This window comes from Lontra canadensis, unplaced genomic scaffold, assembly GCF_010015895.1.
Source record: "Lontra canadensis isolate GAN:19392208 unplaced genomic scaffold, GSC_riverotter_1.0 scaffold54, whole genome shotgun sequence".
NCBI lineage: Eukaryota > Metazoa > Chordata > Mammalia > Carnivora > Mustelidae > Lontra > Lontra canadensis.
In genome coordinates this window covers 5,144,631-5,288,809 of record NW_022631048.1, presented here as the reverse complement: position 1 = coordinate 5,288,809, position 144,179 = coordinate 5,144,631, and the positions used below count along the sequence as shown (strand labels likewise).

The 144,179-nt window shown below is 44.6% G+C and overlaps 1 protein-coding gene and 1 pseudogene across 1 annotated transcript; one reads left to right on the top strand and one right to left on the bottom strand.

Annotated features, from left to right (window-relative positions):
* Positions 1-27,973: 27,973 nt before the first annotated feature.
* Positions 27,974-136,327, bottom strand: VOPP1 (VOPP1 WW domain binding protein). Its single transcript, XM_032874985.1, has 5 exons — positions 136,112-136,327; positions 84,548-84,606; positions 60,516-60,593; positions 54,370-54,506; positions 27,974-28,268 (listed from the first exon to the last, which is right to left on the bottom strand). Exons 1-5 carry the CDS (start codon positions 136,163-136,165, stop codon positions 28,078-28,080), a joined length of 519 nt encoding a protein of 172 aa, XP_032730876.1. The 5' UTR covers positions 136,166-136,327; the 3' UTR covers positions 27,974-28,077.
* A 1,012-nt stretch (positions 136,328-137,339) lies between these two features.
* On the top strand, positions 137,340-137,807 carry LOC116877866 (annotated as a pseudogene).
* The last annotated feature ends 6,372 nt before the right edge of the window (positions 137,808-144,179 follow it).

The following is a 144,179-nucleotide window of genomic DNA, read 5'->3' as shown; positions in this document are numbered from 1 at the left end:
TAAGAGTATTGGTCACCATTGTGAAGATTTCACTCTTCCAACTTGCACATGTGGCAATGGCCCACATCACGATTTACTGAATAATTCAGCTGAACAGTAACGGACGGTGTCTACACATGCGTTCTGTTTTTTATCCCAAGGCTCCATGAAAGCTGGACAGTGATGGTAAGAGCATCTCACTGCACTCACTGTCCTTAATGGTGACAACGCTGCTGGAGGCAGACACTGTTATGCCTGTTTTACAAGTGAGAAAGCGGACAGCCTTGCCCAGGATTAGCAGTAGAATGGAGGACAGGTAGGTTTCCAACAGACCCACACAATTTTGCACCCAATGGTCATACTCTGACTTGCACCCAATGCCCCTTCCCCTAGGTGCCCCCTACAGAAAGTACGAATTGAAACCTGGGGGAGTGTGGCTTTTCAAACCATTTCTTGAAGTTATCAAATGCTATATCACCTGTTGGGAATGAAAAGGGGGATAAAGAACAGGGCCTGCTTTTCTGCCTCAAGGAGCCCTGAGTCTCTCCAATAGTGGGAAGGAGGACCCCACTCCCTCTTGGCACCTGCACTAAATGTTCTGAGATCGTGCGTGCCCGAAAGATGCCTTGGTTCTGCTCTGGCACAGAAGTCACAGATGGTTTATAGAATTCTGGACTGGAAATCACTGGTGACATTTCAAGGCATTGCTGCACTGTATTCTAGCTTCCAATGCTGCCTCTGAGAAATTCATAGCCATTGTGATCCTTGTTTCTTTATGTGTGATTTTTGCATGTAATTATTTTGCAAGCTACAGATTTCTTCTCTGTATGACAATGAGCCAGTCCTGGACTCTTGCTAAGTCCTTCCAGCTTCACTGGAAACTTGTGTCTTTCAATTCCAGGACTTTTCTTAACTTCTTAATGTTTTTTCCCCTTTGATTTCCTTGTCTTTTTCTTGAACACGTGCTATTTGGGTGTTAAATCCCCATGATGGACCCTGTTTTTTCCCTTTTCGCATCCCCTTGTCTTTTTGCTTTACTTTCCAAGAGATTTCAACTCTATTTTCCAGTCCTTCTATTGAGTGTTTCCTTATGTCCAGGGGTTTGTCTTGTTCTTAGGGACCTTTTATGTATATTGTCTTCTCTTCTTGGCTGCAGTATCTTATCACTTGGAGGATGTTAAATACTCAACAAGTAGTCAATAAGGGCTCATTCAAGACCAGTCACACTATTCTAGGCTCCTGGAATCCATCGGCGAACAAAGCAAAGACGCTTACCTTGTAGAGTTTGCAGTATAGCAGGGAGAGAGAAACAGTGAACATAAATAAGCAAGTTGTCTCATGTTAAGGTAATAATATGGAGAAAAGATAAAGCAGAATAAAAGGGACTGATGGTGGTGGAGAGACGAGAGACTGTGATATCTGAGCCAAGACATGAAGAAAATGGAGAGATTGGCCAGATGAATGCGGAAGAGCACCCAGACAGAAGGCAGACCAGTGAAAAGGCCGTGGGGTGGGAGCACGCCACTTACATTCATGGAAAAGAAAGAAACCCTGGTTGGAACGGGGTGAATGAGGAGGAAAGTGATAGAGGACAGAGGAAGACTAGGCCTGGAAGGCCATTCTCAGGAACTTGTCTCTCACTCTCGGGGATGTAGAGAGCCACTGGAGAGTTTTGAGCAAAGGAAAGATATTATCTGTTCTGTGTTTTAAAGGGATCATGTGGGAGAATGCAGGGTAGCAGCAGGGAAATCAGAAGGCTAGTCCAAGAAAGAAATGGTGGTAGCTCACCCCGGTATAGTTGGAAGCAGCAGAGTTGGTGAGAAGTGGTCAGAATCTAGATGTATCTTGAAGCTAGAGTCAATAGAATTCCTTATAATCTGGTCCAGAGTAGAAAAGAGTAGACGAAGACCGCTCCAAAGTGTTTGTCCTGAGTAACCAGAGGCTGAGATATGAAGGAGGTCAGGCAGGAAGATGAGGACTCAGTTTTGAGCATATTGAGTTTGAGATGCCAAACATGAAAAGTCTGGAGTTTTAAGAGAGAAATCTGGGATGTACCTGTCACTTTGGAATCAATCAGTGTTCTTGAAAGCCATAGGCTTGGATGAGCTCACCCAGGAAGTGAGGATAAAGAGAACAGGGAAGAGAATAAGAGGTCAAAGAGACTTGGGCCACACCAGCATTAAGAAGTTAGGAGAAGAGGGGCGCCTGGGGGGGCTCAGTCGGTTAGGAGTCTGCCTTCGGCTCAGGTCATGATCCCAGAGCCCTGGGATCAATCGAGTCCTGCCTGCCTTGGGCTCCCTGTTCAGTGGGGAGTCTGCTACTCCCTTTCCATCTGCCCCTCCCCACTGCTTGTGCTTGCTCGCTCTCTCTCTCTCTCTCTCTCTCTCTCTCAAAGTTTAAATACATAAAGTTTTGTTGTAAAAGCAAAGAAATAGTACCATAGCTGGTCAAAAAAATAAGATCAAGAAAAGACTTTTTCAGTTCAGAAAAATAATAGCAGGCTTGAAAATTGATGGGTGTGAACCAATGGGCAGGTTAAAAAAAAAAAAAGTGACATTGAACAAGGGGCAGTGCTGGAGTAATGTCCTTCAGAAAGAGAGGAGGTAGAAGCCAGTGCCTGAGTGCAGGTAAGCTGTGGACAGGAGCGTGGCCACTGTGCTGTGGTCAGCAGATGGCACAGATGCTGGTGGGTGGGTGGGAGGTGGTGGGCGCTGTGGGAGTTCTCTTCTGATTTCTTCAGTCTTCTCAATTGAAGTAGGAAACTTCACTTCTGAGTGAAGATGGAGGAGACATCAGTGTTGGGATTTGAAGAGAGAAGAGCAAGTGAGTATTGCCTAGGCGAGTGGCAGAAGGAGTGGTTCCCAAATTTCGACACACTCAGAAAACACTTGAAGGACTGGTTAAAACACAGATCACTGGGCTAGTGTCTGATTCGCTAGGTCTGGCGTTGGGCCGGAGAATTTTTTTCTGACAAGTCCCAGGTTGACACCAATGCTGCTGATCTAGGGACCCCACCTTCCAAAAAACACACTGCTGCTCCTCCCCCTGGCTACCAGGGTCCAGATTCAGCGGACCTGCAAGTACGCCAGTCCCGGGCGGCCAGGGGCTCATGAGCACAGGTGAGCCCAGTCAGTGGGCTGGGAGTTTTTCTCCAGCCATGTTCAGCTTGCTTTTTCGTTTATCTGAGTTGCTTTTTTCCATTTGTTGGCTTCAGTTTTCACCTTTCATATTTAAAGTTTCACTGATTATATGCTGCGAAAAACTGCCCAGGGTTTTTTGTTGGGAGATTTTTGATTAATGATTCAATTTCTTTGTTGGTTATGTTTGTTAAAATTTTCTATTTCTTTCTGTTTCAGTTTTGGTGGTTTATATGTTCTAGGAATTTATCCATTTCTTCCAGATTGTCCAGTCGCTTGGCATGTAATTTTTCATAATATTCTCTTATAATTTTTGTATTTCTGTGGCGTTGGGTGTGATCTCCCCTCTTTCATTTCTGATTTTAAGTATTTAGGTCCTTTCTCTTTTCTTTTTGTTAAGTCTGGCTCAGGGTTTGTCAATTTTATTAATTCTTTCAAAGTACCAGCTCCCAGTTTCATTGATCTGTTCTGTTTTCTTTTTTATTTCTGCTCTAATCTTTATTATTTCCTTTCTTCTGCTGGCTTTAGGCTTCATCTGCTGTTCCTCTTCTAGATCCTTTAGGTGTAAGGTTAGACTGTGTATTTGAGACTTTTCTTGCTCCTTGAGGCAAGCCTGTACTGCAATATACTTCTCTCTTAGCTTTTGCTGCATCCCAAAGGTTTTGGACCTTTGTATTTACGTTTTCATTTGCATCCATGTATTTTTTTTTATTTCTTCTTTATTTCCTGGTTAACCCAGTCATTCTTTAGTAGCATGTTCTTTAACCCCCATGTATTTATGGTCTTTCCAATTTTTTTCTTTTCATTGACTGCGAGTTTCATAGCATTGTGGTTCAAAAATACACATGGTATGATCTCAGTCTTCTTGTACTTGTTGAGGGTTGACTTGTGACCCAATGTCTTTTCTAGATCTTTTCTAGAGACTGTCCCATGTGTGCTCAAAAAGAATGTATGTTCTGCCGCTTTAGGATGAAATGCTCTGAATATATCTGTTAAGTCCATCTGGGTCAGTGTGTCATTCAAAGCCCTTGTTTTCTTGTTGATTTTCTTTTCCTTTTCCCTTTTTCCTTTTTTTTTTTTTTGTTTTGTTTTTGTTTTTTGGCTGACAACTGACATTTTTTTAGTGAGGAGACTTGGTTTAGGGAAGGGAGGTGCTGGGATGGACAAGAAGCTGCCATCTCATTGGATTTTCTGGGAAATCAGGTGTTCCTCCATGCAGATTTCGGGGAAACACCCATCATGGATGAAATCCCTGGAGGGCAGTGCTATGACTGCCAAGCAGCAGGAATAGGGTTGCCTAGAACAGATGGGCCCCTGGGACAGCAGGGCTATGATATCGGGCTCAATATAGGTGGTTGGAAAGCAGCAGCTGTACCTGCTCACAGGCACCATCTGGGTCCACCAGGAACTTCTCAAAGTTCCAGGCATTGTTGCTGCAGCAGATAGAAGAGTCTTGTTTTTGTTGTTTTTTTTTTTTTTAAATCCATTCTGACACCCTATGTCTTTTGATTGGAGCACTTAGCCTGTTTACATTCAGAGTGATTATTGATAGATTTGAACTTAGTGCCATTGTATTACCTGTAAAGTCATTGTTTCTGTAGATTATCTCTTTCTTTCTAGTCTTTATCAGCACTTGTGTTTTATCTCAGGGACACAGGCTGTTTCTAAATTCCAGATTTTAGGGACCCAGGGTAGCACAGACCCATGCTGATCCTCTGGGGGAGGGTCTCACTGTGCTGGGGCTGGTGCCGGTTTGTCCCAGAAGGGGACACAGGAGGTTGGAGTTTAGAGTAAAGCACAGCAAAACACAGGCTTCCAGGTTAGCTGCCCTCAGCAGGGGTCTCTGCCCCTGTGCTAATGAATGCAATGGCGCCCACTGGCTCTGTTGTCCCTTGAGAAACAGTGCCACACCTCCCAAATGCACTCCAAGAAGGGGAACTATCTCTCCCAGTGTGACCTTGGGGATCCACAGACCATGCTGTCTGCTCCCAGGCCTCTGCCCTCCTCCACAGGAACACGGACGGCTGCACATGCCAGGCTCCACACTGGCCATGGCATGGACTTCTAAAACTTGTCTTTGAGCTCCGCTGGTTGTAAAACCTCATGATAATCAGCCCCTCTTGTTTTCCCAGTCGGTGGTTCTGGAGAAGTACTTTCCTTGTGCAATTCCCTGTGTGCTGTGTTCTCCCTCTCTCTCTCTTCTTTTTTTTTTCTCTCTCTCTTTTTTCTCTCCATGATCCAAGGCTCCCTTTCTGCTGCAGCACCCATGATCCTTTTCTTCCCCAAATCATAAGTCTCTGGATCTTCTCCTTCCACAATGTGGTCTCTTTTCTCCCTCTAGTTGTGCAGTTTGTTCTCTTGTCCTCAAATGGATTTCTTGGGTGCTCCTAATGATTTGATATTTATCTAGCTGTGTTTGAGGGGTGAGGCCAGCACAGGTTCCCCCTGCTACTGTGCCATCTTAACTCCCTCAACTCAAAAACTGCCAAGTTACGAAAAGAGATTGAAGCTGATGGAAAATCTGGTCCATGTGGTATGATCTCATCGCCCTCTCAGTTGGGAAACTGCTGGGGTCAGTCCCTACTAAGACGGCCCTAACCTCCTGCTCTCAGGTGGCCGGAGGAAGTACAGACAGTGAGCTGGGTGGCCACCTTCATCAGATGGCAGTCTGACCGTCAATTAGATCGAGTGTCCTCTGGGCCAAAGACGAGAACTCTTTCCAGAAAAGAAGTTTTCAAAATTGTTTCACTTTTGCTAGGGTTGGGAAAGGGGCTGTGATGCCATTGGGTAGGTGGAGGGAGCATCTGGAGAACTGACTGGGGGTTTAAACCAACTACACTCAATCTTCTCACTGCCACCCAGAGGCCCTGGAGCGGTCAGTCCCACAACCTTGTGCAGGGCCTGGGTAACTGGCCAGGTGGCTCTTGTTCTCCTTGCTGGGGGTTCCGGACTCACTTTGCTCCTCCTCCTTCCACAGCCTTTCTCTGCTCAGTTATTAATCACTCATCCATCCACTTTTTGGCTTCCCCAAAGGCATGGCTATTTCCTCCCTCTTGATCTCATACTCTTTGTCCAAAGACACTGGGGGCTGGGGGAGGGCACGCTGTACTCCGGCAGACCTTGGGAGGGAGCCCAAGGGTGTCCCTCAGCCATGCTACTTCACTCTCCTGAGGTTCCCTGGCTGGCCTGAAAGGCCAGGAGTGGCCCAATATTTTTGATCCCTCAAGAGTTTTAACCTCCATCATTTTCCTGGCACTCTTCCTAAGCTACACTAAGCATTGCCCAGCCACCATAATCATCACAGATTGAGCAGACTTGAAACACCCTTTTACTCAGTTGTCAGCATCACTATCGTGTGTTCAAACAGTGACTAGTGAAGGATGGGCATCGCCTTCCACACTGCACACCCCAGGCCACTCTGGTTTTCTTTATTTTTCTTACATTTAATTGTTTTTGCTAACATCTTAATTTTGTGATTTTTGTCCCCTGGGGAAAGCCTGTTATTTTTGTCAAATGGGAAAACTCATAAATGAATTTTGAAGAACTTCATAAATGAAGAAGTCAAGTGTTTGCAAAACACCATAGTTTCTCAATCATTTTACCATCACAAATAGCCATTTCTGAAAGACTAGACCTTGAAGGTCAATAAGGTGGCTAGGGTAGGTGGGAAGGGAAAGGATATGGGAGCTGCCATGGGCGTGCAGGACAGCTGAAATCACTCCCCATCTACCTCCCCTGCTTTGAAAAATATTCAGCCTTACAGACGAATGTTGACTTTCCTGTACTCCCCATCTGGAGAGAAGTCATAAAACTAAAGTGCCTTGGGGAGATGGAGGTACATTTTATTCAGTATCTCATCAAAATTTACAGATACTAAGATAAGATTGCTCTCTAACGTCAGACTCTCTGGGTTCCTCTCTGGGCTCTGCCACATTTAGTACTTTACACAGTTGTTTGGGGGATTGAAGAAAACAAGCAAAGTGGCTAACACAGTACAAATGCTCACAAAATCAATGTCACCTTTACAGTTAAATCAGGAATGATTCTCTAAGGGAAGAAGTTTTTAATAATGCAACTGAGATAGCACCGCCCCAGAAGCAAGCCAGGTGAGGCAGCTTTTACCATCCTTTTTCCATTCCAGCACCACTTCCCTGCTGCTTCTGGTGAGCACCAGACCTCTTCTCAGTGAGCTGCTTGCCTCTCCCACTGAGGTTCTGCAGCCTCAGCACACACACCCCCCACATGTGACGAGCTCTGCCAGAAAGATGTGGTATTTAATTTAAAACTAGCACATTCTGAGTCACTGGTAACGTTCCCAGTGGCCCACTCAAGGGATATAGCAATTGGGATTCTTCACATTCTTTCTTCTAGGCTCTCCTATCTCCTATCTTTTAATGGGTTTAATCACTTGAGTGCATTTCATTTCTAATGTATGGTAATAGTATTGATCACTTATTGAGCTGGGCACTGTGCGGAGCACTTGGCAAGCATCACTATGTGCAGTTATCCCATTCAGGCCTTCCAAAAAGTCTGTGCGGAGGCTTCCGAGCCCCATTCTACTAGCTGGGAGGCAACTCAGGATCAGGAGAGCTGCCCAGTGTCACGGAGTTGTAGAGCAGAGAGTCAACCAGACCCAAATTTATGGGAGTAGCATCAGATGTTTCAAGGTCAAGGATAAAAATGGAACTGATTTCCATTCTTGCTGAAGGGTGAAGGCAGTAAAGGAAGATAGGCCATTAGTATGAGCAATACCGTGACAGCACAGCATCTAAAGCTTAGTAAGCTCAGTGGACAGAGACAGCAAAGCAGCAGCTGAAAGATGTGCTCAAAATTAAAGCATTAAAATCAAGCACATGAGCTTCATATTCTTGTTTTTATATCCTACTCCAAGAAGCACGATTCTCACTGGTTCACCCTATTATACACTGGAGGGAACAACAGAATGTAAATGTTACTGCTTTGCCCTTAATGAGTCTAGGCAATGATCATCAGTGGCTATCTGGAGACAAGCAGCCTTCCATACCTTCTGAGAGAAATACACACCACCACCTCTCAAGCAGACCTTCACAACACAAAAAAGAATCGGAATCTTATCAATTTCTCCATTTACTAGTTTATAGGAAATACAAATATCATGGAGATTTGCTTTTAGCAAATTCCAGACTGTGGCTAGAGCTGCAGGATAAACAACTTGGTTTGTTTTACAAAAAGATAAAGAGATGGAAAAGAAAACTGTACATTCAAAGAGGTTTAGAAATCCATTTCATGGTATGACTTTATTTGGATCCTGATACAAATAAATTATTTGTAAGAAACTGCAACATAAGACTAGAGCTAAGGTATTTTATTATGGCAGTCCAAGCATGTGAAGACAACAATCTCAGGTATTTTATTTAAAACTACAGAGGGGGGGTGCCTGGGTGGCTCAGCGGGTTGAGCCTCTGCCTTCAGCTCAGGTCATGATCCCGGGGTCCTGGGATCGAGCCCCGCATCGGGCTCTCTGCTCAGCGGGGAGCCTGCTCCCCACCCCCGTCTGCCTCTCTGCCTACTTGTGATCTCTGTCAAATAAATAAATAAAATCTTAAAAAAAAAAAAACTACAGAGGTGATGATTAGAAATAAGTTAGATTGACAATAAAAATGGCTAAATAATAAGAGAAGTGAAAGTTGAAGAATTTTTTTAAAAATCCAAATATCTCATTACAGCCTATAAATGGATAATGTCTGTAGCTGGTAAATCAAAACAGCACTGTGACCATAATATTTGGATAGAGAATTAAGCATTGGAAGAATAAAAAATATAAATAATTGAAAATTATTGTCTCTGAAGACTACTCCGTGGAAAGAAGGGGCAGTCCCAAAGGTGGCTGCTTTCAGCTAAAGGTTTAAGAATAAAGACACTATGGGAAAACACGCTTCAGTAAATCTGAGGCGCACATGGAGCGTGAATGAGAAGGAAATACCTCGCTTCAAAGACGGATGGAAAATGTTGCAGCCCTGCACTCAGCTTAAACAGCCACCATTATGGGGGAAAAGCGAAAATAAATATCGGGACACAAGTAGCAAACTGTGCTACAGATGGGAAGAATACAATCCCCTTAAATAGGAAGAAGTGAGAAAGCAAATGCGTAACTCCAACGTGAGCACCTCTGGCAGTCGATGGAGAGAAGAAGGGACAGAATGACTAAACATGTGCTGCAAGTACAAGAAGGCAAAAGGGGATGAGGGAAAGGAAACCTGGAGGCTCTTCTCAAAAAGGAGCACAGTGGGAGAACACAATAGTTGGTAAGACCATCAGCTACAAATCAGAGGAGTGAATGAAAAAGAAATCCACATTTGGACTTTCTAAATATGATAAGTTCTGACCCACCAAAGGGTGCCTTCTCAATGCCAGAGACTGGTAAAACCTTGAAAGATTAGAGCCCAAGAGAATCCTCTGTATTTCCTTTTCCTTTGATGTTACAGGTTTTTTAAATACATTTTTATATAGAATAACTATAGGTACACAGCTTGGGATCGATCTTGAGGAAGTGCTGGGAGTCGATTTGTGATGTTTTTTCTTTGGTTAAAGTTCAGCAGCTTACCTCAACATTATATAGAAATACCATGTGATAGCAGCAGCTGGGTGGCCTAGTTAAGTGTCTGACTCTGGATTTTGACTCAGGTCATGACCTCGGGGTCATGAGATGGTGCCCCATGTTGGGCTTCATGCTCAGCAGGGAGTCTGCTTGAGATTCAGTCTCTCCCTCTCCCTCTTGCCTATCCCGTCTCGTGTGTGCATTCTCTCCCTCTCTCTCTCAAATCTTTAAAAAATATACGTCATGTGACAGAGAAAACAAAAGGCAATTCTACTAGGGGGTAGGTGTAGATGGGATTTTATCATTTACTTTTTGCTACATTCCTACATAAGGAAATAGACAATCCAAATAAACCTGTATCTTTTAAAGAAGTGGAATGAGTAATTAATCATCTTGCAAAAGAGAAAGCACCAGGCCCAGATGGGTTCACTAGTGAATTCTACCAAATATTTAAGGAAGAAAATAAACAACTTCTCTATAATCTCTTTCAGAAAATAGAAATAGGTAATACTCCCTAACTCTTTTCTTTAGGTCAGTATTGCCCTATTATCAAAACTGAACAAAGACATTTCAGGAAAACTACAAACTAGTATCTCTCATGGACATAGATAAAAAGTATTTAATAAAATATTAGCAAATCAAATCCAACAATGTATAAAAATAATAACTATACACTCAGACCAAGTGGGATTTATGATAAGTATAAAGCTCGGTTCAATATTACTAAGTCAATTAATGTAATTAATCACATCAACAGGCTAAAGAAGAAAAATCACATGATCATATCAATAGATGCAGAGAAGCATTTGACAACATCCAACATCCAATCATGGTAAAAACTCTCAGCCACTGGGGATAGGGGAGAATTCCCTCAAGTTGATTAAAAAAAAATGCACAATAAACCTATATCTTATATCATGTATAATGGTAATAAACTCAAAGCTTTCCTACTAATGTCATCACTGCCCTTCAACATTATATTGGAAACACCAACTAATGCAATAAAGAAAAGGAAAAAGGTGTACAAGTTAGGAAAGAAGAAATTAAACTTTGTTCACAGATGACACAATAATCAGTGTTGAAAATCTGAAAAAAATCAATAAAAATAAACCTCCTGGAATTATTATAAAGTTGTAGGATAAAAGGTTAATATAAAAATGTCATTAGCTTTTGTATATACCAGCAATGAACAAGTCAAATTTGAAATTAAAAACACAGTATCATTTAATTTAGCATCCCCCAAAATGAAAAGCTTATAGATCTAACAAAATATGAAATTTTTGAGAAAAATTATAAAAACCGATAAAAATTTAATTAAATGGATAGTTCATATTAATGGATAAGACTGAATATTGTCAAGATGTTAGTTCTTGCCAACTTGGTTGGTAAGAAATCCCAGCAAGTTATTTATAGATATCGACAAAATGATTGTGAAGTTTGTATGAAGAGTCAAAAGACCCAGAAGAGCCAACACAATATTGAAGGAGAAGAACAAGGTCAGAGGACCGATACTACCTGACTTACAATTTGCTATGAAGCTACAGTAATGAAGACAGTATACTGGTGAACGATTAGACAAAAGATCAATGAAATAAAATAGCCCAGAAGTAGACTACCACAAATAAATACATCAACGGATTTTTGACACAGAAGCAAAGGCAATACAATGGAGCAAAGACTGTGTTCTCAACAAATCATACTGGAACAACTCTATCTACACAAAAATAGTGAATCTAGAATCTAGCACTTACACCCTTCAAAAATAGTGAATCTAGAATCTAGCCCTTATAGCCTTCAAAAAGGTGAACTCAAAATATATCATAGACCTAAATGCACAATGCAAAAACCAGAAAAACTCCTATAAGAGTTTTAGACAACCTTGGGTTTTACAATGACTTTTTACATGCAACTCCAAAGGCACAATTCATGAAAGAAAGAATTGAACAGCTAGACTGCAATAAAATTAAAATAAAAAACTTCTGCTCCATGAAAGATGCTATCAGGAGAATGAAAAGACAGCACACGCTATGAGAAAATATTTATAAAAGACATGTGATAAAGGACTATAATCTAAAATATACAGAGAACTCCGAAAACCCAACAATAGGAAAACACAAAACCCAATTACAAAGTGGGCCAAAGACCCTAAAAGACCCTCACCAAACAAGATAAACAGTTGGAAAATAAGCATATGAAAAGTGATTCTACATCATATGTCATCAGGGAATTACAAATTAAAACAACAATGGGACACCACCACTGTGCACCTATCAGGATGGCCAAAATCCAGAACACTGGATGCTGATAATGGGAAAGTCTATGTGTATGTGGGGGTGGGAATATTGGGAAATATCTGTACCTTCCTCCTAATTTGGTTATGAACCTAAACTGTTTTTAAAAAGTATAATCTTGGTTTCACTTACTTGTGGAGCATAAGAAATAACATGGAGGACACTGGGAGATGGAGAGGAGAAGTGAGTTGGGGGAAATTAGAGGGGGAGACAAAGATGCAGAGCAAAAGGAAGTCTTAACAAGAATTATAAAATGACACAGCCACTTTCGAAGGCAGTATGGAGATTGCTTAAAAACTAAACCTACTTTTACCATATGATCCAGCAATTGTACTCCTTGGTATTTACCCAAAGGAAATGAAAACCTATGTCTATACAAAAGCCTGTATGTGAATATTTATGGAAGCTCTGGATATTTACAGAAGCTCTATTTGTAATTGCCAAAACTTGGAAATAACCAAGATGTCCGCCAGTAGATAAAATGATAAGTAAACGAGTATATTCAGACAAGGGAACATTATTTAGCACTAAGAAGACATGAGCTGTCAGGCCATGAAAAGATATGGAAGAAACTTAAATGCATATTACAAAGTAAAAGAAAGCAATATGTAAAAGCTTCATACTGTATGATTCCAACCGTATGACATTCTGGAAAAGGTAAAAATCTGGAGACAGTAAAATGGTAAGTGACTGCCCAGGGTAGGGACTTGAGGGATGAATGGACTATGGAGCGATTTGTTAGAACAGTGAACTGTTTGATGCTATAATGCCAGACACGTGTCAATATTAATTTGTCTGAACCCATAGAATATACAAAACCATGAATGAACCCTAATGTAAACTATGAACTTGAATGATAATGGTGTGTCAAAGTCAACGGTTATAAAAAATGGACCACTCTGATGGGGGATGCTGATAATGGGAAAGGCTACGTATATGTGGGGGTGGGAATATTTTAGGGAATATCTGTACATTCCTCCTAATTTGGTTATGAACCTAAACTGTTTTAAAAAGTATAATCTTGGTTTCACTTACTTGTGGAGCATAAGGAATAACACAGAGGACACTGGGAGATGGAGAGGAGAAGTGAATTGGGGGAAATCGGAGGGGGAGACAAACCATGAGAGACTGTGGACTCTGAGAAGCAAACTGAGGGTTTTGGAGGGGTGGGGGGTGGGGGGTTGGGTGAACCTGATAGTGGGTATTAAGGAGGGCACGTATTGCATGGAGCACTGGGTGTGGTGCATAAACAATGAATTCTGGAACACTGAAAAGAAAAAAAAAGAATAGGAAAAAAAAACACTTAAAAAGTATCTTTTTAAAAAGAAGTAGAGGAGATACAGACATATATGTAATTACTGAAAACTGAAAAGAAGAAAATTGGAATAAGACTATGAAACTACATGCAAAACTGAATGATGTACTATAGAGCAGTACAATTAGAACTCAGTTCTTTTTTTTCTCACACAGAAACCATTTGCATGATTGCAGAACAAAATTCACTTATGTGGCTCTCAGACAAAAATCCATTAGATTGTCACCTATTTTCAACAAGTTAACCTCTATCCTTATAGAGCTGTAAAATGTAGTAATCAATAATCAATAATAAATGAAAAAAAGAAACTGCAAGACAATCAGGAACAATGTAAATATTGATTGGATCTTTAAAGATATTAAGGAATGATTGCTGAGTTTAAGACGATAATGCTACATGCTTAAATAATTATAGACAAAATGTCTGATATTTGCTTCGAAATAATCTAGGGAAGGGCCACAAGTAATACAGATGGGTGACACAAGATTAGTCATGAATTTATAATTGTTGATGGTTTGTGATGTGTACCTAAGAGTTCATTATTCTAATCCTTGTTTTGATGTATTTTTAAAAATTTCCTCTAATTGGGATCTGAGATTGGGACCATGGAGATACAATGATTTGGAGAAGAATGGTGGGAAACCAAGTCTCTGACACAGAAGATTAATGGTTGGACAAGAAGGGATAAGATAAGGCAGAGAGGAAGAGACATGTCTCTTGGAAAGAACTTGAAGAAAAGCAGTGTTCAGAGGAAAGCTGAGCACAAAGTGCTCAGAATTCAGTGCCCTATGGAATGGAATTACAGTCTTTCAACCATGCTTAAGGCCATGCCATTTTTCCAAACTGCTGTTTCTGATAATCTTTAGTTTCAGTTGATTACTTAGAACAAGCATCCAACTATCATCAAAGCTCCAGACCAGAGTACCTAATTTATCAAATACATAAGTGAACTTGCTCACTTATTCATTCAATGGTATGGCCTTCCCCCAAGATCCTTACGGTATTACCAATCTACTGCTGTGTAACAAGTTACCCCAAAGTTTAGTGGGTTAAAATAACAATAAACATATTTGTGTCCATGGGACAGAAATTAAAAATCAACTTAGCTGTGCAATTCTGGCTCAGGGTTTCTCATGAAGTTGCAATTAGATGTCACCTGGAGCGGGAGGAACACTTCCAAGATGGCTCGCCCACTTGGCTGTCAGTTTGGTGCTGCTGCTGGCAGGAGGCCTCAGTTACTGTCTGTATTCATTTCCTGAAGCTGCTACAAGAAGTTCCACAATCTGGGTGACTTCAATATATTTGTCTTCTCACAGTTCCAGAGGCTAGAAATCGGAAGTCACGGTGTCTTCAGGATTGTGCCTCCTCTGAAAGATCTAGAGGATCTGGTCCATGCCTTTCTCCTGGCTTCTGATGTTGCCATTCATCCTTTGGCACTCTTGGCCTTAGAGACAGACACATCACTCCAATTTCTGCTTCTGTCTTCACATGTGTTCTTCCCTGTGTGTGGTTTCTGTGCCTTTTTTTTTTTTTAAACAGAGAGATAACGTGTATACATGTGAGTGGGAGGGAGGGGCAGAGGGAGAGGGAGGAAGAGAGAATCTTTTAAAAAATTTTTTAATGTCGGGGCGCCTGGGTGACTCAGTGGGTTAAGCCGCTGCTTTCAGTTCAGGTCATGATCTTGGAGTCCTGGGACTGAGCCCCACATCAGGCTCTCTGCTCAGTGGGGAGCCTGCTTCCCCCTCTCTCTCTGCCTGCCACTCTGCCTACTTGTGATCTCTCTCTCTCTCTGTCAAATAAATAAAATCTTTTTTAAAATTTTAATGTAAGTTCAGTTTAGCATATTCCATTTTATTAGTTTCAGAGTTAGAACTCAGTGATTCATCAATTGCATACAACATCTGGTGCTCATTACTTTAAGTGCCCTTCTTAATGCCCGTCACCCAATTACCCCATCATCCTACCCACACCCATCCAGCAACCCTTAGTGTGTTTCCTATAGTTAAGAGTCTCTTATGGTTTGCCTCCCTGTTTTCATCTTATTTTGAGAGAGAGAGAGAGAATCTTAAGCAGGTTCCACACCCAGCAGAGAGCCTGAGATGGGGCTTGATCTCATGACCCTGAGACCATGAACTGAGCCTAAATCAAGAATTGGATGCATAACTGACTGCGTCTCCTGGAGCCCCAGTCTGTTCTCCCTTTTTTTTTTTTTTTTTTTAACTCTTACGAGGATACTGGTCAAATTGGATCATGGGCCTACCCTGCTCCAGTAAGACATCATCTTAGTTAATTACATCTGCAATGACCCTATTTCCAAATAAGGTCATATCTGGGTCTAGAAAGAACATAAACTTGGGGGGAACACTATCCAAAATAATGTAGTCTCCATGGGGCCTCTTCATAGACCAAATGACATGGCAAATGGACCTCCCAGAGCAAGGATCTAAGAGAGCAAAGGCCATTCACTTATGGCCAGACATCAGATATCGCATACCATCACTTCCACTGTGTCATATTCAGTGTGGAGGGATTAGACCAGGGCACAAATATCTGGAGACCAGGATCACTGAGGGCCACCCTGGAGCTGGCTACATGATACACACTTCTTCACTTGAAAAATACACCCATCTCCTCCTCCGGCCTCCTAACTGCTCATCCCATTACAACATTAGCTTCTGTTAGGTTAAACACAATGATCTTCTTTTGTTTATCTAAACATCTGTCTGAGGTTTGACCCTAGAAGTTTCTTTTAACACAACTCTTAACAAAATGTTTTATAGCTACACTCTTGCCTTCCATCTTTATACCATAGTTTTCTGACAGTACCCTGAGTTTTATCTTTGATCGGAAGCTACTTCTTAATTTTAATAATATTTGCCATCTAGAGGTCTGAGAATTTCCAAAACCACCAAGTCCTGACCTCTTTATGTTTAATAGTCCTCTATTTGGTTTCTTTCTCAGCTCTTACAATTTGCAGGAGATATTGGAGATATTCCTAAAGCAGCAAAAAACACATTCTTATCGAGTGCACATGGAAAATTCTCCAGAATAGATCACATACTGGGTCACAAAGCAACCCTCAACAAGTACAAGAAAACCCGAGATCATATCATGCATATTTTCAGACCACAGTGTTATGAAACTGGAAGTCAGCCACAAGAAAAAGATTGAGAACACCTCAAATACATGGAGGTTAAAGAACATCCTATTCAGGAATGAATGCTGAACTAGAAAATTAAAGAAGAAATTTTGAAAAATACATGGAAGAAAGTGAAAATGAATAAATGACAGAAGCCTTTGGTATATAGTAAAGGCAGTTTTAAGAGGGAAGTATATAGCAATACAGGCCTACCTCAAGAAGCAAGAAAAGTCTCAAATATGCAAACTAACCTTACACCTAAAGGAACTAGAAAAGGAGCTGCAAATAAAGCCTAAAGCCAGCGGAAGAAGGTGATAATAAATATTGGTGCAGAAATATATGATATAAAAGCAAAAAGATATCAATAGAACAATTTAACAAAGCTAAGAGCCAGTTCTTCAAAAGAATTAATAAAATTGAAAAACTCCTAGCCAGACTTATCAGAAAGAAAAAAGACCCAAATACATAAAATCATGAATGAAAGAGAAATCATAACCAACAACACAGAAATACAAACAACTATAAGAGAATACTATGAAAAATTATATGCCAACAAACTGGGCAACCTGAAAGAAACAGACAAAGCCCTAAAAATCTACAAACTACCAAATCTGAAACAGGAAGAAATACAGAAAATTTTAACAAAGCAATAAGCGCAAGGAAATTGATTCAGTCATCAAAAATCTCCCCACACACACAAGTGTTTGGCCAGATGGATTCCCAGGGGAATTCTACCGGATATTTAAACAAGGGCTAATACCTACTTTTCTGAAATTGTTCCCAAAATAGAGATGAAAGGAAAAGTCCCAAATTCATTCTATGAAGCCAGCACTACCTTGATCCCAAAACCAGACAAAGACTCCACTGAAAATATTACAGACTTTATCTCTGATGAATATGGATGCAAAAATTCTCAATAAAATACTAGCAAATCAAATCCAACAGTATATTAAAAGGATTATTCACGACAATCAAGTGGGATTCATTCCTGGCTGCAGGGGTAGTTTGATATTCACAAATCAATGTGATATACAGCATTAATACAAGAAAGGATAAGAACCATATGATCCTCTCAGGAGATACAGAAAAAGCATTTGACAAAATACAGTAACTTTTCTTGATAAAAACCCTCAGCAATGTAGGGTAGATGGAACATACCTCAATATCATAAAACCCATATATGAAAGACCCACAGCTAATATCATCCTCAATGGGAAAAAACTAAGAGCCTTCCCTCTAAGGTCAGGAACAAGACAGGGATGTCCACTCTCACCATTAGTATTTAAGATACTACCAGTAGTCTTAGCCTTAGCAATCAGAAAACACAAAGAAATCAAAGGCATCCAGACTGGCAAGGAAGAAATCAAATTTTCACTATTTGTGGACAACATGATACTCTATGATGTGGAAAACCCAGAAGACTCCACCAAAAAATTGCTAGAATACATGAATTCATCAAAGTTGTTGGATATAAAATCAATGTGCAGGGGCGCCTGGGTGGCTCAGTGGGTTAAGCCGCTGCCTTCGGCTCAGGTCATGATCTCAGGGTCCTGGGCTCGAGTCCCGCGTCGGGCTCTCTGCTCAGCAGGGAGCCTGCTTCTCTCTCTCTCTCTCTGCCTGCCTCTCTGTCTACTTGTGATCTCTCTCTGTCAAATCAATAAAAATAAAATCTTTAAAAAAAAAAAAAATCAATGTGCAGAATCTGTTGCATTTCTATACACCAATAACAAAGCAACAGAAAAAGAAATCAAGGAATCAATCCTATGTGCAATTGCACCAAAAACAATAAGATACCTAGGAATAAGCCTAACTAAAGAGGTAAATGCTATGTACTCTGACAACTATAGATCACTTATGAAAGAAATGGAAAAGCATTCCATGTTCATGGATTGGAAGAATAAACATTGTAAATTGTTTGTGCTACCTAGAGCACTCAATACACTTAATGCATCCCTACTAAAATACCATAAGCATTCATCGCAGAGCTAGAAAACATAATCCTAAAATTTGTATGGAACCACAAAAGACCCCAAATAGGCAAAGCAATTCTGAAAAAGAAAAAACTGGAGGCATTTCGATTCCAGATCTCAGGCTATATTACAAAGCTATAGTCATCAAGACAGTAATGGTACTGGCACAGAAACAGACACACTGATCAATGGAACAGAACAGAAAACCTAGAAATGGACCCACAACTATATGGTCAACTAATCTTTGATAAAGCAGGAAAGAATATCCAATGGAAAAAAAGACCGTGTCTTCAGCAAATGGTGTTGGGAAAACTGGACAGCAATATGCAGAAGAATGAAATTGGATTACTCCCTTACACCATACACAAAAATAAACTCAAAATAGATGAAAGACCTAAATGTGAGACAGGAATCCAAAAAAATCCTAGAGAACACAGGCAGAAATCTCTTTGACCTTAGCCACAGCAACTTCTTATTACACGTGTCTCCTGAGGCAAGAGAAACAAAAGCAAAAATGAACTATTGGGACCTCATGAAGAAAAAACCTTCTGCACAGTGAAGGAAACAATGAACAAAACTAAAAGGTAGCCAACAGAATGGGAGAAGAAATTTCCAAATGACTTATCTGATAAAGGGTTAGTATTCAAAATATATAAAGAACTTATCAAACTCAACACCCCAAAACAAATAATCCAGTCAAAAATGGGCAAAAGAGGGGTGCCTGGATGACGCCATGGGTTAAGCCTCTGCCTTAGGCTCAGGTCATTATCTCAGGGTCCTGGGATTGAGGCCCGCATTGGGCTCTCTGCTCAGCAGGGAGCCTGCTTCCCCCACACACACACCCTGGCCTGCTTCTCTGCCTAGTTGTGATCTCTCTGTCAAATAAATAAATAAAATCTTAGAAAAAAAAAAAAAAAAAAAAAAGAACATGATGGTAGAAGAGATTTTTTTTTTTAAATGGGCAAAAGACATGAATAGGCACTCTTCCAAAGAAGACATCCAGATAGTTAACAGTCATATAAAAAGAAGCTCAACATCACTCATCATCAGTGAAATGCAAATCAAAACCATGATGAGATTATCACCTCACACCTGTCAGAATGGCTAAAATGAACAATACAAAAAATAACAGGTGTTGGCAAGCATGTGGAAAAACGGGGAACCCTCTAGCACTGTTGGTGGGAATGCAAACTGGTGCAGCCACTCTGGAGAACAGTTTGGAGGTTCCTCAAAAAGTTAAAAAAAAAAAAAAAAAAAAAAGAACTACCCTACAACCCAGCAATTGCACTACAAGGTATTTACCCAAAGAATACAAAAATATAGATTTGAAGGGGTATATGAGCCTTAATCTTTATAGCAGCTTTGTCAACAACAGCCAAACTATGGAGAGAGCCCAGATGTCTATCAGCTGATCAGTGGATAAAGATGTGGCATGCCTATACCTATAATGGAATATTACTCAGCCATCAAAAATGACATCTTGTCATTTGCAGCACTGTGGATAGAACTAGAGTGTATTATGTTAAGGGAAATAAGTCTAGTCAGAGAAAAACAAATACCATATGATTTCTCCCATATGTGGAATTTAAGAAACAAAATAGGTGAACATATGGGAAGGGGGAAAAGGAAAAAGAGAGCGAGGGAAACAAGCCATGAGAGACTCTTAATAATAGAGAACAAACTGAGGGCTGGTGGAGGGAGGTGGTTGGGGGATGGGCTAGATGGGTGGTGGGTATAAAAGGGGGCACATGTGATGAGCACTGGGTGTTGTAGCTAAGTGATGAATCACTGAATTCTACTTCAGATATCAATATCGCACTGTATGTTCACTAAAATTTAAGTTTAAAAAAAACAGAATGAGGGCGCCTGGGTGGCTCAGTGGGTTAAGCCGCTGCCTTCGGCTCAGGTCATGATCTCAGGGTCCTGGGATCGAGTCCCGCATCGGGCTCTCTGCTCAGCAGGGAGCCTGCTTCCCTTCCTCTCTCTCTGCCTGCCTCTCTGCCTACTTGTGATCTCTCTCTGTCAAATAAATAAATAAAATCTTTAAAAACAAAACAGGAAAAAAAAAAAACAGAATGGAACAAAAACCTTAAAGTTAGCCCAGTGTGGATGGAGCATAAGTAAACTGTGTGGCAGCCATATGGTAGGTTACTATTTAATCTTGACAGGGAAGGGGTAGGGAAATATTTTAATGCCATGAAAAAAAATGTTGGAGTAAAACAGGGCACAAAAGATTCCTATTTTATTCCCGTGTGTGTCCTTAAAGCAAGAGAGCTAGAAAGCCTGGAGAGATACCCAACTGTTATCTTGGGACAGTTGCCAGGGATGTTCCTTTTCCTTAATGCTTCGTGTTCAGTCTACATTACATTTTCTGTAGTGAGCACATATTACTTTCATAATTTAAAAAATTTCATAATTTAAAAAATTACTTTCATAGTTTAAAAAACTAAATCCATGGGTTTGGTTTCTTTTGAATGAAAAATATTAGCAGGGATCTTGTCGAGATATGTGAAGCATGATCCCCTGTGGGGACCCCCTTGGGCCCTTCCTTGCTTCCACCCAGTTTCACCCCCGCCCCTGCACCCTTGCAGTGGCCCTGGGAGGCATGGGCCCTGAGCTCAGCTGCTTGGGGCCGGCCTGCCGTCAGCTCCCCTTGTGCCTCCCCCTTTTGGAGCGGTGCTGGGGGGACCCCAAGTGTTCTGCTTGGTCCTCACCCCACCTGTGTGCCTCTGTGGCTCTATTTTCAGAGGGCGAAACGGAGACATCCGGAGCTTCCAGGACCCCAGCAGTGGGGTGACACGCTAGATTCGCAGTACCCAGGGACTGGCCCTGCCTCCCACCCCACGGTCACACTGCAGATCTGCCTGGGCCCCTCTCTCTCTAGGACAGGGTGCACACCAAGAACATCTGTCCCATTGTGTCCTGTCTCCTAGAGTGGAAAGCCAGTGCCTTTACCCCTGCCATAAGGTGATGAAGTCAAGCTTTCTGAGGAAGGATGACTCAAGCAAGAGCAGAAAGCACGAAAATAGAGATGATCTCCAAGGTCGGTCCGGCCAGTGTGTCCTTGGCAGGTTCTGGGGCTAACACAGCAGGCAGTGGTCTGGGCTAGAAGGGGGTAACGCGAGCTTGAGCTATAAGGAAGTCCTTCCCCAGGACTTGCCAGAACTGAGAAACACCTTCAGGGCACTAGACCAACAGACTATCTTTGCTAGGCCTCCATGTCTCTGTGAGGGATAGGGGTCACCTAGAAGGGTTCCTGGCTTTGCCTCTTCCAGGGGAGCACAGAGAGGGTGGAGAGACCATAGTACTTTGGCAATTGCTCGCACAGAAGGCTCTTCTGCACTGGGCCTGTCCTGGATGGTAGAGCAAAGGACAGCATGGAGGATAGCCAGCCTGGCCCCAGGAGACAGAGCCCTCACCACCCATCGGACTCTGTTGATCCTGTCCCCACCCCTGCCTTCTGTACCTGTATTCTAGGGCTTAGTCATAGACATCCGGTGCAAGAGGTCCTGGACAACTTTCAGGCCAACCTTGTCATATTTGAGAGAAACTTGTCCAAGGGCATTCAAGTGGCCAGCAGATTTTTAGGGAGGAGCCCTCTGACGAGAGGACACGATTTCCGCAATTTCATCGTGATCTCTTTGTGCATCCACAGTGTCACACTGGGAAGCTCTGCCAGACAATGACAAGCACAAAGTGATGGAACGATTGCCTAGTCCTCCCTTTAGGTGCATAACAACCTGCTCCTTCCAGAGACATTGGGTTTCCTTGGAGAACTTGGTGAGAACCAAAGGAGTGATGGACTCGTGTCGGGCACACATTCGGGGCAGGAGACCTCTGGGCCGGTCTTCGCATCATCTACCAGACCAGGCACATATAGGGTTCCCACTAAACCTGTCTCCTGGGTACTCTTTAGCAGCACCTGACGCTGTTTTAGGACCAGCCCTCCAGCACCTTTGGACACTGAGCTACAGTGGAGGGCCACCACCCTCATGCGCAGCCTGCAGAGTGCCAAGAAGCAATTCAACCTTTTACCCCCACCCCCCAAGACTGGCTTGTCACTATTGTCACAGGGATCTATCATACCGGATATCTAGAGAATTGTGTCGGTTCACTAACAGTTGCAAACTATGTCACAGGAGGTTGAATTCCACCTTCAATCTTTTTATAATTAACTCAGTTTTTATCCTTACTGGATTATGTGGTAAAAAACCAGCAAGGACGTAAGAGCTGAACATTTTCTTACTCACTCTTGCCCCACACTGTCCGATAAAGCAGTTACTGCACACGGGAGATGGTGTCAGTGAGCGTCACATTCATACAGGATTTGGAAGACAGCATGGAAAAAAAAGAATGTTAGCACTTCTTTTTAATAAATTTTCTATTACACGTTGAAATGATGAAAATAAATTTCACTTTTTTTCTTCTTTAGTGAAAAGCTATTGAAAACTTAATATATAACATATTTGGCTCACAGTATGTTTTTGATGGATGGTGCTGGTCTAGAATATCTATCTGAAAGCATTCCTCCTTGCAAACTTTAAAGCAAAGTGCAAAATTCCTTTCTTCCACAAAACATGAAGAATTGTTTGTAAGGGCTTGTGTCTGGGCACTTTCCAAAGGTACATGCCCGGTATCATTCTCCTGCTCCTGCACAATGAGTACCAGGTCTGTGGCAAATGATTCCAGGACCTCGGGACTGTTTGCAATTTCCAGAGTCCAGAGAGACAAAAGCAGCTCCCGCCAGCATTCCTGTGACTGCTGAAAAGAGATGGGAGTGATGCTCCACCTCCCTCTTCATACTCTTGGGACCAGCACAAGCACTCCCTCCCTCTGCCTTCTTCAAGGGTGGCAGCAGGGAGAGAAGCATGTTGATAATCATAATCAATCCCCCATAGCATTTTAGGAGGGCTCTGTGCCCAGGAATGAAGCAGGATCCCTCTTGGATAGCGCAAGACAGCCAATCCAAAGCAGGAACATTACAATGACAAGTTCTGGGGGGATGGGAGACAGCAAAAGAAATACCTAAAGTAATAGAAACATAGAAGAATATTGCTTGTAATTCGTGGCTTATTCTGGGGGTGCTCACCAATCGCATCTTAAATAAATGGTGAGGGAAAAACTCCCAGTGCCGGGCAGCACACACCATGTGTTTTCTACCTTTATGTAATCAGGGTCCGAAAGGTGGGAAATTTTTCTGTCCCACTGTGCTTTAATTTTACTCTTGCTAAAGGAACTGTGGAATGAGGGAGAACAGAGGATTTTCAGTATTTGATGACTCTCCATAGTGTGCCTGGTACAAGCCTCGTATAAGCAACAGGTACTGTAATTCTCTCTTATAGTTGAGGAAACAGACCTGAGATCATTTGAGTGATGGAAACTTAAGCCGTTTGTCTGAAGACACAAGCTAACAGCAGACGCAGGGCGGGAGCAAGGCTGTCCGTCTTCGGAGCCCACAGTCCGGCCGTGATACACAGTGGGTAGCTACGCCCACGCGGTTTGCCCTCATCTCTACTTTGTGCTGTCATCGTTGGCATTGAAAGAGTATTAGCAATTGAGAACTTGAAACTGTTAAGGATCACTTCAGCTGAGAGATGCTTGGCCAGTTGGGTGGAAAGGCTGGTGCAGTGCAAGTCAAGAGAAGGCTCAGCTGACTTTTCCTCCGGGGCCATGGGAAACCTCCCTGCCTGTGGTCATGATTTCTCACAGGTCCTTGGGTTTCTCCTTGGCACGGATCTATCTATAACCTTGCAACCAGGGCTGTGGGAAAGGGATGGCAGCCCGGCTTATGAATGTTTTCATTGACTGATACATTAGAAAATACTTGTTCTAATTGACTAATACATTAGAAAATGCTTACCTCACTTTTAAAAATTACATAATGATTCCACTAACCCACCTTCCGACGCCTTAGGACACAGAGCGTCCCCGCTGCGAGAAACAGACTGCCGGACTAGCTGTTCCCCTTACCTGGGGGCCTGGGGCACAGAACACGGCCCCTGGCAGAGCTGTTCTGCAGAACGCCCACAGGTCAACACCTTGGCAAGGGGCCCTGGCCCATGCCTGCTCTCTGCACCTGCGAGCCTCACTCTGGACATTTTGGAAAGCTCTCGCCTCCCCAGCCACCGTCTCTGAACATTTCAGCTTCAGTCTTCTCTCCCAATCAATCCCAGCTGGCATCTTCTAGTTAAGAATTACTCCAAATTTCTGTCTTGTATGTTTTTTGCCTTGAGAGCCATTACAGATTTCTTGAAGTTCAATGACATTTGGAAGGAACAGAGAAAAGTGAGCACTCAGTCACCGTCTGCCATCTCAAGTTAAGACCTCTGACTTGTAAATAAGGCTGCTTCCAGTTTGCTGGGGGGAGCTGATAACCCGGTGGGGGTGTCCTGAAAATTAGCCCCGACTTCATCAGAGGAAGCTCCTTGACCTCTTCTGGCTTATGCTCTGTCCTGTTTTAAGATCCAATGTTTCTTTATAAACATTATCTCACTTAGGGATTCATCTAAAATGCAGACTATAGCAGCTTTACCCTCCAACAGATCTGTGAGAGAATTACAGTTTCTGACCCAGCAGAGCTGTATTTACTTTTTCTTTCTGTTCTCCTTCCCTTTCTTCCTTCTTTTCTTTTTTCTTTCTCTCTCTCTTTTCCTTCCTTCCTTTCTTTTTCTCTTTTTTCTTTTCTCTTCCCCCCCCTCCCCTCCCCTCTCCTCCCTTCTTGCCTTCCTTCCTTCCTTTCTATTAAGCAGGCTCTATGCCCAGGGTGGAGCCCAACGCAGGGCTTGGACTCATAACCCTAAGATCAAGACCTGAGCCGGGACCAAGAGTCAGACGGACGCTCAGCCAACTGAGCCATCCAGGCACACAAAAGCTGCATTTCTTAAAATCAAGGATCACCTACCCATGGAAAGCAGATCCAGGCCCCCTGGATAACTAATTTCAGTATTACCTGTGCGTTTGTCTAATTTATGCTTCTTTCTACTTGCTTCAGATTATTTTTTCCTTAGCCAGACTTTTAAAAAATGTATTGGTGAACCAAACGTCCCTTGCATTCTTTGACGGCCTCTAATTGCTGGTGCTCCTGAGGTTGAGGGCAACACGCGGCCTCCTCTACCCCACCCCCACCTGGGGGTGGGGATGACCCATGTATGACCCATGATCCACTGTGTGTCCTCCCTCATTAGAAACTTCGTTTCCACCCTCTTTCCCCCTTCCCAGCAAAACAGTCGAAGCACGTGCCCAAATTTATTTTTTATTTTGCATACATAGGAAATGGGACTCTATCAAAAGAGAACAAAAAAGAGAAATGAGCCAAACGTTGCAGAGGAAAAACATGCACAGATCTGCTCCCAGCTTACTCCTAATCACTGACTCTCTAAGACTTCGACACACCAGGAGCTGGACCTACTCCGGGAGGGGGACACAGTCCACTGTCAGCACAGACGGGACGAGAAGGGCCAGGAGATGCCACCACGAGTGGAATTTCTACACACAGTAGCAGCGTTTGCTGTAGCAGGGTTCTCACCCAGGTTCGAGGGAAAACAAAATTTATCTTCACAAACATGGAATACAAAATTGTTGAGCACTACCTAAATCGTTCAGTCTCTGAGATCATTTGTTATCAAAAAGAGAAATGAAATTTAGTCATGGATATTTGGGTGCTTATTCAACTGCACCCGGATCCGATTCCAGGGGCGGCCCTTACTGTGCTTCTTCATTAAGACCAAAAAAAAAAAAAAAAAAAAAAAGAAAAGGGAAGGGAGAAATTTAAGTCAAAAATGCAAGACGAATGACCCGGAAGAAGAGGAACCTTCTGGACCCACGTAGTTGTCCTTGGTTGTAAACAGCAAACGTTGTGCTTTGTTGTCTCCTTTGGATCAAGGACGAGATGAGGGGAGGTACTGCTGTCAGGGACAGGAGTTTGGAGGTCACACGAGGCTGGCCAAAGACACCAGCAGCAGCATCTGTGTTTAAAACCTGTTTCCAAGGGCCTGTGTTCAGCTCCCAGCATTTCCTGTGGAATTCCCTGGGAGGCTTGCAGGTTCTCTATCTTCGCAGGGAGGTAATTCTGAGCAGGTGCTGCAGTCCTATCCTGATCTGTCACCCGGGAGGAAAGGGACGCCCAGACTCCTGGTCTGGGGGAATGAGAACACTCAGCATCCACTCCAGTGACATGTTCTGAAGCTCAAGTCCAATGAGTAACAATTTCTCAAGAGGCTGGTCCAATTAGTTATTACAAAAATAACCCCCCGCCACCTGCCGGCCCTATCCCACTACTACACACACAGGGACCCTCCCATCTGGGCTACGCTGCTTTCCGTTCCTACACACGCCCGGGGCCGGATCTCCGGGGGTTTACCTGCACCGCCAGCACTGCTTACTGCAGAGACTGGACCTTCCTCTCAGCCCAGTGACCCCTCGCTAGAGCCACGGTGAAACACGCTTCTCTGCCAGGGTTTGCATTTCCAAACCCATCTTCTACTCTCGTTTTGATTAAGCCGTCAGTGAAATCTACTTAGTACTTTTTAAAGAGATCTTCCTGCAGTCCTGGGATTTTGCATTCCTCTTTTTTCAGCAAGCTTTTCCTCTTTAGAGAACACCCCCCGCCCCAATATACACACACATCTGCTGACATCAAACTGCAGGCCTGGCCTGCTGCCCCAGGCTTGAAACCACTGGCGGGAGCCTGCTGGGTCACCACTCTCCAAGGGGATGGTGTGACTTCCCAGCTGGCAGTGCCTCTTCGCTTGGAAAGTGTCCATCACAACCACCGCCAGGGCTGCCGAAGGAAGGGTGTGGAGACCTCTGGTCAGACAGCTGCTGATGTCCAGAGAAGATGCTCTGACCTTAAAGGACAGGACTCTACACGAGCTTCCACAGACTCTCTAGAAAGTCGGGCTGGGGGGGGAGGGATGGCGGGGAGGTGAACCCTTTTATTTTTGCCCAGTCAGACCAAGAGTTCATAAAATGCAATGTCCCAGTTTGACGCAGGAATCCATTTCCCATAAATTGCAGGAACTTTCCTTCGTGATTTTCGGGTAACTGTCCACATCCGAACTTGACCTCATCTGGATCCGCATCTCCTTGAGGTACACAGTCCCCTCCCGGCCCTGGCTACGCAGAAGGGAAGCCACTGTCATCTCTAGGAAGTGAGTGGAGACAGGAAATGCTAGGAAGCTTCTCCCACAGCAGAGCCTCATAGCTTCCTGAAGAGGAAGACTGACAGGACGAGGGTCTCCAAGAGTGGAGCCTGGGGCGCCTCACTGCCGTGAGCTGCCTGCTGTGTGCCTGGGCCAGGAGCGGTCCCCTCCTCGTACTCACCTGCGCTCACCTGCACACACAGGCCCTGCCTTGCCTCCTTCTCCTTAGTCTCTCTCCCGAGGATCTAGGGTGTCAACCCTTGGGGACTGTCCACACTCTGCCAGAGCTCAGATTACATCAGAAACAGAAGCAACAGAGGAGACACAGGATAAATTCAAATATTGGTCCTCCACAGAAAACTTGAAAGGGAGCTGTGCTTGCTTTGAAGATATCAAAGAGGAATTTGCCCTTAGTGGCTCAGAAGACAATTCCCAGAAGCGAACATTGATGGGGACTGAGAGGTGCGGTGAGAGCGCCCCTCCCCGTTCCCCCGTGAGGTCGCACAGGCAGGCGCCGGGCAGCGCCCCGCTACTTGGCCTTCACCACCTGTTCGTACGGGGGCGGGGGCGTGTTGCAGTAAGAAGGGGGCGGAGGGTAGGCCATGCTTCCCTGGGGTGAGTTGGGCTGCACCTGGAAAGCCATCGGCACAGTATTTCCGGCGGGATTCATCCCCGGTCCTCCAGGGTCGGTGTAATACGGCAGCCCCGGCTGCTGGGCTCCTGAAAAGACAGATTAGCAGATGTGAACACGGCAGAGAAAACGCAGAGCCCACCACACCAGAGCAGCGTCTGGCCGGGGGCCTGCGGAGACTTCACTACCCCGCACGCAAGCAAGGCCCAACACCCGAACACAGCGGGGCACCGGGATACGGTAACAAGCCAGAGCCACACGTGAGTCCCTGGCCTCGTGGGGCCTGTGCTCTACTGGGGTGTAGACGGCTGAGAGGGCACACACAAACTCACCAGCACGGCCAAGTGACAGGACGGACATTGACAGAATCAGGCATGGTAGGTGGCGGGTCACTAACCCAAAGCCTGAGTGATAAACCCAGGAGGCTCTGCAAAGAGCTGGGGAAGTGTGTGCTGAAAAAATTACCAACGGAAAGGGCCGTGTCCACTCTCAAGGGAGGAAAACCGGGGCCATGGTAAGGTAAGCCTACTCGCAGCTCCCTCCTGGAAGAGCTGGAATAGGACCCTGGTTTCCCGACTCTTCCAGAATGATCCCTGGCAGCTCCACACGCCCTCTGAGAACACAGTTTGCTGAAGCACATTTCTGAAGTACGGCCTCCATTCCCATGTGCTAGGTTAACATTTTGTCAGGGTGGCCAAGTTCACAGACAGGGAGACAATGGGAGCAAACACCAGAAGGGCGGGTTTAGGCATCCACAGAATCGGTTTTCCTTTGGCACTGCTGGAGGAGATGGTCTTCTGCTTTTCTCCGACAGTGAGGCTATCAGATGCAGGCTGACTCGCCTGCTTCAGGCCGGGGTGTAGGACGTGGGAGGAGGGCGTCCAGAAAACAAAGAAGGCGACAAGACTAGTGTAACTCTCATTTCAATGGGTAGGAATATGTGAGCTGCTACGTTAGAGCCTAGTTTTTAGATCCGCTAACTCTGATCATGTTGATAACACTACAGAGTATGGGATGCATAAACAAAGAATTAACAAAAACAAAACAAAACAGAACTGTGAGCTTTGGGTGTGTCCCAGGCTAAGCTAATTTTGTGGGTACACTCGGGTCTAGTTTTTGAGTTAGGCCTCATGTAACTCAGAAAGATACCTGGAGTGTCAGAGAAGTCATCCCTGTACGTATATTGGTTAGGGCCTTTTTTTTTTTTTTAATTCCCAAATGTCTCTCTCTGCAGTTTAACTGAATAAAGGTCAGATTACTAGAAAGACGCCCACCAACCTGTGTAAGGTGTCACAAACCTGGCACACGGCAGATCTTGGAAATCTACAAATGTGCAAAAGGAGAGAATGTAAGACAGAAACCGAAGGCCAGAAATACATTCCAGGGTGTCAGCATGAGAGCAATCGGCCACAAATTGCACCTTTACCAACTGCCGCCTCATCTCGCACCTGTACAGCCCAGCAGACAACACCTGCTCCCTTGTGTGCAACCCTCCATGGCCCTGGATGCATTTGCTTACAAGCCCATGGCTGGCCATGACCATGAGTTTCCCAAGGGCAGAGATTATGATTTATTTATCTCTGGATCCCTGTATATTTTATATAAGCAAAAAATTAAAGATTTTTTTTAAAAATAGGCAATTATAATAGTTTGTAAAAGACATCGACTATGAGAGAAGGAGAGATTAAGATGTTCAGGGGGAATAACCGAAAGGTGCTGGGGACCAATTTAATGTGAAATGCTTGAGGACAGAGAAGAGGTGGGACTAGAAAAGACCCTGGTGTAGGGTCTTGATAAAAGAGCCCAACAAAAAAACAGGGGATACAAGGAAAGAGAAGGTGCAGGGTAAGGGCAGGGCCACTGAGAGCTCCACGCTGGGCCTGCTGGAGCTGAGGCAGCTTCAGGACTGTCCTGTCGAAGTGGGGACAAAAACACAGGTGGGTTAAAACCACGCAGGAGGTGTGCAGGGAGGCAGAAAGGGTGGCTGAGGAGAGAACTGCAGGGCAGACCAACATTCAAGACCGGAAAAGAACCCCAAGCACGTGAGGTGGCTGAGAAGAAAGCAAAGGAGCCTGGGGAGAAATAATGAAACAGTGAAGTAGGGGTTGGGCCATGCCAGCAAAGGGAAAGGAGAATTTTTAAGGAAGAAGTGACTGGTCCTCTACAATGTCAAATAGAGGACAAAATAAGAAGAGCAAATTTCCAACGGATATGGCATCTGGGATTTCTCCTCAGGAGCTGCAGTACAGTGGGAGGTACCAGTGGCAGTGGCGACACTCTCAGGGCAAGGAGGGAGAAGCCCAGATGAGGGGAGAGGTGGCAGCTGAAAGGTCTGCAGGAAGGAGAAAGATGCATGTTTAAGGATGGGGAAAGCTCCCGATTGTGTACAGGGAACAGGGGCACATATATAGGAAAGAAAAAGGATTTCTAGGGAAGAAGATAAGCTCAGTGAGGGCAGGGACCGCATATGTCCACTTCAACATCTGCACCCGGGAGCCTGGTGTATAAGAGGACACCAACTCCTTCTGCTGAATGCGCAGAGGAGCACGGGGAACCCACAGTTGTGTGGGAAGGAGGACCAAGTGCTCATAGCAGACAACCTCTTTATGGAGCAAATCGGGGTGGGAGGGTATCTGAGCAGATTCCAAAACGCTCCAAGAGATGGCCATGGATGGTAGCAAAATAGTGACAAGGAGTGACAGAGCCCACTGGTATGGGATTCAGTGTGATAGGGTTTATGAACAAGAGGAGAAGCCAGACACCAAAGGGATGCCAGCACCATCTCCTTACCCTGTGGGGGTAGAACGTGGGGGAACAGAGCCAGCCCTTCAGGACTGAAGGTTCATGGCATAGGGTCCAGTTAGAGAAAGAAAACATATAGAGGATTCTATGAAGAAGCTGGAGTTACAGGAAGACTGTTTCTACTGTCGACAAATCGGAAAGGATCTGGAGGAGTGAGTAAAACAATGGCGGCCACACAATCGCTTCTTCTGTTTCCCTGTATTATGTAAGTGTCTATACTGGCAATCTGTATGTCATTTGTATTCCACACGTATACACATGTATTATATGGGTATGGTGTGGGGATAGTAGATGGGAATGTGATCAGAACTGTGTGTGTGTGTGTGTGTGTGTGTGTGTGTATTTTTTTTAAAGATTTACTTATTTGAGAGACAGCAAGCACGAGCGGGAGGGGCAGAGGGAGAGGAAGAGAGACTCTCAAGCAGACTCCCCATTAAACATGGAGCCCAACATGGGGCTCAATCTCACGACTGAGATCACAACCTGAGCCAAAACCAAGAGCCGGACACCTAACCGACTGTGCCACCCAGGCACCCCTAGAATTGTACGCATATCCTTGAAGACGCTGAGGCTCAGGAAGATGAAGCAACTTGCCAAGGGCACACGGCTGATATCTGGAAGCACCAGGATCTGAACACAGGAGTGTAGTGGAAAGCCCAGGCTTTTTCCACTAGGACAGGTGTTTCTCACAATTGGGTGATGAGCTGGGAGAAGCAGCTCAGGCTAGAAAGGGTTGGGAAAACCAGAGAAGACTGGTGACATAATGGGCCCACATTCTGAGCTCCAACCAAAAATGAAGGGCTTGCCGAAGAACTGTCATAACACAGACTTGCCACCTCGGCTGCACTCTTATCCAAGGGGCACACTGTCTTGTCTCCAAAAGTCATTTCATTCTTTAAGACCATCATCTCTTTTCTCTTTGAAAGTCTAAGCATGATCTGAGAAGGAACTCTAGATTCAGCAAAGGTGAACTTTGCTTCTTAAAGAAGTCAGTTGACAACAGCTCCTCCAACGAAGATCTTTTCCACCTAAGCTGAAGGATGGTCTGGCAGCCAGGCTTTCTTAACAATGACCCTGCTACCACTCAACTAACCTGACTGGCCTGTAGCCTGGCAACGGATAGAGCTGGGCCAGTCTTTTCTTGAGATGCACAAGGATCTGGCTGGTAGCAGAGAATGGAGTGGAAATGCAGGGAGAGGCGGAGACAGCCTGAAGAAGACTGTGTGGCCCAGAAGAGATGGAAAGGTTATCAGCCCCAGGGTGTCCCCATTCCCAAGAGCTTCCGTGTGTCTTTATAATTAGCCCCCACTTGGAGTTAGCTCTATGAATTTCGGTGCTCTTTTCACTCTACCTACTGCCTGTGTTTTCAGTTTAATCAGACCCCATATCCTGCCTTCCCACATCCACGTCCTCTAGCCAGGCTGCTCAAGGTGTGGGCAGGTCTCCTAAACACAGTGCGGCAGACACACGCTCATCCTTCCCACCCATGACTCAGACTTCCTGTATTTATTCTCCCTCGTGGTTGGGGTCCCTCTTTTCACCAGCTCACTCACGGGACTGTACACTAATTCCCTCATGAGGGATAACAGACTGTCTGTAACCAGGTTCTTAGTGGCTTCAGTCTCAGTTCTTCCTGCCCTGCCTTATGCTCTGCCTCCCAACAAGAGCCTAGCTGCTTGTATCCAGCTCACCTCTCCCCTAGCCCTCACCAGAGAGCATTTCCGGGGTGTTCCACACGCAGACCACTCCTCCGTCTCCACACCACCTCCTCCTGGCTCCTTGTCTGGCTAATTCCCATTTATCTCTCAAGTTTCAGATCAGAAGCACCAACTCCAGGAAGCTACATCTCACTGCCCACCACTCCCTTCCTGGCTGGATTAGGTACCCTGTCATCCTGGCATCCAGAACGGTGTAATTTCCTGAGCTTTCTGCACATGGAAATAGGATCGTTCATCTTGGAACCCTCCAAGTCCAGAACAGCACGTAGCATGTGATATTCCATAAATACAGGAGATGAATGACTGAAGAGGGACGAATGGGGATGTTGCTTTGGATTTCGCCTCTGCTATACTGTGCTGGGCACACTTGGCAGTTTCCTGAGGCACATCTATTTCTGACACAACAGGAAGAACAGGCTGCCCCAGCCCAGCAAGCCTGCGCCAACCCTGCCCGTCACTCCTGAGGGCAGAGGCATTCAAAGATGACCTCAACTCCCTATCACAGATGACAGCAGGGTGGGCTGTGGTCCTTGTACCAGAGATGAGCCTCGGGCTGTGACTAACATCCATGCATCGTGGCCACTCACACCAGATAATAATGAGATGCACTGGCAAGCGTGTCCAATTCAATTGGCATTTTTATGTTAACAGTCACAACTCATGGATATTGCTGGGAATTAGGAGGGTAGAATTGAAATACTGAGGATAGAGAGGCACTTGGAATATTTTTTTTAAAGATTTATTTATTTATTCGACAGAGATTACAAGTAGGCAGAGAGGCAGGGAGAGAGAAAGGAGGAAGCAGGCTCCCTGCTGTGCAGAGAACCCGATGTGGGGCTCGATCCCAGGACCCTGAGACCATGACCCGGGCCGAAGGCAGAGGCTTTAACCCACTGAGCCACCCAGGTGCCGCAGGCACTTGGAATATTAAAGAAACAGAACAGATAGGAGGTGGATAAATTATGTATTTGCCAGGAACACGAGCCCTTAGGTGAAAACACTTGGCAAACACAGGGATGGAACACGCCGGAAAGACTGGTGTGGGTGGAAGGGCAGCAGAAACAGAGGATGGACCCTCGCAGAGCACCTAGCCAGGTGGAGGCACCACTCACAGAGACATTTGCTAGATCTCTGCTCATTTGGCTAAAAGAGTAAGTCTTGACAAGACCCTGGCCTGGTTGACCAGCTGGCCTCCCACAGAGAAGAGAAACCAAGGAGACAGACTCGGTTCTCACCCGGGTAGGGAAGTGGCAGACAGAACACTTCATCACCCATGGGAAAACCAGAGGCAAGAACAGGTCTGTGTCCACAGAGCTGAGAGAGATCCTTGCAAAACTGTTCCCCAGAATGTATATATAATTCTGTGGCACAAAATTCCGGAATCCAAAGCACATTAAAATCGAGATTTCAACTCCATAATCACAAATAGGCATGACGATAACAATTTCAAAGGTTACAAACCAAGCCAGCGTGAATGATCCTAAAGAAGAAAACTGAAAAGTGAACTTAACACCAGAATGGAACCGGGTAAAATAAAGCCCAATGGAGCCAAGGGCTGACACAAAATGGAACGAAAAAGAACCTGTTAAGAATGTATGCACGGAGGATAAAGAAGATTCAGAAAGAAAACAAAAGGCCAAGCGAAAAACATTCAAACTTACTCTCCTGTCAAAGAGAATGGTTTCAAATGGAAATGGAGATTAAAATGAGGGAAAATAAAACTCTAAGATAGGTGAGCACAGGCTGGGTTTGGGGAGAGCCAGCAGATGGCCTGACTCTGATAAAGCGAGGAAGTGAGCAAGAAAGCCGGGGGTCAAGCCCTGCCTCAGTCCTGTGAGATGCACATCATTTATCATTGTGTCGTAGATGGGAAAGCTGAAGGCCAAGAATTCTCCACAATTTGCCCAAGAGGGTCTTCTTCCAGGGGACATTACTGGATCTCTAAGAAACAAGAGTCCATCATAGCTAGGAGCCAGCTGGGCTGGGCAGCGTGCACTGATGGAAGGAAGGAGCTTGAGAGCCCACAGGCGGCCAAGCCATGGAGTGAAACCAGGAGCCTCCCTCTTTGTGACTTTTTATCGTGAGAGGTAACTCTTAAAAATTGGGGTGTGTATTCGTTGCTGCCAAAAATACCAGAGCTAATTCTTGCAGAGAACATTTTTGTGATCAGTAGACAAGACTCCCCGCCTTCATTACTTGCCCCTTTCTTTCTTCTTCTACTGTATCTATTCATTTTACTAAATTGCTCATTGTCTCAGCTACTAAAAATATTTTCCAGTTCATTATCCAGGATTTTTTTTAGATATATAATGATATATTGTTTACAATTAGGAACAGTTTTATTTCTCCTTCCTAATGATTAAATGTTATCTTTAGATAACCTAAGGAGAGTACTTTAGCCAGAAGTTCTAGAACAAAGTTAAATGTTGAGGATACTGAATATTCTCATTTTTTAATGGGGATACTTTGACTGTTGCACTGGAGATGATGTTGGCAGCAGGTCCAGAGTACAAATTTACTTCATCCTTACTGAACATTTCCATTCAAAAGGCACAGCTGATAATAATACTGGGGTATGTCATCAAGGACTTGATCCTTGCCTTCCAGAACCCTCAAGGAACATACACGCTAAGTCTTTATTATATGAAGAAAAAGCCTTACATTACTGGTTACATTACTAGTTTACAGTACATTAATGGTTTTGAAGCAGTTTGGGGAAGGGATTTATACTGAATTTTATCAGGTTTTATCAACAGACTTTTCAGCAACTACTGAGATCATTTTTTGTTCTCTTTTGCATTTTTTTTAAAGATTTTATTTATTTATTTGACAGACAGAGATCACAAGCAGGCAGAGAAGCAGGCAGAGAGAGAGAGAGAGGGAAGCAGGCTCCCTGCCGAGCAGAGAGCCCGATGCAGAACTTGATCCCAGGACCCTGAGATCATGACCTGAGCCGAAGGCAGTGGCTTAACCCACTGAGCCACCCAGGCGCCCTCTTTTGCATTTTTTATTGTGGTAAAATACACATAACCTAAAATTTACCACCTTGACCATTTTTAAGTTAATAATACAGTGGTATTAATTATACTCCCATTGTTGTGCAAGCATCACCATGATAGGTCCCCATAATTCTTTTCATCTTGTAAAAGTGAAACTCTTTATCCATTAAACAGTAACTCCCCATTATCCCCTTTCCCTAGCCCTGGGCAACCACCAGTATACTTTCCCTCTTTATGATTCTGACTACTCTAAGTGACTCATGTAAGTGGAATCATACAATATTTGTCTTTTTGTGACTGACTTATTTCACTTACGATAATATCTTCAAAGGTCACTCACGTTGTAGCACATAATTCTTTCCTTTCTGAATTAATATCAGATTAATAATACAATATTGTGTATGATTGTGTACATGTGTGTACATGCCACACTTTGCTTATCCATTCATCAGTCAATGTACACTTGTGTTACTTCTATGTTTCAGTAATTGTGAATAATGCTGCTGTGAACTTGGGTGTACAAGTATATCTCTGAAACTGCTTTCAATTCTTCTCGGTATATTGCCGGATCATGCATGATGGTAATTATATTTTCAGTTTTTAGGAATTGACACACTGTTTCCATAGTGGCTGCACTATTTCATATTCCCCCCAACAGTGCAGAAGGGTTCCAATTTCTCCACATTCTTGCCAACACTTGTTTTCTGCTTTTTGACAGTACCTATCTTAGTGGGTATGAGGTGATTATCTTGTAGTCTTGATTTGCATTTCCCTAACAGTTAGTGATGTTGAGCAGGTATTCATGTGCTTGTTGGCCATTCATGTATCTTCTTTGGAGAAATGTCTACTCAAATCCATTGACTATTTTTGAATGTTTTGTTTTTGTTATTGTTTTAGGAGTTCTCCATATATTCTAAATATTGCTTATCAAATAGATTTGCAAATATTTTCTCCTATTGTAGGTATAGCCTTTTTACTCAATAGATAGTGCCTTTTGATACATAAAATATTTAAGTCTCTATGAAGTCAAACTTGCCTATTTTTTTTCTTTTATTATTCAGGCCTTTGGTGTCATATCCAAGAAATTATTACCAAATCTACTGCTGTGATACTTCTGTCCTTGTTTTCTTCTCCTTTTTTTTTTTTTAGAAGATTTTATTTATTCATTTGAGAGAGAGACAGAGAAAGCACATGAGGAGGAAGAGAGGCAGAGGGAGAGGGAGAAGCAAGCTCACCGCTGAGCCAACTGGGAGCCTGATGTGGGGCGCCATCCCAGACCCAGAAATCATGAGCTGAGCTGAAGGCATATGCCCAACCATCTGAGCCACCCAGGTGCCCCATCCTTGTTTTCTTCTAAGAGTTTTCTTGTTTTACGTCTTACATTTAGGTCTTTGACCCATTTATTTTTTTAAGATTTTCTTTTCTTTTCTTTTTTTTAAAGTAGGCTCCACAGCTAGAATGGAGCCCAACATGGGGCTTGAACTCATGACTCTGAGATCAAGACCTGAGCTGAGATCAAGAGTGAGATGTCTGACTGAGCCACCCAGGCGTCCCTTAACAATTTTATTTTCAAGTGATCTCTACATCCAATGTGGTGCTTGAACTTACAACCCTGAAATCAAGAGTCCCACGTTCTACCAAATGAGCCAGCCAGGCACCCCAAGTCCTTGATCCATTTTAAGTTAGTTTTAGTATACAGTGTTAGGTAAGGGCCCAGTATCATTCTTTCACATAGGGATTTCCAGTTTCCCCAGCATAATTTGTTGACCAGACTGTCCTTTGCCCACTGAATGACCTTGGCACTCCAGCTAAAAGTAATTTGATCAGATATGCATGGGTTTATTATGGGGCTCTCTATTCTATTCCGTTGGTTTGCTTATCTGTCTTTATGCCAATACCACAGTGTTTTGATTAAGATAGCTATTTAGTAAGTTCTGAAATCAGGACGTGTGAATCCTCCAATTTTTACCTACTTTCTCAAGACGGTTGGCTAATCAGTGTCCTTGGAGATTCCGTATGAATTTTAGGATGGGTTTTTTTATTTCTGTAAAAAACATCATTGGGATCTTGATAGGGTTTGTCTAGACTCTGTAGAATGCTTTGGGTAGTATTGACATTGACATTTTAACAGTATTAAGTCTTCCAATCCATGCATACGAGATCAATTTCCATTTATTTACATCTTTTAACATTTCTTTTATTTTAAGGTTTTATTTATTTATTTGACAGAGAGAGAGAGATCACAAGTAGGCAGAGAGGTAGGCAGAGAGGGGTGGGGAAGCAGGCTCCCTGCTGAGCAGAGAGCCTGATGCAGGGCTCGATCCCAGGACCCTGACATCATGACCAGAGCTGAAGGCAATGTCTTAACCCACTGAGCCATCCAGGCACCCCTATTTACATCTTTTAAAATCCCTTACAGCAATGTTTATAGTTTCCATCGTACAAGTCTTTCACCTCCTTGATTAAATCACTATTTCATATTGTACTGCTAGGGTAAATGGAATTGTTTTTTTAATTTCTTTGACAGACTGTTCACCGTTCATGCACAGAAATTTAACTAATTTTTGTGTTGACTTGTTTCCTGATACATTGCTGAATTCATTTATTATATCTAAAATGTGGTGTGGTTTTTTTGGTCAAATCTTCAGAATTTTCTACATATAAGATCTTATCATCTGTAGTTTCCTTCCTTCCTTTCTTCTTTTTCCTCTCCTCTCCTCTCCTTCCCCTCCCACCTCTACCTCTCTTTCTTTCATCTTTGTCTGGTTTGGGCATCAGGGTAATGCTGGACCTGTAGAATGTATTTGAAAGTTTTCCTACGTTTCCTACTTTTTTGAATAGTTGAACAATAGGTATTAACTCTTCTTTAAATGTTTGGTAGAATTCACCTGTGAGTCCATCTGGTCCTGAACTTTTGTCTGTTGGGAGTTTTTTGATTACCAACTCAAATTCATTACTAGTAATTGGTCTGTTCAGATTTTCTATTTCTTTGTGATTTAGTTTTGAAAGATGATATGTTTCTAGGAATTTATTCATTTCTTCCAGGTTGCCCAATTTGTTGGCGTATGATTTTTGTAGTATTCCCTTATAATCTTTTGTGTTTCTGTAATGTCAGGTTTTATTTCTCTTTTGTTTCTGATTTTATTTATTTGGGTCCTTTCTCTTTTTTTCTTGAGGAATCTGTCTAAGGGTTTACCAATTTTATATTTTCAAAGAACCAGCTCTTGGTTTCGCTGATTTTTTTCTATTGTTTTGATGAGGTAGTTACCCCCTATTCCTTGCTCGCTGAGAGAGAGAGAGAGAGAGAGTGTGTGTGTGTTATTATAAAATGGTGCTGAATTTCATCAAATGCTTTTTCTGTATCAACTGAGATGCTCATGTGGTTTCTCTTCTTCATTCTGTTGATGTGGTTTATTACCCTGACTGATTTTTATTTGTTGAAAAATCTTTGCAATCCAGGAATAAATACCATTTGGTCATTGTGTATAATCCTTTAAAAATACTCGTGAATTCTTTTGGCTAATATTTTGTTGAGGGTTTTTTCATCAATGTTCACTGAGGGCAACGGACCCCTATAATTGTCTTGTAGTGTCATTGCCTGACTTTGGTGTCAGGGTTATTGATGTTGGCCTCATAGAATGACTTATGAAGAGTCACTTCCTCTCCAACTTTTGGGAAAGTATGAGAAATGAAATCACCAGGTTCAGGGCTTTACTTTGTTGGGAATTTTTTTCTTTTTTTAAAGATTTTATTTATTTGACAGAGAGCACACAAGCAGGAGGAGCAGCAGGCAGAGGGAGAGGGAGAAGCAGGCTCCTCACTGAACAGGAAGCCTGATGCGGGACTCAATCCCAAGACCCTGAGATCATGACACCTGAGCCAAAGGGACACTTAACCATATGAGCCACACGGGTGTCCCTACAATAACACTTTCTTCAAAAGACTTATTTATCTAAGAAAGAGAAAGAAATTGTACCCGTGTGCAAGCAGGAGGAGGGGCAAAGGGCGAAGGGGAAAGAGAATCCTCAAGCAGAATTCCCACTGAGCACAGAGCCCAACATGGAGCTCGACCTTAGGACCCTGAATCATGACCTAAGCTGAAGTTGGATGCTTAACCAACTGAGCCACCCAGGCGTCCCTATAATAATACTTTTTATATTGCCAAGGCATCTCCCTTTACTGAGCTGTTTGTTTCTCCATATGGCTTCAAGTTACTGTCTAGTGTCTTTTCATCTCATCTTGCCAGACTCCCTTGAGCATTTCTGGCGTGTCAAGTCTACTGGTTGCAAAGTTCTTCAGTATTTGTTTATCTGGGAATGTCTTAGTTTCTCCCTCACTTTCGAAGGCAAATTTTGCATAGATACAGTATTCTTAGTTGACAGATTTTTTTCATTTTAGCACTTTGAATACACCAGCCCACTGTCTTCTGGCCTCCAACAGTTTCTGATGAGAAATCTGCTTGTGTTCTTATTGAGGATCCCTGTTGTTTTCAAGATTCTCTGGCTTTTAGAGATCAACTAAAATGTGGCTCTTTGAGTTCCTCTTAGTTGGAGTTGAGCTTTTTGGATGTTTATATTCATGTATGTCATCAAATTTTGTACGTTTTCAACCATTATTTCCTCAAATATTCTCTGTGCCCCTTTCCTCCCTGGTGATTAAATTAATTGTTGTAAGTGTTAAATTAATTGTAAGTAAGTAATTGTTGTAGGCTGTCTCTGTGCTGAGAATCAGCCTGAGATATAAACTTACAGTCTTTTCCCTGGGATGTGCAGTCATGTTCTAATTTTTTGTATATGCACTTGTTTTTTGAACATCCTACTCTTTAATGTCTGGCTCTAAAAGGAGAAAAATGGGAAAATGAAGGAACAGGGAGAAGGGCACTGGCCATTTAAATTCCCCAGAGGTCACTTCTGCTGGAGGAGGAAGGGCCTGCAACAGAAGCAGCAGTGGCTGCCTGCCTCTTTAACCAGTAGTAACAAACAGCTATCAGAGTGCAGCCCCCATATTTGGGGGGCAGGATCCTTTTTGCCCACCCTACTCTGCATGCTATGCACAAGCTCCTCCAGGAATATGTGCTCAGCTGCCTATCAAGTGGCCTCAGTTGAGGATGGGTAGCTGCTAGTGTGCTAAGAGCTGAAATTGACCAAATTAACTGCAATTTGCCCTCCAAGTATCCCCTGCAAGTTATAAGCTTTCAATAGACTTAAAAATTGACCCTTGAACCACACCACGGTGAGGAGCCCTGGCCACCTGTACAGTTAAAATCCACATAGAACTTTTGATTCTCTCGCAACTTAACTAGTAATAGCCAACTGCCAACTGGAAACCTTACTGATAACATAGCTAATTAACACATGTTTTGTATGTTATATGTATTACATATGGTATTCCTACAATAAAGTAAGCTACAGAAAATGTTATTAAGAATATTGTAAGGGGGCGCCTGGGTGGCTCAGTGGGTTAAGCCGCTGCCTTCGGCTCAGGTCATGATCTCAGGGTCCTGGGATCGAGTCCCGCATCGGGCTCTCTGCTCAGCAGGGAGCCTGCTTCCCTCTCTCTCTCTCTCTACCTGCCTCTCCATCTACTTGTGATCTCTGTCTGTCAAATAAATAAATAAAATCTTAAAAAAAAAAAAAAAGAATATTGTAAGGAAGAGAAAATACATTTACAGAACTGTACTATATTAATTGAGAAAAAAAAAAAAACAAAACAACCCACACATAAACAGACCTGCATGGTTCAAAGATGTATTGTTCAAGGGTCTTCTTGTGAGTTACATCAGGACAGTTTCTGTCAAGTGCAATTTTTGTCTAGGTGAGGAGAGAAATTCCTGGTGCTTCCTATCCTACTTTTTCCCAGAATTCTCTGCCAATCATTGCTTTTTGATCTAACTTAGAATGTTAATAGCTTGCCTAACATTGGACTATCCTTGTTCTCTTTCGGAAGATCAATGCTTGGTTCTGGTGGTTTACTTCTTTGACAGACTGTGTAATTCAGCGTTCTAGGACTTCCGTATTTATGCTCATTAAACACAATTCAGTATAAGTTAATTCTGTTGTTTCCAAGTTATACCAGCTTCATAAAACAAATTATGTAGATTTCTATATTTTTTTCCATAATTTTCTATACCTAGTAGTAATTCATACACTGTTAAACTGCACTGGTTCTTGAAAGTTCCGAAGATACCATATGAATTTAGAGCCATTCTAGAAGTTAATTCTTTGAAAGGTTCTTCAAACTCTTGCTTGCTTGGTCCACTGAAATTTTCAATGTTCTGATGCATCTTTGATAATGTACACTTTTCTATCTTGCCCAGCTTTCCATTTCATGAATACTTCCTTATAATGTTTAATCTTCTCTGCACCTTTGATTTTACCTTTTCCCTGTTTTACTGATTAGATACATCAAGGGTAGGACTTGCAATGACATTTACTTTTATTGCTTTTGTACTAACTTCTAAATTTGCAAATCTATTCTTCTGCTTTATGCAATTAATTTATATTTTTATTATTTGCTTCTTATGCTTTCTGTGAGTTTATTAGTTTTGGAACCTCTTTTAAGGAGAGGTCAGTTCATTTGCTTTCATATTTTAAACTTTCAACAAAGAATAAAGCTATGAGAACACCTCTAGAAGACAACTTCTTACATTTTTTTATATTAACATTCATGCTGATTCCCACATTCACTTGTGTCTTCAACAAATACTGAAGCCCTGCTACTTGCAACACCATTCCTGGCACTTAAAACACAGAAATGGCAAAAACGAAATCTCGGTCTTTATGATGCTTACAGCTGAGAGAGACAATAAGCAAGATAAAGAACAACAAATATAGCACATTAATCAATATTAAGTGTTAAAAATGAAAATAAAAGAGGGGGATTAGAAAAAAGCAAACGAGGGAGGAGGAAAAGGAATGCAATTTTCCATTGTGTACACAGGGAGGGTCTCATGAGAAGGTGAAAGACATAAAAGAAATGAAGAAATCAGGGCACCTGGGTGGCTCAGTCGGTTAAGCGTCTGCCTTCAGCTGGGGTTGTGATCCTGGATCAAGCCCTGCGTCTGGCTCCCTGCTCAGCAGGGAGCCTGCTCCTCTACTTCCTACTTACTTGTGCTCTCTGTCCCTATCTCTGTCTCTCAAATAAATAAATAAGGTCTTAAAAAAAAAAAAAAAAAGAAATGAAGAAATCCACCATGAGTGTATGGGGCAAGGTAATGGAGAAGCGCGCCATGTGTATATGGCAGGGAGGGTTTAGATGGAGAACGAGCCTTTCAGGCAAAAGGAATGACAGTGCAAAGGACACCAACATAGCAGCCTGGAAGGTCTGAGGAAAACAGGAGGCCCGTGTGCAGTGGGAGTGGAATGAGCCGGGAGGACCGCTGCAGGAGGGGTGGGTGGGAGCAGGAGAGCAGCAGGAAGGGGAGATGTACGAGGCAGGCAGGGACCTTGCTGGCCACTGTAAGGACTTCCGACTGTGAGCAGGGTGTGTGGCCTCAAGAAATCGTAAGTCTTCCACTTAGGGAGCGCCGGCCTTGCTCTAGGGTCTGCTTTGTTGGAAACAGACCAAAGCCAGGGAAGTGGGAAGCAAGACGACTAGTTAGGAGGCTCCGGTGAGAAGATGAATCAGAGGTGGGCAGCAGTAGGGGTGCGGGTGGGAGAAAATGTCAAGACGGCGTTAGGCCCGAGCAGCTGGAAGAACAGAGCTGCCATGTGCTCAGCTGGGAAGACTGGGTGGGCAGGCTCGGGGCGAGGTGCGGTAAGTCCCAGACCCTTAGGATCCTCCCTCACTCCTACCCTTCATTGGCTCAACAGAAGATTTAGGGAGGATTCTTTTATTTCCAAGTGGGAGCAGATTATTTATTTGCTCACTTACAGATTCCTTGAAACTGCCAAGTTCAGAACCACTAGTAGTAGTGATTACTGCCACTTACGGAGTGTTGCCTCGGGCCTGGGGCTCCACACTGTGTATGGACCATCGTCTCATATGCAATGACCCTAAGAAAGTCTCTTAGGATCTCAGCCTCACAGCTCAGGAGCTTGGAGCTTAGGGAATTGGAATCACATTCCCAAGATCTGCTAGAGAGGTATGAAGTTAGAAATGAAACTGAGATCACCCTAGCCCAGACCCTGAGGTATCTGACTTTTGCCTTTTTAGACTGATTTAGATTTTCTTGGTAGTGCACAACTCGATAAATTCTTTTAAATGTGCCAGTAATTTTTATACTTCGGTCAGATTCAGAGTAGTGCACGGGCACTCCTACGGTTCACAGCTTTCTTTCTTCTCATTTCTAAGTTTTCATTTTATACACTTGAATTTACTTAATACATAATTCAAGTCATATCTTCACAATAGATAATTATTTTTACCGGCATTAAAAAGACTTCTTTTTTTAATATGTGTATATACTCAGGAAATCCTGGGTTATTTCTTGAAGGGTAAATAAAAGGCTGGTAATACTGGTAAGCTGAAAAAAAGAGAACCAGGGCAGAAATGACTTTGTATATTTCTGCCTGCATTTATTACCCATCACAAAAAGAAGGGCCTTTTTCTACTGCTTCTTTGGAAGGACTGTGGAGGGAGGGAGTTAAAAGGAACATCTGTAGTAGGAACCTAATACTTTCATGCAGACCTGCCAGGGTTTATAGAGATGATATAGAGAGCTGAAATACAGCTGAGACACACGTGAACACTGGGGCCCCCATGTCCCGCAAGAAAAGGCAGCCGCAAGCTTTGTGAGCCAGGTAGAGCCGAGTAAGTAGGAAACAAAACCCTTCCACCAGAAGTTTTCGCTTTTTCGTTCCTGGCTCAATAAATCAGAATTTGAGTGAGGACAAGTTTTACTCACTACTGATGATTTATTTTACAACAGAAGCCAAATGAATTGTTCTAAGAATACAATGGTATTCCAAGGAGCAAATCCTAGAGCACAAGGCAGAAAAAGAGCGGCAGCGATCACATCCCAACAGAGATTAAGGTCTGCATTCTACTCCAGTCCTGAGGCCCTCAAAGGTTCTTACACAGGCTTTACTGCTTAGCTTATAGGAGATTAGTTATTACTACTAATGCCCACCCCCCATTGTTTTGCTTCTTATCAATCATCTAGTCTCCTCTGTGCGCGTGCTGTTCCAGATCACCTGGGGTCTTGTTAAAATGCAGCTGTCCACAGAGCATCTCTGGGGTGCCGCAAGAGGGTCTGCACTTCTAACAAGCTCCCAGGGATGCACTTACTGGTTTCCAGCTCAAATTTTGAGGTGCAAGAACCGGACACTTTACAAGTGTCCACTCATCTTCCTAACATTACCTCCCTCCTCTCTCAGAAGAGAAACCTGAGTCCTAAAGAGGTTAGGTCCCTCTGTTCACTGGAACTCTTCTACAAGTCCTGCCAACTCAGAGCCCAGATGGACCACACACCTGCCCCATTACCACCGACCTCCCAGCTGTCACCCTGGCCCAGACTACCACTGCCTCCCACTGAGATGGCGACAGCCAGCTCCGCCTGTGATTCTCACTGCACCTTCTCCCAGTAGCTATCAGATCACCTTGGATCATTCTCTGCTAAACTCATGCACTCCTATTACTTTTCTGTTACATCCTTCAGCGGTCTCTCTCTAAAGCAGTATATCATTGGATTTTTAACACAACTTGATGAGATTTTAACACATTTAGAGTCACTGTAATATATATTGTAGGTAGTCTTCGACTGTCTTATTTTGCTTTTATGTCTCCTCAATGTTTCTCACCTAGTCTGCTTTCTTACCTTAAAAAATGTTTATTACTATTTTTGATGCTGATTTACAATGCAGACACGTTACTTTTTTTAGGGGGCAGAGGCAAGGGGAGAGGGAGAGAGAGAATCTTAAGCAGGCTCCACACCCGGCGCAGAGCCCAACATGGGGCGTGACCTCACAATCCCAAGATCGTGACCTGAGCCAAAATCAAGAGTCAGACGCTTGACTGACTCAGCCACCCAGGTGCCCCAACATGTTACTTTTAATTCCAAGAGCAGATACTATAAAGATGCATAATACACTGTCAAACTAGATACTGGAGTTCCTTTTGTGGAAAATTAGCACTACGGACTTCCTTCCAGCCCTCTGCCAGTCTTTAACTGAAGCTGTGGACAAACATGCTCTTTCCTCTTTCCAGCCCATCGCGTGCTTCTCCAGTTTGTAGAAGCCTCATGAACAAAAATGCCTTGGGCAGAGGTGCCCAAAGATGACAAAGGTAATGTCAGAGCTGGCTTTCTCTCACTGAAGCTCTGGTGACAGACAGGAGGCCAGTTTGGGGGTATGGAGCAGAATACAGAGTACTGACTCATGGGTGGGAAGGTGGGCTGGAACCCGATGACCAGTAGGATACTGTGACTTGTGACTTTCTATGATTTTTCTGTCATGTGCCTATAATAAACCAAAAGGAACTAATAAAATATTCCTGGTAAGTTACATACCCACTGCTAAGCTCGCTTTGTTTTCAGTAACAATAATTACCTTCATGGGTCTCAAAGGAGCAGCCAACCTAGCTTTCTACTAGACAGTTTTCCTTCACAGAGACATAAGGGTTAAAGTATCTTTTCCTTCAAATTTTGATTTAAATTCTAGCTAGTTAACATGTAGTGTAACATTGGTTTCAGGAGTAGAATTCAGTGATTCATCACTTACATATAACTCTCAGTGCCCATTACAACAAGCACCTTCCTAAGTACCCATCACCATGTAGCCCATCCCCCACCCCCTCCTTCCAGTCAGCGTGAAGTCCTTAAGAGTCTTTTATGGTTTGCTTCCCTCTCTCTCTTTTTTTTCCCCTTTGCATATATTCATCTATTTTGTTTCTTAAATTCTACAACTGAGTGAAATCGTATGGTATTTGTCTTTCTCTGACTTATTTCACTTATCGTAATACACTCTAGCTTCATTCATGTTGCAAATGGCAAGACGGTATTCCTTTGACGGTTGAGTAATATTCCGCTGTCTATTTATACCACATCTTTTTCGTCCACTCATCAGCTGATGGACATCTGGCCTCTCTCCATAGTTTGCCTATTGTTGATAACGCCGCTATAAACATTGGGGTGCATGTGCCCTTTCAAATCAGTATTTCTTTATCCTTTGGGTAAATACCCAGTAGTGGAATTGTTGGGTTATAGGGTAGCTCTATTTATAACTTTTTAGGAACCTCCATTCTGTTTTCCAGAATGGCTACATGAGTTTGCACTCCCACCAACAGTGTAGGAGAATTCCCCTTCCTCCACATCCTTGCCAACATCTGTTGTTTCCTGAGTTAATTTTAGCCACTGTGACAGGAGTGAGGTGCATCGTGGTTTTGATTTGTATTTCATAAGTGTTAAATATTAATACACAACAAACAGCAGACAAAAAACATTTTAAATTATCTCCCCAAGACATTAAAAGTCTTCTAAAAAAGATGAAATGTATTAGAGGACACTGAAAAGGTAAAAGGCAGATCAAGTGGAAAATGCATGTTGTATTTTTGCTGAAGTTCCACATGCAACCCAAATATATAGGATAAGAGAATAAAAATTTCATTTTAATTTTTAACTTCAGGATCTACAGCTTCCACATTTTTCTATTAGATCAGCGGTCAGGGGTTACTACTGCTGTCACTCTGCTTCGCTGTCCTTCCTGAAGAGCCCAGAGCCAGGGGCCATCTGTTTAATCTCCACTGTATGCACTGAGGTTAAGCAAGCACTTAACGCACAGTGCATGCGCTTAAAACACGTTGACAAGTGACAGAAGGAGACTGTGTGTGTACGAGACATCATTTGGGGACCTCTCTGCAACAAGGAGCCCAAGTCTGTCCTTACTTCATCTCTGAAAGGACTAATAATAGCCCTTTCAAATACATTTAGGGAGAAAAGTTCATGATGACAGGCTTGGGAGGCAATCTGGACAGATGAAGCAACAGACTTGAAAGGTAACCTAAGGACTTTCGATGCAAATGAAGTGGGTGGGAACAGTCTGTCTGACCAGCTTTGCCCTTAGGAACACACTTCAGACTTGTGTCATCTTCCCTCAAGTATGAGTGGTTTTTAAGAATGTGCCTGGGCAGGAAAGGGGATCAAACTCACAACTCTTTTCTCTGTCATTGGCAGAGCAGAGAATAATAAGCAGAAGACTTAAATGTGCTAGAAGTTTCTGTCCCCGATGATCAAAGATTATAGATGGGAACACTGTTGTAATTAAAGTAACAATAAACTGCCTACCAACAGGGCAGGCTAAAAAAGACGCCTTTCCTTTTGAATTGCACTCTGTGTGAAGTGTTATCTATTTCTAGTAGCTAAGGATATTAAATGTTTTTATGCGGGGAAAAAACCCTCACATTTTCAAATGGAAGGAAAAAAACTATAACTCCCACTTTTATATGGTAGGACATCTAGATACATCTATTTTATGTGAACTAAGTAGTGCAAATCATACAAAATAGCAATTGAGCTGTCCTAGAAAAGGAAAGGGTGGCATCAAAGTTAGAAGGAATTACCAGAATAAGAATGACAGAAAGAGAAGACACACAAGCAGAAAATCAGAGAGACAGACAGACACATGGAACTCTCTGGAAAAATATTTCTGGTTAGCAAGGAGAACTCCCTGCTGTGAGGCTGTAATTCTTGGGCTTCAGTAGATGAAACAGCCCTCGAAACCAGACCTCCTCCCTCGCCCGAATTGTCTGGTCAACCAGGCACCTTCTGCCATCAGGGAGGAAGTGGTAAGGAGTATTCTGGTAGCTATGAAAGTATATTAGGACACTGGCATTTGTGACTTTTAAATAAATAACTTAAATATTTCCAGTTACTTTCTTTCTCCCAAACCGTAAGTTCTGATATAATTTCCTCCTGAAGGGGGTGCCCCAGAGCAGCACAGCGGAGCGGCAGGGAGGAGACTCCCAGGGAAGCAGAGGCTTCCCCGGCCCAGGGCAGCTGCTCACCAGCGTCTTCACCCAGTTTCTTCAGAAAACACATAATGTAACCCTCAGAGCTACAGGGGTTAGAGACGGCAACAGGCTGTCTGGTCTCTGTCTCCACACACCTGAAGCACCATCAGCCTGAGGCGGAATTATCCTTACCCCACCTGCTCCAAAACACCAGGCTGTCCCCAGAACTCAAGCAGCTCTTGTCTGCGTTTCGGCTCCGATGTGAAGGGCGATTAAACTATCAGACATACTCCCCACTACTCCCACTTCCCTGCAGTTGGTGTCACTCAGTCAGACCACTGGAGTCTCCGCAAGTATAAGATTCAGACATCAGAACTACCAGAAAACCATCAACGGCCTCACCACAACTGCGCGGCTGGAAAGGAACAACAATGTATCTCCCAGTGGAGCACTGGATGGAATTCTCCATCTTCTTCTATTTTATCCTTTTTTTTTAGATCAGTGTTAGTCACAACAATCAGCATTAAAGGAAGGCATTTTGAAAGAAAACAAATCCCATCAGCACCGCAGACGTCATTACTGCTCACCCTCTCTGACCTCTCTGCGTGTGTGTGCGCGACGACACGGTCACAATCCACTCTCTCAACGACACATCACCCACGCCCTCCTCCCCGAACACAGCTGTACACTTGTCTTGCCACAGTTACGTGGCCTTGATCTTCACTATTAACTCTGCTGACCACATGATACCCCACGAAGGAGAGAGGCCACAACTGAATCCTCTTCTCCTTGGTGGGCCTCTTAGCGCCCCCTTCCCTACATTCATCCTGCACACACCAAGTTTGGTCGAGACCGCCACTCAGGGCTTCCAGAAGCCCAGCCCCTGCTCTCCTCCAGGCCCACGGCCTTGCTTTAGCCAAGGCTTTTAGGTTTTCTTCCCATTGTTCTAAAAGTTTTTTTTTTTTCTTCTTCCAGTTTTATCGAGGTATAATCGACCTGGAACATCGTTTAAGATATAACATAATGATCTATGTTTATATTGTAAAATGACCACTACAGTAACACGGTTATGTATTTTTTTCTTTATGAGAACTTTTAAGATCTACCCTCTTAGCAGCTTCCAAATATGCAACAAAGTATTAACTATAGGCCCCAGACCTTATTTACCTTATTACGGGAAGTTTCTATCTTTTGACCTTCCTCCCAAACCCCTCTTTCTACAAGTTCTTCAAGGGCAGCAGTGAGGACACCTTGGTCCTACCTCTGCTCCTGTGCTGCCAGTTAGCTTGCACTTTCTGAATGAAAGAAGGAAGTCTATCCTTCCTCTCTACCCAGGACGGCATATCCACAGACCCTGCCAGCAGCATGATGTGGAAAGATTTTACGGGGTGGAGGGCCTACAGCATTTAGGGAGCTCTGACTTTCTCCAGTGACATTTTGGCTACCTCTGTATTTAAAGACTAAACTGAAACAAGGACTGCTTTTCTTCATATGATTCCATTTTGCAGCTGAAGTGCCTAAGCTCAAAAAAGACAGTGGCCCACTGTGAATTCATAGACCTCAGGCCTCCTAACCCCCTGTCCAGGTGCCTCTTTTTGTTCCCCAAATATCAACACCCCCCACCTAGCTCGAGGCCCAAATGAGCTACAGCCTTGGGCTTCAGCCTCTGCTTTTGTTGGAGCCCACCTCCGAACTTCAGCTGCACACCTGGTTTGTCAGCCTCTCCCCGCAGGTCTTGCTCCAAAGCCCCCTAAAACCACGATGCTGTCACAGCCTTCCCCTTGCCCCAGTTAGGAGCGATCTCTGCAATGCCTAGACCTGCCTTTCCTCACTCGGCCACGCTGCACCGGGATGCTGGTCATGGCTGGAACGCCACTGTGTGTCCCTCTGCATATCAGGACATGGGCCTCGACTCTCCCCCCATCCTGTGCAGGAGTATGGGTTCTCTAAAACCTTCTGCTGCTTCTTCCTCACAAAGAAGCAAAGCTCGCCAGAATCTACTTCCCCCCCCCCCGGCCAGCAGAAGAGAACTGGGGCGCCCCCCCCCCCCCCCGCCAGCAGATCCATGAACACTGTCTCGTGTTTCACGAATATGCTGTGCTCCTGAGCACGGAGTGGTCTATTCCTGGGCATAAGATCTATCCTGGGAGCCTACCGTGTAACGTTAGTGCACTGAGTTTCTCTTGATAGACGTCCGAGCTCTGCACGGCCTTCCTCCTACTGCACACCCCCAGGGGCACGGTGCCCCGAGCATTACAGGATCTCGAGAAACCGCCTCGGAGGGGATGAAACCCACAGACAGCGTGAGACGGGTATGTACCTGGAAGCGCTAAAAAGCCAACAGGCCCTATTTTTTTTATGACTAGTTCTAAAGGATCAAATCAAAGCACTTACACTGCTTCCAAGCTCAGTGCTGTGAGCAAATGGCACAGACCTTGATCTGGTCGTGAAATTATGGAAACTGCGCACGCCCGCGGCACAAAGCCAGCCTGCCCTCATGTGATACTACGGTGTATTTTGGGACTGACGGCTGCATAGGGCTACAGGCCCGTATGAGGTGCACAAACGGAAGAAAGACGGCGAGGACTCGCTACCGGGCAGAGGGGGCAGGTGTGAGGGGCTCTGGCACGCAGCTGCCACGGAAATGCATCAGGAGGGGGCCTGGAGGGCACGGAGTGGCTCCCACTACTCTGAATGCCTCCGACCACAGGGGAGTGGGCTCAACCACACTCCCTGAGACGCTGGAGAGGCTCTGCTTCATCCCCCACAACAGCCGCTCCCTGGTGTTTCTGGGCTTTCTTTGCCGTCTACAAAGGGACAGTTTTTTACTGGGGACTCTCCTGCCCCAGATTCCTACGTTTACGCCGCCTTCAGTAGTGTCCTCAGGGGATGTCATGGTCCTGGGATGGACAACAGGTGTTTGGAGCTCTGGGCGTGTTAAAGGCTGGAGGGGAAGGAAGACCCCCAGGGGCCTCTCTGTCCACGTCCTGGTCCCTCACTCCTTCCCCGCTCACCCCCACTTAAACAGGCATTCCCACCTCCCCGTACGGCAGCAGCCTCCCACATACATGGCTTCTCCCTGTATCCCGAAGTTCTCCTCCACAGCCCTCACCATGGTTGGTGACTCTACAGTCATCTGTGCAACTGCACAGGCTTTCACTCCCAGCTGTGCAAACTACGCAATGCACCCCACAACAGTGGGTGAGTGAGGGCTGGAACCCAGGCTGCGCCATGTCCCTCGAAAGTGCTGCGGCATACTCAGGCTAAGTGAGCAATTCAAGCCGGCCGGGGCTCCTGGCTCCGAGTGTGGCCACAGTAAACCCCAATCCCAGGCTGGCCGGTTCCCTCAGCAGAAAGGAGTTGGCCTGGTGCCTGAGATATAAATCCTACTGACGCAAGGCTCGTGGGGGGTCCAAAGTAGACAAAAGGGATTAAAACTCACCCCAACCAGTGCTGTTAAAGCACATGGCAAAGCACCCAGGAGAGAAGGGCAATGAAGGGAGACGGTCTGGGACAAGTTCACCAAGGGGGCATTTTCCAGGCAAACAGTGAGAGCAGGTGGCTCACACAGGCCACTGAGCAGAAGTAAGGCCATGGGTGGAAGCATGAGGCTGTAAAGGCTTCTGAGTCCTTGGCTAAGGAGTGCGGACTTGCAGGGAACAAAGTGAGCTGGCGGAGAACCTTAAAGCACAAGAATAACATGACCTGTGTGCTTTTTAATTTTTTTTATAAAGACCTTTCCAGTGGCACTGTGGTAGACAAAGAGCTGGAAGACACCAGTGACTGCGAAACTTTCAGCAGCCATTGCTCAGGGGTAAGAGTCTGAGATAAGACTGGGGAGGGTCTGATGCCTGTTTATTGGGTGTGGTTGATAAGGGGACTGAGGACCAGCTGGGGTGCACTGAGATGCAGGAAAGAGGCAGAATGAGGAAAGATGGTACATGGGGGACACACAGCGTCCTCATTTGGAAATACCGAGACACCACAGACATTCAAAGGGTCTTATGTGGCCGGCAGCTGGAATTCCTCCTGCTCTCAGCATTCACCCTGACCGTAAAGGGACGACAGACCTGACAGCACCATGGCAAAGGACATGTGGCGTCTTGCATCTGTGGCCACGTGGGACATGGACTGCTTTTCCCTGTACTATGAATTGACATAGTGCTAACAGGGAGAAAAAAAAAAATAGAGGAATTTGTAAGTCTTTGACCCATTTCTCTGATCTACCGTTTCGTTCTCAGAAAAGAAAAAAACAAAAATCAAAGGACTGACTCAGGTTAATCCAGATGAAATCTAATTTTGCACCCTCCCCGAATTTATCTGAAAATTTGCACCTCACCCTATGCTAGAGAGTAAATTTGAAGCTATTCAAATATTCCCAAATAGTAAAGATTAAAAATCCACCTGCACGTGAAAAGTCATGCTACCTCGCCTGAAAATTTAATGTACAGCAACTTCTGAACTGTTACGGGAAATCCATATTCAGATCTTTTAGTAACATTTAAAAAAATAATAAAGACAATTCTTAAAAAAAAAAAAAAAGCTGGGGAGTATCTGGTGTAAAAAAAACGAATCAACAGATGTCCATCCTCACTCCCTTTGCATCGTGAGAACAGCAGAGAGAAAACTTTTTACACTAAATCCCCCTAATTCTTTTTGTTTTTAGACAACTTTTTTGAGTTATGCCTGACATACAAAAAGCTAACCACTGTTAACGTCTACAACCTGGTGAGTCTGGAGATAAACATACATTGTGAAGTCATCACTGCGATATAAGCCATAAATCTATGCATTACCTCCAAATTTATGATTATGAGGGTAAGAACACTGAAGGTAGATCTACCCTCCTCACAACATTTTAGGTTACCAGGGCTGTCAACTACAAGCCCCATAGTGTACAGTGCATCTCTAGACGTAAAAACCATGGCAGGAACTGCTCCTAGAGTTCTGTCCACTTGTGGTGTGCACCGGAGATGCCCGCCGCCTGGCCTCACACACAGAGGCCAAAAGACAGGAACTCTGACGGCAATGCCGAGCCACCCTCTACCCCCTCCTCCTCAGAAGGCTCCCTCAAAGGGGAGGGAAACATCTCACACATCATGTCAAAAATAGGGAACCAGCGTGTGTCCCCAGGGAAGCTTGAATTCACCCACCACAGTACCTGAGGGTTTGATAGTTAAAGCAATTTTGTAAAAATGAAGAGACCACTAATTTTTTTTTGACTCTGTGGCATCACTTTGGGTAATGCTGCCTAACGAGGCCACATGGAACTGGTACAGAAATGTCCGCGGCAGCACTATTCTGAGGCATCCCAAATACTAGTAGATTGCATAAATAATTGAATGAATGAATAAACATCCAAGCAAGAGAAACAAATGATCAGCAATGACAGATTATCTAAGCAAATCACCACTTAGTGGCAAAATCAGTATCTAGTCCCAGTGCATCAGGAATGGCAAGGACACTCTTGTTTGTACACAGAAACTGAGACATGAAATAGTTTTTAAGGGAAAACAGCCAACAGGGTGCATATAGGAACCGCACATATACGCATAAAAGGTGCGCCAAGATTTGGGTGAGAATGCGAGGTGACAGAGGTACAATCCAACAGACGCCGCAGCTTCATCAGCGCAGACGCGCAGTGAGGCCCATCAGCAGAACTGAAATGAACACACGAGGCCTGAATTGTTGCTTCCAGCCCACATGGTAGCAGGGACCCTTCCGGACGCTTGCAGGGGACACAAACACGACAGAAAGAAGAGACGAGGACAGAGGGCTGGGCTGACCTGGTGCGGGGTTCGGGGGCTGCCGGGTGTAGGACACGTTGAATGCAGGCTCCTCGATCAGCGGCGGTGGGTACATGCGTCTCCGGATGAAGAAGCCGGCTCCGCAGCAGAAGAGCACGCCCATCATCAGCAGGAACCTGAGCGAGAGCACAGCGGGGAGGGGCTGCTCGCGGCCCACCGTGGCTTGGCCCAGGCTCAGGGCCCTAGGACTCGGGGAGCCGCGAACAGGGACTCGCGAGTGAAGGGATCCTAGGGGCCCAGCACCTGGCTCCTCAGGCCGGCCTTCCCCTGACGTTTCCACCAGGACGTTCTTGGGTGGGTGGAACCTGGGAGGGCTCCTGGGATGTCCCTGAGCAGAGCTCGCTCACATAGAGAGGCTAAGTGAGCTTTCCATCTCAAAATGCTCCAGCTGGTTAGCTGCCTTCAAAGGCTTGATCGATCACTTTCTGTCCATGGCTCGGACCCCAGCTCAGTCCTTTTAGTCAAAACTGGAGATGGCTTCTCAATCTCGTCTGAACGCAAGCCACGGCTGACCCAGCTCTCCTCACTGTCCGTGTCCCCTACTTTCCCTTCTTCACGGGGAGAGCAGCAAGGATAAGCATATTTGTCCTTCCTAGCAGTTTTCTCTCCATTATTACATCAATAGTCAAATTTTAAATGGCGGCCTTCCTAGAGCACACCTTAATTACAGAAAACCTACAGGACCAGAGAAAATATAGTCAATAAAAAAGCTGCAGATGAGAAATCTCTTAAGTCTGGCTGACATTCTCCTACCGTGACCTTAAAGTCTGACTGGTTTAATGGCAGGACCTTTGTCCGACTCAGATCTAAGAATTCTCAGGGTCTGTCACATTGCTGGCATTTGATAACTGACTGACAAATGGATAAATAGCTTCTTCCCACCTCACATTTGCACTGTACCTTGTCTTTCTAGAAACAGGGGAGGTCATACTGAGAAGAGCCACCCTGTCTGTCCTGCACAGACATAGCTGGGAAAATCTTGCCTCTCTCTGACCTGACAGTATTATGGGACTCAGGGAACCTTCCAGAACCTCACCCAATATACCCACACTATGTGGGCAGCTTATCACCCTGTGAAAGATGAACATGCAGCAGAGCCAGCTGCATCATGGTTAAAGGCACCTGACCACACAGAAATGAAATTGAAGAAAAAAGCAGATGATAAAGAATTTAAGATTCTTAAGACGATGTTAAGTGCAAGTCCGTCAGTCAATCAGGATTTACTAGACAACATTGGAATGTGGAATAGGAAGAAAGATCAGAGGCACCAGACAGGAAATGATTCAGGAAAGGGCCGAAATTGTGGCTTTCTGACCTGTCTCCTAATTCATTACACCTTCAACAATTTTTAAGCAGCTGCTCTGCTCTTGTGCGTTAGAGAGAGTACGGTGAGGTCCCTCCCCACCCATTAAACCTGAATTCTGGTCGAGGAGGGAAGAGCAAACAGCAAACTTACAAAATCAGTGATTTATAGCTCTGGTCAGTGCTAAGAAAGAAAAGTGACGGTGCAGTCATGGGGTGGGGGGGTGTGCGTGTGTACATAGTAAGATACACATAATGTAAAACTGACCATTGTCACCATTTTTAAGTGTACAAGTCAGTGAAGGAAGCGGTTTTAAACAAAGGTATGTGTTAGAGTGAGGCAATCAGAAAAACGTGCTTCCCTTCAACATCTGGGCTGAGTTCTGAAGGACGGAAAGCAAGCGGCAAGCTGCAGAGGAGGGAAGGCATGTTCCAGGTGGAGAGAACGGCTCCTGTGCTCCAGCAGGAAGCTGGGTAAGCAAGCGGCCCCAGGGGATGGCTGTGGGCCCCCGTCCTGGGGAGCTCCCGGGGAGCTCAAGAACCCCCACCGTGCCGGGGCCTGGCATCTCAGCGCTGGGGCGTTGGAATACAGGGGAACTGTTGCAGCTCTTAAAGCTAATTTCCCTCGGGTGGACTCAGTTATAATCTTACATTCACCAGCAGGGCCAACTGTAAGTATCTGAGCAGAAATAGAAAGCAGAGAGAGGGGCCGACTGTATGTAAGGGTTTGCCTTTTCAAGTAACACTACCACTCACTCCCGACAGACCGGGCTCCCCGGATTGGAAAATACACAAGGCGTCTGAGCTATGGGTCTCTTCCCTGAGATAAGCTGAAACATGGTTTACACTGTCAAAGGGAATTCTTCTTCTCTCAGCCGAGTAAGAACGATAGTGCTCCTCCTACTTCAGACTGCTGGCAAGTACGAGGCAGGGACAGAACAAAGTCACACGGCAGGAAACAATGGCAGGCTTCGGTATCAATCATCAACATCATTCCTCACTGAAATGTTAGTCTGAAAGAACTCATTTTAAGAGAGAAACTGATAAGGAACAGGGAAATGAGCATATAGGAACAAGGAAAGAAAGAAAGCAGGACCTCGGTTAGGGAAAAGGAGTGGTACAGTTAGAAGGGCCGTTCTCTGAAGTACTCAGGACTGACTGCTGAGCAGGTCTGGGGAGCTTTCCAGGGATTAAGAGAGGAAGTTCCTGCCTTTTCTATTATCAAAAGTAAGCTGGTTTGTTCAGTCCCATTTGTTTTTCCCAAACCCTTTCTGCCCTCCCCCCAGCACTTGGTTCTCTCCCAGGACAACTCTGCAGGAGTGGGAGCCCCCAGCAGCAGGGCTCATGGGCAGAACCCTGTCTGGTTTGCCTCCTTCCCAGCAAGCTTCCCAGCTGAAGCAAGGGTGCTCTCGGTCTAGTTGTTCTAATCCGAATAATCTCATTCAAACAGTGTTGGTTAAACATTACTTGATATTTTAGAACTGGCATGGAGGTTTGAAAGCATTTTCCTCCAAAAGCTTCGTCCTATGGTAAGTAGACAGACTTCTTCGAAAACAAGGTGGGACCCGGGTTGGAGAGCAGCCCTTGCTTCCCTCCATGTCCAGCTCTGTACTCCCATCCCCTATCCCTCTCCCCCAAACACCTGCGCCCCACATGAGTTTCCTGCCACTTTCACCACATCGGCTCTTCTTATGTCTCTGCCCTATCAGTGTGCTGGCCCCTCTGCACAGAACACCCTCAATGAGACCCGGTCAGAAGATTTGTCAGCTTTTCCCCATTTTTCTGGCATCAGACACTCTGATTTAAACACTGGTTTAAGACTCTCCATGTCCGTGGGTGCCTGGAGGGCTCAGTTGGTTAAGCATCTGCCTTTGGCTCAGGTCGTGATCTTGGGGTCCTGGGATGGAGCCCTGCATCGGGCTCCCTGCTCAGCAGGAAGTCTGCTTCTCCCTCTGCCTCTGCTCCCTGCTGCCATGCTCTTTCTCTCTCTAATAAATAAAAAATCTGGGGCACCTGGGTGGCTCAGTGGGTTAAGCCTCTACCTTCGGCTCAGGTCATGATCTCAGGGTCCTGAGATCAAGTCCCACATCAGGCTCTCTGCTCAGCAGGAAGCTGGCTTCCCCCTCTCTCTCTGCCTGCCTCTCTGCCTACTTGTGATCTCTCTCTGTCAAATAAAATAAAATCTTAAAAAAAATAAAAGTAAAAATAAAAATAAATCTGTTAAAAAAATAATAAAACTCTCCACATATAATTACCTATTAAGACATCTGTCTCTTTTAGGAGCCTACTGTAAGTACCTCTCCAGGGGGGCCTGGTGCATACCAGACCCGTAAACCCCTAAGAAGAAATGCATTGAGTAGGAAGAACCCAGGCATCCTCTGACTTCAGCTGGGGCGCCTCAAAATTATGCCTCAAGGTATTTTCTGGCTATATCCCCATTTTAGAACATGTGGTCAGAATCTCAACACTAATAACTTGGCCACATCTGTCATCAGTCACTCCTTTTTTTTTTTTTTTAAGGTTTTATTTATTTATTTGACAGACAGAGATCACAGGTAGGCAGAGTCAGGCAGAGAGAGAGAGGGGGAAGCAGGCTCCCCGCTGAGCAGAGAGCTGGACGTGGGGCTCGATCCCAGGACCCTGGGATCATGACCTGAGCCGAAGGCAGAGGCTTTAACCCACTGAGCCACCCAGGCGCCCCTGTCACTCCTTGTTTGATGGCACTCACAAGATGTCTCTTTGTAGGGATCCCACTAGCTCACCACATGCCATCTTACTAATGTGCCCCAACTCTGACAAGGGGCCCTGGCCAGGGGCTCAATGGCACCTGACTGCTGGTTCAGGTAAAGCTTCCTGGGAAAGCCAACAGAAGATGCTCTAGTTTCCAGGCCTTCATATTTTTCCTGGACTCTCGATTTTTTAACTCTTTTTTTTTTTTTTTCAAGAGAGTGAGCACGGGGGGGGGGGGGGGGGGATGCCAGGCGGGGAGAGAGAAGATCCTAAGCGGGCTCCATGTCCAGCACGGAGCCCAACACAGGGTTCCAACTTGTGACCCTGAGATCATGACCTGAGCTGAAATCAAGAGTCAGATGCTTAATTGAATGAGCCACCCAGTTGCCCCCTGGACTCTCAGTTTTGTTTTAAGACTTTTATTTATTTATTTGACACAGAGAGAGAGAGAGAGAGAGAGAGAGCCCAAGTAAGCAGAGCAGCAGGCAGAGGGAGAGAGAGAAGAAGGCTCTCCGCTGAGCAGGGAGCCCATTGCAGGACTCAATCCCAGGAACCTGAGATCATGACCTGAGTGAAAGGCAGAGGCTTAACCCACTGAGTCACCCAGGCGTCCCTGGACTCTCAATTAAAAAAAAAAAAAAAAAAAATCACATAATATCTAAACTTTGACAAGTTTTTTTCATTTTTAGGAACACTTGGTGCTTTAGGCAAGCTGGCTATTTCAGGATTCTTGTCCCAGGCAGTCTGGTCTTGTTGTACTACACAAGGCCCCATGGAGGAAAAATTCTGAGGGCCAGTATGTGTGAAGCCAGGCCAAGCTCTGGAAGCCCCCCCACTCACTGGTCCTCCTGTCCGTGCTGTGGTACTAATCCACTCCACTTTAAAGTGCACCCCAAAATGCTTGCAGTTAGAAAATCTTGAGCCAAAAAACATTTACCTTCATTTATAGAGTTTTAGGCACCAACATGGCACCTGGCTCAGGAGAGCTTGCCAGAAGTGGTGACATCCAGACAGGGGATGCCAAAGCCAGCCCCGAGGGAGGCCAGGGTAGGGTCAGATATGACAGGTGAGCTGAGCCCCCAAATGACTGATCCCCCATCCAGGAGGCGGTGACAGTGACAGGAGACCAGCCTCTTCTATCAAAGACAACGTGACATGTGGAATCCCCACTCACAGGTGTTTTCCCTAATCAAAAATCGGTAAAAGTTGTCAGAAGGGAACGAGAAAACCTCAAAAAATGTCAAATGGCTACTGTAGTATGCTCAGCAGAAGCCTTAAAGTCTCTGGAAGCCAGTGATGTCAGATCCAAAAGTCATCCAGAAGCTTTGGGAGTCTGCCTGGAGGGTAGCCCCACCGCAGGGGAACAGAGGAGGGTGAGCGCAGGAAATGCCCTGCTGGCTTCAGGCAAATCCTCTCCCACCCGGGCCCTGCCGTCCCTGGGATCTGAAGCAGCATCTCATCTGGAGTGTCCAATAAATTTTCAGATATACCCCCAGACGGGCATCCCCCGAGGACAGCAATGCATGGGCTCTCCCAGTGTTACTGGAAACCACACCTCTGGCCTTCCGGGATGCTCTGTCAGCAGTACCCCTCGTTCCCTCTCGAGGTAGAATTCTTCAGACTTCACACAACTCCCGATTTCCCTCAGCAGAGCTGGAAGGCCGGCAGCAGGCTGTCTGTCCCGAAAGTTAGCTTCAGCTGACACAGCATGAATGGGAATGGCTTTCAGGCAGCGGGGACTTGAGAGCGAGATTTGCTAATTCTCAGTCTTTTAATCACCCTCAGCTCCATCTCAGAAACCAGGGGCTGCTGAAGGGACAACACTACCATCCCGCCCGCCCACCCTCCAACAGATGGGCTCCTCTTTCCCAGCCACAGCCTGTGAAAATGGGAACGAGCTTCCTGCAAACTGGGAGCAGAAGAGCTCATCATGAAGCCGGTCTGAACATACCTGTTCTCTTGACCGAGGCTGTCCCCGCAACCGAGACCCCAGGGGAAGGTGATGTGGTAATACTGAGTGTGGCCGCGGCTCTGGGGGGCAGGAGGCGGGAGGGACAGCAAAGCATTGGAGACCAGGAAGAATTGAGACCTACCAAAAATACCAGAGTCTCTGGATGGAGAGGGCCCGCACGCAGCACCTGGAGCCACAGCAGTCCTCGTACGGGCGGCATCTGCAGGAGAGAGGGGCAGAGGCTGCTCAGTGTCCGGCTGGGAAGGCAAACGGAACCAGGCATGAGATCCAGGCCGATTTCAGGGCCAAGGACGGAACCGACCGCTGTCAGTCTGGACGCCCAGACATAAAAGTACTGAGACGGACGCAACCGGCATCGTTCAAAGTGCCGTGTTGCCTCCACATCCCCATGTGCTGGACCACCTTCTGGTGAGGCCTGTTACCAAAGACCCGCAGGAAACCCACCCGCTCTGCAACTGGAAGAAAACTCAGCCACGGGCCTGTGTCTGTGCTCTGTAGGTCCCGCTAAGTGCCCAACCCCCACCATGATGAGGGGCAGGAGAGGGGCATCCCACACTGGCAAGTCCCCTGAGTTATGAAGTCGGATGGCACAGAGGGTCAGTCCTAGTCTCGCCACCTAATGGCTGTGGGACTTCTGACAAGTTATTCAACCTCTGTGAGCCTCAGTTTCCCGTAACGGAGTTTTTGCAGTTTCCCAGTAAAATGGGGGGGGGGGGCAGGACCCATTTATTTTTTTTAAAGATTTTTTATTTAATTTTTTTAAATAAATATTTTTTTTTAAAGATTTTATTTTTTTTTAAAGATTTTTTTTATTTTTTTTTTATTTTTTTTTAAAGATTTTATTTATTTATTTGACAGACAGAGATCACAAGTAGACAGAGAGGCAGGCAGAGAGTGAGAGGGGGAAGCAGGCTCCCCACTGAGCAGAGAGCCGGATGCAGGGCTCGATCCCAGGACCCTGAGATCATGACCCAAGCCGAAGGCAGAGGCCTAACCCACCAAGCCACCCAGGCGCCCCGGCAGGACCTCTTTAAATGACCGCTGTAAGTTCTACGGCCATCGTCCTTCTCTAATCTGCTCACGGGGCTGTCCTTGCTCTTGCTGAGGCTGTCCCCTCCCCGGTGCCTGAGGCGGGAGGGGGCCTCAGGACTCAGTGTGGACTCTAAAGTGTCAAGTTAGCTTCCTTTATTGTTCCACCCCCCAATCTTTTTTGTGGAAAAGAGAGACTACCATGAAAGCTGAAGCCCCTTGGTTTGCATTTTGGAATTTACAGAGCAACTTTCACCCCAGTGACGTGAGTCCAAGTGGTCGTGAGTGGGGGAAAAGGAGCAAGGTGGGCTGTTTCTTAGTCACTTTACATGGTCATAGAGCTGTGATCTACATTCCTGTCAGTTTTCTTCTCTTAAAAGAAAATCGCTGGGAGAAATACACAGTTTGATCCCGGATCCTGGACACTGAATTTGTAGGTAAGTCCAGTACAAACTGGCTTGTTAAATGAAGAAAAATGTGTAGAAAATAGCTCCCTAGGAAATATAAGTGAAGACTAGTTAAGATGGTGAGTTAGGAGTTAAGTGAAACTCAGTAAGCCTGAGCTCCGGTGCTGTTTGTCCTTGGTTGGCTCCCAGAGCTTGCGTCTTTTTAGCTCCCCAGCCCCTGACTGCCGCTAAATCCTCCATCATTTCAAGGACCAACTGAGCTGAGTGACTCCGGCTGAACCACCACCACCAGCAGAACCAGATACACACACACACACGTTCTCCACAGGACACAGATGTTTTCCCACCCAGTCCTCCCACAGCCCACGACACGGACTTGTACGTACCAGGTAGAACTCGTTACGATTGCCACGAGATGCTCCCATAAGTTGGTGACAGAAGATGATCTGTTTAACCTGCTTTAATCAACCAACAAATAGCAAAGCACCAAAGTGTGTGCTTAAAAAATGCTGCTGGTTGAACAAAGAAAAAAAGAGACAAACGAAAAACGGACTTTGAACTATGGAGAACAAACTGGTGGTCATCAGAGGGGAGGTAGGCGAAGGGAAGGGGGACGGGTGATGGAGATTTCAAGTACACTTATCACGATGAGCACCGATAATGTGCAGAATTGTTGAATCATCATATTGCACACGTGGAACTAAGATAACACTGTATATGAATTATACTTGAATTAAACAATTTAAAGAACGCTGCCGGTTCTTACAACCTATGCATCCATCAAAAAGCCACCAAGGTGCTACTAGAAACTTGTGTCTGTGCTGGACCCTGGGGGGGTGGAGCAATGAGAAGCCAGACAGAAGTCCCTGCCACGGAGGAGCTTCCTTTCTAGGAGAGAAAGACAAATAAGCAAGAAGAAAAATATGAACTGTGTTGGATGGCAGCAAGTTCTACTTTGGTGAAAAATAAAGTAGCAGCTGGCAGGCTGGAAGCAAGGGAGAGGGGGTGGCAGGTAAGACAAATTCCAACAGGGTGTTCCGGGATGACTCACTGAGAAGGGGACACCTGAGCGGAGACCACGCAGAAATACAGCCTGGCAACGACCTGGGCTGGCACGAGTCCTCAGTGCTGGTGGAGGAGTGCTGGCTCCAGTCTTAGCCACACTGACACTGCGGCTGCATGTGGAAAAGAACAGTTAAGCACAGAACATGAGAGGAAATTAAATGCCCGGTTCAGGGGGCTGCGGGGGGTGGGCAGGGGATCCGGCCCAGGGCTGGACCAGCAAGGACCCAGTGCCACTCAAGCAACACACACTGCCCATCTGGTGCACAGCACTATCTCCAGCAACTCCTTGGTGCCCTCCTCCTCAAGAATCTCAATGGTCTTGGGTAACCAATACGTGTGTCCGTGTGTGTGTGTGTGTGTGTGTGTGTGTGTCTGTGTGTGTGTGTGTCGCGCATGCACACATTCCACAAGGTGGTATGTAATCTAAGACTCTCCCCCTGGCTTTAAGAAGTAGCTGCTGTGTGGTAAGAGGCCATGTGCTGGAGATGGGGGGTGGTCTCCAGGAGCCGGGTGCAACCACCAACCGGCCAGCAAGGGAACTGGGACTTCAGCTTGACAACCACAGGAGCAGAATTCTGCCAACAACCTGCACGAACTTGCAGAAGAACCCCGAGCCACAGATAAGGACACAGCCCGGCCAACTCCTGATTTCAGCTTTGTGAGAATCAGAGCAAAGGACCCACTAGTGGCTGCTGTGCCCAGACTTATGATCTACAGGAATTATAAGATAATAAATGTACATCGTTTCAGTCTGCTAACTTTGCAGTAATTTATTATGAAGCAATAGAACACGAATCCAAATTAGAACAAAGGTTACAGGTAAGGAGCACTTCTTACATCCTAGACACTAGGGCAGGTGTCTTTACCACTGTCTTTCTCTCCTAGAAAGAAAACTCCTCTGTGGCAGGGGCTTCTGTCTGGCTTTACCGGCTTTGCCACTCTCTCATTTAACACGCAGAGCACCCACACACAAGTGAAGTGTTATTAGCTTCGGCTTTGAAAGAAGCTCAGGAAACAAAGCATCCGGGATATTATGCCTCATTTCAGTCCACAATCTGCTAAAGCCAAGAATGGACCTGACTGGCATTTCGAGAAAGTGTTGGCACAGACACTGCCTCTTGAGTAATGCTGAGTGTTCCATCACCAAAGGGCGACTTCTTTGTCCCCACTTGGTTTGCCTCCTCTACAAGCTGCTATGGACCAAGCCATCGCAGCGATGGTGTGTGGTAACTATATTCAGTGACACCGATTTCATAACCATTTAGCTCCTGTGAATGAACCAACTGGAAGGGACAAAGAGAAGCAGGGCAGTGAAGGGATGCCTGAGAACTAGCAAAAGAGGCTGAGAAAATGTAGAAGGTGAAGGTGAAGTTTACTGTGGTGAGCCAGTCCCAGAGGGCAAATTCAGCCCTGAGGAAGCGGGAGGGAGAGGAAGGATATTCAGCAAGACCACGGAGACAGAGACAATGTGAGCCAAGCACTGAATCCTCAGGCAAATGGCAGCGGGTCTGGGGGACAGAGCCTACAGACAGAAACTCAGCAACCACGCTTCAGTAATGCCCGTGGGGGTTCTAGCTTTAATTTGGAATTATATATTCACCACAAAGATTCCCCCAAAACGCCTATACCACCCTATGTCAATAACTCTCTACAATTATCACTTAATCATAAAAGAGAGAAATAATACAGTAAGATATGGTATCAGGTAAAAGTATGATGTTCACTTGGAAAGGACTACCAATGCTCCCACAATATTATACATCAGAACCGTGTTTTTCAACTACTGTGACCCACTCGTGGGTCGTGAAATCACGTAAGTTGTGATATCCGTTTTATAAAGGTAAAGACTGATTTTAAAAAATCGGAGGGCGTCACATATAAGAACTGTTCTGTGAAACTTCTCTTTCGCTCACATATACACCATACAGATATGTGTGTACTTGGTCGCCACACAAGAAAAGGGTATTTCTCCAAAGCTTCTGTTGTGTAAGCCCTGAGAGTAGACAAGCTCAGGTTTCTGTTGTGTCTAAATGAGCTTCTTTCATCCTCCTGGGAGGCTGAGGGCAGCATTCAGGTCCAACCAGAAGCTTACTTCCTGCTGTCAATGGTGCTGGGCTAAGGTCTGTTTCAGGTCCCCCATGACTTCTGCCTGGGTGCCACACTGGTCAAATGGCTGTTGCGTTTTTATACCAATTCTACTGAAAGATGCCTTGCGGTGATCAAATTCTAGAAAATGCAACTCTCATGAAAGCCCTCTCAAGTCGGGATGCCCCCGCCCACGTGCTTACTTACGAGCACCCCCTGAAGGGGGACAGGAGGTGGCTGTTGTGGGTGGAGAACAGAGATGGCACATATTTGCAGCGTAGGAGCAATGAGACTGTTAATCTCTCCATTGCTCCACTGCCTTTGCCACCACAATGTTTCCCATGTCCCTCCCTCTGGGCTCTGCCCCTAACTCTAACTAGAGCTGCCTCGAGGAACGGTTCAGAGCTGAAGCCGTACTCAGGGAGTCCATCCAATTCTGGTAAACGTAAACTTGGTATAAAAAAGGAAAGCAGGTAAAGGGATAAACATCTGGAGACTGGATCATCTTCCAGGAGCTGAATTTGATAAAAATGCTTCCCCTCCCCAGCTATACTTACAAGCAAGCATTTGGTACTTTGAACCCTAAGCCCCTGCAGCATCCTATTTCCCAGGTTAGAAAAAAACACATAAGACATGAACTTCTATAAGCCTCTTGCCTCAAACTCTACACACACACACACACACACACACACACACACACTCCCCTTGGCCTGAGAATCAAGGTGGAAGTGTAAGGACTTCGAGTTCCTAATTCAAATTACTCCCTGTTGGCAAGAGTCAACATCTAAGTACTCGAGCTCTTACTTTTCAGGATCCCAATTTGGAACGCTAGCAGTAAATATTTGTTGTCAACTGATTATCTGCTTTCTTTTCTCAAAACAGAGCAAGCTTTATGCTCCCTTGTTTCACGGCAGACCTACTTGTGGCTCATCTGCGGTCCTGGACTGGCTCCAAGTGTCGACGCTGATGGGTGCCAGCCTCTTGAAGGAGCATGTAATTACCCGTGGGGCGACACTCTTACCCTCTTTCTTCCTGCTACTTTTTTCCCAGGGAAACTGCTGGCAAATTGGAGGCCTCAGAACACACCTGTTGGTGTTCCAAACAGCTGTGATTATAAGAGGAAAGTTAAGTGTCACACTGAGCTGAATTAAAAGTAGGAAACATTAGCAGGCGGTCCAGCATGCTAAGAAAGCCATCATCTGACACATCAGGGCCAGTGCTCCTAGTGCCCAAGCCCGAAATGGCACTGATGTTCCCAAGGACCGCTGAAGACTAACGAGGCCCACTACCTTCGCTGCGCGGGATGCAGAATAAATCAGGGTGTTGACAGCAGGTGGAATTTTCCTTCTTGTTCTACCCTGTGTGTCACCTTTCAGACTCGCAGTAGAAAGGAACAAACATTGCTTAAGTACATCCACCCCTCAACATAACTAATTATAAGTCCAGGACTCCAAAAACACACACAACTGCTTCAAAGATGCGCAAACAGCATGTACTTCGGCGGCACCGGGTCGCTGGAAGTGCTTCCTGTGAGCCAGGTCCCCTCCACCGTATCCAGGATCCACACATAATTTCTGAGGCGGTCGGAGAGGGGGTGTGAGTTTGTAAGTAAGCACGTTACGGAGAGAGAATGAGACTGCTCAGCCTCTCCTGTCCAGTGATAGGAGCTGAGAGCCTGAGGATACAGAATGTAAAAGGGAGCCTAAGACTGGACTTAGAAATGTGTCATAGCAGTGATTAAATGCGACGGTAACAGGATGGAGCCCTCGGGGGTTTCAGGAGTCTGCGAAGTCAGCGCACGTCACGCCCGGCACTGTCCAGGAGGGAAGGGGGTCTGGCCGCCGGACACGCGTTTCCTTAGCTGTTGAGTCTGAGTCTCAAGAGCAGAATCTCACGGAGCAGGGAACACCCCATGTTAACGAAGTCACGGAATCTTTGTAGTAAAGAAAAATGACCAGATGTCGATACGTCAACTCTTTCATGTGGCGTCAAATGGTCACTGATATTTAAACTGATTCATGGAAGATCATCTCAGCACCTGGAAGAACAACTAAAATATGAGTTAAGTACTCAGAGTGGAGGTCTACAGCTGGAGTGTGTGGGGTCTGTCAGTTTTTTTAGTGTTCAATAGAGAACAGGGCATGGTTAACAAATGACAACTTCAGAGTTTTAAGTAACTTGGGGAGCCTGAGTGGCTCAGTGGGTTAAAGCCTCTGCCTTCGGCTCAGGTCATGATCACAGGGTCCTGGGATCGAGCCCCGCATTGGGCTCTCTGCTCAGCGGGGAGCCTGCTTCCTCCTCTCTCTCTGCTTGCCTCTCTGCCTACTTGTGGTCTCTGTGTGTCAAATAAATAAAAAAAAAACAAACTTTATAGAGTTTTAAGTAACTTCCCATCAACATTGTGTCACTTAAAATGCCAATCTATTCCATTACCTGCTGGATTAAGTCTCAGCAAACCATTCCCTTCCCTCTAAGTTCTGCCAATACAACATATTTTCCTTGTTCGATCCCAAGTTTCTTAGTTTGACAGGTGGTGTGGTCTCCCAAATTACATACTTTATGTATCTTGATATCTAGACTTGTTTCTTACTGCTTTTATCACCCTCTGTTTGCTCCCACATGGCAGGTACATGAAGACTTACCAAGTCAGAATCAGGAAATACACTCAGCATCATCAGAGACCCCCAAAAACCTGCGAGAAACTGGACTCCTTGGAAAAACTAAACACAGCCCCACAAGGTTTGGAGAGAACTCCAAGAGGTAAGTAAAACTCTGGGGGCACAGAGCAGAGGTCAGCTCGATCCTCAGTATACCTGATGCCTCTGGGGTATCTCCTTGGCCCACCTGCTTAGAGCTTAAAGAACTCCATGCCTTACTCGCACCGAGGACGGTGGCCTCTGACCACAGCCCATGATGGACTCCCCACTTCCTCACACAGAGCTGTCCGCTCCCTCCGGCAGGATCTCCTGGGTACCAGCCTTCCACGGGTACAGGGCATTCCTCCTCATTCGGAATCCAAGACCGGCCCTCACTGGGCCTATCCCCGCCTTCCCGTGCCGTCACAGAATGAGTAGCCCTATCAGTGTCTGAAAGAATCCCTGTGGTTTCCCGAGTCTTCTGTCCGCCCAGGAAGTATTCAGTATAGTTTTCAGACAGTCTCCATTTCCCACCCTCTGGAAGAACGTCCATTCCCTCTCATTTTTACACTCCCTGCAGCCTCAGACACTGCTAACATTTTTGGCAACCAGGTAACACAGCTGAACATGAGGACGATCCATCAACTAAAACGTCCAGTCTTTTCTCAGTAAGTTGTGTCTTCCCACCCTGCGCTGCAGGCTATGGGGCCTAAATGCAGGATCTAATAGTGATCTATAGTTAAATGCCTGAAACCCGGCCCATTATTTCAGCCAGTCAGGAGCTCCTGGAACCTCATTCTGTCGCTCCAAGCATTCACGATTCCTTCCAGTTTTCTGTCATTTATTATTTTTTTAAGATTTTATTTATTTATTTGACAGACAGAGATCACAAGTAGGCACAGAGGCAGGCAGAGAGAGAGGAAGGGAAGCAGGCTCCCCACTGAGCAGAGAGCCGGATGCGGGGCTCGATCCCAGGACCCTGAGATCATGACCTGAGCCGAAGGCAGAGGCTTAACCCACTGAGCCACCCAGGCGCCCCGAGTTTTCTGTCATTTAAATGAAGACTCCAAGTCAAGTCTTCTTGGGACCCAGGAATGGCGGGCACTACCCAGCCCCCTGGGATCCTCCCGACAGCAACACCGAGCAGCAGACGACGTGACAGGCTGCGTCCGGTAAGACCACAGGAAGGTCGGGTGGAGGCGGCGGCTTGGGCCTGAGCATGAAGCGGACCCTTTCCACACCTTAACGCTGAAATCTAGAACCAGAGGTCTTCCCAAAGTCCAACAGGCTGCCCGGATGATGAAAATCGCAGAAAAAAAAAGAAACCCACGGGGCTAAGTAAGCGATTCGTGGCCAAGCTTCATGGAATGGTGGGGGGTGGGCGGGGGTGTGCGCTAAAGCGGAGCACCACGCAGAAGCAGGAGCACGAGCCCCGTGCAGTACCAACCCGACACTGGCCAATCAGATCATCTCACTGCCTGGACAGAAAGAAAGCAGTTTTATGGGGCGCCTGGGTGGCTCAGTCGTTAAGCATCTGTCTTAGTTCATGATCCCAGGGTCCTGGGATGGAGCCCCGCATCGGGCTCCCTGCTTAGCCGGGAGCCTGCTTCTTCCTCTCCACTCCCCCTGCTTGTGCTCTCTCTCTGTGCCTCTCTCTGTCGAATAAATAAAATGTTAAAAAAAAAAAAAAGGCAGTATTGGAATTACATACTCATTTAGAAAGGAAAGAAGAAAGAAAGGATCCAAGACCTCCTCTCCCTACACCCTGTGAGTACGACTGCTGCAGCAGGCCTTCCATGCTATCACTGGAATCAGTGGTAACGTTCGGGGGATGGAGCAAGTGGTGAACTCCATTGGAGACCTTCCTTCCATGTTGGTATTTTCTTAATCATAATTTTGTAAGTACAGCTCCTGCACCAGTTACGAATCCACCTAACTGGCCTGTTTATTTATTTATTTATTTATTTATTTATTTATTTGACAGACAGAGATCACAAGCAGGCAGAGAGGCAGGCAGAGAGAGAGGAGGAAGCAGGCTCACTGCTGAGCAGAGAGCCCGATGCGGGGCTCGATCCCAGGACCCTGAGACCATGACCCGAGCCGAAGGCAGCGCGGCCTAACCCACTGAGCCACCCAGGCGCCCCCGGCCTGTTTATTTAGATGAGAATTCCCTGTCTCATTGTTGAGCTATTGTGTGAGAGGCTATTAAACGTCCCCATGAACCTCAGGCCCACTATCAAGTCATACATCTCCCAGTCTTATGGTCTATTTGAACAAATTAGCCCAACCTCACAGGACATTAGAGGGGCAAACCCTAATTAGTTGTAAACGATCACAAAATATTCCTTTAAAAATCTCTTCTAGATGATTCTCGTGAAGCCTCCACTTTGCCATCTGCCCTTTTAAAATCTCAGCTTGCTTCCTAAGCAGACAGAAAACATCACAAACTTAGATAAATTAGAACTGATTATACTTAGGGTGGCATTGGGATTTACCTAGGGAATTTTTACCTTTACTTTTACTATAGGAGAAAATACTATCCATGCTTACCATAAATTCTAAAGTTAACAGATTAAATGGGTTACAAAAGGGCTCCTTCCCTGGCCCTCTGGCCCTTGAATCACTGCCTCCTCAGAGCAGGTGCACCCAGAGTTGAGCTGAGACGATGAGGTATAATGGACCAAGAGACTTTAGCTACTGCTGACCTGTGCTGACTCCAAGTTTGGAGACCCTAACCTTGCATTTCTGGGATAGAAGTTTCTCCTCTCAGCAAATTGCTCATCATTTAAAATCAGATCTATTCAAGTCTATCCTGAAAAACAAAGGGTTTATTCCCTGTACCACTGGGTTAGCTCTCAGATCGAGAAACTAAAATTCCGGCCAGAATAATGAGTTAATATGGAAAATGAAAAACAGAAGTTCTCCTATGATCTTACAGAATTTAAATCTGACAATAACTTTCATCTTATTGAAACACACAGGCATGGAAAATAAAAATGAAATTATATGCATTTGCCAATAAAATCTTGAAAACAGATTCTAGTACTCATTAGCTCAGAAAGCAGGAAAGTGAGAGTCAGGCAGACACCTGGCTTCTTTTCTCCGCTTTACTTTCACTTGAGCTGGCTAACTGTTATTCACACGCTCAGAGCTCTTAACTCTCTACTCCATCTCCGGACTTCCTCCTGAGCTGCAAAAACAAAGCCTCCACTGCCCACGCTTCCGGGATGTTCTGCAAGATCTTTGAACTCAACATGCACAGAGCTGACATCCTCTTCTACTAAATTCCTCCCTACACCTGCTCTCTTCATGGTCTCTCTCACTGTCTGCCCAACTAGAAATCTCTTGAGTAACGGGGTCCTTTTTCCCCACATCTTCTGGGAAATATTATTTAAGTCCACCACTGTGTTCTTTCGCTCATTCTTCACGGAGTCAGACCTTCCATATTTTGCCCCAACTGCAGCAACAAACTCCTCACTTCAGTCTCTACCTCTCGCCCCTGAACTGTCCTGCCAGCTTTCTGGAAGGCCAATGGATGCACCATGCGGAAGGAAGTCTCAACCACTCAGACCCTTCTCAACGAGCCTCACCTTTTTTTTTTTTTAAGATTTTATTTACTTATTTGACAGGTAGGCAGAGAGGCAAGCAGAGAGAGAGGGGGGGAAGCAGGCTCCCCGCTGAGCAGAGAGCCCAATGCGGAACTCGATCCCAGGACCCTGAGATCATGACCTGAGCCTAAGGCAGAGGCTTTTATCCACTGAGCCACCCAGACACCCCGAGCCTCACCTTCTTTATCCATCTTACCTCCCGACACTTGCCAGGCACCCTAAACCCTAGCATTGCAGTTCCCCAAATATTTGATGCATCTTCCTACTTCCATGTCTTACACCTTCACTATAGCCTCTGAAACTGCTCCTCACCCTTCAAAGGTCAGTCCTGTGAAGTCTTCGCTAATGCCTTCTCTTCATTCTCTCCCACACACTGTGATCCCCCCCTTTGCTGGATCTCCATTTATACAGCTCTATCACGTGCAACATTACTGTTCGCTGCTAATAGCATCTGTCCTTCACGCTGGACCTTGAGCTTGAGATTGCTACCTACCTCATTCCTTTAGGTACTGCCCAGGTGACTATCACGGTTCCTGGCACACTGTAAGTGTTTTGCCTTACACAGAAGTGACAATGCAGTAGAAAGGAGACTCCCTCAAATGGAATAGCACAGTAACTAACACAAACTCAGAGTACAAAGGGTACTCTGATCACAACATTGCACCCAGTGCTGGTGAGGATGGTTGGAAACAGATGTCTCCTATACTCTTGGCTGACTGTATCATGGCAATATACAGGAGGTTAGTCCCACAGTGTTTATTAAAATATAAAATAAGCATAAACTTTGCTAACACGATTCTATTTGTGCAAAATCATCCCATGACAAAAGTAAGTTCTAGCACATAAAGATTCAATATTTTAAAAGATGTTCATTGAGTAGTGGGGCACACAAAAATCCCTTCTCCAAACTCCTGGAACCAGATATGTGGAGTACTCAGAACCGTCTGCATTCATGAATGATAAGCTAGGCAATACCATGAATTACATAATGCATCCAAGCAGAATCCGCATTGAATTACACAAAACATCTGTTAAAATAATCAAACAAGGAGGCCGTTAGACTGAGGTGGCGTTAGAGCCTATGTAAGCAAACCAAAATCTAAGCCAGAGTTAATTCCTGTAAATGCCTCAAGGTTAAAAACAACCACTCACAAACAGTCAGCTAGGGTTTCCCAAATAATGCAACCACTTAAACCACAGCCAATTAAAGAATTTCCTTGCTCTGCTTCTCTATAAAATCCTTGCCGCCAGCACATGTTGGTGCAGTGCTCCTAACTACTTCCATTATGAGACTGCCCAATTTGAGTCGATGTTTCCTCAAATGAACTCTCAAGAATTCTAATATGCCTCAGTTAATCTTTTAACACATCTTATTAAATGGAATTTTAAAAAGAACAGCCTTATGTCTATTCAAATCCATTTTTACTACCAAATGAATTATTAAAAAATTTGTTTACATGGAACATTCTCTAAGAGAGCTCACATGTTAGGCCACAAAACAAATCTCCACAAATGGAAGAACACTGAAATCATATAGTGCATTTCTTCTGACCACAACGGTATGAACTAGAAATCAACTACAAGGAAAAATAATGGGAAAAAAAACACAAACACATGGAGAATAAATAGCATACTATTAAATAACCAGTGGGTCGATGAAGAAAACAAAGAGGAAATTAAAAATACATGGAGACAGGGCGCCTGGGTGGCTCAGTGGGTTAAGCCGCTGCCTTCGGCTCAGGTCATGATCTCAGGGTCCTGGGATCGAGTTCCGCATCGGGCTCTCTGCTCAGCAGGGAGCCTGCTTCCCAATCTCTCTCTCTGCCTGCCTCTCTGTCTACTTGTGATCTCTGTCTGTCAAATAAACAAATAAAATCTTAAAAAAAAAAAAAATACATGGAGACAAATAAAAATGAAAATACAATGGTCCATAGGGATGCAGTGAAAGCAATTCTGAGAGGAATTTATAGTGATACAGGCCTCCCTCAAGAAATAAGGAAAATCTCAAATAAAAAATCTAATCTTACATCTAAAGATACTAGGAAAGAAAAAAAAGAACAAAGCCCAAAGTCAGTAGAAGGAAGGAAATAATAAAGATTGGAGAATAAATAAATTAACTAGAAACTAAAAAGAACAGAAAAGATCAATGAAACAAAAAAACCTGGTTCTTTGAAAAGATAAACAAAATTGACAAACCCTTAGCAAGACTCCTGGGAAAAAAAAAAAAAAAAGGGAGAGGACCCAAATAAATAAGACCAGAAATGGAAGAGAAGGGACAACTGACACAACAGAAATGCAAGGCTTATAAAAGACTACTATTGAAAAATCATATGCCAACAAAGTAGACGATCTAGAAGAAAAGATAAATTCCTAGAAACATACAATCTTCCAAAACTGACATTTCAAAGAAACAGAAAATCTGAACAGACCAATACTGGCAATGAAATTGAATCCATAATCAAAAAACTCCAACAAACCAAAGTCCAGCAGCAGATGGAGTCACAGGTAAATTCTATGAAACACGGTATTCTCCTAAGGCTAGTCCAAAAAAATAAGAGGAAGGAAAGCTTCCAAATATATTCTATGAGGTCAGCCATTACCCTGACACCAAAACCAGACAAGGGCATTGCAAAATAAGAAAACTACAGGCCAGTATTCCTGATGAACACAGATGTAAAACTCTCAACAAAATATTAGCAAACCACACTCAATACATGATCAAGTGGGATTTATTCCAGGGATGCAAGGATGATACAACACTTGCAAATGAAGCTATGTGATATGCCACATTAACAAAATGAAGGATAAAAATCACATGATCATCTCAATACGTGTAGAAAAATCATCTGACAAAATTCAAGATTTGTTCATGATAAAAACTCTCAACAAAGTGGGTTTAGAGGGAACATATCTCAACACAATAAGGGTCATAGATGAAAAATCCACAGCTACCATCATACCCCATGGTGAAAAACTGAGAGCTTTTCCTCTAAGGTCAGGAAGAGGACAACGATGTCCACTCTCACCACTTTTATTTCACATGGTACTGGAAGACCTACCCACAGCAATCATACAGGAAAAAGAAATAAATGCATCCAAATTGATAAGGAATAAGTAAAGAAGTTATATGTAGATATACAGAAAACCCTAATGGCCCCCCCAAAAAAACTATTAGAATAAATAAATTCAGTAAAGTTGAAGTATACAAAATTAATACACAGATATATTGCATTTCTGTATGCTGATAATGGTGCAGCAGAAAGAGAAATGAAGAAAAAAAGTTCCATTCACAATTGCACCAAAAAGAATAAAATATCTAGGGATAAACTTAACCAAGAAAGTCCAAGACCTATACTCTGAAAAATTTAACACTGATGAAATAAATTAAAGACAACACAAAAAAATGAAAAGTACATATAATGCTCATGAACTCGCAGTGTTAATAGTGAATGTCTATACTACACAAAGCAATCTATAGATTCAATGCAATCCTTATCAAAATACCAATAATTTTTCACAGAACTAGAATATATAATCCTAAAATTTCTGTGGAACCAACAAAGACATGAAAGAAACATAAAAAAATTGCCAAAATAATCTTGAGGAAAAAAAAGAACAAAGTTGGGGGTATCACAATCCCAGATTTCCAGATACACTACAAAGCTATAATAATCAAATAATAATCAAAAGAGTATGGTATTGGCACAGAAACAAACTAGAGAGCATAGGAATAAACCCATGCTTATATGGTCAATTAATCTACAAGGGGGCAAGAATATACATGGGCGAAAAGACGGTTTCTTCAGTGAATGGTGCTGAGAAAACTGGACAGCTACATCCAAAAGAAGGCAACTGGACCACTTTCTTACATCGTACTGATAAATAAACTCAAAATGGATTAAAGACCTAAGTGTGAGATCTGAAGCCATAAAACTCCCATAAGAAAACATAAGGAATAATCTCTTTGATGTTGGCCTTAGCAATATTTTTCCAGGTATGTTTCTCCTGTCAAGGGAAAGAAAAGCAAAACTAAACTATGGGTATTACACCAAAATAAAAGCTTTTGTACAGCCAGGGAAGCCATCAACAAAATGCAAAGGCAACTTACTGAATGGAAAAGATATGTGTAAATGATATACCCAATAAGGGGGTTAAAACCCAAACTATATACAGAACTTCTACAGCACACCACCCAAAAAAAAAAAAAAAAAAAAAAATCTGATTATAAAATGGGCAGAGGACTTGAATAGATATTTTTACCAAGAGGACAAACAAATGGCCAACAGACACACAAAAAGATGCCCAACATCACTCATCACCAGGGAAATGCAAATCGAAACCACAAGGAAAGATCACCTTGCACCTGTCGGAACGGATAGAATCATAAACACAGGAAATAACAAGCGTTGACAAGAACAGGAGAAAAAAGAACCCTCATGCACTGCTGACAGAAATGTAAAGTGGTGCAGCCACTGTGGGAAACAGCACGGAGGTTCCGCAAAAACTTAAACCTGGAATTAGCATATGCATATGATCCAGTGATTCCGCTACGGGTTATTTACCCAAAGAAAACAAAAACACTAATTTGAAAAGATATATGCACCTCTCTGTTTACTGCAGCATTATTGAGAACCATCTGCATGGATGGACCTAGAAGGTGTGCTAAGTGAAATAAGTCAGAGAAAGACGAATACCACATGATTTCATAGTATGTAGAATCTAAAAAACAAAACAAACACAAAAACAAGAAGCAGAATCAGACCCATAAATACCGAGAACAAATTGATGGTTTCGAGAGGGGAGAGGGATTTGGGATGGGAAAATTGGGTAGAGAGGATGGGATTGCAGTTAAAAAATGAATAAAGTCACAGGGACGACAGGCACAGCATGGGGCTATAGTCAGTGGCCTGGAATGGCACTGTATGGTGACAGATGAGAGAACCACGTTACACTTGTGGTGAGCACAGCAGTTAACACAGAGTCGTCAAACCACTGTTCTGTAGACATAAAACTAATCTAACACTGTGTGTCAACTCTACTTCAATAAAGAACTTATTTATGAGTATTGCTTTAAATTTTAGAAAATTAGGAATGAAATTTGGACCTTAATGGTAAAAACAAAACAGGACAGACACTACCTGAAAGTACAATGATCACAGGGAAATGTGTGAATTATGGTACATCCCCCCACCCCGGGAATACTCTGTATTATGGAAAATATTGAGGTTGCTTTGTACACCAATTTAGAAGACCAGGTACAATACAGACACTCGAAAATCAAGTTACACAATATATACAGAAATATGACATTTTCGGGTTGTCTTCGTTCATTTGGGTTGCTATAACAAAATACTACTGACCGGGTGGCTAATAAACAACATAAGTTTGTTTCTCACAGTTTTGGAGGCTGGGAAGTCCAAAATCAATTATCATGATCAAGTTCTCTGGCGGGGGGGTGGGGCTCTTTCTGGTTCATAGCTGGTACGTTCTTGTCCTCCCTTACATGGTGGGAAGAACAAGAAATCTCTTTAGAGCCTCTTTTATAAAAATATTCACAAGGGCTCAGTCCCCATGACCTAACCCACTTCCCAAAGGCCATCACCTTTGGGGGTTAGGATTCAACACAGGAACTTGGGGGGAAGGGGAGAGCACAAACATTAAGATCTTAAGGGTGGATAACCAGGGAAATATTTCTCCCTGCTCTGAGGACAAGGAAATACCTCTACCTTACACCAAGAATCTTCCTCGATAGGACCAACAACAGGAAGAGAGAAAGAAGAGAAATTCTCCCTTAGAAGATCTGTCCCTAGAATATCTGGTCCCTAGACCAGACACTTTCTCCCCCAAGTGGCTAAGCAAAGGCTATGCTCAGCTGCTCCATCGTGGCAGAACAGCAAGGGTCTGGTAAAGGGGCACGCAGGGCAATGCACAGGGAGGGAAGAGCGCCTGCTCCCTACCCCCACCACCCCTTCCCACTCTGCACATCCCTCAAGTTCCCAGTGCTGCTGGGAAGAGAGCAGGGCACGTGGAGCCCAGCTGACCTGGCAGAGAGGGAGCTCTCCAAAAGGCTTGGGGTCTGACAACAGAACAGGGAGGGGCGGTACACACCAGCACCTCCTAATCGGCAGAGGTGGCCATGTGTTTCGGAGCCCCTGGAACTGATCGGGGTGCCTCCAGCTATGGCAGGCGGGTAAGGTGGCCCAGGCTGGCCTGGCTCAGGACCTACAAAGCCTGTTTTCTGGGCCGTTGGTCTGATGTCGGCAAGAAACACTCCATCCACTCACACCATTAATTATTCACAACAGAGAAATGCACCCAGAGAGACACAATAAACAAGGGTAATGTGAGTGCTTTAAAAGAAGCTGCCACACTCCAGTGGGAGACTCAGGAATAGGGCCTGAAAATGGCCTGGCCAAAATCAAGAGCAAGGAAAGAGCAGTATTGTAAGGAACGGCCTCTGCCCGAGCTACGCGGAGCTGGGCACACGTCGCTGCCTGTTAAGCCGTGGACTGTGAACTCCTGGACGGCAGGTCCTGGCTCCCTCATCTTCCCTTCCCACCGTCCCTCCCCTCACTCCCTCCTCCTTTAGCAGTGGTGTGGAAACAGCAGGTACTCAATAGATGTTAGAAGATTTAACGCATGACCCTGATGGCGCCCTCTCCGGTCATCAGTCATGTAGCCAGTCTTCCTTTTTGTATTTGGCCAAAACACTTTCCATCCGTATGCTCCCTTCCGTTCTCTTCTTCGAGCTAGGCATGGTGCGGACTCCCTCCAGTCTCAGCGGGGCTGACTCGCGAGAAACTTCCCCACGTTCTCTCCTTCAGTGGTACTTAGATCTGAACCCAAAGCTAAAGTAAGTAATCAATGAAACATCTAGAATTCAAATGCTCTGCGTCTCTGTTCTAGCCATTTGGCAGTCACAGATGCGACCAGATGCAAAAGGCCCTTGAGAAAGCTACAGGCCTGGGTGAATGCCTTAACCTCTCCTCATGCCAGTTATTTTATTTGTAAAACTAGGTAGGAATGGTTTTAAGATTTCCTTAGTAGTCTAAGAAAATATAGATAAATCAAGGACCATCTTTGGGGTCAAAACTTTCCCACCTGCCAGCTCTCCAGAGGGCCACTAGGTTATCTCACTTCAAAACCACATGTCTAGCTAAGAAGACACAACCCACTTCTAACCTAACCTTGATTTTCTGGAAAGAATAACTAGAGTCATTTCTATTCAAATAGAACAGGAAATGTGCACATCTAAATCACAAGTTTTCTCTGGCTTGTTTAAAATCCCGTGAAAAAAAGTCATTGTCCGAATTAACACCCATGTACCTGTCAAAAAGCTTCAGCTCAGCGCCAAGGAAAATGCCTTATGCACCCCAAAATCTGAAACAGTGAGCAGCCACGGCTCCTGGATCCATCCCACTGGCTGACCGCGTGATTAACATCTTCTTCCTACTGCCGCATCAATACTGAGACCCGCGGAAGAAAGATGACTCATTCCTTTGGAAAATATTAGGTGGTTGTTTTGTATTTGGCAAGAAGGGCGGACCCTTAATGAGCTGAAATCCAGCCCACTCTGCAGGCTTGCTTCCGCCGCTATTCGTAAGTGCCCTCGGTCATTCATCTTTTATTCCATGCTCGACGTTATTGTGCACAGACAGTGGGAGGGTGTCCCAGAATGAGCAGGATGAGACCTTGCAGCCTACCTAGCATAGGAAACTGGGACCCAGAAAGGTTAGCAGATTTGCCCCTGATCACACAGCAACCTAATGGCAGAGCAGGACTAGAGAAAGTCTTGACTTCCAGTCCCTAAAACGTCTTCCATCACTGAAGAGTGGCGGTGACTCACTCCTGCCTTCTCCGAGAGTGAGGCCACTGTTCACTGTGGTTCCTAAATGCACTGAATGCCTTCTGTGTCAGGCCCTGTGTCTGCACAGAGACATGAAAGTCACCTAGACAGACCTCTGTCCTCAACAGACTCCTGGTCTCAGGAGGATACAATGGATGGTTTACTCTGGCAACAGGGAGTCTGATGATGGCACGTGGTACCAAAGAACCAGAGAGGGACACACACCCCTCAGCTGAAACAGAGATAAAGGAAGAGAGGCCACTATCAGAAGCTTTCTGGAGGCGGTCACACATATAATGAGCTTAGAAAGGGCACCACACGGGGTAAGCACTCATGTCAGCTGTTGTCATTTTTAGTCTTTGAATTATCAGTAATTCCCTTACAATTCCCCTGACGTTGTGGAGGGCCCTGTGTCGGCTGCGATCTGGGAAAACTCAGGGAGGGACACACTCTGTTCTGTCTTGGTCTGAGGGAGACATGGAAACATGGGTGCATCCTGGTGACCCCTGAAGGGCAAGCCAGGGCTAGGAGGTCCTGCCAACACTCCATGTGAGGCTGCCCCACTGCTGTCAACTTTGGAGAAGTCCTCAAAGTCCTTGGCCCCACCCTTGGAAACTCACCCATCTGTGTCCCCACCACAGACTCGGCACTGGAACGTGTTCCACTTGCTTCTGCCTCCCACCTCCGCCCTCGAAGATACACATCCATTCACGGATGGCGGATGCCGGCGGGAGAGCCTCTGGGACAAGCCTCAGGCTGCAAATCTTAGCAGAAAGGATGCCATTTCTCGTAGAGAGAGGAGACACTGCTCCTCGTCTGCAGCAGCCCCCCACCATCCCCTGCCCAGGAAGGGGTTAGTTGCGGCCCCGGCGCTACCCACTCAGGCACCAAGGGCCCCCTGTACCAACCTCCGGGTACTGGAGCCAGGTGGGGAAGGCCATCAAAAGCATGCCCCACAGTGAGCCAAACTCACCCAGTCCTCCTGTCCCTCTGGGGTGGCAATCCTGGGATATGAAGTTAGGGGTCCCACCTGGTCATTTTGCACACAGACCCCGAGCCCCTGAGCCATAATGCAACCACACGTTAGTGACACACATGTTAGGGACATGCACAGCAGTGTCTACCCTGACCACAGCTGAGTGCAGCAGTCACCATAGCCACAGCCACTTTCTAGTGGGACTGATCGGCTGAGCTACTGCATGGATGAGGGCCTGTGAGCCCAGCCCACCTCCCCTGCACCGCCTGGCTGCCCACTGCACACTCAGGAGCGCTGGGCGCACTACCTGAGCCGGGACAGCAGGACCCCTGTCACCTGTCAAGGCACAAAGAGCGCAGCACTTTCTGCAGCCAACCGGCCATACACAGTGAGCCAGCTTTGCCTGCTGTGCTTTCTGGCCTCCACGTGAACAGGGAGGAGAGAGGGCTCCTTCAGATCCCTGTGGCCCTGTGTCTGCCGTGGCCCCAGGACCGGCTCCTTGGCAGGGCCCTTCTCTTATCTTCTCCTCTCGGGCCTCCCGCAGCTCACATGCTGTTCTAGGCTCTACAAAGGGGGTTGTTGAATGAGCAAGTCCTCGGTAGAAGAACGATTCAAGAGAAGAATCAAAGTGAAGGAACTGGATTTGGTGAGGCCACGTGACCACCCAGCTATTTTTAAATCCTACTGTTGCTAGGAGGAGATACTAGGAAGCTCCGAACCAAAGTCAAAAAAGCACGTTTTAATGAAAGGCTTTTGAAAGGGCAGCCTGTAGATAAGAAAGGTAGCAGAGTAAAGGGTAGGGGAAAAGGAAAAAAAAATTTGAAACACGCGTTGTTCCTGTTTGGATTTCAAAGGGACTTTTTCTTCAAAAACAAGGAGAATATTTTGTTTGTACACATATGTATGCAGGCTTCCAGCTCAACAGAGGTTAAAAAAAAAAAAAAAGAAACCAATGAAAGAAATTTAAAAAATCGACGGAAGGGAGAGGGCAGTGAGAGAAAGATAATTTAGCATAAAGAAATCCAAATAGGCAATGGTTATTTTGTACATCTAGGTAGCTATAGAGGAAGCCTAATTATCTTAAAAAAATTAGCCTCTATTAGCTTGGTAACTTTAATGCTGGAATAAAATTCAGGAAGAGAAGCAGGAAAAGTAGGAGTACCATATGGGATTTCTGGTGAGAGACATGAAATCAGATTTCAAATGTATGAGTAAAATCTCTAAAACAAGTTTGCAAACTAGATGTTCTCTCCCTAATGCATTCCACGAAAAAGTATAGGCACAAAACAGAGGAATCATTTGGAATATATTTTCTGCAGGGGAAAAAAAATCCTGTCACAGAAAAAGACGACGTCATCTGGAGTCAACACCTCTTTAAGAAATTCCCTATTTTGAGGGCTCCTATGCAGCAATGAAAGGCAGAACACACCAGAAGTGTATTTTGAAGGTGAGATCTGTTAACTCCTGGGATTTAAATTTAATGTTAAAGGTGCTTCGAAAACAACTGCTCAGTCACACGTTATTACACTGCAGCTCCCGGGAGCACAGGCACCTTTCCCGACCCACACCACCGTCTCCCAGCAACAGGGGCGTTGGCAGACACTCCCTGAGAGTCTGGGGACTGAACGAACGAGGCGCGGCCGTCTCAGCCCCTCGAGCTTCCTGCGTGCTAAACCTGTGTCGTGAAGCAGGCCTGGTTCTCCAGCGTGGAGACCAGACGGCTCTGGCCTGGATGCTGGATCTCGACATCCAGGCTCCCAGTGAGCATGAGCTCAAGCCGGATACGAGTCACCTTGACCTGCACCACCGCCTCCCTGCAGACCCCGAGAGAGCTGGCTCTGGGGAGCAACAGCGCTGCTGCCCATGTCCTCCGCAGTCCCAAGTGCTTCTGGTTGGGGCTGTGATCTTCCTGGGCCTGTCATCTGGCCCGCAGCACACCGGTCCTTGAGCAGCAGAAGCTTGGACGGAGGAGAACACGTCGACACCAAGTCCCCTCACTCCTCGTGTGCTTCAGCAGCCCCACTGGATGGAAAGCAGCGGGGAGAGCCTCCTTGGGGAAACACATCGCAGGCGCAGGAAAGTGACAAGCTCATCTTGTGGAGGAACCGACCCCGTGTGTACACTGAGGAGAGGCACGCGGCCTTGGGGGTGTGTGTGTTTACGCACGATTTCAGTGCTGAGCACATCACAGGTCCCACGCCACACACCCAGGTCAACACTCACGCTCACATTTCATGGGGGAGCTAACCGGGAATCGGGTCCAAAGGCCGGTGAAGAGTGGCGTGGCCTGGCTGCAGCGTGTGGAACTGGACAAAGGCAGTGATTCACCATGTGTGGATGTACGATACGCAGCTGAACTGTTCCCTTCAAAACGGGGACTTCTGTTATGTGGGTTTCCCCGCAATTAAAAAGAAAGTCATAGTGTGTGCGGTTGGGGCTTTCAAATGGCTGTGGGTTAAATGAAATTAACTCATGTCAGGGGCTATAGTAAATTCTCAATGTTACTATTATTATTTTTTATACGAGCTTCAGCACTCGAGTAATAGAGTGACTTTCCTTTCTAATTTTTAGAACCCCTTCCACCACTGGTAAAGAGATGAGAGAAGAAACAAAATCAGCAGACAAACCACACTAAAGACAGAAACAGGGCTTATGTCTGTGTTCTCCGTTGATACAAAAACCTTTTCCAAATATGGAGGGAGTAAGTAAATAAATAAAGAAACAAACAAACAGGTAAAGACAAGAACAGCAATGACCTCCACCTCCCAAACTCTCAAAGACCAGGAAATGGGAGCACCAGGTGGCTCAGTGGGTTCCTGACCACGTTTCGATGTCAACTTACATCATGATCTCAGGGTCCTGAGCCCAAGCCTGCCTCAGGCTTCACGCTCAGCAGGGAGTCGCTTGGGAGTCTCTCTCGCTCTCTCTCTCCCCCTCTGTTCTTCTGGTCCCCGCCCCCCGTTCACATGCTCACGGAATGCATTCTCTCTCTCTCTCTTTCTCCCAAATAAATAAATAAATATTTTTAAAAACCATCAGGAAATGATTCATCAGCTCGTCTACAAGACAATTTGACAAAGGACTGTTTTCAGGGGCGCCTGGGTGGTCTGGCCGGTTAAGTGTCCAACTCTGGATTTGGGTTCGGGTCCTACAATCGAGCCTCACGTCGGGCTCTGTGCTACGTAGGGTTCTCCCTCTCCCTCTCTCCTCCTCTCCACTGCCTCCTGGTGGCACACACTCTCTCTAAAAAAAGAACTAAAGTTTACCAAGGAATATCCATTATCCTAAGGACCAAAATATTTTATCTCCATGCTCTCTCATAGCCATGTTTATTCAAGCTGACAACTCCGTAATTAAAGCCCCTATGCTGCTGCTTTATTTTCCAAGTGGGTTTTGTCTTTTTGCCGCTGCAGAGGCCTTCTGCCAGGACTCCTGCAATGTGGGGCATGAAGGACCCCTGCTTGTTGGTATGTCCCATTCTCAGGCAGGCAACATTTCTCCTCTTATACTGGTCTCTTTCACATCAGAAATTCCACAAGAATGGCAGGTAATAAAAATGTACATCTTGGCCAATTAAGAAATAACATTCTTTGCTACTATTATGTATTTCCTGTCCTATCTCCCTATATGCTAAAATATACAGTGTTTTTGCTCTAATACGATTATATACATTACTGAAAGATCGCATGTTTTACAAAATTAACTACCAAAAATAACAGTTTCAGAAAAATCTGATTTCGGTCATTCCTCTCAAAACCTATGGAACTACAAAACACAATAAAAATAATAATTGATAACCTGGAGAGTTAATCTGACCACCTAGGCAGGTGGTGCAGCACAGCCAGTGGCTAACTCAGCCAACATTTTAAAAAAACACGCACACACTCATAAAACAATAGGGGTAAAACAGAATAATGCTTTAATTAGAGCAACACTGGCAGGGGCCCAGGCACAGGAAGAATCATAAGCTGCTCTAGCCAAGAGCCATGAAAGGCTGACTGCCCCTGACTAGGGAGGGGCCCAGGGCCAAGTGGTCTTTCTGATCACGGCCAACACACACACACACACACACACTCACACTCACAGACACACTCTCACAGCAACTGACCTAAGGACTTTGCCCTATGCAGCTCAAGTTCAGAATTATACTCCCCCTATACTTGTTCCCTTTGCCTTGGAAAATTTGTATAAATCAGTGTAACTCCGGTCCTGCTCAGACATCTTGCCCTCTTTGACCAATTATGTCTGAGTGGACCTATCTCCCAAAACAAAGCACCTGGCATTTCGTGCTGTCCTCAGAGGAAGCGGTCTGAGCCAGCTGAGTGTCCTTATAAAGGTCGCCTGCAAGTTCGTGAGCAGAGGCAGGTGAAACCAAGGGCAAAGGCCTCTGCAAACTGAGTTTTCCCCATCCCATAACCAGTCCTATGTCCTATCAAAGAAATAATGCCCAGAGAAAGACATGACCATAGAATCAAACCCACAGAGAAATGCAAATACTTACATATAATATGTTGGATAGAGTCCTTCAAAATACCAGCAGTGTTTCTTGGCCTCTGTGCACTGAAAATAGAAGAAAAACTTTATCAGTGGAAAGTCGTCTGCATATTGTTAAGAATATCTGACAAAAAGACACAAGGATGGATGAATTAATATACCTTGAAGTGTGGAAAGCAGAGGGTTAGGGGAGACAAAGGATTAGAGGGAGATCTACCCCCATGATGACTTTCTTTTAAAAAAAGATTTTATTTATTTGAGAGAGAAAGAGAGCACAAGCAGTGGGAGGGACAGAGAGAGAAGGAGAAGCAGGCTCCCCACTGAGTACGGAGACTGATGCGGGACTCCATCCCAGGACCCTAAGATCGTGACCAGAGCCGAAGGCAGACTTTTAACCAACTGAGCCACTCAGGCATCCCCACAATGACTTTTTAATTTCGCTAATTTTACATCTATTTCCCTATAATTTTTCTAGCCTTTATATCCCTAAATATATGGGCATGATCAATTCATTAAAAAAGTAGACCGGAGACAATCCATTTTGTAAAATTCATATGGTAGCATACTTCAAATATCTAAAGTATGAGAAAAATAAAGTATTACAGATATCCCCATTTCCCCCCAACCGTCATTTTTGAAAGGTATTTCCCAGTTTTAACATTTTTAGATCTTCATATTCCAGTGTATTCCAAAGGCCACATTCAAATCATTGATCTCCCAGTGGGGCTCTACAACTGCCAGACCTTGTAAATCAGGATTCACTTGCCAGCATCAGTGGCGCCCCCTGCCCTCGTTCCCGGGGTGGAGCAACCGAGGAGAAGGACACGGAAGGATAACAGGTAACAGGAGCCTCCCCAGTGCTTTCCAAGGAAGTCTGACACTTGACATGATGGAGGGCAGAGCAGGTGTAATGTGACCTTGCTGGACCGACTGCCTTACACACCTCCAGCAACTGAGAGAACGTGGGCCAAGTGCTGAGTGAGAGCTGCAAGCAGAAACACTCTCATGGGCCTGGACACAATCTGTCTGCAATTTTTCAGCTTGTGCTATCATTTTTACTTTAATTCATGACGTCCCACATTCATGATCCAGTTCACTGGACCCTATGTATAAACAATAGGGTCAAAATATTCATAGTGCAAAGCTACCAGCATGAAAACAAGGAGAGGCGTCATGAAAACACGTCTTCTTTGGGCAAGGCAGGGACTGTCTCACCCAGCCCTCTCTCCCCCGGGGTAGCCTTCCTCTGCCTTTCCTGGCCCTAGCAGACATACGGCAATGCCCTCCTGCAACGGTCTTCCCGACAGCTCTAAGGAAGTTTCAGAAGCAGACCCCAACTCTCGAGCAGAGTGCCAAGGGAAAGGTGAAAGCAAATACTATGTGTTACACTGGCTAAATCAGGTGGGTTAGGCAAAGAGCGGGAAACACTGGGTTTGTTAAAATGTGCTTCAGGACCCTCAGAAGCACACTCGGGCAGCCTGAAGTGACCCAGTTTTATTAATGGAAAATGAGTTTAATTTAGACTACGTTAGTTCCTGCCCAGTTCAAGAAATGAAGTTCAGACAGCCGAAGCAATCAATTTATTTTGGCAAGGAAGAGCAATTTCAGGTCTCTGCCCTAAATTACAATCCATTCCACTAGAGTCCTCTATTATAAGCTGAGAAACCAGGTCATTCTTCCAGGTAGCATATAAAATGTTTCTTCTTCATTCTCTGTCACTACTGGAGATAGGCACACATTCTCTGCCCTAGACACTCAATTCTCCCCAAACTGCCCTATGACTACAGGATAGCAGAAAAGAGAAGCCGACCAAGACACAGGGGCCTGCTCCCATATCTGCCATGAACAGGCTGACCGACTCTGGGAAAGGCAGTGCTCCCTGAGCCCAGCACCCAGCTGTCTGCGTGGTGGTGGTCTGTGACATACACAGAGGAGTGTATGTGATCTGTGGGAATCCATGGGAGCAGGTATGAGCTTCAGAACTACAACAGGATCTATAAAAGCACTGAATCATTACAGACAGCATAACTACCAGACACTCTCGTGGGGAGCCTGTTTCTCTCTCTCCCTCTGCCGTCCCCCCACCCCTGCTTGTGCTCTCTCGCACCCACTCTCTCTCTCAAACACATAAACAAAATCTTAAAAAAGGAAAATTTTATGGCCACACTTCCTGAACAGAAGAGAAAATACCTTTAGAATGGAGCTACCTACCATTAAAACATAGATTCATTTTATCCTTAGTTGAAATTAGTTTGAAATGTGCAAATGTGTAGGCAACTTCCCATTATTTTTGGTACCTGGACTTTTACAACAGCTTTCTCGTAAGGAATGTTAACACTGTAATAACATACATATACTTCACCAAAGGTAAAATGGGGTATTATTCCATTTTATAGCTAGATTACAGGAAGAACACAGAGTCCCATATGTCATTAGCCAACTGAGAACACTGAACGAGGGCTATGAAGTCCTGGGAATTTTCAGTGTTGAGCCTTTCCTTCACTAAATGCTTGTGAACTGAACCCCAGGTGTCAAAGTCAGCTCGCACACCAACCAAGAGCACGATGGTAAGACTAAAGATTAGGTTCCCTAGGACAGGCAGTGGACAGGACGATCCCTGCTACAAACCACCCGGGCCGAGAGCCAGGTTCTGCCAAGTGGAAGTCTACCGCCAAGCCCTATCAACCCCAATCCCCAAATCTAGCAAAAGCACCAGGATTCCGGGCAGAGCCAGAGAGCTGGAGCTTTGGCCATATGGTCAAAACGGGAGTTTGTGAGGGATGAGTAAGGGGGGTTTCCGGAGCATTCCCAAACTCTCAGAAGGGACCTCATGAGCAAGCAGAGGGGTGGTAGGGGGACAGGCAAAAGAAAGGCACTGTGCTAGGGTCCACTGGAAGAAACACCCAAGTCAAGGGGGATGGACGGATCCGTCCCACAGAAGAGAGATGAATCAAAACCTAGACAGCTGGGTTCTCATGCTGAGAATGTACCAGCCATGGTGCCAGTCAGTCTGGACCTCAGACTTTTTATTTTGAAAACAGGACAGGCTCCCTTCTGCGCTGAATTTGTAAGATGGCTTTATGAAGTAACTGCGATTGAATGCCTTGAGTGCCTGGCCAGACCAGGGTATAGTTCACCAAATCTCAGGCCCAGCCAACAATTCTATCTCTAAATGTGTGTCCTGAATCAAGCTTTCTTAATTCCCTGCAACAGATGACTTCCAAGACTCATTTTCCTGTGATCGCCTACCATCGAAGAGAAGCAGTGCTTCCAAGCCTCTTGAGAGGCAACTTCCATGTATTTAGTACCTTACATTTGCAAGGAAAGTTTTCCAAAATCACCCTAAAATAAATAAGCCCTTCACTAAAAAAAAAAATTCTAAGTATATAAACTAAGAAAAAAAAAATTTCAGGGTTATGTCCACCCTAAAAATAGGCCTACCCATTCTACCATAGTTACTGACATGATGCTATCATGGGTTTTTGAGGATTGACCATATACTGAAAAAGAAAGTATATCTATTAGGAAAGGCCGGGTCAACTGCTCTGTTACTGACCGGGCAGTCCCATAGCCAGGGTGCTCTAGGAGTCTGGGCAAACAGTAGGCCCTCGATGCACTCATAGTGTAATATTCCTTCCACGGGGACAATGAAAGGAGTAATAAGCATAATCCTGTATTTCTCAAAGAGATCACAAAGAACAGCAACAATTTACAAACTATTAACAAAGCAGCAGAATATGCAGGATTGTGAGGAAACACATATTGTAAGGTGCAACTCAAACGAGGGTAATCTAAGATTTAGCCTGGAAAGGCTCGTGAGACATCTGTAGTCAGGGAAGAATCCCAGTGATCTATTATTCAAGGACTCGGATATTTATAAATGTAGCTGAGCTCTCCTAAATATAGTCATCCACACTCAGCCAGGATCTAAATAAGCCCAAGGAACAAATCCTTGCTAATCCCCAACAGTAATCCTCACACTGACATAAATTATCCTACATCCATCTGTGCTGAATAAGGGAGGCCCCAGAAGCCACTGTTTAAGAACACGGCACATCCTTTCCTAACCAAGGTAAAAGACAGGTTCACCACGATAACGAACGGGCGACTCTGAGAGAAACGAAGCTGCCTGTGACTTTGGGGCACATGCGAGTGAAGAGTTAAGGGACTAAAGGATTCAAAACACTGGATTTTATCAAAATTCCACCCTTTCTCTTCTGTTCAAAGAGGGGGTGGAGCAGGATTTCTACATGAATAGCAAACTGGGGACCTGGTGCTTCACTAACAGAACAAATCCCACTGGCACCTGGAAAGCAAGGATTTTCTTTTTTTCTTTTTTTTAGCTTATTTCACTAAGTGTGCCCTGGGCAAATAAGTCCACGACTCGCTTCAAAATGGTAGGAAGGCCCTGGGAGGATCAACTTGATGACTCTCTTTGTCAAAGGGGAAGGATGTCCTGCCGTGCTTCGGTGCTGCCTTCCTATCCATCAAGGCTGAACTCGACACACACCGAAGGATCGCGGCCGCATTCAGCTCCAGCCCAATTAGAGCGGACACTGACACGCCCCACAGACTCTGAACAAAGGGAGCCTCCTGGGTGCTGGCAGGGTTGCTGCTCAGGACCAGGGACAGAGGCAGAGGGCAGGGAGAGTCCTTGCTGAAGTCCAGGCAAGGACTTGTGGAGGCAGTAACGGGTAATTACAGCAAGGTCTCTACATTTCAAGTAATAAACAGGAGTAAACACGCTGGAGGAAAACAGAAGTAAAAATTCCTGTACTGCAATTTTACTCAACTTCCCAAGTGCTAAGTACTGAATCCTCTGGCGTACGGACATTCTCTTTTTCAGAACGTCTCATCTCCAAGGAACCTTGATTTTTTTTTTTTTAAAGAAATAAGAGTATGAGTTTTCTCATGAGCATCATGTATTAAAGGAAAGAAAGCTGAGAAACTTTTTAAACAACAGAAATGAAAAATCCTCTAGTGTCTTACAGAAGAAACCAAACAGACATTCCTATATTGCCAACAAATAATCATTAGAGATGTAGCACTGTCTATTACTATCTTAAAGATTCTAGGGGCATGTAGACTACAAGACACAAATCAGGCTGAGCTGCATATCCCTGGGAAAATTTTGTGGACTCTCATAACTTATTCTGAATAAAGACTCCTTGTTAGCTTTATCTGCTTAGCAGAAGAATGGTAGGGGAGCTTAATTAAGCCTGTAACCTTAATGCAAGTAAGTAAAAATCCTCATCTCCAGGAAATGAAAATTAATCAATAACCAAAATTAAAAGGCAGACAATAGCAAAAAATATAAGAGCTTATATAATTCAATAAGAAAAAGATAAAAAAATCCCAATAGCAAAAAAAAAAAAAAATAAAACAGATACAATTCTTCAAAGAAGAAACCCAAACAGTCAATAAAGCTATTTTAAGAGATAAAATTCACTAGTAACAAACTAACTGTAATTTATAAATGTAAATTATAATGGTATGGTTTTAGCTTTTTTAAATTGTTAAAAAAAAAAAAAAAAGACTGGTGTCAACTGTTGATGAGGGCATGAGGGAAAAAAACATACCACATAATAGCGTTGGGAATATTATGTCACAGGAAGACAATTTTTCAATATATATCCAAAAACCTTGAAATGTTCTCCCCAGAGCAATCTGCACATTCAAGGCAATCCCCATCAAAACACCATCGACATTTTTCACAGAGCTGGAACAAAAAATTCCTAAAATGTATATGGAACCAGAAAAGGGCCCAAATCGCCAGGGGAATGTTGAAAAAGAAAACCAAAGTTGGCAGCATCACAATGCCTAACCTCAAGCTACATTAACAAGCTGTGATCACCACGACAGCATGGTACTGGTACAAAAACAGATACATAGATCAATGGAACAGACAGAGAGCCCAGAAATGGACCCTCAACTTTAGGTCAACTAATCTTTTACAAAGCAAGAAAGAATATCCAGCAGAAAAAAGACAGTCTCCTCAATAAATGGTGCTGGGAAAATTGGACAGTCACATGCAGAAGAATGGAACTTGACCATTCTCTTATACCATACACAAAGATAAACTCAAAATGGATGAAAGAACTCAACATGAAACAGGAATCCATCAAAATCCTAGAGAAGAACACAGGCAGCAGTAACTTCTTTGACCTCGGCCACAGCAACTTCTTGCAAGACACATCCCTAAAAGCAAGGGAAACAAAAGCAAAAGTGAACTATTGGGACTTCATCAAGATAAAAAAAAAAAAAAAAAAAAAAAAAAGACCTCTGCACAGCAAAGGAAATAGTCCACAAAACTGAAAGGCAACCTATGGAATAGGAGAAGATATTTGCAAATGACATATCAGATAAAGGGCTGGTATCCAAGATCTATAAAGAACTTCTCAAACTCAACACCCAAAAAACAAAGAATCCAGTCAAGAAGTGGACGGAAGACATGCACACAGACCTATCTCCAAAGAAGACTTACAAATGGCGAACAGACACATGAAAAAATGCTCCACACATCACTTGTCATCAGGAAAATACAAATCGAAACCAAAATGAGATAATACCTTATACCAGTTAGAAGAGTTAAAATTAACAAGACAGGAAACAACAGATGTTGGTGAGGATGCGAAGAACGGGGAACCCTCTTACACTGTTGGTGGAAATGGAAGCTGGTGCAGCCATTGTGGAAAACACTGTGGAGATTCCTCAAAAAGCTAAAAATAGAGCTACCCTATGGCCCAGCAATTGCACTGCTGAGTATTTACCCCAAAGATACAGGTGTAGTGAAAAGAAGGGGCACACGCACCCACCCCAACGTTCATAGCAGCAATGTCCACAACAGCCAAACTGTGGAAGGAGCCGAGATGCTCTTTAAGAGATGAATGGATAAAGACGTAAAGAAAATTACTGAGTGTTCAGAAAGGATGAATACCTACCATTTACGTCAACAGGGATGGAATGAGAGGGTATTATTCTGAGTGAAGTAAGTCAATCAGAGAAAGACAATTATCATATAGTTTCATTCATATGTGGAATATAAGAAATAGAGCAGAGGATCATAGGGGAAGGGAGAGAAAACTAAATGGGAAGAAATCAGAGAGGGAGACAAACCATGAGAGACTCTTAGGGGAAATAAACTGAAGGTTGCTGGAGGAGAGGTGAATGGGAGGATGGGGTAGCTGGGTGATGGGCACTGAGGAGGGCACATCGTGTTCTATGCAACTGAAGAATCAGTGAACACTACATCTGAAGAATCAGTGAACACTACATCTGAAACTAATGATGGACTATATTGGGCTAACCGAATTTAAATAATAAAAAAAAAACCTTGAAATGCACCAAACTTAAGGTTTGGTTAACAAAATTATAATACATCCAAAAGATACCTTAGTAGGCATATACCATCAGATTCTAGAAAAATATACAATTGTATGAGAGCACTTTGCTCAGAAAAAATAAAGCCAATAAAATAGCATAACTGGGGTAGCATATAGTTGTTTTACACCACAGCAGAGAGGAAATAATATGTAAAGATATATGTCAAAGTAATGACAATAAATTATGTTCTTGGTGGCATTAGAGAGGATTTTTTTCATTATTCAGTTTGGTAATCAAATTTCCAAGCTTCCTCTATGTAACTTTTGTATGGAACATTTTGTTTCTAAATTTGTTAAATTTTACTTTAAAAAGCAGATCACTTGGGCACCTGGCTGGCTCAGTCAATTAAGTGTCTCCCTCTAGCTCAGGTCAGGATCCCAGAGTCCTGGGTTGGAGCCCCACATCGGGCTCCTTGCTCACTGGGGAGCCTACTTTTCCCTCTCTCCCCTGCTCATTCTCTCTCTCTCTCGCTCTCTCTCTCACTCTCTTCCAAATAAATAAAATCTTAAATAATAAATAAATAGTAGATCACTTACAGACCAAAAACAAGTGGAGAGTGGACATAAAGAGACATTTAAAATGAGGAAATATAATTGGTTAACAAAAGCAAACATTATCCTACTACTAATAAAAAGTAATAGATGAACAAGGTTTGTGGAAAATAATATACAAGGTGTAAAGAAGGGGCACCTGCACCCCAATGTTCACAGCAGCAAGGTCCACAATAGACAAACTGTGGAAGGAGCTGAGATGCACAGACCTATCTCCAAAGAAGGGTGTATGAAATAAACACTCATACAGTCAGCAATTAAAACTATATTTATAAAAAGTTTAACATCATGAAAAATGCACATTTTATGCAGTCATTTTAAAACACACTACATACATTTAATTTGAACAATGTAAAAACAAATAGTATTTGTAGGGAAAATGGGACAATACAAGTCTAAATTTATAGTGTTATTTTGGGACAGTGTGATTTCTTTTGGGTTACTTTGCAAAAATCTCTTTACTTGAACCTTAAACTCTTCTAACAATAATCAGAAGCTGTTGTGGCATGATGCAAAGGGCATGTGAGTCCTAAACTGGTTTAAAAGATGGGATCCACTGAAAGACTCAAAACACTTAGGCACACAGGCATTCCTAGTCATGCCATTTGAACACAAGAGTTCTAAAAACGATGCTTTTTTAAAAACCGTTATCAACAAAGTATAATCATGAGACAGTCATGAGATCCAAGTTCTACCTCAATATGAGGTTTGATTTATATACCATTATGTTGGAAAACTTACACTCATGTTTCTCCGTTACTCTCCCATGACTACCATACTCACAACACTTCTGATACCCCATGTGTGGGTGTTTTCCCCACTCCTCCAAGTAACTCTGTGACACCAGCTGGGCGTCCTCCAGTTTAGGTCAGTTCTGACACTATGTACCAGGAGACCACATTAGATCACACAGGCTAAGGGCTCAGTCCTACAGGAGTGCCCGTTCCCTCCCTCCCCCTTTGCCACCTGGGCTTCTGATCTACTGGCAATGGACCAGAGGTTCCCACAACCCCCTTCTTAGGTTCCATTTGCTATAATGCCCCATAGAACATTTCACTCACCAAATCGCTGATTTATTATAAAAAGATATAATTCAGGAACAGCCAGGGCAAGATAAGAAGAGGTGTGAAAGGCTTCCCATGTCCTCTCTGAACACACCACTGTCTCCAAATCTCCATGTGTTCATCAACCCAGAAGTTCTCTGAACCCAGTCTTTTGGGTTTTTATGGAGTCTTCATCACATAGGCATTAGTGATTAAATCATCAACCACCGGTGAATCATTCAACCCCCAGCCCCTTTCCCCTCCTGGGGGGAATCAGGGGAAGGCCTGAAAATTCCAACCCTCTCACCATATGATTGGTTCCCCAATCAACCAGCCTCCCCTAACCTCAGGTGCTTTCCAAAAGTCAAGTCATTAATATAACAACAGATGACTTCACTAGGATGAAAACCAAATATGTATTTCTTAGTATAAATCACAGTATCACAACCACAAAAGTCACCCATTTCCAATGCACAGTTCGGCGAGTTTTTAGAAATCTTTCTACCTTGTGCATTCAACACCATAATCCAGTTCTAGAACATTTCCATCACCCCAGGATGTTCTCTCTTTCCTTCTGCAGTCAATTCTAGCTCCCATCCCAGCACCAGGCCGCACCGATCAGTCCTTTAGCTTTGTCTTGTCTTTTCTACAAGGCTCAATTACATGAAATCATAAGCCTGCAGCCCTTTATGTCTAGATTCTGTCCAGCTAGTTGTGAACTAGATCAGCAGTTCACTCATTGTTAGTGCTGAATACTATTCCATTGAATGATATGCCCCATTTTGTCTATCCATTCATCTGGCTTATTTCCTTGTTCGGGCTATTGTGAACAAGGTGCTATGAATTTCTGCATGCAGATCTTTCTGTGGACATATGTCTTTATTTCTTGGGTCCATCCCCCAGGAGTGGAAGTGCCAGGCCACAGGGTGACTCAGTGTTCAGCTTCTTGAGGAACCCCCACACTGTCTTCCTGGGCAGCTGAGCGGGCTTCCATTCCCACCTGCAGTGTGAGAACTCTAGTTCCTCCACATCCTCACCAACAGTTGCTGTTATCTGTCTTTGTGATCTCAACCGTCTGATATGGTACCGGTACCCTGCTGTGGTTCTGGCTGGCATTTCCCTAATGACCAATGAGGCAGAGCAACTTTTCACTCTAGCTGCCATTTATGCAACGCCTATTCTCCTCCAGGTACTCGTCGTATAAAATCTCACTGAAAGGCATAATAACCCTGAGAGTTAGGCAGCGTAGGTACTTACAGCAGAGTAAATGATGGTCTCAGGTGACTTAAGGTCACACAGGAGATGAGCAGGTCACCTGTGTGATACAGGTCACACAGGAGATGAGCAGAAAGATGGGGTTTGAACAAAGTCTGCAGGTTTCTAACATCTGTGCATGTTTTTCTGGCAGTGTACAGATGTCGCAATTTTCTGTGTCATAATAATTCATAATCCCAGGCTTTGTTATGTCTGTCACATCTCTCACAGGGAACCAGAGTGAGATGTATTTCAGGCATGGTTTCATTGCCTAGAGGAAGACTAAAATGACGACTGAAACCGCATGAAGGACCCCACTTCCATCCTCCCAAAATAAACTTCCGGACTTATTAGAAAGTACACCTTAGAACCCCCTCAAGACTCAGCACTATCATTTACTGCACCCCAAGAGCAGAATAAAGGACACAAGCACTAAGCAACGCTGTCCAGACTGGGCCAACCGGCTGCGAACAATCACAAACCCAAGGAGCCCAAAGCCTATCCAGGGGGCAAACCAACCACTTTCCCGATCACGAAGTGTTCTCAGTTGCTAGAAGTACTCAGAGGTGCTACTTTATAGCCCAGAACAGCACAAAGCGAACACACAAGCTGCAGCCAAAAAAGTCTATGTGACAAATTTTCCAAATGCCACGAAACATCATTCATTCAAAACCTGATGACTGGGAGATTTATTTAGAATAGTCTGAAAGCAGTGATAACAGATGGAAATAGTAGAGCTACTGTTATTTGCTGGCAATGAATGAATATAATCAACCTTAGTTATGGGCCCAACTCTAAAAAAAAAAAAAGAACAGTGCAGAGATGAAACCTTTGGATACTCTCCCTCAGGGCCTAGTCCAGGAGGGCCACCCCTTTCAGTGTGACTGTGGAGGAGGAGAGCTATGTTATGAGAAGGTCAACAGACCGGCTTGGCAACCACCCGATCTCTAGCGTGGGCGCCCTGCTTGGGTGCTACATGGCACAGGAAGTGACTGAGAAAACCTAGCCTGGCGTCCCCAACCACACCACACAGTGTCCCCCAAATGGGTAACAGACATAAACTGAAAACACCACTCTTCTCCAGTTGGGCCTAAATCCTTGCCAGCAGAATCAAAACTTAACCACCAGACTAATGAAAAAATACCAGCTTCTTCTCTTCTGTTGCCAGAAACCCCTGGAAAGATTAATAAGCACAGCAGCTTCAAGAGCAAAATGCCAAAAGGTAAATACAGGCTCCTAACTTGGGCTGTGTTCTAGTCTCCCTGCGGGACTTCTACTTTAGAAGGAAAGCATGTTGGATTCTCTGATAGCATCCAAACTGCTCCAAGTGTGGATTCTAAGTAAGAAGCCCAAGAGCCGAAAAAGAGCTGCGATTTAGCTAAACACGGTGAGAAGCTGAACCGTAGGGTCGCCCACATTCAAAAGGCAGTACAACATACATCTCCTGCCAAGCATCTCCAGCCCGTTCTTTGCCCCCAGAAAGCCCCACACCGTTGTTCCCTCGGTCTTCACGTTACCAGTGCGGCCCCACATTAACCCCCAGCACCCACCGCAATGTCACCCAACAGCGACTCGCCCTTCAGCTCTCAACTGCCATGTGAACTTCTTCCTAAGCCTGAATGTAGAAGGAGAACCCTGGGGCCACCCCCAATATGGCCTGACCCACCATTTACACACTCTGGACTTGTCCTCTGCAGGCACGCCAATTTCAGTAACCGGCTGTTCACTGGGGCTCACAGCCCCCTTATTCTCCGAAACACAAAGGCAGGCGCGTATCAGCGAAACCCATGTTTGGTTCCCTAAGGCGGCCACACTGCTTTGTCCGCACAGGGTACTTAATACCGGTGCTTAAAGAATGAAAGGCAATTCGCCACCGACACAGCCCCCGGCGGGGGCGGTCTGGGGGACCTGCCTCGTGTACCTCTAACTTGCCACTACACTCGATTCGTGTGTTGAGCGCTTTGACCTCACCCTCTTGAGGTTTTTAGGTGCCGGTAACCCTCCCAGAATTTTCTTCCATACATTTCTCCTATTGAGTACTACGTGGGGTGGGGGTGGGGGACGAGTGAAAAGAGGAAGGAGAATGGCGGAACTCCGGTCTAAAAGGAAAACAACTCTTTAAGTGTTGCAGACAGCAATGGCATTCCATCCCAAACGTGACATTTATGGAAGAATCCCAGCAGATTTTTCATAGCTCTGTCTCCTAACTCTGTCAGCTATCATTTCTAATAGCTGTCACTGAGTCCTGTTTTTTTTGTTTTTTTGTTTTTAAATCTATGATGGAAATCATTTTGTGTGGGGTTTTTCGGGGGGTCGGCGGGGGGATGGAGAAAGAACAGGAACATGACGCAGTAGCATAGCGAGAAAAGCAGATGCAAAGCAGATGGCAGAACTCATTCTACAGACGTGTAGCAGACAGACGTTCTTTGGGTTTTCTAGGTCGAATATCTAAATTCCACTGGTCTGGCTTGGCTTCATTTCTCCTGTGTAATTCTCTAACCCCTGGTCTTGGCACGTGCACGTCCTGTGACGGTCACCAGCAGCGTGTGCCCGTTCTCACTCCCCAGGGTGAGCAGCTGTGTCCGAGACCCGGGGCTGCCCTGGGTTTACCCTGGTGGGAGGCATCTCTCTCTCCAGCCTCCGGAGCCCAAAGTTCAATATTTCCGCAGACTGGGTTTCTGCTCTTGAGCTCACTCTGCAGTTACCCTGTTTCTGACCCAACGACCCAACGACCCCCACGTTTCTCCACGGAAGATCTCGTGCAGGTGTCTGCTGTGCAGAGCTCCGTCACAAGCCAGGGACCTTTTTCCAGCTGCCACCTGGCATCTGGACCACATGCCCACAGGACCGTGAGAATCAGACATGCAGAGCAGAGAGCATATGCCTAACCCCCGACCCCTGGCTTTCTGCTTCTAAGAACAGCACCACTCGCTCTCCACCACGGCAGGTCGGCGGCATGCTGAGCCCGCTCCCTCCCCAGCATGTCTCTCCTGGGCGGCCCTGGAGGCCAGGAGGTGAGGGGGAAGAGCACTGCCTGTGGGGGAGGCAGAGGATGAGGAGGGGCAGGTGGGAGACCGGACGAGACAGGAGCGCCGACTCCAGGCTTGGGCGGACGGGCTCAGCAGCCCGCACGGCATTCCACGCTGAGTGGCTGCGGACACTGTCCTCGCCTCCCTCCCTTCTCACGAGACTTAATAACACTCAGGGGGCTACGCCGTGCTCTGCCGAAGACAACCCAAGAGAACCGGGCACAGCACATCAAGTCCTCGCTCCGCGGTCTCCAGTCCCCACTCCTTACAGCTCCCGTCATTTTTCCTCCTTGAGGTCACAAACCGCTGTCTTCTGGATACAGTTTTACCCTGCATAGGGCTCCGTCACACACACACAGAAGTGGTGGGGCTCCTACAGCACAGCTTCTGTCAGAACCCCCAAAACGCCTCACTGGCAGACTGAACTTTAGACTCACAGGGAAGGTCCCGCCTCTGCCAGGCCAAGCCCTCTGATTCCCAGCGCCGCTGCCGCCGGCCTCTGCTCCAACCTCAGCGGCCTTCCACCTCCCCCACCCCGCTGGAGCGCAAGCCCCCCACTGCGCATCTAGACTTCTTCTCTACCTGCAGTGCTCTCCCTGGTGTTTCCATCGTAGGGGCTCGGAAGAAAACTTCCCGAACTTCCAGAAAAGGAGATGTTACTTATTCTCCTTGGAGCTATAACTGAAATTTAGTAAAACAATAAGCACTTAGGCATTCGAGGATTTTCATGTGCATTATCTTCTCATTTGGTCCTAAAATGGATGAATGGGCAGGCTGCTGAGCCAGGAGGCATGCCCTGTACAAGCTGTCCTATGATCCCATCAGAAAGGGACTGTCCCTTTGTGGCCTCCATCCCGCGGCCAGCGTGAGGCCATCTCCAAGAGCCTGCGCTCTCTCCCTGGTGAGGGTGCACTGTGTCACACCCTTGCGCGCCTGCTTGCACAGTGTGTGGCCTCTTTTCCCACAGACCAGGAGCCTCAGAAGTTCGGGGGCCCTGCCTTGTTCACCTGTCAGCTCCAGATTCTGGCCCAGGGTAGGGGGTCAGGAAATGCCTGCCTCTTCCTCTTCCTGCTCACAAGTTTAAATTTGCTTTGACCAAACAGACGGTAGTTTGGAAACTGGCCCTGCCTGCTTTCCAACGAAGACCCAGCCAGGCAAGATTTCACGTAACAAGGACAGAGAACTTAGAGAGCACCTCACGCTGCCCGAGGGCTGAGGAAAACAAAGATGGAAAAAATGCCATACCGTCTCTCAACGTTTTCATGAAGGTGAAAAGAGAAAGAACAATGGAAATCAGAGTAAAACGGATGGAAAAACAAAGCACAGGTGGTCGAGGAACACTGGGCTGAGGGGTAACAGGGGCAGGGCATGGGCCACAGGGAAAGCGTGCGCACACCCACGCGGATCAACACAGGCACCAGCCTCCTCTCAGCGGGACAGGAGACTCACCGTAACTACCCAGAATGTCAACGGAAAGTGAACAAAATGAAACTCGGACAGTGTGAATCCACAGCTCTTGCAGCCGAACTGGGGGAAGGAGGAAGGAGGGGCCTGCCAGGCAGCAGAACCAGATTTAAGGTTATGTCTAAGAAATCTGGAAGGTTCGGCAGAAACACCAGTCAGAAGCTTCTGGAGGGAAGAGGGTGGCAGTGGACTGAATGCAGATGGTTAGTAAAGGCTTCTTCAACGGACTCTAATTACCGAAGCGGGCAGGCCTAGAAGATCCCCTCCTCCAGACCGAGTGGGACCTCCATGGAGGGAAAGGCTGCACGTGGTTGGCTCTGACGGCTTCTGCTGGTTTCCTCAGGCCAAACCCACAGAGCTCAGCTATCGCATGAAAGACGGAGCCAAACGTCGCACTGAATTCTCTCCTGTCAGTCAGATGGGCATGTTAGCTCACATATAATACCCAGGGCTGTTTTACCAAGAGAAAATCTATGTGAACCAAACCCAGTCAGAACAGCTACTAAGCCTTTTTTTTTTTTAAGGATTTATTATTTGAGAGAGAGAGAGAGAGAGAGCGTGCGTGCACGAGCAAGCAAGGGGAGGCGCAGAGGGAGAGAAACCCTCAGGCAGACTCCCCACTGAGTGTGAGCCCCCAACGCGGGACTCAATCCCAGGACCCTGATGAGATCATGACCCGAGCCAAAATCAGGAGGTGCTTCTCCGACTGGGGCACCAAGGTGCCCACAGCTTTCACACTTTTGAGCAAGTAGAGGCACGTAAGTCAGACAAAGTAACGCCACATTTGAGTTTCTGGGAAGATAACATACAATACGCTCTATGATGCTCTCCTTTCTGAAGCTCAAACTTTGAGCCAGGCTTCCATCCGACCATCAGCCAACCAACCACCTGCACGCGCGAGAGTATCCTGTATTCGGTTCAGCCCTGCACCGGCTACTGGGACGGGCACAGTGCAAAGGAGCACAGTTAGCAGCTGGCCCACAGCTACTTGCCATTGATCAGGTCACACAAATGAAGCCAATTACAGAACGATCACAAAGAAAACGCCAGTAATATCCTCATCCACTGAAATATAGACAATAATATCTACCTCACTAACAGTTTTATAGGATTCAATGAGGATACAGTGTTTGCAAAAGCACAAAAAATGGGCCTGCCCCCGCTTACCCAAGCCATTAAGAAACAGTCACCTCCCAACAGCTGCCACGTCTTCCCACTTCTAACTATCCCAAAGCCTTTAAAGGAAAATCCAATTCTCAACCCATCTGCAAAAGTTCACTCGGCTAAAATCCACTCGGTAAGTACTAGTACATGTCGAAGGCGGTACCAGCCGGGATGGAGGCCTGCATACATCCAAGCAGTGATCTGCCACATCCGTCACTGCCCTCTGCAGCTGCTCCCCACAAGCTAGTGAGGAGGCTGAGAGGGTCCCCTGGGGAAACCTCAGCTCACAGTGAGCAAGGAGGCTCCACAGCCGGACCCAGGCATCAGCTCCGGCCTCGGCCACGCCCCGAGGCCTTCTGCCTCCTCTGCCCTCAGCTGCCTCAGCCCTCCCGGGCTTCGGGACACCTCTCTCTTCAGCTGCTAACAGTTGGAGACTTTTACTGCTCATCTAGAGATTCTGTCTCCAGGACCTGCATACTGGAAAAGTGTTTCTAGAACATGAACCACTGAAAAGTCTGGGACTACAAACCAGAAAGGGTAGGTGCTATTCGCCGATGCTATCTCTTACGCAGTCGGCACATTGGACAGCTACCTGTTGCCTTCTTGGAATTATCTTCTCTAACCAAGCTACACTGATCCTTCCACCTGTCCCCAAGCCCAAAAACTTAGTCGTGATCCATCCAGCCTCCAAAGTGATACAAAGATGCAAGGAATAAGTTCAACACTGTGAAATGGACAATATATTTGGGTCTTTTTCTTTCTTTCCTTTTGTATTTTTTTTTTTAAGAGAGGGAGAGCACACACTTGGGGGAGGGGGTTAGGGGGAAGGAGATAGGGAAAGGGAGACAAAGAATCTTAAGCACACTCCACACCTAGCACGGAGTCGGACACAGGGCCCAATCTCACAACCCTGAGATGACAACCTGTGCCAAAATCAAGAGTTGGATGCTCAAATGACTTAGCCACCCAGGTGCCCCTATTTTGGTCTTTTTCTTTTTAAGATTTTATTTATTTATCTGACAGAGGGACACGGAGAGAGAGCGAATACAGCAGGGGGTGGCTAGGAGAGGGAAAGCAGGCTTCCCACAGAGCAGGAAGCCCAATACAGGGCTTGATCCCAGAACGCCGGGATCATGACCTGAGCCGAAGGCAGACGCCTAACAACTGAGCCACCCAGGTGCCCCTATTTTAGTCCTTTTCTAATTAAAGCTCAAGTATTTTCTCAAAATCTGAGTATGAGCTTTTCCTACCAGGCTGCACTCAAACCACATACAATTAATCATACTACCATCAGAATCCACACAACTCCACAGCCAACTGAAAACCACTGCAAACTATGACCTTTAATGGTTTAATGGCATACATAATGATCCATTCATGCAAACCTGCAGAAAAGCATGAGATAGACACTTGTCCAGAAGTTTCACAGAGCACTGTGTGTAACAGCAAAAAGCCAGAAACTACCTACACATCCGTCAAGAGAGAGCTGATTAAATGAGTCATCGTCATTCACATAAAGGAGCACTCTGTAATTCTCAGGGGAATGCGGTGGGTTCAGACACATTGATAGAAAAATATCTCTAAATAACATCTCTTAAGAAAAAAAGAAGAAACAAGATGCAGAACACTGTGTCTAGTATGATCTGTGTACTTTTAACAAAGTATCTGAGTATATAAATTAGAAAATAAAAATTCAGAGGGCCGATAGTAGACTGATAGTAGCTGATAGGAGACGGATAGTAGCTCCCTGTGCAGAGAAGGTGTAGGGTTAGAGAGGTAACAGGGAGAAGAGAAGCCCTCACTTCTGCCTAATACCTTTTTCAACCATATACACACATTTTGTTTAAAAAATTAAAACCATCAGATCAATTATCTATAAAAATAAAGAGCAAAATCAACATAGATGAAATCCCCAGATAATTTAAGAATGCCATTTCATAGGGAATTCACCCGTTTACAACAAAGCTTCAGACAAACTGAATTCAGTTTCTCCCTATTGCTCTCTCTCCATCCATCCTTAAAACAAAACTAATGAGCTGTGAAATGGCCAAAAGGAAGACAAACAAAGGCTCTGAGTGATTCACAACTGGATAATCGGCTCCTTCGTGGGTGAGAACCACTGCTTCTAGCAAACCCTGCCATGTTCTCCCACAACAGACTGTGAGGTCTTGAGGGACAGAGGTCTCAGCATCCTGCCTTCCGGCCACGGTCCTGGGACAGCAACAGCCACAGGCAGGCTCGATAAATGGTTGCTGAACCAACTATATGGACAAATGGATAAGGATAAATGGAAAAGCATTATTATACACATACATACATATATCACACAAAACCGTGGGTGTGTGCGAATGCGTATGCGCACACACACACACACACACACACACACGCAGTGCCCCATGTCATGGAAAAGCTACTGAAAAGAACACTAATGAATTAACACAGGTACTTCCCCATCTAGAAACAGATCATACTTCAAAACTCTTATCTCCAAACTGGTGATTTAAAATTTAGAATACATTCTCTCACAGAAATAATGGTACAAATGTTGGCTACATTCCCTGGCCAGCTGACAAACTTCTATTAAGCTCATAAAATAAATGCGTTGTGATGAGCACTGGGTGTTACATGCAACTAATGAATTGCTGAACACACACACACACACACACACACACACACACACACAATAAAAAACAAACAAACTCTCTAATTGTCTGCTGAGCAGATCCTGTGTCTCTCGTCTCCCTCAGCCCGCCTCGGAGCAGAAGTGAAATGACCCTGTGTCAGGATGAGGCCTGGCCAGACGGTGCTGAGGAGCAGACATCGACCTCACTCTGCTTCTGTCGCTCATCAGCCTCAAGGATGAGCTTTATTCCTTGTTCTACCAATTGCCCAGCCTGATGCCTATCCGAAGCAGACGGTAAGAAATTTAAACATATAGATATATTTAAGGAAGACTGACTGAAGGCTACTGATCCCTTCAGACACAGAAAAGGCTGCTTTGCACCTGTCTATGCCTCCACTAAGGCAACAAAATCAACAAATTTACCCTTGAATTCCCCACCAAGATATGCTCGGAGAGACAGAAGCCATTGTTACACTACTGTGTGTTATCTATTTTTATGTGTGACTTGGAGCTCAAAAAGGGTCTGAGGAGGCTTACAGAAATAAATACCAGTTAAAGATACAAGAGAAAAAACACAACACCAAAACAAAGTACCAAATAGGTAAATAAATAAATAATAAATTGGATGGCATCAAGACTTAAAACTGTTAGTCTGGGAAGATACAACCAAGAGAGTAAAAAGGCAAGATAAAATGGGAGAAAATATATGCCAATCATAGAGCTGATAAGGAATTTGTATAAAGAAATCTTAAAACTCAATAATAAAAAGACAACACAAGGAATGACTCCTAATGGCTACAGGGTACTTGGGGGTTGGGGGTGGGGAGTGATGAAAATGTTCTTAAGCTGAGTGTAGTGATTCTTGCCCAACTCTGTGATAATATTAAAAACCACTGAATTGTACTTTAAATCGGTGAATTGCATGTATGTGAATTATACGTCAATAAAGATATATTTTAGTGGGCCAAGGATTTGAAGAGACATTTCTCAAAGAAGACATACAAATGGCCAATAAGCACATGAAAAGATGCTCACCATCCAAAAAAAAAAAAAAAAAAAGATGCTCACCATCATTAGTCATTAGGGAGAAGCAAGTGAAAACCAGTGAGATAGCACTCCACGCTCACCAGGATGGCTATGCTAAAAAGGACAGACAATAACAAGTGTTGGCAAGGAGGTAAGAAATTAGAACCCTCATACCCTGCTGGTGAGGATATAAGAGTAGATCTGCCCTTTTAAAAAATGGTCTGGGTGTTCCTCGAAGGCTAAGCAGACTTATCATATGACTCAGCAATTTCACTCCTAGGTATAATATACTTAGGAGAAATTAGAACATACCCAAATGTTTGGAGCAGCATTATTGCTAACAGCCAAAAGTGGAATCAACTCAAATGCATTGGAATGAAGTCAGATACCCGCTGTAGCAGGGAAGAAGCCAATCACAAGAGACCACATGTTGCAGGACTCAATGTAGCCAACGTGACCAGAAGGAGTAAATTTACAGAGACAGAAAGCAGATCAGTGGTTGCTTGGGGCTGGGTGAGGGGTAGGGCAGGATAGGGAGTGACTGCTGATGAGTACAGGTTTCCTTTAGGACATGAACAATACTCTAAATTTAGATCATGGTGATGACTGCATAAACTATGAATACTAAAATATATTCAACTGTACATTTTATTTATTTTTAAATATTTATTTATTTATGAGCAAGAGAAAGCCCACAAGTAGAGGGAGGGGCAGAGGAAGAAGCAGGCTCCCGGATGAGCAGGGAGCCCGATGTGGGACTCAATCCCAAGACCCCGGGATCATGACCCAAGTGGGAGGCAGACGCTTAACCGACTGAACGACTGAGCCACCCAGGTGTCCTGAACTGCACATTTTAAATGCGCAAAGTGTATGGTACGTGAGTTACATCTCAATAAAGCTGTTTTTAAAAATACAAGAAAAATTTGCATGTATGAATTTGTGTGATTTGTAAAATACATTTTTAGAAAGATGACAGCTGAGTGAAAGGGAACATGGGGAGGAAATTATGATCACACTGGAATAAAATAAATATACCAAATGGCATGGTATTGTCAATTTGGGGCAGTAAAGGAGAAGGAGATGGCCGCCTTCAGCTCTCAGAGACCAACACACACAGACAGAAACATGATCAACCACAATTTTGCAGGGGCCAACAGGTGGGAAAAAAAATTCAAAGAGACAGTCTTTCTCAAGAGAAAGGTCTTTCTGATACTGCAATGTGATGAAAATCTTCATTTGGGTCTTCCCAAGGAGAACAGTCGGGACTGGCCCGGGAGACTGGAAGGTTCCAGGAGAATCTCCCCAGAAGGTACCTGGGACTGACAAATATAATCTGATATTTAAACCGGAAATTTGGGGTGAGTTCTGTAGAGCTCGTGGACACCTTGGGAACTCCACCAAGCACACAAACTAAGCTAATGAAAACATGAGGCCAGCTTAAACTCAAGGGAAAACAAAAAGGTTGTGCAATAAAAGAAGTGAAATATTAGTATTCTACACGGCAACAGTCAGCAACATTTAAACAGTCATAATAATGAGGATACTGAGTATGGATTTAACTGAATACCATATATGTAAATACAGTATTGTGTGTGTATTGATCCAACCAAACACACTGAGAGGAGAGAGAAAGAGAGATGGAACAGACAATGTCTAACACCACTGAATCAAAAGCTAGATGTACGTGTATTGTTTTAAAATTTGAAAGCAAATATTAAAAGAACCAGATAAAAAAGGTTGAAAACAGTTGCCTCTGAGAAGCAGACCATAATAGTAGAAATATGAAGGAGTTATTTTTTAAACTCTGGCCCTATTACCTTTCCAATTTATATGACTTTTCTTAAAAATAAAAAAATAATTTAGAGAAATTGAAATAACTTGTTGCACTCAAAAAACAGATAATCACATCAAAAAATGGGCAGAAGACATGAACATACACTCCAAAGAAGAAAACAAATGGCTAACAGACCCATGAAAAAATGTTCATCATCATCATTAGCCATCAGGGAGGCTCAAATCAAAACCACATTGAGATACCACCTTGCACCAGTTAGAATGGCCAAAATTAACAAGACAAGAAACAACAAGTGTTGGAGAGGATATGGAGAAAGGGGAACACTTACACTGTTGGTGGGAATGCAAGCTGGTGCAGCCACTTTGGAAAACAGTGTGGAGATTCCTTAAGAAATTAAAAACAGAGCTTCCCTATGACCCTGCCATTGCTCTACTGGGTATTTACCCCAAAGATGCAGATGTAGTGAAACAAAGGGCCATCTGCACCTCAGTGCTCATAGCAACAACGGCCACAATTGCCAAACTGTGGAAAGAACCAAGATGCCCTTCAACGGACGAATGGATAAAGAAGATGTGGTCCATATATGCAATGGAGTATTATGCCTCCATCAGAAAGGATGAATACCCAATTTTTGTATCAACATGGACGGGACTGGAGGAGATTATGCTGAGTGAAATAAGTCAAGCAGAGAGAGTCAATTATCATATGGTTTCACTTACTTGTGGAGCATAAAGAATAACATGGAAGACATTAGGAGAAGGAAAGGAAAAGTGAATTGGGGAAATCAGAGGGGGAAATGAACCATGAGAGACTGTGGACTCTGAGAAACAAACTGAGGGTCTTGGAGGGGAGGGGGGTGAGAGTAGGGGTGAGCCTGGTGGTGGGTATTAAGGAGGGCGCGTATTGCTTGGAACACTGGGTGTGGTGCATAAACAATGAATATTGGAACACTGAAAAAAATAAAAAAGAAAAGAAACAACTTGTTGCTTACAGCAAAACCACTTAAAGTCAACATTACCCATGATTACTACTTCTATCAAAGAAGAAGGTACCAGGTGAGACCAGGTTGGGAGAGAAACACTTGCATCAGGAAGGGCATCCTTCTGGACCATTCCAGCTGCCGGTGTTGCAAAGTGGAAGAACCCGCAGTTCCCAGACAGTGTCCCACAACCCCAACACAAAGGAGCACACAAACAGCAGGGGTCAGGCCTGGGCACAGTCAAAGCTGCACCAGCTGGGGAGGGAGACCTGTGTTCTTTCCTGTCCCATCCCCACCCCTTCCAGCTGGTGTGCATAACTGAATCCACCCAGAGATAAACACAGGTATGATTACACTCTGGGATGACCGCAGCTGGGAGTCCCAGCTTGTGAGGCCGACTGGTTACAGGTCCCACAGAGCTCAGGGATGGATAAAGTGTGCCCAGGAACCACCTGCTCCTATTCTGCTGCAAAGACTCCTGAGAAGCCACCATTCATATCCGGTTTGGGCGCTGTGCCTTCTAAGCCACTAGACCTATCACCTGGCAGGGGATTAAGGCTCCCTGTGTCCAAAAAATTAACTCACAAATGAATATGTAATTATCCCCAGGGCGTTCACTAAGCTGGAATTGTCTTACAAAGTGAACACCTAATGAAAAGGGAAGCAGGAAGTTTTGGCAATTCAAAACTGAATTATGCTTAAATTCAGTACGGGGTCCTGGATTGGATCCTGGAACAGAAAAATTGGGGAAAATGGTGAAATTCAAACAAAGCCTGAAGTTCAATTAATGGTAGTATGTCAGCATAGGTCTCTATTTTTGCAAACATACCATGGCACTGCAAGATGTTAAATTCGTGGAAACTGGGTAAGAGAACACACGGGAACTCTATATTAGCTTTGCAAGTTTTCCATGAATCTAAAATTATTCCCAAATTAAAAATATGTTGATTTGCGGGTACACATTGTACCCAAAACAAACATACAACAACAGAAACCTGAATTAGAGTCCCTGGCTTTGAAATACAGATGGTAAAGGCAGGAGCTGGGAGTAGAGGCTGCTGCGGGAGAGAAGGGCCAGGTCAGCCAGGGCCCGTGCAGGCCACCATGGTAAGGATCACAGTGTTCTTCCAGCGGCTGACGGAAAGTCTGGAAGCTGCTGTTGGGCACTCTCCTCAGCACGCCTGCAGCACACGGGGAGACGGGCAGCCTTCAGCGCGGATGAATGAACCAGCAGGAGCAGAGATGACTCAGCGTGTGAGCAGGGAAGAGGGGGAAGATTTGGCTCTCTGGACCCACCCTGTGCCAACGGACCACTCTGGCAGGAGGCCAGGCAACCCGTCATCCCTCTGACCTGGATTTTTAGCAGCCCCAGCTCAGCTGCAAGGCTGTGGGAAGCGCCGGCCCAGCTCTAGGAATGCGTAGCGGGTTGGCTATTACTCCACCGCAGTCCAGTCTGTTAGGCACACCTAATGCCTCCCAGCATCCAGGCCAGACCCCGTCACATCTCTGAGGCTGTGGAGCAGGAGCGAGGAGACCTCTGAGGTCTTTCTAACGCCGATGCCACACAAGACACGGACACCAGGCAGGGCATTTGGCTAATTTTATAGGGAAATTCTGCTCTTCTCTGACATTTAGGAATTCCTTAATACAGGAATCTGTAATTTAAACTTAAGTCTCTATAGACCAATAAATCTTGCCCGCTTCTTGGGAGTTACAGAATCATGCAAACAGGAGAGACAGCAGGGAAATAGCTCTACAGAGATCTCTGTATACAGAGAAGTGAATGTGCCAATCATTCAAGGCCTTAATGGAAGCTGAGTTGAGGATGGCCATCTCCACTAGCCACCCACGGTTGTGTTTTGTTTGGACCACAAGTTTTAAGGAAACTTTACAGAAAAATCTAGATTTCCAACCCGTGAAAAATCCACAATCAGCTGACCCTGAGCGGCGCCTGCCTCTCCGTCACACCTTTCCCACGATGAGACCTTGCTAGCTATCTACACTTCCTCCCTCTCCCTACCTACTAGACAGAGCTAGTCAGCCGCGCAAGGCCAGTTACCTCCGGGGCCCTGTGGCTTCTGCACACACCATCTCTCCCTTCTGCACAAGCACACCAGAAGTTTCACAGTCACTGCTTCATGTCCTTGTCAATACTTCTCCTACCTCTTCGCCACCGTGCCCCTGACAGTACCAAGAGCATGGACACAAGATTCTGGGAACGGAAACAAGAGAGCAGAGATGTGGTCTTCAATCACACTCCTCAGGGGAGTTCAAGGTCTTTGGACAACTTGAGCTTTACCTCAAATACTCACACCTGTGGCATTCCTGTCCATGATGCAGCTGCATTAGGTTCCCTGAATCATGTTTTCAGTTATTTATAAATTAAAGGACTACCTTTCCTCCCCTGCTAAAAGCGTGACGTTCTAAGGAGGCTCCCGGCAGATGTGCGGGGCTGATGCTGTGCTCTTCCTTTTCCCTAGCACACCGCAGTGCCCCCAGTTTGAGAAGGTCAGATGCCAACTGACCAGACCTCGAAGGCTCAAGTCCTCCGTCCCTCAGAACTTCGCAGTACCTAGGAGGGTGCCTAGCAAGCCTCCGGCTCATTTTCTCACAGTACAGGCTAAAATGGGTATTTGTCATCCCTCACAGTGACCTACATTAGTTCCGTTAGCAGCAAACCCAATATTTTGCATTCAGATATCACACACGCTCCCAAACAGACTGGCTTCTCTGCGCTGGCTGGCCAATGTACATTGTGTGGGCGATCAAGTCTGCTATTGGTAATTATAAAATTCTCTTTTATGTGTGCTCTCGCTAATGGACTTTAAGCATCTTCACTTTTATCAGTCTTGTGCTGGAATCTACCATATTCTTCTTGGCCCAAGACTGCATATAGAAATCTGGGAAACATAGTTCGTAATTACCAGCACCCTTACCATGACAGACTTCTAAACTATGAAGCTTGGATAATCTATGATAATACATGAAAGACGAGGAAAAGATGGCACACATTATGGGTTCTCTAATAGGTACCTCATGATAATGAAATCCCAGCATCTCCTAATACCTAACAAAATCTGCATCTTTGTTTTATCACCATTTGTGTCTAGGAACAGCCTCATAGTGGGAGAGGCCACCTGGAGCAACAGCAGTTGGGACAGACCCACATGTGAGGCATGACAGCTAGGAAGTGAAGGGACAAGGCGAAGGTCACATGAGGTCCTGCCTGGCAGGGAGAATACCATATCCCAGAGATCTGCCAGTACCTAATGTCCAGCCACGTGGAGACCAGATGTTCCCAACAGAACTAAAGGTCTAATGAGGAAGATAGGATCAGTTCATCGTAAACAATTCGCAAGTACTAGAAACACCCAGGCTGTTAAGCAAAGGCCCATTTTTACAGTCACAGGACAAGGTTAGCAATTGGCCCGAGTTCTCTAATCATTTGTTCTTCACTTAGGGCGGGTAACCCTTATGGTCAGGCACACACACTCCTTTCGGAACAGCAGACTGATGACAGATGCATATGGCCCATGCCTTAATTTCTACTAAAATATCCAAATCTGTGGCTCATCCGGACAAAAGCAGAGGAAGGAAATGACCCTCAAACATCACTTTTGCAACTGGGACTGAAGCAGACGCCATGTTCTTAAAGGCATTTTCCCTTTCTCCCATTCTCAGAAACAGGGTCTGCTCCATATTCTTCATTTTCCCTAGAGTGACTATCAGAAGGGCCGCACTGGCTGACACCTTGCACATGGCTGTCAGCTTACCCTGGGAGCAAAAACACAAGAAGGAAGCATCTGCTGATGCGAACTGCTTTCTCTCTTTCCTTTACCCCAAACACTACACTCCAAACAGAGCACATCCATGTCCAGCAGAATGAAGAACACATTACAGGCTTTCCAGAAAAGAGAGTGTGGAAATTTTCTATTAAAAAAAAAAAAATCCCTCTTTAAAAAAAAAATAATCCTATGTATTAAAAAGCCTGCACTCTTCTCCTTCCTGAAGGAGACCAAAAAAAAAAAAAAAAAAAAAAAAGCTATGGTGCTCTCAAATGAGAAAAAAGCTCATTTTTACCCTATTCCCATCTTGGTCACTGCAGAAACTGGCTGCTCTGACCAGGAATATCATCCTGGACCGCCCATCAGGACCAGGCAACTCTCAAGAAAACAGGGGCATGAGAGCCGCATGGCCAGGGTCAAGGAGCCTGAACAAATGAGTGGCAGGTATTACTTCCCAGAAAATGCCCTTGCTTGGGAAAGGACACAGCATTTCATTTGCTACAGTAACCCAAGGATTCCTGGCAGAACTCCATTTCCTAGCATTGTGTGTGTCAGTCATCAGAACCAAAGGCCCAACATCAGCTGAGAGACAGCCAATCTACTAGGCACAGGAACCTGGGCAAGGGGGTAGACCTGCCAGCCTCTCTCTGAGACAGAAAATCTGCCAACACCCAGCAAATGCTAAGATTTTTTATTTTTTATTTTATTTTATTTATTTATTTGACAGAGAGAGAGAGAGCACAAGTAGGCAGAGCGGCAGACAGAGGGAGAGGGAGAAGCAGGCTCCCAGCAGGGAGCCCAATGCGGGACTTGATCCCACAACCCCAGGATCATGACCTGAGCCGAAGGCAGATGCTTAACCAATTGAGCCATCCAGGCGCTCCAGAAGTGCTAAGATTTTAAACTCTGTATCTCATAGGGATATCTCACATTTTTTTGTCCAAATAAGCAAAGACATAATATTGGACCCTGTGGTTATGTACACTGCTGGAAGTATAAATTTGGTTTAAAAAAAGACTTCCGAAAGTCAGTCTAGCGAGACAGATCAGACAAATCTTTAAATCTGTCAACAGACTGTGGTCTGGTTATTCCATTTCTAGAAATCTATCCTTTAAAAGAAATCCCAAATGCACAGAGATGTTTATCTAAGGATTCTTGAAACATAGGAAAATAGGCAACAAGCTAACTATCCAACATCAGAACCGATGAGTCAGTCCATAGCCTTGTCATAAAAGATTACACGACCACAAAAATGTTTACGAGTATTTGTTAATGGAATGGCAGTGCTCATGAGAGAAGAATGCAAAACGGCATACAGGTTAGGACTCCTGCATGAAAAATGCAAAGAAAACGGCCGGACAGAAAACATTATGCAATGCTAATAGTTGATCTCTAAGAATGGTGAATGATGAGTACCTTGTTCTTGTTTCTTTGTATATTTCTCTCTTTTTCAATTATTTCACAATTAAAATGCATCATATTAACTTTCATAAATAAATATAATAAATAAATAAATAAATAAATAAATAAAGCAATGTTTCAACCGTGAATTTTGAAAATCAGAGCCTGCGTTGGCTTGTGGGATCAGGACAAGCTTGGAGAAGGTTGTATTTGAAATGACAACTGACGGACAGAGGGAGGGGGCATTCCCAGAGGAGGGAACAGCACAAGCAAAAGCAAATGGGTAGGTTCTAGGAGGAAAACACAGCACTCTGGCTTGGCTGGCAAATTACTAACGGAAACCGCACATGCCCTTCTCCTCCCCCAGAGCCGACTTCACTCCTCAATCAGAGCCGCGTTCCTTCTTTTCAGCAAGGCACTCCTTGGTGAACGGTAGCTGTGGCTACCATCCAGATCAGCAGGAGTCTGCAGGATAGAACCACCAGCCCCATGCTTGCTGTAGTCTAACCACTTCTAGAGTCGATCTAAGTTTTCGTTACATCAAGTAATGCCCTAGACCATTAGGATATGAAACTTTAGAAATCAGTGTTTACAGTAAGCACATCCTTCTGACAACCTGTGTGGGTGAAAATTTCCTACTGTTTAGTGCCAACTCAGATTCTGAGCACTCCTCGAGGCATATCCCAAAGGTCCATTTTCCCATCCAAGTGGATGTCTAAATGCACAAAAGAGAGAGACAAAGGAGGTCTTACTCCATTCTCTTAAGGGAAACACTGAGCGGTGAGGGAGTCAGCTAGGCAGAGAACGAGGCTGTTTCTCTTCGCACAGAGCAGGAGGTGGAGAGGCGGAGGGACAGTGTGAGGAGACAGGTTAGGGACCAGTGAGATGGGAAGAAAGGAAGTAGTGGGACCCATTATTGTCAAGGTCTTTGCCCTCTGCTGGTTCTTAGTACGCACTCTATGGGGAAGGCATTCCTTTAAAGAGCTAGATAAGATGGACCAATATAAGCACCTTTTGGACTTAGAAACACCAGTAAGAGAAGGAATACAAGTTAGCTGATGCCCCCTCTCAAGCAGCTTAAAGTGACTTAAAAAGCTGTTCTCTCCACACTGACTCTGGGGATGGGGTTAGCAAAGATTTTCTCATCACCATCTGAAATTAAATGGCTGTCCCTCTCCAAAAAAAAAAAAAAAAAAAAACACATATTAAAGAGAGCAACCACCATTTATTGGAGATCTATGACTTGGCAGACCTCTCCACTTCCACAGGCTCTCTACGCTCATATACCCTGCGACACAAGCATGATCTCCCTCCGCAGTGTTACAAATGAAGTCCAGGAAAGCTGTGACATGCCCAAAAAGAAAATGCTGGAATCAGTTTCAAACAGATCTGTCTGGCTCCAAAGTTGCCCTCTTCCTACCACATTACACCCAAGAGAGGGAGATCTCAGGTCATGTAGACCAACATCCCTCCTAAAGCAGGTGTCTAATCTACCAGATCAATGACACAGTATATTCACTCACTGAAGAAAGCAAGAATGCAGCCAAGGGAGCCCTGTTCTCCCAGGAGACCTCCCAGTGCCTGAGCCACTCAACTCTGCCAAATCCAGAAAGGTGACAGAACACCGTGGAGACAAGACACAGGATTTCCTAGACTCTCCCCTTGAACCCAAAGGAGAAATTATTCACACCGCTTGCTGCAGATTTTAGCAGCGGCTCACACACTTTAGAAGACATGCAACCAAGATCTGTGCCTTGCACTATTCTAACCCAAGTCAGGGTGCGGCATTTTGTCTGGATCTTAATGCTGTTGCCGTAGCAAAAAGACAAATGCTTGACAGCATAATCATAACTGCCAATCTTCCTAAAATAAAGTGAACTTGGAAGCATTCAGGGAGCAACAGTATAGACATAGAAGTCAATTATATCTCAGAACCTCATTCCTAATATTTGTGTCCCCTACCAAGAGCCACTGTTAGAAAGGGTTTGCAGTTCATCTGCTAGGCTGCCTATTTTTAAATGCTGGATTCAAGAACCTATTTTTTCAAAAAGGAGGGGTTTGGGGGACCATTTTTAGTGTAATTCCTAACAATTCATTCAACCACTTTGCAGAACTACATGGGGATATATTTTCATTTCTCCTTTTGCACCACCTGGGAGGAGCAGTCAGGGTGTGCTGATGGAATTTTCACAAATACAGATCTCTGTAAGGGGCCTGCTTCCAGAGTGAGGAACGTAAAACACTAGCCAGGGATACTCGGGACATTTACCTAGGATACAGACCCTAAGACAGGGTTCCTAGATTGGCTGTAAGCTCCATTTCAACTACTACAAAACAAATAATATTTAGATTATAGACCTAGGCCTAACAACTTTGGTTTTGGTTTAAATATCTCCCTTAAAGAAACCAATGAAACAAAGTAGGGACAGAAGTAGATTACTTCCCTCAATCCTACATGAGTCTCTAGTCCCCTGTTCTCCACTCTCCCACCCCTGACTCCACACACTCACGGTCCTACGTACACGTGTACCTGTGCGCCCATACCTTCATTCACATTCTTCCTGGGCCCAGCAGCCAGGCATCGTTTCCATCCAGACCCTGGAGCCTCACAGCAGGGCTATTCCCGGGTCTGTCCCGTTTAACGTCAGAGGCTGGACCTGTACCAGTTGGGGAACGCCATTCAGAAAGACTATACAGTGACAGGCACCGTACAGATGCATCTTGGCTACCCTGGCTGCTACTCACCCTGTGAATAATTTATAAATAATTTATAATCTTGGGTCTCTTTCCCTCCCATCTTTTGCCATTTCCAAAATGCACAAGCTTATCCAGAAGTGTGATCGACGGTAAAGAGGAGAGGCAGAGAGACCTACGCACACAAAGGTACTCGTCCTTACCTATTTACTGCGGGTAAGAGAGGCTCCAAACCTGTAAAGTGATCAGCTAATTCTCAGAAGACACAACATATACAATCATGAATGCCTGCTACCACACTACTGGACACAGCACCTGGTTAGGGCAAGAGCAGGGAGTCCCGAAGGCGGGGGCCAGGCCGGCTCAACCACATACCATCTAAGGAACTACCAGGGCACTGCAGAGCACCATGAATTAAGACTGATGGGAATTTTAAGTCCATTAATGTTTTCAGCGGGGGGAAGTGACAGGTTGCATTAAAGTTTCAAAAGATGACACAGGTAGAAGGAGGAGATTATAAGGCAGAATAGCCCGGAATGAGGCAGGTAGAGAGAAAACAGAGGCCTGGGAGAGGAGTATTCTAGAAACTGAAAGGACAAAGAATCAGTAGGGCATAGGATGCAATGAGGTGGGGCTGAAATGGCCCTAGGTTTCGGGAGTAGCGGCCGGGGTGAGAGGTACGGCCACTGAGATAGAAATGGGGCATCTGGGGAAAGGAGGAGCTGCTTCAGATACAGGATCAGAGAGACCTTGGCTACCCTGGCAGAGACTTCTACTGGACCAACAGAGGCTAGAGGCCAGCAGGGAATTCCTGGGTGAGAGACACAGACTTTGGAGACATCAGCATAAATACGATCACTGAAGATCTAGTCGTGGATGAAGATTCCCCAGGACTATCCAGAGAATGAGGAGAGTAGAAAGGCCTCAACCCAATCCAGGAGACACCAACTTCCAAAGTACAAAGGATTGGTCTGGGAAGATAATGGAAAAGAGAGACCCATCGAGGAGGAGCCGCCCTGCTCTGTGCCAGAAAAGAGAAAAGCAGGTGCAAGGTTATCTTCCTAAAGAGATGCTGCTTCCAAGTTAAACCATGACATTAAGACACACTTCTAAGCCAAAAGACAAATCCATCTGAAACTGAAGTTCCATGGAGAAATATGCGTTTTAAAAGTCTCTTAAAAAACTATCCATCTGTCTGCAGATTTTGGAGAAGTACTAGAAAAGAAAAAAGAAGGAAAGCTGCAAAACATGGGAGCGGGGAAGAGAAGGCAGGAGGAGACAGGCAAAGTAGGGGGCTGTGTTGACACGTTCAGCTGCCATCATGGCTCCACGTCCCACCCATCAGTTCGCAGCTCCCTCCCTTTTCCCCAGCCCCGACCCCAGCCCTTGAAGGCTAGTACTGCATAGACATTGTGATGGTCACTGACCTTTAGTGCCTCAGTGTCCTCGCACATAAAAACCGGAAAAGGCAACTCCTACTACCTCCTTTTACTGCACGCATGATCTCTCATGACTCACTTAGCTTCCTGTCTTTGGCTTATGCATCTGCAAAGTGGAGCGACGAGACTCACAGGGTTACTGCGGGAACACGGGTAAGGTGTACAACCAGAACAATGGCTGGCACAGCACTCCCGCCACGTAAGGTCCAGATCTAACAGGTGGATCCAGATGGCCCTTTTTCTACGTTTCAAAGGACCAAAAGCTCTTTAGGTACAGGCTTCTCCTAATCTCCATGCCCTTCACCTCATTATTAATTATAGTAGCAGTGGTGAATTACTTTCATGTGAGCAGCTGTTCTTAGCCTTGGCTAAGAATATAATTCCTTATGGAAAGTTTTAAAAAGAAAAGCAAACTCCATTCACATAATTTGTTACAAAGACCTTTCAAGAAGTATAATTCTCAGGAAATAAAGAATACTCACACAAGAGTTCTTCCAATGAGGTCTTACTAATGAAAATAAAATAGAGCAAATAAATATACATTTTAAAATACTGAAAATAGTTCATGAACCAAAACTAAAACTGACTCTTTGTTTTCTATTCTATGTGTTCTAATTTCCTGGTGGATTTTTCCTTCCTCGTAATTTGTACGTGGCAAGGAGACAATGGATTTGTGTTCCAGGAGCCTCTCGTTTGCCTGCAGGGACCCAGCACGCACACTTCTGAAGCGGAACGCATTCGCCAAGCACCTCCGCAGGCTGTGTCTGGAGTCGTGAGCTGCCAGACAGTCTGCCAAGCCCCTTCTAAGCCCCCATCACGGCACAGAGCGTCAGGTGAACAGGTGGCAACCCCGACTGCAACCCAGGGAAAGATGATCATTTGCACAGGTCTCAAAGGCCACGAGGACAACCCAACGGGGCATGCTGCTTTTTCAGCCACCTTTCAGTTCTTAAGCTTATTATCTGCTTTTGAATACCATGAAATCTACAAAATTACCACCTTGTAGATTTCCAGTTCCTATTTATAAGAAAGACACATCACTTAGGAAAACAAGACTGAATTTCAGTCTCTAACAACCCAAAAGCCCAAAACATGAGCCATCCACCAGGAACCTTTTCCAGGCCAGGCCACAATGAACCTGCATGGAAGAAAATTCTATCATGATATAAACTTAAAAACATAAGGCAGAGGTGAAACACATTATTTCAGAACCAAGACTCTGATGTCAAACTGATGGGGGAAGAAGACTGGCTTTAGCTAGAAAATCTTGGCCAAGCTTCTTAATCTCTTGTGTTTCATTTGGCTCCTTTGAAAAATGGGCATAACAAAGCACTGAACTTGCAGGTTGTCGAGATGAAATGTCAAGTACTTAAAACAGTGCTTGGAGGACGTCAGCAAGATGGTAGACCAGCAGGGCCCAGCTCACATTCCCCAGCACAACCACTTGGCAGCAAGGCTCTTTGTGGGAATTCCAAGTAGGAAGCTGCAAAACCCAATGAAGCCTAAGACCAAGAAGTGTCACTTGGAGAAGGCAGGCCTGTGTCCCAATGGTATGCTCACTGCCAGTTTTCCCGGCTACAGACTGAAAGCAGCCTTGTCCCTATGGACTTGGTTCCAACCCAGCCTGACCATGGTCCTGAAACCAGCTACAGCTACCAAAGGACCCCAGTGGAGCCACATCCACCCATGGTCCTTTTATCACACCTACCAACCACAGACCTGACTGACCTGAAGTGGTCCTGTGACCTGACCCCAAACCCCACTAGAAGGAGGTCTAGAGTCACTCCTGCTGGCCCAGGGACCCAGAAACATCCATCTTTTCCCCTGGCAGCAGGTCCGCTGACCTCACTCCTAGCTGTGGAATCTGCCGCAGCCCTGTGACTCAGTTCCAGGACTATGCGGTCTGCAAGCAATGCCATACACTCAGGGAACTGGAGGAGACGTGCCTGTACGGGCCCCCAAGGGCAGGTCTGCCAACCTCAGTCCCAACTGTAGATCCTGAAGAACCCTAAGACCCTACTCTAACCCTGTTCTACCCTGGTCCAGAAGGCAGTGCTGCCCCCCAGAAACCTGGTACAAATATACTCAGGATATAGGTGGAGCCACAGCCATCCACAATCTCCCTGGTGAGGTTCACCAACTGCAGACCTGAAGATGGCCCTACGACCGGCCTCTAGACCTACCAACTACAGTCTCAGAGTCAGTCCTGTCTACCCGGGATAGAGGCAGGATCCATACGCACCCACGCCCCCTGGTTTGCCAGTGTTGGACCCAACTGCAGACCCAGTAACGGAGAGGTTGCCCTGCTCAACTGCAATCCTGAGGGCAGTCCTATCAATCCAGGGACACAGCAGGAGAAGGCCTTTACCTGGTAAAACCAGATGTAAAGACAGGAAGAAGTGTTTATTGCTTCAAATACACAGACATCAGCTCAAGGTTACATGGAGCATGAAGAATCAGTCAAACCAACAACACAACAGGAAATTAATAAAGCCCTAGGAACCAACACATCAGAAATGGATATATATAAAATTTCATGACAAAGAATTCAAAATAATCATCTTAAGGAAGCTCAGTGAGGCTCAAGAAAATAAAAGTAGCTCAACAAAATCAGGGGAAAAAATGCATGAACAAAATGAAAATTTTAACAAAAAGGAAAACAAATAGAAATTCTCCAACTGAAGAATACAATGAATGAAAAAAGAAATACAATAGAGACCCCAACATTACTCTATCAAGCAGAAGAAAGAATCTGTGAACTCAAAGACAGGTCATTTGAAATAATTCAGTCAGAGAAGAAAAAAGTGAAAAAGACTGAAAAAACCTATAGGATTTATAGGACAAGGACAAGTGAATCAATATGTGCATTATAATGATCTGGAGAAGGAAAATAGGACAAACAAAAAGAGAAGAGGGTTTGTTTAAAGGAAAAAATGGCTGAAAATTCCCCAGATTTTCTCAGGTTCTTCAAGCGCAAAAGTTCCCAGATAGGATCAACCCAAAGATTACACCAAGACATATTATAATTAAATCATCAAAAGCCAAAGATAAGGAGACAATTTTTAAGGCAGCAAGAGAAAAAAAATTGTCACATATAAAGGAACCCCTATAAGGCTATATGCAAGTTTCTCAGCAGAAATTGTACAAGCCAGGAGAGAGTAGGATGATAATTCAAAGTGCTGAAGAAAAAAAACTGCCAGTTAAAAATAACATACCCAGCAAAGCTGTCCTCCAGAAATGAAGGTGAGATAAAGACTTTCTCAGACAGACAAAAGCTAAGGGAGATTACCACCACTAGACTTAACTTGCAAGAAATGCTAAATGAAGCTCTTCAAATTGAAATGAAAGAATACTAATTTGTAACCAAAAAGCACACAAAGCATAAAACTTACTAGTAAAGGTGCATATATAATCAAACTTAGAATACTCCAATACCATAACGCTAGTAATTTTTAACTAGTGTAAAAAGTTAAACACAAAAATATTAAAAATAACTATAGTTACAATAGTGCAGTAATAGCCAAACAACATAAAATGAAGTGTGACATCAATAACACAAAATGTGTTTGGGCAGGGAGCAGAAGTGTAGTTCTTGTAGCAACTACAGGTACATTTATGGCTTAGACTTTAAGGTGTTTCATGTGAGCCTCCTGACAACCACAGTGCAAAATCCTATACTAGATACACAAAAAATTAAGAGAAATGATTCAGAATGATTCAGAACACATCCCCCAAAATCATCAAATCACAAAGGAAGACCACAGAAAGGAGGAAAGGAACAAAAACTACAATAAAGTCAGGAAATGATGAACCAAACAACAAGAAAAAGTTCTTACCTATAACAACTTTAAATGTAAATGGATTAAATTCTCCTATCAAAAAATAGAGAGTGCCTGAATAGATTTTTTGGGGAAAAAAAATAACCCAACTATATGCTGCATACAAGAGACTCACTTAAGCTTTGAAGGCACACACATGCTCAAAATAAAGGGATGGAAAAAGACATTCCATAAAAATGGTAACCAAAAGAGAGCAGGGGTGGCTATACTTATATCAGACAAAAGATACTTTAAATCATAAACTGTCAAAAGAGACAAAGAAGGCCATTCATATAAAGATAACATTCACCATGAAGCTATTAGAGCTATAAATACACATGCACCCAACATCAAAGTATGAAAATATATAAAGCTAACACTGACAGATCTGAAGAAGAAAATAGATAACAATATAATATAATACTCAGAGACTCCAGTCTTTATAAGAGGCATATACGGGGGGCACCTGGGTGGCTCAGTGGGTTAAAGCCTCTGCCTTCAACTCAGGTCATGATCGCAGGGTCCTGGGATCAAGCCCCGCATCGGGCTCTCTGCTCAGCAGGGAGCCTGCTTCCTCCTCTCTCTCTGCCTGCCTCTCCACCTACTTGTAATCTCTGGCCATCAAATAAATAAATAAAATCTTTAAAAAAAAAAAAAAAAGAGGCATATACGGTACTGCCCATCAAGAGGAGAAGAACAGACATTCTTCTCAAGTGCAAATGGAACATCCTGCAAAATAGATTCATGTTATTTCACAAAACAAGTCTCAACAAATTCAACCAGATAAAAATCATTTCAAGGTTAGATTTATTTTTTTAAAGATTTTACATATTTATTTATTTGACACACACACACGAGAGAGAGAGAGAGAGAATACAAGTAGGCATGGTAGCAGGTAGAGGGAAAGGGAGAAGCAGGCTCCCCGCAGAGCAGGGAGCACGATGTGGGGCTCAATCCCAGGACCCTGCCAAATGTAGACACTTAACCAAATGAGCCAGTCAGGTGCCCCAAAGTTAGATTTAAATGTAAGATCTGAAACCATAAAATTCCTAGAAGAAAATATTGGTCTTGGCAATTTTTTTTTTAATATGACAGGCACCAAGAGCACAGGTGACAAAAGCAAAAAGAAACAAGTGGGACATTATCTTACTTTAAAAACTTCTACACAGCAAAGGGAACAATCAATAAAATGAAAAGGCAATCTATGGAATGGAAAAAATATCTGCAAACCATATTATCTAATAAGGGGTTAATATGTAAAATATAAAGGAACTCATGTAATTCAATAGCAAAGAAACAAATTACCCAATTAAAAAATGGGCAAAGTATCTGAATTGACATTTTTCCAAAGAAGATATACTAAGGACCAACAGGTACATGAAAAAATCCTCAAAAAAAAATCCTCAATGTCACCAATCAGGACAGGATATCAAAATCACAATGAGATATCACCTCACACCTATTAGGATGGCTACTATCAAAAACACGAGATAACAACTGTTGGCGAGGGTGTGAAGAAAAGGGAACTGTTGTACACCTTTCATGATAATATAAATTGGCACACCTGTTATGGATAACACATGGAGGTGCCTCAAAAATTAAAAATAGAACTACCACATCATCCAGCAACCTCACTTCTGGGTATACACCCAAAAGAAATAAACTCACTATCTTTTTTTTTTTTTAAGATTTCATTTATTTATTTGACAGACAGAGATCACAAGTAGGCAGAGAGGCAGGCAGAGAGAGAGGTGGAAGTAGGCTCCCCGCCGAGCAGAGAGCCCAACGCGGGACTCGATCCCAGGACCCTGAGATCACGACCTGAGCCGAAGGCAGCGGCCCACCCCACTGAGCCACCCAGGCGCCCTAAACTCACTATCTTGAAGAGATATCTGAACTCTCATGTTCACTGCATTACTCACAACAGCTAAGGAAACAACCTAAGTGTCAATGGGTGAATGGATTTTTTAAAAAAGCTTTTATTTATAAAAAATATAATATTATTCATCCTTTAAAAAGAAAAAAAATTCAGCCATTTTCACAATATGAATGAACCTGGAGGACATTACATTAAGTGAAACAAACCAGACACATAAAAACAAATACTACATTATTTCAATTATATGTGGAATCAAAAAAAGTCAAACTCACAAAAGCAGAGAATAGAATAATAGTTGTCAAGGATTGGGAGAAGAGGAAAATGGGGAAATGTTGCTCAAAGGGTACAAAAATTCAGTTATGCACGATTCATAAGGTCTGAACAGCTAATGTGCAGCGTGGTAACTAGTTAATAAAACTGTGTTGTAGACTTGAAATTTGCTGAGAGAGTTTATCTTAAGTGTTCCCACAATACATACACAAAAGATAATTATATGAGGTGATGGATGTGTTAATTAGCTTGATTGTGGTAATCTTTTTATAATATATACATACATCAAAACATCACATTTTACACCTTAAATATGTAAAACATTTGGCAAGTATACCTCAGGAAAGCTGGGGGGAAAAAAAAGAGAGTAAAGGAAAATCTGAAATTATCCAAATTTTAAAAACCAGTGTTTGGCATGTAGTAAGCCAACTATTAAGTTACTGCTAGTTATCACACCATCACCATCTTTTTTTTTTTTTCAGTAGTTCCAAGTTTTTATTTAAATTCCAGTTAGTTAATATATAGTGTAATATCAGTTTCAATGGTAGAATTTAATGATTTATCACTTACATATAATACTTAGTCCTCATCAAAAATGCCCTCCTTAATGCCTATAACCCCTTTAACCCATCCCCCCAACCACCTCCCCTCCAGCAACCCATCATTTGTTCTCAAGAGTAGAGTCTGTTTCATGATTTGCCTCTTTCTCTTTTCCCCCCTACGTTCATCTGTTTCATTTCTTAAATTCCACATGAGTGAAATCATATGGTATTTTTCTTTCTCTGACTGACCTATTTCACTTAGCATAATACACTCTAGCTCCATCCATGTCTTTGCAAATGGCAAGATTCTATTTTTTTTTTTTTTGTTAACTAAGTAATATGCCATTGTGTGTGTACACACACACACACATCTTTATCAGTTGATGGACATTTGGGCTCTTTCCATAACTTAGGGTATGCTGCTATAATCATTGGGGTGTATGTGCCCTTCAAATCAGATTTTTGTACCCTCTAGATAAAACCTAGTAGTGCAACTGCTGGGTCATAGGGTAGCTCTATTTTTAACTTTTTGAAGAACCTCCATACTGTTTTCCAGAATGGCTGTACCAGTTTGGATTCCCACCAACAGTGTAAGAGGGTTCCCCTTTCTCCACATCCACACCAACGTTCTCTCCTGTGTTGTTAATTTAGCCATTCTGACATGTATGAGGTGATATCTCATTGTAGTTTTGATCTGTACTTCCCTGAGGATGAGTGATAGTAGCATCTTTTCATGTGTCTGTTAGCTATCTGCATGTCTTCTTTGGAAAAATGTCTATTCAGGGGCTGCCTGGGTGGCTCAGTGGGTTAAGCCTCTGCCTTCAGCTCAGGTCCTGATCTCAGGGTTTTGGGATCAAGTCCCACATCGGGCTCTCTGCTGGGCAGGGAGCCTGCCTCCTCCTCTCTCTCTCTCTTTCTCTACTTGTGATCTCTCTCTGTCAAATAAATAAAATCTTTAAAAAAAAAAAAAAAGGAAAAATGTCTATTCATATCTTCTGCCCCCCATTTCTTAACTAGGCTATTTGTTTTTTGGGCATCATCAGCATCTTTTATAAATAGAGAGGTTGGAAAAATGAAATAATAGAGAGTCTAAAAAATACTCAAATGCAAGATGTTTCCCAAAAGTACTTAAAAAATTCAACAGCGGAATGAATCCCACCTGATCGTGATGGATAATCCTTTTAATGTACTGTTGGATCCTATTAGCTGGGATCTTGTTGAGAATCTTGGCATCTATATTCACCAGGGATATTGGTTTGTAATTCTCCTTTTTGATGGGGTCTTTGCCTGGTTTGGGGATCAGGGTAATGCTGGCCTCATAGAGCTGGTTTGGAAGTTTTCCTTCTGTTTCTATTTTTTGAAACAACTTCAGAAGAATAGGTATTATTTCTTCTTTAAATGTTTAGTAAAATTCCCGTGGGAAGCCATCTGGCCCTGGACTTTCATTTTTTGGGAGGTTTTTGATGACTGCTTCAATTTCATTACAGTATTTGGTCTATTCAGATTATCTACTTCTTCCTCTGTCAGTCTTGGTAGTTGGCAAGTTTCCAGGAAGGCACCCACTTCTTCTTGCTTAATTTGTTGGCATACAGCTGCTGATAATAATTTCTAATAATTGTTTCTATTTCTTTGGTGTTAGTCATGATCTCTCCCCTTCCATTCATGATTTCATTAATTTGGGTCCTTTCTCTTTTCTTTTGGGTAAGTCTGGCCAGTGGTTTATCAATCTTATTAATTCTTAAATTAAGAATTCAGAATCCTATGCCTTTTGACTGGAGAATTTAGTCTATTTACATTCAAAGTAATTATTGATAGGTATATACTTATTGCCAGTTTATTACTTGTTTTATGGTTGTTTTTGTAGTTCTTCTATAATTCCTTTCTTCTCTTGCTCTCTTCCTCTTGGGTCTGATAGCTTTCTTTAGTGATATGCCTGGATTCCTTTCTCTTTATTTTTTTTGTATATCTATTATAGGTTTTTGATTTGTGGTTACTGTTAGGGTGTTATTTAACATCCTGTACATACAGCAATTTATATTAGATTGATGGTGGTCAATTAAGTTTGAACCCATTCTAAAAGCATTAAATCTTTGCCCCCACCCACATTTTATGTATGTCATACTTCACATACTTTTATTTTGCGAGTCCTTGACTGATTTTTGTAGTTCTAATTGATTCTATTGCTTTTGTGTCCTAACCTCCACACTGGTTTTACAAGTGATCAATCTGCTCCTTTTTTTATGTTTTTATGTACCTGTGAAATTTTTTTCCTTTTGCAATTTTCTTACTCCTGATTATGGCCTTTCCTGTCCCCTTAAAGCATTCCTTTTAACATTTCTTATAAGACTGGTTTAGTGGTAATGAACTCTTCTAGTTTTTGTTTGTCTGGTAAACTCTATCTCTTCTATTCTGAATGATAGTTTTGCTAGACAGAATGTTCTAGGTTACAGGTTTTTTTTCCTTTCGGCACTTTGAATATAGCATGCCACTTGCTTCAGGCTTGCAAAGCTTCTGCTGAAAAACCAGCTAATAGCTTCAGAAGGTTTCCCTTGTATGCAACTGTCTTCCTTTTTCTTGGTGCTTTTAAAATTCTTTATCACTACTTTTTGCCATTTTAATTACAATGTCTTGGTGTGGACCTCCTTGGGTTGATTTTGTTGAGGGCTCTCTGTGCCTCCTGAATCTGGATGTCTGTTTCCTTTTCTAGATTAGGGAAGTTTTCAGCTATTATTTCCTCAAATAAATTTTCTCCCCCATTTTCTCTCTTCTCTTTCTGGGATTGCTATAATGCGAATATTATTAAGCTTGATGATGTTGCTGAGTTCCCTTAACCTAGTCTCATTCTTTATTATCCTTTTTTTTCTTTTTGTTGTTCAGCTAGATTGCTTTCCACTACTCTGTCTTCCAGCTTGCTGTCTGTTCTTCTGCTTCCTCTGGTCTATGATTTACTCTCTCTAGTGTGTTTTTAATTTCAGTTACTCAGTTCTTCATCCCTAGTTGGTTCTTTAAAAATAGAAGTAGAAAACATAAAAAAAAAATCAGAGATGAAATTTCTATCAGGAATATTGCTTTATCTCCATTTTATTTAGTTCTCTTGTGATTTTGTCCTGTTCTTTCATTTGGGTCATATTCCTCTCCTTCTTTTGTCTAACCCTCTGTATTTGTTTCAATGTATTAGGAAAGTCATTTATGTCTCTTGATCTTAAAAGCACTGGCCTTACAGAGAATAGATCCTATAGTGCTCGATAGTGCAATGTTTCCGTTCACCAGAACCTGGCACTTCAAGGAGTATCTCCTGCACGTGCTGCATGTACCTTACTCCTGTGGTTGAGCCAAGACTGCCTTCAGTTCACTTAGTTACAATGGCTCTCCTTACCTATTGTGGATGGTGTCTGGTCACTGCATCATTAATGGGTCAGTCTGGGGCCACAGTAGGCTTGTAGTTCTGTCAGACCAGATGCCTGTCCTCGGCCCATTTGCCAGGGCTGCAGTCACACTTAACTACAGTGTGCTCTCCCTGAGTTGTTCCCCTGAAAGGCTTTCACTGGTGGGCAGGGCCTGCAGTCAGACCAGGTGTCTTCCCCAGTCCATCTCTTGGGGTTGCAGTGACTACAGCGCTCTCTCTTTGTGCTGCTCCCTGTGAAGTTTTTGTTGGTGGGTGGGACTGGCAGTCAGACTGAATGTGTGACCCCAGCCCACTGCTGGGGCTGCAGTGGGACTGTTGTGTATGGTTATCTTCTCCTCTTGATCTTAAAAGCACTGGCCTTATGACTCCCCTGAGAGGAGTCACTTTGGAGTGCTGTTGGCCACTGCTGGGGCTGACTAAAGAATGAGAAGCCTCTGGAGCTGCTTTAGATAGACTCCTGCCTAGTGGGGCTGGTTGGACAGGGAAGTCTGCAGGAGAATGTGGGGGTGCAGGCCGCATGGGGTTAGTTAGTAAGATGTATGCTGGTCTTCTTGCAGGATGAGACATGGAGCTGCTTTAGATAGACTCCTGGCAAGTGGGGCTAGTTGGATGCGACAAGTCCGTAGGAGAACATGGGGGCAGGGCATGTAGTATTAGCAAGGCCTATGCAGCTGCTTACTGGTACTGCTTGAAGGAGGAGATCTGACGAGCTGCTTTGATGGGACCTGTCAGGTAGGGTGGGTTGGACGGGGCAAATTCAAAGGAGAGCACAAGGTAGGACACCTGGTGTTAACAAGCTATATGTAGAGTGTTCAAGCTGATTCTTGCAGGTGTCTGGGTATTTAGCCCAGGCAGGGGGCGGTTGTGAGAAATGGCTTCTGCCAACTCTTTTATTCTTGGAGAAAAGTCTCACTGACTATAAAAACTCACAAAGTTAAGCCCCTCTGCTTTCAAAGTCAAATGTTATGGGGAGTCATCTTCCCAGTGCAGGTCCCCTGTGTCTGGGGTACCTGGTGTGGGGTGTGTTCCTGTTCCTTCCATGCTCCAGGCTCCATGGTATTCCTCCAACTTATGGTTCATCTCACTGGATAGTTTGGATCCTGACTGACCAGGACCCTGCCCTTCCTACCATTTCTCAATGTGGCTTCTCTAAGACTCATTGTGGAGTGTCTGCTCTTCCAGTCTTCGGTTCATTTTCTGGGTTAGTTACACCAGTGTGGCTATTACTAGGTGTATCTGTTGTATGAGGTGAACTTAGCATCCTCCTAATCTGCCATCTTCCCAGACTCCTTGCCAACCCCTTAGGTCTCACAGGAGTAGTAGGACTCCTGTCCAGAAGGCAGTCTCCAAGGGCAGCCATTCCCCACAGAGATGATTATGAGGCAGCCTGAGAAGCCACCACAGTGATGGCCCCAAACACCCAACTCAGGGGACCAGCGTGCCCAGGTGTCTTAATTTTGAAGACCAGTTCCTTTCCTGCAAGGAAGTGGAAAAAGCATCAAGTGCATCAGGTAACCTGTGGTCTCAATTCCATGATGACAGAAACCTTTTCTCTATCTGTGATTTGTCCTCCTGTACAACTCAGGAAAATTGGAAATAAACATCAGCTTCCACAGGGCTGAGTACCACATATTTTCACTCCTCCTACCAAGAACTCAAAGCATGAAACAGACTTACTAATAAATCTTCACTTCAACCCAGCACAGCGAGTTGTGGCACACACTCACTCACTCACTCCACTGACCATCTATCTCAGCAGGGCTTTGGACTGCACAGGTTAGTTTCCCACGGAATAACCTTGTACGCAATGTGTTAATGGACTGTAAAAAAAACTTCACTAACAGTGATTTAGCCACAATATTTATGTTAAGCAGTAGTTTTTTCAACCTTGTATTGGGCAAAATAATGCCTCTTCTTCCCTTCAAAGATGTCCACCAACTAATGTCTGAAACCTGTATGTCACCTTACATGGCCAAAAGACTTTGCAGATGTGATTAAGTTGAGGATCTTGAGATGGAGAGATTATCCTGGCTAATTTGGATAGGCACCATCTATTCTATTCACAAGAGCCTTTATAAGGGACACAAGGAGGCAGAAGTGAGAGAAATTTGAACATATCATTCTTTGAAGATGAAAGAAGGGACCAGCAGTCATGGAATGGGGGCAAACTTTAGAAACTGAAAAGGCAAGGAAACAGAGTCTGCAGTAGAGCCTCCAGTAGGAATGCAGCCCAGCAGTCCTGCTGATGCTCTAATTTTAGTGAATCCAATGTAAGACTTCTGATCTCTAGAACCTCAAGATAATAAGTTTGTGTTGTTTTAAGCCATTGAGTTTGAGCTAATATGTTACAGCAGTAACAGAAAACTAATACAAACCTCATAGCAAGTTCTTTTTCCTTAGCACAGTATCCTCACTCTCTTTTCCCAATGGCTCAATTTATGGGGATCTGCCCCATACCCTCCAATTTTCTTCATTTTCCAATCCATGAACCCCCTTCTAATTTTATACCTTCCAGACTGACCCTAAATTAGCCATTTTAACAATAACCTCCAAGAATTCTCATGCTCCTGACATACTACCATGGTCCCAGCACCAATCCCAACTCTAGTAGCTACCTTCTCATTCCTCAGCTCCCTTGCCATTCAGAGGCAAGTCAGGACGCTTGGCTGTATCCATAGGACTATTAGAAATGTTCATTTAAATCCCAGCCAGCAATGTTCTGCAACGAACAGGTATACACCATCTAAGTGGCCCTTCCCACAACACCTCTCTCAGACCTTTGCCATTACTTAAAGTTCAGATCCTTTCCAACTCGCCTTCTTGGATTACTTTAACAACAACAACAAGATATCTCACCCAGTTGCCCCACTAAACCTAAAATATGTCTACACCTTTTCCCCTTGCTCACCTCATTTCCCGACTCAAACCACATTCTCTTTCCTGAGGTAAACCTCTACATCCAGGCTCCTGATCTCATTCCACACCCCCTCTTCCCACATCTGCTAAACTTTTTGGAACCAAGGTCCCCTAAGAGCTCAAGGTCTAACAGGTTCACAGATCACAAACGGGCAATTAAAATACCTCAGCTAGGAGGTCCTGAAAGTGGCTTGCCCAGCTCTGGCACTTAACTCATACCCGAGGGGACAATTAGCATGGTCTTCCTAGACATCACCTGATCATCTTCAACTATGGTGGGAGTTCAAATGGAAAAGTAAGAGGGAAGGGAAACAACCAGACATCATGTGGTGCCTTCGGGGACCCGCAGCAAACAGTTTAGTCTGGCTGGGCTAACTATAGACTGTCGTCTCATCATCAGAAGCACTGTGCGTCTGTTAAAAAATAAAGATGCCTGGGGCCTGCCTAGAGACAATGTTCACAATCTGTTGATCCAGCCTACACAGAGTTGTCTCAAGTGGGGGATTTTCCCATGGCCTCCCTCAACACTAAGGCACTTCTCTTTCTACAGGTGAATCAATTGAGTCGATGAGAGCTTAAGTAATTTACTCAAAGACTACCAGCCCATATACAAAGAGTTGAGATTCTACAACACATGGTCGTGTCATCATCTGTTATGGTCTGAATGTTCACGTCCCCTCAAAATCCCTATGTTGAAACCCTAATGCCTGATGTGGTGGTTTGGAGCCCCTGGGAGGTGTTTACCTCACAAGGCCCTCGTGAATGGGATTAGTGCTCCTCTAAAAGGGATCCCACAGAGACCCCTTGCCCTTTCCACCAACTGACGACACAGCTAGAAGGTGCTTCACTACGAGTCAGGAAGAGGGCCCTCACTAGGATACAGCCATGCTGGAGCCTTGATCTTGGACTCCTCCGCCTCTGGAGCCATAAGAAATAAATTTCTGTTGTTTATACCAGTAGGTGGTATTTTGTTATAGCAGCCCAAATGGACTGAGACATCCAAGCAGATGCTGACAAGTTTAACAAGATGACATGAAGAATGTAATGTGAAATATAATTAGAATAAATATACAGCCCTCAATTTCAGTTTTTAAAATTATAATAAATTATAATAAACATCTCCACAACTGTTGGGAGGATTTGTGGGTTACCAGGAGCCCATATTAAAAAAATTGAAGTGTCACTGAAAATTCAGTGTGAATCTCTTGGCTTATCTTATCTGCATATGACAAGGTCCACACTAGGGCTGTGATAGAGCCAGTCAGTCACACCTATAGAACAGTGTGTCCTTATTGCTCAAATAAGTCACAGTGGGGAAGAGATAAGAGGCAAGCCAAAGGCTTCATGACAAAATATACTCACTACTGAACTCTCTCCTTTTAAAGCAGTGCACCAACAACCCAGCCCATTTAAGTATGCGACACCTTTGGTGACAGGATCACAGGAGAGTACAACAGATACCACAGGAACGGACAGCAAAATGACCCTGTAGATCTCACAAAGATGCAGTAGCTCATGAAGCCTATGGAAGGGACAAAAGAATGTGGCAGCTAAATCACTAATAATGACCAAAGGAGAAGCTAGAGGTGGGAATTGGAGGGAAGGGTTGATTACTAGAATATATAATTCTGAGGGAAAAGAAGACAAAAAACTTTATGATCATGCCTCTAATTTCCAATGTCGAGTGAAGACTATCCTATTATTCATCATAGATTTTTGTCAGAAAAATTAATCTCTCTCCCACCCCCAAAATGGATTCATAATTACAAAAATACTTAGATAAAATTAGCTCATTTTTATAACTTGGGCTTTGCTTTTTCTCCCACTATTAACCACAAAATTTTGGCCCTTGTTTTAGGCAGATTAGTTTTGACTTTTTCTAGGACCAATCAGTGAGAATTTCTTGAGTCTGACAGACTGACAGAGTTTTCAAAGGGCAGCTGTGAGGATGGTGAGAGGATTCAAAACCACGTCCTTGGAGAAATGACAGAAGGGAATGAACCTTGAGAAGAACACAGTGGGGACTATAATAGCTGTGTTCAAACACTGAGGGGTTGACACTATGATTCTATTTCTTCTACAAGGCCCAAGAATGTAGAACTAGAACCAGGTAAAAACAACACAGTCATTTCTCCTCAATACAACAGAAAACTTAAACTACTGAGATTGTCCAAAAAAACTGATGCATTGTTTTGAGAGATTTTAAGTTTCCGTCACTGCACGTGTTCAAACAGATTAGAGCTAAGTCCTAATACAGGGGCTCGCAGCTAAACAATGACCTTCCCCTCTCCTACTGTAGATCCACTCAGCTCCCTCACCCATGATCATTACCCACTAATCTGTTTACTCATTCAAATATTTACGGAGTCCTGTTCTGTGGCAGGTCCTGTTCTAGGAGCTGGGGATATTTCAGTTAACAAAATGGAGCAAACTTTTGCCCCTGTAATGTAAATCCCATCATATTTTAGAGGTAACAGATACAGAGAAGGGAAGGAATTGGTCTGAGCAAGGAGGCTGGGAGGGGACTTGGGCTGAGACTTAGACAGGGTGTCACTGAGGGTGACATGGGAGAGGCCTCATCAGGAAGAGATGACAAACACGAGTTCTAGGAAAATGAGCTGTCATCCTACGGCTAGATAATCACGTGACCACTAGCCTAATCCATGTACTTCTGGACTCACTTCCCCCCAGCTGGCCTTTATAGCTGTGCACAAAAGAGCAAGGGCCAGTTAGAGCCCCAAGTCTGGCCCTCCTCACATACCTGGAGCCAGGCTTTCCCTACTTCAGAGCAAGTGCTTGCCACTGGGTTCACTTATCAGGGCCAGCTCTCATCCATCAGCACCCCGCCTCCCGTGGGCCTCTAGAGGAAACAAACTCCCCACAGTCTTCTTTTTTCATTCAAATTGCACGTTGCTCAGATTCCAAAAGCTCTACAAAGTGGGAGGGCTGAAAAGGTTAATGTCAGAGAATTGGGACCCAAGGGCTGCCACAACTGCTGGGCATTCCAGGGCACAAGAAACATGTGGCAAGGAACAAACGAACAAACAAAAAAACCTCAAACACAACTTGGTTCTAATCTCAAGCCTCCCAGCCATCAAAATACATAGGACGTTAGAAAAACACTCAGTAATCCTCTTATTTTCCGTAGTTTCAAAAGACAATGTTCACTTTTCAACCCTCTCTTTCTAGGAGAAGACCTCTTCTTTTTTTTAGCCTAAGAAGGGGTTGTTCTTCTGTGGCAACGACTTTGAAACACACGGAGCAGCTTCCCTTAAAGGCTTCCAGTTTGGGGTGCCAGGGGAGATACAGAAAGATACTGATGCCAGTCCCTCCAGTAGAGTAACCCAGCAGAGTTCATTCCCCCCAGTGAACAGATCCAACAGAACACCCAGCACTTGCACTGGGCAGCATTGTATTAAATAGTACACTGCATGTTTCTAGGCTCACTTCGGAGCCCTTGCAACAAACACGACTAAGTATATTATAAAAGTGTCAACAACCCGACCTCCAGAAAGTGACTGCAATAACAATATCTAGAAAATGAGGCACTCTGATAAAAAGCCCCTGAGAGGCCCATACCCCTAGAGCCTATTTACTCCCCAAGTTCAACTAAAGCACAATCAGACTTGAAACTTTTTTTTTTTCCTCTGGTTTCTAAGGTGCCACTGCAGCTCCATGAAGGCCGCTGGGAATGACTTTCCTGGGGCTACCAGGAGACAGTCTAGCATTTTCAGTCTTTCTGGAGGCACTGTCCTCAGGGCCTCACAGGAGCCAGTGAGCAGAAGAGAAACAGAGAACTTTGGAATTTTATTACCCAAAAAGGCTTTGCGGTTCCCTGATTCTGTGACCACATTCATGACCTGGGTGCCTGGGACCTAAGCAGCTGGCAGAGTGACAGTGGGGGGAGGAGGGGGTTAGGGAGATGAAATGAGAGCCCTCATCTGCTTTTTCTGCAATTCATAGGAAACTCTGAGATACCAGAAAGGAAAGGTCACTTCTAATGAGCTCCTAAGAAGCCTCCCTGGGAAAGAGGTGGTGCTCTCAACAACCTGTTCCTACTTTAAAGCCCTCTCTAGGCTTTAGGGTGAGCACACAACCAAATTTCCTGAGACAGTCCTGTGGATTGATGTCTGCTGAGAGGGCCCAGTCACTAAGAGCTCCTGACTTCATTCTCCCAAGTATCACAGCTTGGACGCTAGATTACATGGGTCCCCTAAGGAAGTGTGACTGAACTCTAGAGCATATTTTGCTGGTTCACCTGCTTCATGGAACACAGATCTCTCCAAGCCCACCCCTGGCTTCAGGACACCCTATGTGCAAATTCTTTCCACGTCTCTGTGGTGTCCAGCAGTGGGAGAACCAGTAGCGCAGCACGGGGAGGTGGAGGCCAACTGCCTGGGTTTCTATCTCAAGTCCCTCACATTTCACAGCAGCTGAGACTGTGAACAAGTTCTTTATAACATCTTCTCTTTGAAATAAAATGGCGAAAGAAGTCATTGCTAAGTTAATATTTGTAATCAGTTAATACTTGTAAAGTGCTTACTTAGACCAGTACCTGAAACAGGATAAGCACTCTATAAATGTGTGATAAGTAAAAAACAAATATGCAGCCTTTATGTCTAATGGGTAGGTGAATTTCTATAAAGGGATGGGGGGAGGGGGAGCCCTTTTCAAAACAGTTTCCAGTTGCCCTCCCTTCTCAAGGACTTCTTGCTGACATAAATAAAACCTCCCTGCCTGGTCCCGGGTGGTGCTGGCTAGGAACAGAGTGCTGCAGGGCTGGAATGGAATGACCACTGCTAGGAGGATGCCCTTTTTCCCCAGCAGCATATAATCAACTACAGTTAAACCCGTTCAAGCAGAACAAAGAAACAGAGGCAACTCTCCTGGGTTGCCGTTGGCGGTCAGAAGTCCCCAAATATCTCCATCGGTAGGTGGTTTTATGTGCTTAACGTGCAGAGAACTCTTTACCTCCTCACATATCTGGCAAATGTGATTGCACACTTACGTATGTGATTCAGGACTTCGAGCATCAAAGGTGCTCTGACAACAGCCAATTTTAGATGAAATTCAGAGCAACCAATTTAAGATGAAAACATCTCAGTACCTATCTCATGCATAAAATTCCATGTGACGAACTGTTTAAAAAAAAAATCTTACTTCCTCAGAGAGACACCTCTCCCCCAGAGACAAATCAGGTGTTTAGCATAATCATCTCATGGAAGTGGGCTGCACCACACCATCGTACTGAAAGCAGAAATTACCGATCATCTAGATATTTGACTTTGAGAACATCAGCTTAGTCATTTCGCTTTCACTGTTGTCACAGTTCTGCCTTTCATATCATTTCAACCTTTCAGACATGATTTGAACACTCTATTAAGATGAGAAATTCCTTTAGAAAGGAAGCTTCTTTGGAAAGCACTGGGTCCCTGAAGCAGTCTCAGCTACATAACAGGACACAGCACCACACACACTAAAGACCAGGGAGAGGCAGGAAAATGGAACGCTAGATAATTTTATCAAAAGCTGATTTGAAAAGGTGGCTGGGAGGCGGGCACTGCATGCATTAAGTACAGATTCATTGGTGTTTAGGGAAACAGCCCTTTCAGATTCACTTCCCCCTTGTTCTTTTTGGTGAGTCACAGAGATGTGATACCTAAGGTTTTAAGATTCTCAACAAATGCAAAGAATTCAAGTGAGAAGGCACCACACAAAAATACTAAATAAGAAACCACAGAACAAAATCGTGGGCACCTGGGTGGCTCCGTCAGTTAACCACCAGCCTTCATTCAGCTCAGTTCATGATCCCAGGGTCCTGAGATTCAGCTCCCCCATAAGGCTCCCTGCTCAAAGGGACATCGGCTTCTCCCTCTCCCTTTGCCCCTACCCCTGCTAGGGCACTTGCTCTCTCTCTCAAATAAATAAATAATCTTAAGGAAAAAACAAAAAGTCTGCCTGGAGCAAGAAGCTTTTCGAAACATCAACCTTACTTTCGAGTGCTAAGAAGACGTTCCCATCCAATATTTCCTAATAATCATCTTTTAATCAACTAAGAAAACCAAGTCATTTCCAGCACAGATACCCAACTATTAAAGTTTTACAGGCCTCTAAAATAGAAAACACAGAAAGGAGTGTAAGTATTCATAACCCAATCACTCTGATTTCATTAATTTAATGCAAATTTCCTTCAAAGTAACGAAGATGAGCAGGGAATTGGACAAACCCTAATTCAGACTCCACACCCCAGGACCCTACTAGCTCACATTTTAAAAAACCCGCTTTAGAAAAAAGGGGGAGCCCCCCCCCATCAGGGGGCGCAACTTCCCAGCCCCGGGGCAGGGCGGGGTGGGTTGGAGCGACGGCAGGAGCGTTGATTTCACCGGGCGCTGCCACTGCCAGTGGCTTCAACAAGTTCCCTCTCTAGGCTTCCAGAAAATCACGCCCAACACCCGAACTCTCCGCGGAATTTTTCTCTCCAAACTGAAGACCGTGCGCTTCATTTTCACACGCAGGAATGCTTCCTCCCGCTCTTCGCGGCTACTTCCCTGGTATTCCGTGACATTTTCCCACAACTACGAGTCCGCGCGTTCGCACCTCCGCCCTCCAGCCCACTCCAACCTCGAACCGCACGCGGCCTGGACTCTGCGCCTGCGCCGCTCCCGGGACCACCGCCCCCTCCCCCCGCCGCGCGGAACCCCCTCCTTCCCGCCCTCCTCGAGGGAACTTGGGGTACAACGCATAAAGGTCACTCCTGAGTCCTCCAGACCGCCGCGACGAGCGAGAGAAAAAAGCCAGCCCGGAGCGCGGGAGAAGGGGTGCGGGGAAGCGTAGGCGGTCTTGGGTGGGGAACGGGAGGGGAGGCCAGGGGGGAGCCCGGGGCGGGGGTTCCGGATGGGACCGTGTCACCAAGATCCCCACACATTCAGCAGCCGGACTTATGCAAGTCCGCGAGCCTGTGGCTCTCCACCGCTCGACCTCTCGGGTTCTCCCGGACGGTCTTTCGGGGACGTCCCGGCACTGCACCCCGCTCAGCCCCCGGCATTGTTCGCGCTCCGCTAGCGCGTCTGAGAGGCGCCCGGGGAAGCGCGGCCCGGCCTCGGCCCCTACCTCCACGAGCAGCCCGAGCAGCAGCGCCGCCACCCTCCGGGGCAGGCGGCTCATGGCTCCGCGTCCTCTCCGGGTGTGCCCTGCTATCAAGTGGCAGGCGCGAGTCGGCAGCGGCACGTCCCCCGTGGGCCGGGCGAGAGGGCGGGGGGCGGGGCGGGGGTTCGCACCCCGGGCCAGCCGGAGTTGGGGGCGCGGGGCGGCTGGCGGTTGCGAAGCCGAGACGCGCCGCGCCGCCCTGGCTGTTCTCCGCCTGACGCTCCGCCCCCCGGCTCGCGCGCGCTCCCGGCACGCCCGCTTGGGCACGCGCCCGCGGGCACCGCGGTCCCAGCCCGGGCGGCTAACGCTGCTGCTCGGCGCCCGGGTGCGCGACGCCTGGATGCACCCGCCGGCAGCGGGGATAGGGCTTGCGGGGCCAGGCGGGTGGGAGAGGAGCTGTCAGGTGTCTCCTCCCTCGACAGAGACCGTCCTGTCACGCTCGAACAGACCCAGGGAGGTTTTTAACAGAAGCCAAGTCTTCGCGTGGTGAAGCGTGTTTCGGAGGGAGGTGGCTGTAGAGGAAGGAACCTGTCGCTCCGTCTTGCGTCCAGGGCTTCTCTGTTCTTCGCTCCCCCTCCTCTTCCTACCGAGAGTGCACTCTGCCCACTTGTAACAGAAAGGACAGCCCAAGGGAGAGGGAGACCGGCTGTGAATAGAAGGCTCCTTACACCTCACTTCTCATTAAGATGTCGGTGCTTTCTAGGTCTGCATTCTTCTCCCCTGCTCCTGCCTGGCTCCACCGCAATCGGTCCCTCGTTACCATCTGCCCTCCTACTGCTGAGTGTGGATGTCCTTCAACTCTGCTGAACCACCTTGCCACCTCCACTACCTAGCACCCACCATTTTTTTCTTTTTCACAAAGTGGCTCAGATCCCAGCTCATCAGTAATTCAACAAGCATTACTGAACTTGTAAGATGTACCAGACCCTGAGCCGGAGGGCCAGTGTGTAGAGGTGGGCTCCTTGAAAACTTATGCCTGAAGTTTAAAGGGATGGTCACTTACATGACTATGACACATACAGGGTGCTGAGTGGAGACACCAAGGGGTCAAGGGGCGTAAATCATGACTGGGAGGTAGAGGAAGGAGTCATGGAAATACATATCACCTAACACGAGTCCCAGGCACTTTCTAGTCTTCATCACACGTACTCATCTGATGACTTTAAAATATGCACCACTCAGGGTCCAAACCATGGCAGAGAAGCTCCAAAGAGTGCGAAGGTTGCTCCTGGACAGTTGTATTGCAGAAACTGAAATCCGGGGGTGATGTAACCACAGGACGGTGATCCACTCTAAAGCACGGATTATTACAGAAGCTGGGCGGATAGTGATTGCTTAAGGTAACCTCCTAGAAAAACAGGTGCTAGTCCTCAAGGCTAACCATGAAAATAGGAGATAATGTTATCAAATCAAAAGCATATTCGGGCAGAAACGTAATATTGACAGGTGCTTGCATCATTGGGGTTTGGTGCAATCTGAATGTGTCTGAAGTCATCCCTGAGAATACAGAGTGATCTGTGGGGCTGACTGCCTTTGTGGGGTGCAGACTGAGTGACCACAGCCCCAGATACTACGGCTGAATTTCCTGATGAAAACCTTGCTGAACTACCACCACCTAAAGAAGACTATGAAAAGAAGGTCAACTCCAGTTAGGAACTAAAAACAATATATGGGATCAAGATAACAGTTTGTCTTTGACCACTACCTTTTGAAAGGACCACAGTGTTCCTTCCCACCCACCCCACCCACCCCCGGCCCAAAGTATTTTTATTAGGGATTCCTGCCACCATATTAACATATAAAACAATCTGGATGTTGACATAGAAATGCAGATTTTACTATACAAAGATAAGACTCCAATCACAGGTAACATGGCCCCCATTTCTCTAGTATTTCAATGAAATCACCTTTTGAGGGCACCTGGGTGGCTCAGTGGATTAAAGCCTCTGCCTTCAGCTCAGGTCATGATCCCAGGGTCCTGGGATCGAGCCCCACATGAGGCTCTCTGTGGGAGGGAGCCTGCTTCTCCCCTTTCACTCTGCCTGCCTCTCTGCCTACTTGTGATCTCTCTCTGTCAAATAAATAAATAAAATCTTAAAAAAAAAAAAGAAATCACCTTTTGAATTCTTCCCAGAGTTGTCTTTATAAATATTAGACAAACCACAAAATATATTCCAAATATATTAACATTTTACAGTATGTTCCAACCCCAGACAGAAATACACGATACTTTACCCACATTTTTTCCCAAGATCCAACTTGCATTAGCACTAAAGACAAGACTGTGTGTGTGTGTATATATTCGCCATATATATGTGTATATAAAACCACAAATGTACACATGGTTGTTTTCATGGAAAATTGAAACATTTGAGACTGTGGGTTTTATCTCATGATATCTGAGAGGGAACAGGAATAATAACATGTCACAAACTCCTCAAACTGGGGAAAAATAAACACAACTATGTATGAAGAGCATATCAGTTGTGTGTATACGAATATACACATATATAAAGATTCATATATAAACACAGCTATAGCGATAATACGGTATATACACATACACACTTGTTCTGAATTCTGTATCTCACTATATTATATACTCTCCATCTTTGGAAGCACTTTTCTCCTCTTTTGATCCAGGCAGCTGGAGACTCTCTCCTAACAAAACTGAGTGGGTATTTCTAAAATGCTGATTCTATTCTGAATGCCACAAAATGGCATCTCAGGATCCCAGTTTTATGTTTGGTGGCTATTGCTTAAATTCAGTAGACCCTATTCTTTTAACTTCTTCGCTTAAAAACATTTCTATTCATTAATGATGTTTCTGCCTAAAAGAGATGTTAGCTGGAAATGCTAAAATATATTGATTACTCCCCAGTATACATCTGCATGGTTGGATTATGGGTAGTATTTATCCCATCAGTATTTTTCAGTGTTTTATGATGGGCAATATATTACATACTTCCATAATTTAAAAAAATATTACTTTAAACTTAACAGTTCACAGAATAACACATGTTGACTTTATTTTGTAAAATTGAGTCAGAGGAAGGTAATGGATTTCACTGTAACTGTCCTCTATAATTTATATAAAATACCTTATTTTCCTATATCCTTGCTTCTTTTCTGAGAATTTACAGGTTTAGTTTATTTTTCTTTTTCATATAAAATATTGGCCATGGATTTTAGTTGTATAAAGGACTCCCCATGATAAGAAAGGGTATATTGTTACGTATTTATATTCTAGCAAATATTGTACTAAATAAAAATGCTAATGGCAGGACTTTTAGTGAACACAATTTTAATCAATTTTTCTATTTGTGTTAACTTTCCCAAAGTAGATCTTTTCATTTTTATTGCATACTATCTACATTAAAGCTGATGTGTTTATTTCCTCCTATTTTTTAAGATTTTTTTTTTAATTTATTTATTTGACAGAGATCACAAGTAGGCAGACAGGCAGGCAGAGAGAGAGAGGAGAAAGCAGGCTCCCCACTGAGCAAAGAGCCCAATATGGGGCTCGATCCCAGGACCCTGGGATCATGACCTGAACCGAAGGCAGAGGCTTTATTAACCCACTGAGCCACCTAAGTGCCCCTATTTTCTCCTTTTGTGGTTTTGGAGCAGTTTAAAATTTCAGGTGAAATTTCAGCAGCTGTTGAATTAATTTGACTTCATTTTGTTTCCAAGAAAAAATTTTTATTTTCATTTTAGTAAAACAGAAATAATTAGGGAAAGATGTATTCAGTAGCATAGAAATCAGTAAGAATCATCGCTGATGAAAATGACAAGTAAATGATCATTAAATGGTCCTGGTTTCTGAGGACAATAAAACTAAAAGAAATTTTGATATATTTATAAACTTATGAGATGATTTTGGTACACTGCTAGAGACTCTCAATGTTGTTATAATTTATTTAATTACAGAATGGCAACATCTTTAAGATTTTATTATAACTAAGTTTTTTTTTTCAAGATTTTATTTATTTATTTGACAGACAGAGATCACAAGTAGGTAGAGAGGCAGGCAGAGAGGCGGGGAGGAGGCAGGTTTCCAGCTGAGCAGAGAGCCCGATGTGGGGCTTGATCCCAGGGCCCTGAGATCATGACCTGAGCCGAAGGCAAAGGCTTTAACCCACTGAGCCACCTAGGTGCCCCTATAACTAAGTTTTAATAATTCAAGTGTGTACATTTGATGGAATATTTTAACTTTTGAATCAATAGCTATTAATACTAAGACATTAAATACTAAAACATTTTCACTTGAAATAAATAAATAAATGAAATAAAGTAAAATAAGCACCGCTGAACTGTACCTATTAGAACCAGAACTTGCAAGAAAAACAGGCAAGATGACTGTGGGCTTCATTGTCATGGTAAGGGCACCATCAGACAAGCACACCAAGGGTCTTTGGACTCTCCTAACTTTGATTTACTGTTTACCATTAGGGCGTTTTACTACCTTTTTAAGGGCAGAAATTAACGTATAGAAAACTAAGCTGCAGGGCGCCTGGGTGGTTCAGTGGGTTGAGCCACTGCCTTCAGCTAGGGTCGTGATCGAGCCCCGCATAGGGCTCTCTGCTCAGCGGGGAGCCTGCTTCCCTTCCTCTCTCTCTGCCTGCCTCTCTGCCAGCTTGTGATCTCTCTCTGTCAAGTAAATAAATAAAAATCTTTATTAAAAAAAAAAGAAAAAGAAAACTAAGCTGCAAGCTTTGTTATATAGCAGAGATGCAAAAAATTTTTTTTCTCTAATGGCAATGTAAATCCTATAAAAATACAAATGACCTCTGTTAGGGTGAGAACCTTAGTCAAGGATTTACAATTTAGCAACCCAAGCCAATTTAACACTCTCAACCCATGAGTTTCTATCTCCCCCCTGCTTCATTGGCTATATACACACCAGTTGCCTGCATTCTCCTTCAAAGAAGCTTCATATCCGACCAGTTCCTTCATTAATAGAACCCTGACATGTATATACCATGTACTGGCATGTATTGTTATGTATGTGAATTACATTTCCTATTCCATTTTGAACATTATGCTGATGCCTCCCTCCTGGTTCTGTATCTCCACTGAGAAGACTGTTCTGCTGAGTTTGACTTCCTGTAATTTATGTAAACTTCTTTCAAAATAGAAAATTAAAACTTTGTGATGCTTTCTTCCCAGTCTGCTATCTCTTCTGTGTGCCCTCTGCCTGGTCCTAGGTGATGGGTGGCTGCTTGGCATGAGAAGGTAACAGGACGAGGGCTGGCCTGCCAGGCTGTTTCCCTGAATACATAAGGGCACACAAAGGTTCTGAAAAAGTATCAAGATGAAGAAAACTCTACTACAACAATATTCCAGTAGCATATCTGTATTTTTGTAGGAGAAATAGAATGGTTTGGAGATAAAGAGTTAGTCAATAATCATAGATTAAATAATCACTTTTAAAAACAGAACCATGGGGCACCTGGGTGGCTCGGTCATTAATCGGCTGCCTTCGGCTCAGGTCATGATCCCAGGATCCTGGGATCAAGTCCCCCATCGGGCTCCCTGCTCAGAGGGAAGCCTGCTTCTCCCTCTCCCACTCCCCCTGCTGTGTTCCCTCTCTCACTGTGTCTTTCTCTCTGTCAAATAAATAAATAAAAGCTTAAAAAAAAAAAAAACCCAGAACAGTGAGGGTAGCTTTGCTACCCCATAGATTAGCTTTGCAAAACTGACCCTATAGTTCCTTAAGGAAAAAAAAAAAAAAAAACTTCCCACTAGATATGAACAGATCACAATTCCACAGTATGCCTCCTCTTTATATTTTTATTGTTTATTTTTCTTTTTTTTAAAGATTTTATTTATTTATTTGTCAGAGAGAGAGAGAGAGAGAGGGAGAACACAAGCAGGCAAAGCGGCAGACAGAGGCAGAGAGAGAAGCAGGCTCCCCACTGAGCAAGGAGCCCAATGCGGGACTCGATCCCAGGACCCTGGGATCATGACCTGAGCCAAAGGCAGCGGCTTAACCAACTGAGCCACCCAGGCGTCCCTATTGTTTATTTTTATTTTTTAAAGTTTATTTTAATTCCAGTATAGTTAACATAGAGTGCTCTATTATTTTCAGGGGCACAATACAATGATTTAACAACAGAGTAACTTGAGAATTCTCTATATCACTCAGTGCTCATCATGATAAGTCTACTCTTTAATTGGGGCACCTGGGTGGCTCAGCTGGTTAAGTGACTGCCTTTGGCTCAGGTCTTGATCTTGGAGTCCCGGGACCGAGTCATGTGTCAGGCTCCCTGCTCGGCGGGGAGTCTGCTTCTCTCTCTGGCCTCTCATGCTCTCTCTCTCTCTCTCTCTCCCAAATAAATAAATAAAATCTTTTTTAAAAATGTTAAAAAAAAAAAAAGTCTACTCTTTAATCCCCATCACCCATTCCACAGATTCCCCCCCAACCTACCTCCCCTCTGGTAACCATCAGTTTGTTCTCTCTAGTTACAAGCCTGTTTCTTGGTTCGTCTTCTCTTTTTTTCTTATGCTCATTTGCTTTGTTTCTTAAATTCCATTTATGAGTAAGATCATATGGTATTTCTATTTCTATGCCATATTTTGCTCAGCATTATACTCTCTAGTTCTATCCATGTTGTTACAAATGGCATGATTTCATTCTTTTTATGGCTGAATAATATTCCACTGTGTGTGTGTGTGTGTGTGTGTGTGTGTGTGTGTGTGTGTGTACACATACCACTTATTCTTTATCCATTTATTAATGGACACTTGTGCTGTTTCCATAATTTGGTTATTGTAAACAATGCTGCAGGGACACCTGGTGACTCAGCTGCCTTCAGCTCAGGTTATACCAGGGTCCTGGGATCGAACCCCATGTCAGGCTCCCTGATCAGCGGGGAGCCCACCTCTGCCACTCTCTCTACCTGCTGCTCCCCCTGCTTGTGCTCTCTTTCTCTCCCCACCTCTGTCAAATAAATAAATCTTTTAAAAAAACAAACCAAAAAATAATGCTGCAATAAACATAGGGATGAATGTACCCCTTTCCTCAGTGGTGCAATTCATGGATTATAGGGTAGTTCTAATTTTTTTTAATTTCTTAACTTTTTATTAACACATAATGTATTATTAGCCCTAGGTCTGTTAATCTCCAGGTTTACACCTCACAGCACTCACCATAGCACATACCTTCCCCAATGTCCATAACCCAACCACCCTCTCCCTACCCCCTTCCCCCCAGCAACCCTCAGTTTGTTTTGTGACATTAAGAGTCTCTTATGGTTTTTCTCCCTCCTGATCTCACCTTGTTTCATTTTTTCCCTTCCTACCCCCAAACCCTCCTCACTGCCTCTCAACTTCCTCATATCAGGGAGATCATATGATAATTGCCTTTCTCTGATTGACTAATAAAAAATAGTATGGTTTTAATTTTAATTTTTTGAGGAACCTCCATACTGTTTTCTTTCCACAGTGGCTGCACCAATTTGCATCCAGACCTATTTTTTTACATCCTCACCAACACTTGCTATTTCCTGTGGTTTTTCGTTTTTTTTTTTTTTTTTTTTTTTTTAGCCTTCTGACAGGTGTGAGGTGATATCTCATTGTAGTTTTCATTTGCATCTCCTTTAAATTAAAGCAACATCATTTGTTAAATACTAAGGACAAGGGAAGAAATTTGCAGTAATTGGGCATATATTATGCTATACTTACCCACTGAATATAATATAGAATTTAATGTTTTCACAGGTATGGAAAGCGGATAACATTATGGCTTTTTCACAGATTAGGTACTACCATTCAGAGACAAAAAGTAACCTTCCCAAACCTGTCAGCTAGTATAAGGAGTTACTAGCCCTGAACTTTATCTGGCTCCAAAGCCTATACATCCTTTTTACACTATAGGAAAAGTTCCTTTAAGAGCAACATTTCCATAGATAGATTTTATGAAGTTCAGGAATGTTCCCTCTATCCCCATACTTTGAAGCGTTTTAATCAGGAACGGAAGCTGGATTTTGTCAAATGCTTTTTCTGCATCAATTGAGAGGACCATGTGGTT

What these genes read in the sequence shown, in the direction of transcription:
- VOPP1 (XM_032874985.1), bottom strand. Translation starts at nt 136,165, where the DNA reads ATGAGCCGCCTGCCCCGGAGGGTGGCGGCGCTGCTGCTCGGGCTGCTC. An exon ending in TGCTCGGGCTGCTCGTGGAG is followed by an intron (nt 84,607 to 136,111) that starts GTAGGGGCCGAG and finishes TTCTATTTTCAG; the next exon opens with TGCACAGAGGCCAAGAAACA. An exon ending in GCCCCCGAACCCCGCACCAG is followed by an intron (nt 28,269 to 54,369) that starts GTCAGCCCAGCC and finishes CTGTCTTTTCAG; the next exon opens with GAGCCCAGCAGCCGGGGCTG.